Source organism: Anoplopoma fimbria, chromosome 24 (assembly GCF_027596085.1).
Source record: "Anoplopoma fimbria isolate UVic2021 breed Golden Eagle Sablefish chromosome 24, Afim_UVic_2022, whole genome shotgun sequence".
Taxonomy (NCBI): domain Eukaryota; kingdom Metazoa; phylum Chordata; class Actinopteri; order Perciformes; family Anoplopomatidae; genus Anoplopoma; species Anoplopoma fimbria.
The window spans coordinates 13,019,815-13,153,787 of record NC_072472.1 but is presented as its reverse complement, the minus strand read 5'-3'; the positions used below and the strand labels follow the sequence as shown (position 1 = coordinate 13,153,787).

At 41.0% G+C, this 133,973-nt stretch overlaps 9 protein-coding genes across 17 annotated transcripts; 5 read left to right on the top strand and 4 right to left on the bottom strand.

The window, feature by feature from the left end:
* Positions 1-27,373: 27,373 nt before the first annotated feature.
* On the bottom strand, positions 27,374-33,748 carry slc46a3 (solute carrier family 46 member 3). The gene is made up of 6 exons (XM_054625154.1): positions 33,648-33,748; positions 32,872-33,090; positions 30,950-31,835; positions 30,140-30,223; positions 29,742-29,898; positions 27,374-28,729 (listed from the first exon to the last, which is right to left on the bottom strand). The coding sequence occupies exons 2-6, from the start codon at positions 33,067-33,069 to the stop codon at positions 28,612-28,614; spliced, it is 1,443 nt and encodes a 480-aa protein (XP_054481129.1). The 5' UTR covers positions 33,070-33,090; positions 33,648-33,748; the 3' UTR covers positions 27,374-28,611.
* A 725-nt stretch (positions 33,749-34,473) lies between these two features.
* Positions 34,474-59,727, top strand: synj1 (synaptojanin 1). Its single transcript, XM_054625152.1, is given in 30 exon segments — positions 34,474-34,523; positions 35,401-35,558; positions 35,776-35,862; positions 36,317-36,584; positions 36,832-37,057; positions 38,089-38,172; positions 40,678-40,739; positions 43,002-43,098; positions 43,733-43,908; positions 43,998-44,079; positions 44,202-44,354; positions 45,571-45,736; positions 46,589-46,780; positions 47,379-47,463; positions 47,924-48,064; positions 48,160-48,352; positions 48,440-48,598; positions 48,725-48,881; positions 49,373-49,499; positions 49,676-49,888; positions 49,971-50,049; positions 50,221-50,386; positions 50,543-50,635; positions 50,638-50,724; positions 51,404-51,475; positions 51,478-51,525; positions 53,997-54,049; positions 54,156-54,345; positions 54,455-54,861; positions 55,867-59,727. Coding segments are annotated over 29 exon segments (4,989 nt in total). The 5' UTR covers positions 34,474-34,523; positions 35,401-35,434; the 3' UTR covers positions 56,869-59,727.
* A 408-nt stretch (positions 59,728-60,135) lies between these two features.
* Positions 60,136-63,133, top strand: cfap298 (cilia and flagella associated protein 298). 2 transcript variants are annotated; one of them, XM_054625564.1, is made up of 8 exons: positions 60,136-60,273; positions 60,451-60,620; positions 61,243-61,410; positions 61,745-61,812; positions 61,905-62,063; positions 62,203-62,334; positions 62,447-62,542; positions 62,654-63,133. In XM_054625564.1, exons 2-8 carry the CDS (start codon positions 60,482-60,484, stop codon positions 62,762-62,764), a joined length of 873 nt encoding a protein of 290 aa, XP_054481539.1. In that variant the 5' UTR covers positions 60,136-60,273; positions 60,451-60,481; the 3' UTR covers positions 62,765-63,133. The 2 variants fall into 2 exon arrangements, with proteins under 2 accessions (XP_054481539.1, XP_054481538.1); XM_054625563.1 differs by having other exon boundaries at positions 60,136-60,620.
* A 134-nt stretch (positions 63,134-63,267) lies between these two features.
* Positions 63,268-69,298, bottom strand: eva1c (eva-1 homolog C (C. elegans)). 2 transcript variants are annotated; one of them, XM_054625561.1, is made up of 8 exons: positions 68,888-69,298; positions 67,477-67,676; positions 67,011-67,134; positions 66,643-66,795; positions 65,639-65,782; positions 64,907-64,984; positions 64,719-64,823; positions 63,268-64,631 (listed from the first exon to the last, which is right to left on the bottom strand). In XM_054625561.1, the coding sequence occupies exons 1-8, from the start codon at positions 69,000-69,002 to the stop codon at positions 64,273-64,275; spliced, it is 1,278 nt and encodes a 425-aa protein (XP_054481536.1). In that variant the 5' UTR covers positions 69,003-69,298; the 3' UTR covers positions 63,268-64,272. The 2 variants fall into 2 exon arrangements, with proteins under 2 accessions (XP_054481536.1, XP_054481537.1); XM_054625562.1 differs by having other exon boundaries at positions 64,719-64,811.
* A 2,152-nt stretch (positions 69,299-71,450) lies between these two features.
* On the bottom strand, positions 71,451-76,543 carry haus1 (HAUS augmin-like complex, subunit 1). 3 transcript variants are annotated; one of them, XM_054625989.1, is made up of 9 exons: positions 76,361-76,543; positions 74,427-74,601; positions 73,466-73,601; positions 73,220-73,354; positions 72,910-73,033; positions 72,091-72,156; positions 71,905-71,976; positions 71,621-71,668; positions 71,451-71,533 (listed from the first exon to the last, which is right to left on the bottom strand). In XM_054625989.1, exons 1-9 carry the CDS (start codon positions 76,460-76,462, stop codon positions 71,489-71,491), a joined length of 903 nt encoding a protein of 300 aa, XP_054481964.1. In that variant the 5' UTR covers positions 76,463-76,543; the 3' UTR covers positions 71,451-71,488. The 3 variants fall into 3 exon arrangements, with proteins under 3 accessions (XP_054481964.1, XP_054481966.1, XP_054481965.1); XM_054625991.1 differs by lacking the exon at positions 76,361-76,543 and adding an exon at positions 74,691-74,992; XM_054625990.1 differs by lacking the exon at positions 76,361-76,543 and adding an exon at positions 74,691-74,993 and having other exon boundaries at positions 71,464-71,553.
* On the top strand, positions 76,497-80,843 carry mis18a (MIS18 kinetochore protein A). The gene is made up of 5 exons (XM_054626368.1): positions 76,497-76,545; positions 76,736-76,802; positions 77,606-77,728; positions 78,335-78,437; positions 80,763-80,843. Exons 1-5 carry the CDS (start codon positions 76,497-76,499, stop codon positions 80,841-80,843), a joined length of 423 nt encoding a protein of 140 aa, XP_054482343.1.
* A 7,462-nt stretch (positions 80,844-88,305) lies between these two features.
* hunk (hormonally up-regulated Neu-associated kinase) lies at positions 88,306-96,994 on the bottom strand. Its single transcript, XM_054626443.1, has 9 exons — positions 96,565-96,994; positions 93,263-93,555; positions 92,409-92,464; positions 91,820-91,955; positions 91,568-91,695; positions 90,626-90,752; positions 90,275-90,443; positions 89,936-90,098; positions 88,306-89,058 (listed from the first exon to the last, which is right to left on the bottom strand). The coding sequence occupies exons 1-9, from the start codon at positions 96,802-96,804 to the stop codon at positions 88,310-88,312; spliced, it is 2,061 nt and encodes a 686-aa protein (XP_054482418.1). The 5' UTR covers positions 96,805-96,994; the 3' UTR covers positions 88,306-88,309.
* Positions 96,995-101,860: 4,866 nt separating this feature from the next.
* Positions 101,861-113,529, top strand: scaf4a (SR-related CTD-associated factor 4a). 5 transcript variants are annotated; one of them, XM_054626111.1, is made up of 19 exons: positions 101,861-102,022; positions 103,830-103,913; positions 104,050-104,094; positions 104,189-104,350; positions 104,542-104,674; positions 105,034-105,170; positions 105,301-105,486; positions 105,681-105,760; positions 105,877-105,952; positions 106,305-106,481; positions 106,676-106,749; positions 106,910-107,100; positions 107,215-107,315; positions 107,450-107,563; positions 107,655-107,811; positions 108,018-108,145; positions 108,926-109,076; positions 109,453-109,608; positions 109,913-113,529. In XM_054626111.1, the coding sequence occupies exons 1-19, from the start codon at positions 101,993-101,995 to the stop codon at positions 111,067-111,069; spliced, it is 3,339 nt and encodes a 1,112-aa protein (XP_054482086.1). In that variant the 5' UTR covers positions 101,861-101,992; the 3' UTR covers positions 111,070-113,529. The 5 variants fall into 5 exon arrangements, with proteins under 5 accessions (XP_054482086.1, XP_054482084.1, XP_054482085.1 ...); XM_054626109.1 differs by having other exon boundaries at positions 105,301-105,492; XM_054626110.1 differs by having other exon boundaries at positions 105,034-105,176.
* Positions 113,530-114,373: 844 nt separating this feature from the next.
* Positions 114,374-117,652, top strand: sod1 (superoxide dismutase 1, soluble). Its single transcript, XM_054625539.1, has 5 exons — positions 114,374-114,528; positions 116,441-116,537; positions 116,701-116,770; positions 117,070-117,187; positions 117,281-117,652. Exons 1-5 carry the CDS (start codon positions 114,457-114,459, stop codon positions 117,386-117,388), a joined length of 465 nt encoding a protein of 154 aa, XP_054481514.1. The 5' UTR covers positions 114,374-114,456; the 3' UTR covers positions 117,389-117,652.
* The last annotated feature ends 16,321 nt before the right edge of the window (positions 117,653-133,973 follow it).

Genomic DNA, 133,973 nt, shown 5'->3' with positions numbered 1-133,973 from the left:
ACAGAAAGTTCATGATGTCCCTGTTTCCTCAAAATTTGAGACAGTGGTCACTTAGAAATAGAACCATCAGTCATGGCAGTGTTAGAGTCATGTAGTACCTCATACAATTATAAATAAAGTATAATAAAGTATACATTTAAATCCCATAGGAGCAACAGGTGCAATTAAATGGGGCTCCCTAAAATTAATAATAGGAATAACTTTATTTATATTTCACTTTTCAAAACAAACACTACAAATTGCTACACAAACAAGAACTGGTAAAATAAAGCAAGAGAACTATAAAATACAAAATCATAGTCAACATATAACAATAACACATACATCTGCTAAAAGTAAGTAAAATAATTGATAAAATAATTGAGTCTCAAGTAATGATTTAAAAGTAGGCAGTGAGTTTAGGTCTAAGTTCCTTTAAACAAGCTAGTCCGAAGGGTTGGAGCTCCAACAGCAAATTACCTGTCACCCTTGGTCTTTAGCCTTGACCGGGGAATACCTAACAGGACCTTATCAGAGGACCTCAGGCTATATAGGCTAGACCTCACGCTGAAAGGCTGGTGAGTAATGATAGAGAAACTAAGCAAGGTAGCTTGGTGCCTTATCATGCCGGGCCTTAAAAGTGGAGTCTAAGATTTTAGGATTAATTCTAAAACAGACAGGCAACCAGTGAAGGGAAGCCAAACTTAGGGAGATATGATCAGGCTTTAGTTAAATGTCTGGGGGCTGCATATTGGATACCCTGAAAGTGTGTAATCATGGCCTGGCATGTAAACACGGCACAGTGTAAGAAACACCACTGAGCAAGCCTTTAAACATTGGGCTAGTGATTGAGTTTGTGATCAGAAAAAACATCAACATTCTTGGATTGCCAAGAGAAGACAGAACTTGAAAATGAGCTCAGGGCCTATAGTAAGGATTTTCGTTTTAGTGGATTTAAACTGAAGAAAGTTACAGTTAAAACGAGAAAATAAAAGTGGTCCTAGTATGGAGCCTTACGCCATAAATAAAATATGCTTAAAGGAGGCAAAGCCATCAATAGACACAACTATTTTTTTCTTAAAATATGAAGAGAGAACCACTGGAGGGCAGTCCTTGAGATACAAACCCATGTTCTCAACCTTTCAATAAAAGTTGATAAAACAATTGAATGAGTTAACTCACAGTAAATTATGCTCTTAAATTATTTTGTGGAGGCTATATATAGTACTTCACTCCAGTTCAAATTCATATCAATATGGTATTCAAAATATATTTGGCTTTTCATAAATTGGGCAACTGAGGGGTTTGTTTGGGCAGCTCCACCTTTTCCACTACAAGCAATATAATGACAATACAAATTTCGTCTTTGCTACCTTGCTGTGACACATGGGGTAGAGAGGGTCGTCCTACAGCCACAAGGTTGAAGTTTCGTTCCCTGGCTCCTACAGTCAGCATGTTAAATTGTTCTTGAGCGAGACGTTGAACCCCAAGCTGCTCCACAGGTGGTTCACAGCTGCCCACTGTTCCTAAAATGCTTAGGGTGGGTATAAATGCAGATGTCAAATTTAATTTATGTTATGTAGATGACTAGTAATAAAGCTATTTTTCAGTTGTAAATACACTAATAACATTTTTTTTTTAATCTATTTGAGTACTTGTCATCCTTAACAAGCCAGCAACATTATTATCAACATCCAATATCTTATTCATTATATTCCTGCCCTTTGTTGTTATCATAACAAGTTCCTTTCACATTTTTAGGATGATGCAATGTGTTATGTAAGATTACAAGAGGATACAATGTGTAATCTAGCTCCTATTTTAACCTTGGTTCTCACCTAAAGAATGAACCCCATTTCCAAGATACACTTGCATTTCTAATTAAACATACCAAAGGGTTAACATTAAAGATGCAATTGATAGTTGAGATAGAAAAATGATCCACCAGTTGATTGTGCTGTTGCTCCTGTTGGTTGTGAGGTATGAAGACTGTACTATACATGTCTTTGGAAATATTTGATGCTTGTGAAAAGCCTGGTTGGCTGGAGATACCTGACAGCTTTGAATAAACTCTTTGCCATAATAAATAAATAAATAAATATAAATTTTCTCGGTGAAACAAACTCCCAGGTTCCCTTGCGAGCTAAATACTGCCCTTTATCACATCTCACGTATGTCCTTGTCCTTCTAGAGTATGCATTTGTCCTTGTGTGTTTCCATGTGCACAACTGCTGTGTATGTGTATGTGTGTGTGTAAGTGAATTTATTCTGCATCGATCTTGTTGTGTGAACACACAAGTTGCAACAGAGTTGCAATTACACAGCTTTAACCAATTGCAGATGGTGGAGGAGTGACACTTTTGGTAGGGCTCCCCACGATGGAGGAGGCCACCACAAGATTTATATCGTTGCCGCACACATTCATAAATGTAAAATCTCTCTCCATCATATTCAAACAAAATCGAATGCACACACACATACACTCGCATACACTACAGATATAAATCATGAACATGGAGTACTGTCAAAGGATTTCTCTGGCTCCTGTGTCTATCATGTTTGTCAGTTCCACCCTCTAACCTCAAAATCCACAGCCTCATCATAATAACCCCAGTCCACATTTCAAACCTTTAGCACACCTCCTAGATTTACAGCCTGTCAAGTTTTATATGAGGCTTTTTTTATTCCAACACCATGCATTAATAACAGATATGATTAAAGCAGCAGTCACACAGTTGTACATTCCCAGAGACCCTTTCAAAATGGCTTAATCTGTTTTTTTTTAGCATCATCTGATAATCTATACAGATTTTAATTATCATAGACCTACAGTATAATCACCTCTAACAGAATATATAAATAAGTGTAGCATGGTGATTAACTAACAACTTGAAGCTGTAAGGTCATTTGGAAATGCATGGTTAGGAGCTAATGGAGGGGCCTGTCTATATTGGCTGTACTCTTGCTCCTATGCAAACACACTGCGTTGACCGCAGGACTGCGATGTGAATCAAAGCAGCAAATTAGCCAAATAGGCATGTTTGAATGTGCAGTGGACTCAAACTAATTCTTAGATTTCATCACTGAAAAATAATTGTGAAAAATCTGGTGAAAAATGTAACATAACAAGTATTCTTCCTCTCTGCAAAATCCTCTGGGAATGTGTCTGAAGTAATCCCTTGACTGGCAAGCAGCACAATATTCTAGCTCTGTATATCCTGGCAGCTACATCCATAAAATGGCTTAATGTGTCTCTTTCCACCATGTTTTATTTAATTTAACTGTTATAACTTCATCTCTCTGGATTCAGTCCTTTTCCTGACGCACAAATCTAAATTGACAGTACCGCACTTACATTAACTTTCCCGTTTTTGTCACTTGACAGTCTGTTTCTCCCTTGACCATACAAACGACCCTGTGTCCATGCAGGTGTCTGCCCCGGCTATCTGATCCACCTTTCCTGTGCGGCAGGATGGGATGAGGTCACAGTTAAACTCAGAGACTCCGCGTGCCAAGAGAGGAAAGAGTGGTGGCTTAATCAGGCCTTCCTTTCCCATGACCAAAATATCACTCTCTGGCATTCAGGAGGGTTTCATTCAAAAGGAGTTCTATAACTCTTGTGAGCAAAAATCGCTTGTTATTCACAGTTCAATGTTTTAAAGGAAAAGACTAGCAATTTTCTATATTTGTTCTTGTTAACACCTTTGCTCTGGGTAACATGTTCATTCAGTACAATGGTGTGCACTGTAATCCATTTTAATTCCACATGCTCCTCTGCCTCTCGAAATACTCACAAGCACAAATATGTAATAATACCCAGTCCCCAAGTAATGCACTATTTACTCCTGTTTGAGTAGCTTTTGCTGAACACTACAGTGCTTAGCCGACTAAGGAAATGATAAGTGAACAGTACATTAATAGGGTAAAAAAGTATTGAGGGATTTGTTGACAATAAGAAAAAATGTAGAATTATGACACACTTCTTAACTTTAACTTCACATTGTATCTTCACGCTGGAAAGGAGCTTTTCATATTTTTTAAATTCTGGACATTACAAAACTAAAGTTTCTACTCAGCACACTGTAACACTATGGGCACTTTCTCTAGATTTCTTTTTTTTCTCAAGTGACTCCCTTTGCCACTGGTAACAAATAAAGTTGTATTTTGTCTTTATCTGTGCCTGCAGGGTATTCTTAGGGAGATTATTATAGCTTACTTTACTCTGAGGCTAGCCTGCCTACCATGCAACCACACACCGGCCCAATGACTTTGGCTGGTCTATCAAAGCTACTATGTTGTGCATTTCTGCAGATGTCACCAAAGGGGACCAAGAGTTGGGAATTTGGGAGTTAGATTCACTGAATGCAGAGAATTGTTTTTGTTCTGCCAACAGAAGAGAGAAGTCAATGCTTCCACTTTGTTTGGGTGTTGGCACCACATTTCCTGTTGGTTATTTGTGGTTTCCTCCTGACCTTATTTGCCATTTCAGTGATTTTTACATGTGCATTGTTTAAGTGAGTTGTCTATATGTTCTTTTTGCTTCAGGACTATTTTAAGGACTGTGATGATAAATAGACTGAGGGATGACAGAGCAGGAAGAGGGCATTGTTATTAGGAGCTCAGAGTACTTCCCCGGAGCTTCGCAGAACGATATCACACAAAGTGTTCCACATCCAAAATTGAAAATGTGTCTGAAATAAATGATTTAAGGTTGTGATATCATCATGGCAACCACTCACCCCTAAAGTAACTGCTATATACGGTACAGTACTTTCCTAAATCCATCATTAAAACCTCTTTTCACTTGCAGATCTTTGTTAATTCTGAGCTTCATATTTCATCCTTATCTTGAATTACGTCACATCCATAATGTGCTTGGAGTTGAAAGAAATGTTAAAACCTGCTTTTCTCTGACTGCACTGTTACAACTTCAGAGGCTCTACATCAGATGATGGCCTGCTTCCACTTGGCAAGATTCAACTGTACAAGGCCTCCCAGCATTAAACTGAACATTAGTTGAGAATCTTATCTTATACGTTCAAGCATGAAGGTCGTAACTTTTTCCTTATTGAGTAGTGATCTTAAGGTAAAGACTAAAAACAGGAAAGAAGCAGTCACACACACACACACACACACACACACACACACACACACACACACACACACACACACACACACACACACACACACACACACACTATGTATCATAGTGCAGGCTGACTTCAGAGAAGGAGATTTAACAGTTCCTGTGACGAGCTTCCAGGTTTTGTATGATGGAGGAAATTTACTGGTCATAATCCATCTGAGGTTTTTTCCCTCTGTTGTACTCAACCTCTGAAACATAACTTACCAGCTGTTATCCTTGTTTATGCAATGAGGGGGGGGGGGGGGTTGTTGTTGTTGAAAACAAGCTGTTATCACAGTTATGTGAGGTACAGTAATCACTTCAAATCATTTGGGAAGCCATGGAAGCTGGTTTGAATATCAATGTCTATGATCCATAATCTAAATGGTGTTTTGGCTCTAACGTACAACCCTATTGTGATGATACCTTTAATGACTTTCTTCCCCTCTTTCTCTCTTTTCATCACCCCAATCTATACATGACCTGGATGTCACATCAGCACAATACCTGCAGACCGCAAAGCGAGTGAATAGCTGCTGAAAGACTTCTCTACCCCACAATGTGCTTCTAATACAAGCGTCTAGGTAGCCAAAGCTGAGAACTTCCTGTATGAGCCCATCTACTGGCCAGCTTTTGCACTATGGGTACAGGAGATTCCTGAATGTGTCCTTAGTGTGTATGTGTGTGTGTGTGTGTGTGTGTGTGTGTGTGTGTGTGTGTGTGTGTGTGTGTGTGTGTGTGTGTGTGTGTGTGTGTGTGTGTGTGTGTGTGTGTGTGTGTGTGTGTGTGTGTGTGTTTGTTTTTGCCATTCCACCCCCTTTGCTTCCTTCCCTGCTGCTGGCATGCTGATGCTCGGCATCGTGGGAAAGAGTGAGTCGCACCTCTACACACCACCCTCGCTCTCTCACCACACACATAAAGCAGCAGAGCAGGGACAGATTTAGTGGGTGTTGCAAGCCAGATGTGTTGGTGCATGGAACTGTAATAAAACTGTGCCGCTAATGTGCCACCCTGATTCCATATTTAGAGTGAACTGATAACTAGTCTGTGTGTGTCTGTGTGTGTCTGTGGTGGGGGAGGCTGTTAAACTAACAGAGATGATAAAGGGTGTTATTTTACTCAGAGCTCGTTTGTTAAATTGCACATTCTTAGCTTATCTGATCTTTCATTGCAAGCAGAAGGTTAATGTTCTAGACTGCATTCATATCCTCAGGCACACACACCCTCCCTTCCTTTCTTCAAAATAAAATTTGAAGCTTTATGTGACAGCAATTATTATATTGTTTACGTATATACGTGTGTGTGGTGCGTGTGTTATGGGACGTCTGAGCCTTGGGTCAGCCTGTAAAGTGTGTGTCAGGGACTTCAGAGGAAGAGGAAGATGAGAGGGTCAAGTGCGTCAGGGGAGATAAGTAATTCCTCAGGTTGCAGTTCTGGATCAGCTGCTTCCTGTTTATTGTTGCACTGAAGTGTTGTCCCATGAAGATAACAACGCTTTGACCTTTGACACCGGCGGAACAGAAGCACATCCTGCGACGGATGCCATATTGTTCGGTGCCTCGTCACACCTCCTCACATGACCAGTGTGACCTGCCACCCCCTCACATTCATACAGTTTGTACATCATAGTGGATCATAGGGCAGCATATGATTGAGTGGCTACCTTGACGTGGTTCTAATGTAATTGCTGCGGCCAAACAGAGGGCAGGTTGGATAATAATTAGCTGGATGTAGAAAAGAATAGTGAGCTTTGTATGTTTGTGGTTAACACCAATCCCCTTTTATTTCTAAAAAGCAGCTAGCAACAAATCCAGCAGCCTTTTCCAACCACTGAAACTTGTTAAATCTTGTTAAATCCCCAAACATTGGGTGATAAATTAGCACAGCTTATTTGAATTTGTGCAATTTGCCTGTCTTTTCCAAGGAGGCCTTCATATTTCATATAAAAAGAATATCCCTTTAAAACACAGAGCACAAAACTATCCCCTATGTAGAAGCTGTTATTAAGTTGAATGTATAGGTTTGCGTTAAAACAGGATGAGTTAATGGATTATATTCAGTGTTTTATGATACAGTGTTCTCAAAACATTGCCTATCTTTTTGGAATAAGAAAGCAAGAACTTAAGGCCACTTTAAGTCTGGAAAATGGTCAAGAAAAACTCCAAAATCACAGCTGTCTGTGGCTGGAGCCAGGGCAGGAGCTGGAGAATTTTCTGCGTCCCTCCTAGTGTGAGATTTATGTCCAGAAACACTGTGTGTGACTGTTCTGCCACTACTTTGACTTTGTTTGGTAGTTTATTTTTTGGAATGGTTTAAGATTTCTTGTCCAATAAATTGCGCGCTGCAGGACAACAATCAAGATAAGGTTATGCTGGATTCATAACCAGTGCTACACATTACAGGTCACAACATAGTTACATTATGAAGGGCTGTGTGAGCTTTTATAGGGATTAGGGCCAGGAGATGGGAAGGCTCCAACTGAGCTCATGTTTCTTCATAAGGATGTTTGAGCTAATTTGGCAGAGGGACAAAAGTATACAAAGACTTGGAAACAGAGGGAGAGCAAGTGAAGTTGAGGCCACAGTAAAAAAAAAAACACACACAGGACAAACAACAGCTCAGGTTGTGCACAAGAGGATTTCTTCCAAGAGCAGATCACTGATCACTTACATATTGTAAGTTTAAGACTACACAAAGGACTCTCTGCTCTCTCTCTCTCAACTGCTGCAGCCATTAACAAAGCTCGTGTGAGCAGAAAATGACAAAATAAAAACCCATAAAAGGCTGTTCCAACAATCTAAAAAACAAGCTGAGATTGATTTACTTTTGGTTCTGAAAGCTCTTCAGCACTGCAGAGTGTCTCTATTAGACCTACTTTGGAGCATTGAAGGCGTGTCAACCACTAAACATGGGTTTATTTATCTCTTCTTCACCGAGTACATCTCCACCCATGTAGAGATGTGACCTATGACCTGTGTGTGTCCGACCATCAACATGTGACCGTGTAGACCGTGCATCATTCAAGGTCTCCTTTTACTAAATGGTTCACAAAGAGAGAGACAAACATAATTTCATAAGACAGATTGAGACAGTCCTGGGTGCATAGTAAACATGGTTAACAAGGTTAACTCCAGACTCCATGCTGATAAGAGCAAGAGACGGAGAGGAGCCACTGATGATGTGGTGTGTGTTTTTCAAATTCAGAGTTTCATTAATGCCGGTTGTGCTTCTTCCCCAAACTATCTCAATGAACTTAATTTTAGGGTTGGTGTTCTTGTCTCCCTATTTTATTACTCAGGAGTACACATAGTAACACATACTCTTGTAATAAGGATCAGTATAGCTTAAAATTATAGGGGATGTAATTAAAATACACTACTAATTCATGAAATCAGTAAGCATATTCGTGACATCATGACTAAACCGCACCAAGCTCATGCATGTTTTGACCGGCGAGTCCCTCCTCAGAGGTTTTAACTCTCTCATCCACCGGCCGCTTGGCAGTCAGCAAGACCCAAATATTTACCGTGCCTTGTCTGCCATCCAAACACCCTTTCTACATGACATATTTATTCAATTATGCTTCATTTCACAGAGACAAAAAGAGCACTGCAAGGTCCCGGCCAAGTTGTGAGCATTTTTTCCACCAACAACTGCAGAGTCCCGTTGGCACTGATTCAAAACAGACGGAGAGAAACTTTGGATGCATGTATGACATTTGTTAAATGCGCTCTGTAAACCATTTGGACTTGTGAGGAAATCATAAACACTACTTTTGCACGATTCAAGGTCCAGGTAGGCCGCTTGGAGCCGACAGTATGGTGAGGTGTTTTTTGGAATAAGGCCTTTGGCTTAACAAAGAGACCTGTGTGAGCTACCAGTGATTACCCACCAAAAGGGAGGTATTCTCTAATTCATAGCCGTATTTCTCTTTTATTGAACATTTGTTTTTTTTAGCAAGCATACCGCCATAAGTTCATGAATAGTGACACTATTCAACACAAAGTAAAGAGAGCTTTCCAGTCTGCAATATAGATATTTGCAAATGCTCTAAAATGTTTTCTTTCAACCATTAGAGTGAAAAAAAAGGGTCTGCACTGCTGTAATTTAAACATTTGCAACAGCTATTACTTCCACAATATTTTTTTAAAATAATAGCGATTGAGTGAGATCACTATGAATGTCCAAAGAAGCCAACAGTGGCAGCTAATTTTTCATTCTTTCCCAGCATGCCTACTTCCATATGAGCTTGGGAATATAATACATGCGGTTGCATGGTTCAGCAAATGTGAAAAACTGCTTTAAAAGATCGCTCTGACATCTTGGCAGAGAATTCCTTAGATCAGTTTTGTGTTGTAGGACAAGAAGAGTGGTTTTAGTTCCACCTCTGTGTGTCCTGCATATTTTTATATCACAACACTGCATTCTAATAATTATTTATACTGTGTATGTTTAGTGAAGGCTTCAGCATGACATCGCACAGGGACTACTGAGCACAATGGGATCTCTGATGTACAAAAGTTGTTAATTTGGCTACATGCATTCCTCTCAGTCTCTGTAAAATAGTTCCTCCTTGTTGTGTTTATCCACATACCTTAATTTCAATGTTCCTTGTGTTTCAGTAATGATGCCAGGCAGACAGTGAACAGCCAGTCACCCCTATATCAGGAGTATCAGGTTGACATCATCATTACTTCATATTGCCTGCTCTCATATTTTCAAAGTCATTCAAAGTCAGAGAGTTCTGTAAACCTGGATGCTTGAGGGTGCTGTCATTTGTTATACAACCCACGTGGACCCAGCTAGAACCCTTCTCCTTTTTTGATTTAGTTTTGTTCTAAATGTCTTTTCCCTCTCTGACGCTCCCCTCCTTTCTTAACCTAATTGTAGTTTGCCTCAGAGGCACTACTTAATGCTTCCCTCCGAAATATCACCGTGCCTTGCAGAGGCAGTCTGTTTCATGTTGGTGAAGTGCGTCGGGTGCGGGGTGCAGGGATTTGGGGATATTGAGGTTGAGGCAAGTGGGGGTTTGCTCGTCTGTCTTCCAGGCAACTACTCTTTTATTCCCCAAATTTTCCATGCATTAAGCAGTTATTATTTAACTACTGCAGCTTTCATACACACACACACATACTCAAACATACGTTACACAATCATGCCGTGGCATAGAGGCGGTTACGCGCAGGGCTTACATGGGGACAAAGTGGTCACTGTGTTTCCCATCATTCTCTACACACACAGATAGCCCTAAATGGAAAAGCAAGGTGGTGTGTGTGTGTGTGTGTGTGTGTGTGTGTGTGTGTGTGTGTGTGTGTGTGTGTGTGTGTGTGCAACCACAACCCGAAAATCTGCTGCACAGCTTAGGATACCCACCGGCTGTCCACATCACAGTGACCACTGAATTCTGAGCTCTGTAATCACCGTACACAGGACTATTTTAGTGCAATCTGACGACGGATTAGACAGCAAATTGCCAGGGATAGTGAGCGTTTCCATGGAGAGGGTGGAAGTTGCTTGTAAGGAATAATAAACAGAGTAAGATTGAGATTAGACGTGACGGCCTGAGAGCGGTGGCAGCTGGAGCGTGTGTTTGTGTGTGTATCTGTGATGTCCAAGTTTGTGCGTTTATTTAAAAGCATAAGGAGGAGAAGAAGGAGGTTATATATGAGAAAGAACATTAAAAAGCTGAGCAAAAAAAGAAAAAAATATATTTCTCACACTTAATCACCCCCATTTGTGCATGTCTAATGGATGACTTCTTCTTAATTTACTATTAATCAGATGAGTGTAATGACAAGCTGACATAGCCATAAATGTTTTCACTCCGTCAAGCTCACACATATGGGTTGGAGACCAACAAACTTGTCCCAAGTCTTCCCCAAAGTTGAATTTATTACAGAGTTTGCGGTTGAAAGTCATGAAAGTCGGCTAAACCCAACAATTAGCTCCTTTTATGAATAAAAATATGAAAAACAGAATCCCTCTAGTCTTAAACGCTCCATCGTGAATGTATTAAGTGTGACTTCCATAAACCTTCAGACTGCTGAGAGACTGGTATACACACAGAGTCATCCACATATGCCAACACACACTACAGGAATATGTTGATAGCACGTGGGACATATTTCAGAGAATCAGGAAAATAAGCTTACACACAAAAAAACTCAGTGATGATTTTAATTGGAAACCTCAACATGCATTCCTTGACACTGCCACAGTACGTCCAATCCACCTCATTAACAATATAAACCCTTTTCAAAACTTTAGCACAATATTTTAATAATAACAATTGAAGAAGAAAGACATCTTTTTCTACTTTTGCGTGGTATGTTATCTGATGAAATTGTACATGATGGATTATTAAGTACGCTATTTTCCCCTGAAATTATACAAAGGCATGTTGAAGCTCATTTATAAGACAAAGGATCCAGAGTCCTGGTAAACTCAGAAAGCTTGTATAAAGATGGTAATGTAAATCATGCAAAACAGAAAGAATCTGCTCTGGCTCTATCAATGATAGTGGCGTAAATTACTAAAGGAATAACATCACCGTGCAATGAATCATCTCAGCAGTAAATGGGTCATTGTTGAAAGAGTCAATGCATTAAGTTGCTCTCATGAGGTCATCCACAAAGTTTGTTTTTGTTACTGATCAGTTTCCAGGAAAAATATCCAATACTGGGATTCACAAAATAAACTTCTTAAATCAAATCAAATACAAAGTTCACTTCTCTTTTAGTAAGTTTTGGAAGCAAAAGTGGTACTCGGACCGTAGACTGTACATTAGAAGTGGATGTTATCAGCATTACCTGATCCATTAGTTTTTGGATTGCCTTTTTGAAACCTCAAGTTCAACATTTTTCCGTCACCATCTTGTTCAGACATAATGAACTGAAAACACACAGTTAAAGGGTTAAAGTTGTAAGAAGAAAACGCAGACAAAACCCAGACTTGACCGGGACGTGGTAGTGACCTGTCAATCACAGCCTCACCTGCTTTATTGTCTATTTTCTCTAAGTGGGACCACCATTTATGAAATGAACAACATGTTGTATTGACGAAGACATGAAACTAGAGATTTAGATGATAAACTCATGTTTTCAATGTTTACTGAGGTAATAAAACAAGTGAGAAGTAGGGTAATTTTCTCATAGACTTCAATACAATGATACTTCTTTTTGCAACCAGAGGAGTCACCCCCTGATGGTTATTAGAAAGAATCCAAATTTAAGGCACTTCTGCATTGGCTTCACTTTTCAAAACCGTAGGTTGCCGCCTAGCTCGACCACTTGAAAGCACCGTTCACTTAAAAAGTAATTCCCAAATCTCCCTTTCCTCTTTCTCACAACTCTCTCAGATTTGGTCATCAAATTCAAATTTATGTGTTCATGATTTTGACCACATGCTATTGCCTTAGGTGATTGCTGATTGGTGCTTTTAGCTTTAACATTTCCCAGCTTGGCCTTCTGATACTTACTACACACACACTCACCTGCACTCCAACTGGTTCATTTCCTGAACATCAGAGAGAGAGAGAGCTGCGGTGGGTTCGACAACAAAGACAGGATGGAGTTTGAAAAATGAACGGCTTTAATAGTTATGAGCTTATTGTGCTATGGTAAGCACTCTTTCTACGTGTGCATGAGTGTGTGTGAGGGGAAATATGGGTGCCATGTGGGGCTGAAGGTGTGAGGGGAAGCCTAACAGGCTGTCTCATTTGTAAACCATTAGATCCACTGCAATAGGCACACACTGAAACTCCTTTGATGACTGTGGGGGCACCTCGCAGTGTGCACCATGTGTTCAGTGTGACCATAAAAGAAACTCCTGACATTGAACACAGGAGTTCTTGTTTATACTAATAGAATAATGGAATAATATTTCACTGTGCATTATGTCCATGGGTTGTTTGAATTTATGAAACATTTCCCTGAAAGCGACAAATTCCCTGTGAAGATTAGCCATGCATCCATGCTTTCTCTTAGCCCAATAATGATGGTAGGGGGCTGTTATTTTAACAAGACCCTTTGTATGGCTTGTGGCTCCTCTTGTTCTTTCTTTCATTCGCTCCATGAGCCTCACTGCTGAACATTTAAGCATTGTTCTGTCCTGGCTAATGCTAAAGGTCTGTTGCCCTGTGATGTGGTGGTTCTCTCAGGGAGGTTTTGGTGTGATGGGTGATTGGCAGGAAAGAACAAGCAAGAATATAGGAAACAAGTGAATTTTGCGTCCTGGAAACCTTAAGGGATTCCATCAGAAATGTACCAAAAAGCACTGTTTACTTTGGGTTTTCTGAGCGGCTGCATTCTGTTTGTTTCTCATTTCTGAGAGTCTCATTTGGAGCTGAATCTGCAGAGCAAATATAACCTCCCTGAGGAAAATGTGATCAGTCCCAGGCTACAGGGAAGAGTCCTGTTTCTTCAGTGAATTTCATTCACAGGTGGTTTTAATTTTAGTGACAGTATCGTCTCAAAATTCCTGTCCTCTTCAGCTAACCCTGAGCCACCCTCTTTTTCTACGTTACCTAACTCTTGTGTCCCCACTTGCCCTCTCCAAATATTTTTCTGCATTTCTAAGAGGAGCTTTATTTAACATTCTGAGCATTAAAGAAGCAGCAAACAACTATTTTCTATGTAAAGAGATAATGGAGCATTGTTTGCCTGAATTAAGTAGCTCTCCCTCTGTGTGTGTTGTTTTCTAGGCTTCTCTGTTCTTTGTTTACATAGCCGGGCTGGCCGTGTGTGTTTTTAGTGCATGTCTGTGCATTTGAGTGTGCACCACTGGCCAATGCTCTGCACTGACCTCATCGTTACAACTGAGGATGCCATCGTGAAAGACAACGTCTTTGCGAAAGCGTTGCACAACCCTTCTGTTTGCCTTAAAGTAAAAACTCTTAGCTCTGTCAGCTTTTTCACCGTAGTTTGTACTGCAAAAAGCAGGGATGCGATTCTGAGGTCCCCAAACCGGAAACTCTCCTCCCCCGGCTGCGCCTTGAAATCCTGTCCATGAAAATCACAAACAGGATTGGTGACAATGGGCAGCCCTGGCGGAGGCCAACACGCACTGAGAACAAGCTCGACTTTGTGCCGAGTATCCGGACACAGCTCTCACTTTGGTCATACAAGGACCGAATGGCTCGTAGTTGAACCAGGTACCCCATATTCCCGCAGTACCCCCACAGGACTCCCTGAGGGACACGGTCGAAGGCCTTCTCCAAGTCCACAAAACACATGTAGACTGGATGAGCAAACTCCCATGCACCCTCCAACAGACCTGCAAGGGTAAAGAGTTGGTCCGCTGTTCCACGTCCAGGACGGAATCCGCATTGCTCCTCCTGAATCTGAGGTTCGACAATCGGACGGAGCCTCCTTTCCAGCACCCTGGAGTAAACTTTCCCGGGAGGCTGAGCAGTGTGATACCCCTATAATTGGAGCACACTCTCCGGTCCCCCTTTTGAAAATGGGAACCACCACCCCGGTCTGCCACTCCACAGGCACTGTACCCGACTTCCACGCGACAGTGAAGAGACGTGTCAACCAAGACAGCCCAACAATGTCCAGAGCCTTTAGCATCTCCGGTGAATCTCATCCACTCCTGGCGCTTTGCCGCTGAAGAGCTTTTTAACTACCTCAACGACCTCCGCCAGGCATATGGACGAGACTTCCCCTGAGTCTTCAGACTCTGCCTCTTCCACAGAGGACGTGTTGGTCGGGTTCAGGAGTTCCTCAAAGTGTTCTTTCCACCGCTCGACAATATCCCCAGTCCGGGTCTGCAGTTCTCCCCCTGCTGAGAACAGCCTGAGAAAAGCCCTGTTTCCCCTTTCTGAGTCGTCTCACGGTTTGCCAGAACTTCCTTGAGGCCATTCGAAAGTCCTTCTCCATGGCCTCGCCGAACTCCTCCCACACCCGGGTTTTTGCCTCAGCAACCGCCGCAGCTGCAGCCCTTCTGGCCAACCGGTACCTGCCTGCTGATTCAGGAGACCCCTCGGCCAACCAAGCCCGAAAGGCCTCCTTCTTCAGCTTGACGGCCTCCTTCACGGTTCTTGGATTGCCGCCACAACAGGCACCGATCGCCTTCCGACCACAACTCCTAGCAGCAGCTTCCACAATGGAGGATTTGAACATGGCCCACTCGGATTCCATGTCCCCAGCCTCCCCGGGATGCACGAGAAATTGTTCCGGAGGTGGGAGTTGAAGACCTTGCGGACAGGATCCTCAGCCAGATGTTCCCAGTTCACCCTCACTACACGTTTGGGTTTACCGGGTCTGTCCGGCAGCCTCCCCCGCCACCTGATCCAACTCACCACCAGGTGGTGATCAGTTGACAGCTCTGCTCCTCTCTTCACCCGAGTGTCCAAGACATACGGCCGCAGGTCTGATGACACAACTACAAAGTCGATCATAGACCTTTGGCCTAGGGTGTTCTGGTACCAAGTACACTTATGAACCTCCCTATGCTCAAACATGGTGTTTGTTATGGACAGTCCATGACTAGCACAGAAGTCCAACAACAAAGCACCACTCGGGTTCAGATCGGGCAGGCCGTTCCTCCCAATCACACCCCTCCAGGTTTCTCCATCGTTACCCACGTGAGCGTTGAAGTCTCCCAGAAGAACTATGGAGTCCCCAGTCGGCGCCCTTTCCAGAACACCACCCAAGGACTCCAAGAAGGCCGCGTACTCCGAACTGCCGTTTGGTGCATAGGCACAAACAACAGTCAGAGACTTTCCTCCTGCGATTCCCAGTCGCAGAGAGGCGACCCTCTCGTTCTCCGGGGAGAACTGCAGAACAGCGGCGCTCAGCCGGGGGCTTGTGAGTATCCCCACACCCGCCCGGCGCCTCTCACCCTGGGCAACTCCGGAAAAGGAAAAAGTCCAGCCCCTCTCCAGGAGTTTGGTTCCAGAACCGGTGCTATGCGTGGAGGTGAGCCCAACTATATCTAGCTGGTAGCGTTCCACCTCCCGCACCAGCTCCGGTTCCTTCCCCGCCAGAGAGGTAACATTCCACGTCCCTAGAGCTAGTCTGTGATGCCGGGGGTCAGCACGCCCAGGTTTCCGCCCCAGCCTGCCGCCCAGCTCACATTGCACCCGACCCCAATGCCTATCCCTGCGGGTGGTGGGCCCACAGGGTGGCGGCACGATGTAGCTTTTTCGGGCTGGGCCCGGCCGGGCCCCATGTGCCAAGGCCCGGCCACCAGACGCTCACCGGCGACCTCCCCTACCAGGTCTGGCTCCAGGAGGGTGCCCCGGTTTCCCTATTCCGGGCGAGGTGCCACAACCTTGTATCGTCCGATTCATTGAGGTTTGGTGAATCGCTCTTAGTCTGACCCCTCCCCCGAGACCACTTTGCCTTGGGAGACCCTACCAGGAGCTATTGCCCCCGACAACACAGCTCTCAGGATCACTGGGGCACACAAACCCCTCCACCACGATAAGGTGGCGATTCATTGGAGGAGATGCAAGAGCCTTGTCACCCAATTGATGCCAAATACAGAATTTTGAATTAAATCATTGTGGGGTAAATTCGTCAATACTTTTTTAGACTGACCTACTAGTGAGACATTTGCAGAAAAAGTAAAATGTTTTGCCTTTAAGCCTAAATTCACTAAACCCTCATGGATCAGTTCAAGACTCAAATCAAGAAAATGGCCCTGCTTTTTCAAGCACACGCTGAACAATACTTTCTTACAATGCCAGAAGGGAAGATTTTAAAAGACCCTCAGCTAAATCTCTATGTTTATCCAGTGTGTTTATCTTCCTCTGTAAAGCGAAGATGAAAACTCCCAACCAGAAAAAATAAAGATATTCTCTGCAAAAGAAAGCAGTTTATGGAAAATGTGGTCATCATTTTAAAAAACACTTGCTGTAAACGTCCACTGCTGTGGGATGGAAGCTGCAAATCATCTTGACTATGGCCCCAGTTTGTTCATGATAATTATACAAAATTACAGAGAACGAATCATATTGACAATGACATATTGGTGTTTAAAAGTTCTGGATGTGTCACCTGAAAGGCAGCCTTCCCAAGAGATTATGTCTGACATACTGAGATAGGCGCAGTTCTATAGCCAGGCCCCAAAACTGTCAGAACACCGACAAATCCTCCAGACTCTTCTAATCCTCAGTCATTGATGAAGTTTAGCTTGCTAAGCCTCAGCCTGTTGTTGGGACATGATGGTGAAGTTCATGTCTCCCAAAATTAACTCAAGAAAGTTGGAACACTTTTGTTCCAAATTATTCCAAATTTGGCTAGCAATATAACATTTTGGTTTTATGATCCATGGATTAGTTAGTGTTGCATGTTGAAAGACTCACCCTTTTGTTTCCTCTTTCACCAAAATGTATCATTTCCTTTTTTTGTGCTGGACCAGAGAGGTCTGGAAGGCTCTTCCTCTGGATCCAGATTCCAGATGCAATCACCTGGAGATAGCAGGACTGGTTGCATGATCAACGATTCCAATTAATATCTCCACAAATATAAAGGCATATCATCAGATAAAGCAAAGGGTTTTGTTTTTGTTTTCTAGGTTCCAAGATATTGGAGTAAGCAAGATAACTATTAGAGCAATCAGGGGGCTTGTGAAGCCAGACAGTCAATGTTTCATTGTCAGTGGATAAAGGACTTCTTATCTCAACAAAAGCTCTACTTTCAAGCCAAGTATTAGGGAGTATTTTTAGGCTGTAATTATGCTTGAGTTTTGCATCTGAACTGATTACAGACAAAAAAAAAAAACTTGACTTATCTTGTCATTGATACAAAGTTCAGAGTTTCCATTAAACTGTAATATTTAAGGGGAGACCGTTGTGAGCTGTAACTTCTTTTTTTTGCCAGGGGTTTCCAACAAACACATCAGGATCAAAGTGGCACACTTAGCGACTCCAGCTGTGTCTTCCCTCCTTTAACACCATCCTCATCCTCGGAGTGACATAAACAGGATATCTTATACCAACACTGCTGACCTCAGTAGACCTCAGTCCACTGCACATACATAGGGGCTACTGTATGTGTGTGTATGCATGCTAGCATGTGGTCTGCTTTCCACTAAACTGCATCAGAGAAAGTGTTAGCTTTTTTAAGAGCTCTAAGCGCAAGCTGTAATTTAGTAAATCTGTGTTTAGGACTGGTGCAGTGCATGTGCTGGTTGGATGCTTGGCCTTGGCTTTTTTTCTTAAAATACAGAGGGCAGCAGCAGACCTCATCAAAGCTTGACTAAACTGTTTAAAACTTGTTGCCTGCTAAATTTACTCCCTGGAGTATTTTACCGGTCATGTCCACTCATGAGACCTCTTCCATAAACACACTATACACAGGGAACCATACACAAACGGTATGAACCAGTGCACAGTTAGAAGTAAGATAAAGACTGTAAAAAAGTCTAAGCATTTTTCAGATAAGACTGAGCTTAGCCTTTTGAATCTATGAAGCTATAGAGTCAGCAGACAGTTAGCTTAGCTTAGCATACAAAAATGGGGGTAACCGCTTGCCTGACAAACATACAGTATATAACATGTTATTCTTTGATCTTGAGAGGTGACATTTTTGTTAACCTATAGACAGAGTTAATGCTAAGCTAAGCTAATCGTCTCCTTATATTTAAAGGCCAAATGTGTGTGGTGTCTTCTCAATTAACTTTAGCAAAAAAAGAGATGAAGCATTTTTTTTCTAAAACATGGAAAAATTCATTTTTATAAGACTATAATATATAGACAGTTTAAAAGGGGTGCTTGTTTAAAACACTGTATTACAGAGGTTTGCATTGTTTGTTAAGCCCATGAGAGAGGTCACCCAGGCACATTCACTATGTGGAAGGAAATATTTCAGCTGGGCTGTCGATGACGTATTGTCCATAAATCTCACAGAACAATAGTGCTGTAAATCTGTCTTGGAGACTAGGTATTTGGCTCCAAAGAGTTCATGAGTTGTTGTTTTTTGGTCAAGATTAGAAATGTTGATTTTAGGAAATTGTTACCATTGTGAATGAGAGGGAATGGAAAAACCAATGGCATAAAATGCTTTCCTTTTCTATACCGGATTAACTGACCTTCCCTTATTAAGTGTTTGGTATGATGAAGAGATTTTATGATTAGAAGCGCTGTTCAGCGTTTCACATGGAATGTGATATAGAGCAGAAGACTTTTTTCTTAGTCTCTCCTCTCTTAAATGTGCTGTATGTTTTGCACTGCGCATCTCTTTTCCTGTTTTACAACAAGGCAACACTACACAGTAAGTGGGCCAAACTGATAAAGTGATAATCAATAAGGTCAAATGAGGGTTAACGACCCCTCTCTGCATCACTGCTAAACATCACAGTCAGCACCGTGAAAACTGTAGCACAGAAAAACTGCATCTGGTACTGGTAAGATTCCAGAGTCCACCGCCAGATAATTCGGGTCACCTAAGTTCACTGTTTAAAATGGCAACACATGTAAAATCTGAAACTGACAAGTAGCCAGCTTCTTTTGGGGTAAAATATTTCACTGTAATTGGAGGAAACACCAAAAGATTTTTTTAAACAAAGAAATTTAGTTCAAGAAAGGGTTAGATGTCATGCATTTATAAGGATTTTTTAAAAGTCTAGTTTATGATTAAAGTCTATTGGCTTTATCGGAAAGGTTATTTCCATTTTATCAGTGAGTACGGTGGAACAAAAGGATTAAGTTGTCCTGCTTAAAGCATCTGGTTTCACCCCATAGTGTGCCAGTTAGCATGTAACAGCTGAAATCCAGGAAACTTCTTGGCAGAGTTTGTACAGCTCCAGGTGCAGGGAAGTTAAAGCAACCTCAACTCTCTTCTCTTTTAGGGGAATAAATGTATGATTTAGATATTTTCTTCAAATATAACATTCAATAGTGAAGGATAGACCATCCCCTGACACTTTAATACCTCCAAAAGGACTCACAAACCCAGGATAAGGATGTTTTTTATTGGCTTTAAAGATGGCCGCATTTATTTTTATAAGGTACAATGGGTGCATCCTTCTAAGTGATGATAAACTTTCAAGTGGACAATGTTAGTCAGTTAGTTTTTATACTTCTAGCTTTCAAAACAGCATTTGTCCTTTTTCAATGTACATGATTTTACTCTTCATTATTCTGCCTCTGAATGTATGCCTATCATCTACTATACTCTGATACTCCGTCAGATTATCAACATAATTTATGAGTATCAAACCTTCGGAAATTATCTCATAGAATTTAATAAAATGAGCACACCCCATATGTGATTGAAGACTGAGAATAGCTAAAAGCGTAGTGTGTGAAGGGTTGTGAGGGTTTGCTTGTGATTACATTTCAGCAAGTAAAATAACTTTGAAGCAGATTATGATTAGGCAACTTGGACAACTTTATTTAAGGTTAGGGTTTAGGTAACAGCTTTGTTTGGACAAGTAAAACAATAAAAAAAAAAAAGAAATAATTAGAAATATGAGAGTCTTGGCTTTCTTTTGGTTTAAATGAAGAGTGAAAGCCAGCAATTGTCCTTCCCACGTCACCGTGCTTCTAAAGTATGCGAAGAAAAAAAGTTTTGTCTTGTCTTAATTCCTTTTTGTTGTCTGTGTGATGACAGGACATATTTACTCACTTTTATTGCACAAGAGAGATACATTTCAGTCACCACACTACACACAGATACTACAGATTTATGTGAAATCTTGCTGCCAAAATTTTCCAAAATAAGAACTTGAATAGCAGAGGTGATAGCCAATAAAGCTATCATGTGCACATATCTGGTTGTCATGTATATGGGCCCATGTGTTCTCTGTAATGCAGATACATATGTTCATATGTGCTTGTGATATTGCTGATATCACTCACATGGCCAGCATCAATCACTGGCAGACATGGGACAGATGTTAGAAGTGTTCCAGTAGACACAAATAAGTCTGAACAGCTGGAAGACCTCTGAAAAAGAAGATGAGGGCAAAACAGCCCTGAGGATATTATTTGTGTCCTCAGACTTTCCCTGATGGAAGGAAGAGTATCTGCTTCTGCAAATGCCTCAGGCGGATTGTGTCCCAGTCCCTCCCTCCTGGAGATGACAGTAGGAACAAGAAAAAAAGGCTCAAGGACAAGATTTCCTTCCAAGAAATCTCCTGTTGTTGTAGAGGAAGAGAGGAGAGAGGGAGGAATCCATTGGGGCTGCATGGACAATAAATTCAACATAATATCCCTGTATCCCCCTCACCCAAACCCCAATTTACTCTCATCTACTACTGTACAAAATGTGATGGAGGCTTCATATGTCATGTTTTGGTTTCATGGCACTGGCTTGATAGACAAAATACAATCATTCTCAAATAACTGCCTTCATTAAAATGTGGTCAAGCTGTATCATCTTACTCCATTGTTGAACATCAGGGGATTTGCTAATTCAGACGAATTAAAGCAAAACAATAATATTTAAAGGGTCAGTGACAGGAGTGTTTCCAGCCAGAGATTGCTAGTTGTAGAACTTCTGACACAAAACTGAGCTTCTATGGTGGATCCAGCACTCAACATGCTTCTTATGAGTTGTAGGGGGGCCTTAAGTTGTTCATCTTTAACGGAAACACTTTCTCACTGTCAGATTTTGCATAAAAAAAGCTGAATTGATCCTTTACAAGAACGGTCTGTGTAGCCAAAGTCTGATATAGTTAATGCATCTGTGCCAAGACGCTCCATTGTTGTCAACTTAATATGACAAACACATCAATGACCCACAAGTTGCATCACTTTATTGACATAATCACAGCCATTTTAGTTTATTTTAAGTTATTCCCATACATACCATCCTGCTGCAGAAAATACACACTAGACAACCAAATGTATATTAATCCACAGCTGAAAATAGTCCCTAACAAATGAGCAGTTTACTCTTGTTTGAGAAACATTTGCTAAAAACGACAGTGCCCAAATTATTGAGACCTTTCAAAAAGAAGAAACTAGATATTTATGAAAATTGTACATCTTTAGTAGGAACCAATGGGCTTGTGGCTGAGACCTAGAGACAGGGTAGGGAAGTCAGAAAGTTCTGAGAAACAGACACACATGGTTGGTTGTGGTCTCTTTGTGGGATTTGTTGACAATAACAATATAGAAAAATCACCAGACTTGCCCTTTAATATATTACCAGCCATTTTTTTTTTTTATTCATTTTTAATGTGTTTCAGCAACTGAGTGTAATGGATATCTGCAAGATAATAGTTTGACAAATCATGGGCTGCTTAAACTGATTTTGAACTTTTTAGCGGACAATTTCCACTCTGAGACCATAATTGGAAACTTGATGCTAGGGAGCTCTGCGGAAACCCTGCTAATGCAAACTGAAATGAAAAGCTTATTAATAATAGACCAGTGAAAACCAGAAATAGTCAACTGCAGCCCGTAAAAAATGAGCTCATTGCAAAGAACAGAGGCATGGGTTGGGTCAGAGAAAATCGGATAAATACAGATGTGACTGTGTGCTCACACATCACTACGCACCGTGCTGGCTTGCTGTTTGCCAGTGTGGCTTAACAGAAGGTTAACTAGCTCTGTGGTTACTGTAATGTTAGAGGGAAACTGGAGAGCTTCTGATTTGACCAGAGATACCACTCTATGACTGTTTATGTGCTTGTGTTTGTGTGTACTTAAGAGCACACCCCAACCAAATGCAATTAGTGTGAACCCACTTAAGACACACGTTGCATGTTAATGTTCCCAAAGAGATAATAAAACCTTCACAAGGAAAATGAGACCAGAGAAAAGACACAGAGACCAAAATGAAGAATAATTTGGATTCATCATTTGTGAAGAAGATGATTACAAAGAAAGGATAATGAAGACAATACCGGTTGAGTTAAAAGTAAAGACACTGAATGTGGCTATATATCAGAGTTAGTCAAGCCTTCTTCTTTCCATTCCCCCCTGATTATCTGGTCCTGACTTCTGCTCTCAATCCGGGCAGCAGGCTGATTACTCTGACGCATTGAAGCGGAACCAGGCAAACGCAGAGAGGCAGTGTATTGATTGTCACAGTGACCTTTCCTTTGCTACTGTATTAGAGATGTGTGTGGGGGCGGGGTTGCCATTCTTAAAGAATCCGGCTCAACACAAGCCGACGTGGCTCAAGGTGCTGCTCTGCAGAAATGACATTCAAAGCTTTCACACACTAAATGGTAATAATTTTGGTCTCAGCAGAGTAGCACCATCGTACAACAACCTTCAGCTCGGTCCTCTTGAGTGGAGAAGGGATGATCATCAACATAACAACGCCATGTTCATAGAAATGACTGATGCCTAAGGTTGTGAAAAGGAGATGGGGAGTTTTTGTGTGTTGGATTTGATTGTATCTTATCTAGACCTAATCTAGTATTGAATCCAACTCTTAAGTCTGAATACCTTCAGATCCCTTACCATATACAGGTGTGGCTTTCAGCAATTTAAGATGTTAAATTGTTGTAAAAAATAATATTTCAAACCTAACACTCAAAGATTGGCATTCAAAGAACTAAAATCCTTTCTTTTGACCAAACATGTTATATATGTGTTGCTCATATGAATGAAGAAAGAGGCATTCGGCTGAGTCATTGTGTGTCTGAGAGTCAGTGGAAGGGGCCGGAGCCACGTACAGTATGTGTGCAGGGTGGGGGAGGTGAAGATTTGACTGTAAAACCATTTCTGGAGTCTGAAGCACGGTTGGTAGATAGCAAAGGAGAGAACAGGATTCTGCGGTATTGTATAGTAATGTATTGGAGAGAAAGGAGGATGTGGAAGAGAGGAGTTCGTAGGACTGACAGGAGAATTTACATTATTGGCGGTTAAGACAAGCGAAATATTGTGGAGGGAGTGGGCAACCACATAAAGCCATGGGATCCAGATGGGACAGAAACAGATACATGTGGTGATCTCAGTGATATGAACAGATAAATAAAAAATAAAAATTACAGGACAACCGTGAAATGGAGTGAGGAGGAAGTTGGATATCCATGTGAAAGTTATGTGAAAAAGGAGATGACAATTGATGCTCCTGTACCTCTAACTAACATCCACCTAAGCACACACACAATCTACATCACACACGCAGACTGCCTGTGGGGAGCGTGGGATGATCAGACCATCACTTAACAAATGCATATCATCCGTTGCAGTGCATGGCAGGCCTGCCAGCATGAGAAAAGCAGCACAGCAGCGTGACCTTCGTAGAAGGAAAAAGGGGAGGAAGATAAATGAAAGGACGAATGACCTCCAGCTGATGGTTCAGCTGAGAGAAGTGGAACCAACTGTTCCAGTCCTGTAACCGTACAAGTAGAAAATACATTAACAGAGATCAATGCAGTACAGTTGTGATATGGTAAACTGCAAACAGTAGGCTTATTAAGAGTGCAAAAGGTAGACATGCAGCCATAAAGGTCATAAACCTGTCTGGGAAAATGTGTGTGTCCATACTACTCGCCAAGATCCCTTTGAGGGACAACTTCAATCTGCAGATGCTGAAGCTGCTCACGTGAAAACTCTAAAACAGTCAGTTTGCATCAAGATTTCTGTGAGAGTTTTTGTGTGTAAAAGCAACTTGTGGACAAAAGGTCAGAAACTGCTTTTCGTGGTCAGCAAAATCAATCCACATTCACAATAATTGTCAGTTTTAACAATCTGCCGTTGAGCCTCTTTACTGTTTGAAAACTGAGAATGAAAATAGATATGCAGCATACACTGGTGTGATCAAATCATACTCAAATGATCACACCACTCCAGCTTGGGAAGTTTCTCTATTGCACCCGTAGCTTCAGTCATGCAAACCACCTCAAATGGGTTTTCATATCGCAGTGAATTATCTCTTCCCCGGAGAGCAGAAGGTTGAGATAAAGAGAGGGTCTGTGAGAAACTTACTGGATCAACATCAGAGACGGAGCTATTGGTGATGTGATGTGGTGCATATGATCATACTGCTGATTCAGCTAGTTTGGAAAAACCAGAAACCAAAGACCCTCGATCCCCTGCCTCCACGCTTCACTTTAATCCCCAACGACCCCATGCATGCCAGACACACACAAGCCACCAACATGGCTGTCTCCTCACGCCCCCCACCCCGGCTCCTCACCCCTAGGAAAACAGTCTCTTCGCCTGCAAACTATCGTCACTCTTAACCACACCTCCATCTCTAATTTAACCAGAAACCTCATGTGTGGTGCCAAGCAAGCCCTGCCTCAGATGATCCCTCATGTAACCTCCAGCGCTGAGAGCGTGATTCAAGCTCAGTGTCAACATTACCTTACAATCAAGCGCCAGTCACGCTTCTCAAGACTTGAGGATGGAAATCAAATAACTGCAAATTATGATCCAACGTCATTTGGGTTTCCGTGAATGAAGCCAATTCAAACTGACGTGGCAATTATACATTTTAAAAAAGGAAGCACACTTTCAATGGCTTTTTTTCTACTTCAACAGTGTTCAAAAGCAACAAGATTTTATTTCTAAAGTTCAAGGAGGTGTGCTAGATCTTTTCACACTGAACCAGCTTGGTTGAGTTTGTCAACAAGTTGTGTTATCTTGCTTTTTAAATTTATTCTACAAAGTTGGTGTATGCCTAATGTATTCTCATGGGGGTTTCCCATCCTCCTGTGTGGATGAAACATTCCATAAACAAACAGACCCAATTATACCTGGTATGCCTCATGTGTACGTCTTATCTGATCTCGCATTCATTGCAGATCCATGTGAGTGTATTGTATTACATCGCCGCCATCTCATTGATCTCTTGTGGTTGCAGACATTATTTACACGCTTCTCTGTTTCCACACTAACTCAATGGTCAAGTAACTAAACATGCAATCTGATGGGATCCATGCCAGTATTTCTGATGTCCATTCATCATCCATAAGACCCACACCGTTTGCATGCTTACACGCTTTTTCTTGAATCTCACATCTCTCCCAGAGACGGGGCGAGTCTAAGAAAAATAGCTTTTACACACATGCATGTACGCACTTGGAGGACAAAGACAGGAGGTGGAAACTTCAGAAAATCCAGTACAGGAAAATTAAATACAATTACTTTGAGATGTGAGACAGATGAGGAACAGTATTGAGTTAGAAACTGAAGTGTTGGGAGCATGCATTTGTCGGGAAAAGGGCTTACTTTCTTTCCAAGATTCACTTTAATTAACAGGAATTGGTCACAAACTTAATTTCTGGCCTATTGATAGCACTGGGCGACTTATATTCTTCTCAAAATGCACTTTTCTCTAATAATGCCATGTAGGACGGCATTATGAAGAGACAGCTCTTGACTATTACATTACATTATGGCTGCAATGACAACATAATCATGTTAAATCTAGAGTCGTCAAAAGTACCTTTGTAGCCTTTAAAAAAAAAAAACATGGAATCTAGAGCAGAGTCCTTTTGCATGTGTGAAAAGGAGTGTGTACATAAAGGCGATTTAAAGCTACATTTAGAGTATTTAGTTTTTTTTTTATTGTAAAACGACATGAAGTATAAAAAAGCTAGGTCTTCTCTTCATTGCCATGTCTGCAACAGCTTATGTTGGACTTACATAGTGTTGGCCGACTATTGTAGGTGTAGCATGTCATTGAGTCTGTCTGGACCAAGGGTGACACCTACTGGTCATTACGCAAAATACAGCATCACTGAAACAGTCCCAACCTGCAGGGACATTTTGATCAGTATATTAGTATTAACAGATTTAAATAAAGGTCAAAGCTTCAATCTACCACAAATGTAAACACAACCTGAGAAAATGTGCAACAATTGATAGTTTGTAGTTACATATCTTCCCAAGTCTAAAAGAAAAAGAGCTAGATTTCCTTCACTGCATGAGGGCATTACATTTTGTTGGTGCTGACAGATGAATGTGGCTTGAGCTAATGAGTATTTAAGATTCAAGTTGAATCTTAGTTTATGTTCAAGGTTTTATTTGTTATTTTCTTAATGTTGTTCTTTTCCTTAGTTTTTACAATCCTAACTCAATGTTTGACCTGATAACAATTACTAAATATTTTCAATTGACTGAACGTCTTATTAGTTTGCATCAAAATAAAGATCATCTTACATAAACACTGATTCTTACAAATGAAAAATCCTTGCCAATACTGAATACACAGCACATGAAACTCCATCAGTGGTGGTTTTAGCAGACAAAAGAAAGACTGGTCCATATAAACTTAAAGGAAAGTGAATATGTTCCATAAACAGCAAGAACTAAAACAAGAATGATGGTCCTCTTTAGGGCTGTGTTAGATGAACTCATTGAATTCTACATATAAATAATAATAAATAAAAAACATTTCACTTTTTTTTATTGCATTTACACAAAGACATGAACATACACATAAAGTAACGGGTTAGAAACCAAGCATAAAAACCACAACGTTTTGTCATATTATTTGTTAGATAGTTTGCACTTTTGAAATAAACAACAAACAAAAAAATAAAAAAAAACACAAATTACATCCCTGTTTTCAATTAAACTTTGATGACACAACATTTGGAATTGAGTCACAAAGCAACACTCAAGATATCCCCCTGGGTGGTCCACCTAAAACCATACCTAAAGTTTCATCCTGTTTTAACTCATTCAGTTTGGCACACTTAAGGTTAAATAACTATTATTGGCCCATTTGATAAACCACCCAGTATTGTTCATGTTATATTTCAATCCAAAATTCATACCCGCTTAGAGAACACACTGATTAATGTTTAATTGCTGTCTTTTTGTAGTTTTTCCCATCATCATCATAAGGTTTGGGCCTTTTCCTTCCTTATCATCCCTGAGATCATCAAACATTAAAGTTGAAGGACAACAATAAAAATCTACGTCTTAAATAGAAACCATTATTTCCTTAAAAAGCACTGATTCCTTGTTCCCTTTTAATGCCAGCTTGCTTCCTCTTGGGGTTACTTGACATTCAAATGTATCCTATAATATTTGTTTATTTTTTACATCACTTAATGTAAGTTCCAGTTGATTAGATTAAATGCATTTAAATTGTGGATTTTGTTTGCGACCTTATGTAGATAACAAGATTTGTGTTGCATTTATTGTGTTTAATGAGATTTCCTGGAGCTCTTTGTAAAGGCATTGACAAACATTGTACTAAAAAAGAGAAACAAAATGTAAAGCAGATCATCACTTCTTGTGACTGAAAGTTTGAAAACAAATATTTTGTGCAAATCATATCACACTGCAAAACTATGAAAACACACTGCATTTTTTGAATGTGTTAGTAATGTCACAGTCAGGCCATTTGGAGGTATACATAATGTGCAAGGAGTCTTACCATTCTTCATGGAAGACCTGTTAGTTTGGATTCATGTCACTTAACATCCCATTCCTTCTTTATATCCTATGTATCTAATCCTAAAAAAAAGACTCCCTGATGTAACTTAATAAAATTGAAGTTCACTAGCACAAGAAAATGATCTGTAACCTGTATTATTAACAAGAGTCAATGAGGTACTTTAGAAAAAAAAGTCTTAGAATAAATCACTGAAGGCAAAAATTGTGTGCTTATGATGTTTTTACAGGCCGTGGCTTAGCTAAAAAGAGAGACGTTGTCGTTCTGATCTTCAACAAGATCCTCTTCTCCTTGAAGGAGAGGCTCTTGCTCTTTGACCTCTTCTGCAACATCCACTCCTATCAAACTCACCACCCTGAAATATGGAAAAACAGGCATAAGAGAAGGATACATTTCTGTCACCACCAATTCCAACTAAACTAGGCAACTGTATTCTCAACAAAGCTCCTGTGTGCTGACCTGCTATAGCTTGCCTGAGTAGTAACATGTTTTCACCTTTCAAAGTCACTGATGTTTCCAATGTTGCATCAAGATATTAACCTCAATCAGTATAGGCATAACAATGCTGTACTTGACCAAGTGAAAAGAAAATAGGGATTTTTTTAAGTGGATCCCGTGCTGCCCTTGGCTGTTATACTAAGATTGCTGACCCAGTAGCTTTGTTATTCTATAACTACCCACCATGTAAGAGAAGAAGCAGTGCATGTGACAGAGATGAATTCACTCAAGGTTCATGTTTCATGCTACACCTCTGAGTCAGCAGCACTACTCTGCCCACTCATTGTGACAAAACAAATGTAAGAACGCAGTGTACCACAGTTACAAGTATCCTTTTATGGCCTCTGTTTCTATATCATAAGACAGCATTGATGTTGATGGCGTATCAGTGAAAATACAAAAGACATAATGTACATGAGGTTTATATTACTATATGAAGAGGGAAACAGTCTGGTGAGGAAAGTTGGATGTGATAAATGCAGAAATGAGAAACCCATTCTTCTGGTTTTCTTAGCGCCCAAATCACTGAAGTCATTTCTCTTTTTATTGTCAAGCAAAACTGGTAAGCAATGACTAAGCAGAACAAAAGGTGTTTGTTTGGTGAATTTAACTAATCCACCGAGTACAGCTCTATACATGACGCATACCTGCACAACATATAGTGTTCTTAAACTGCTCTGCTTTTATTGTAACCAAACAAATAACTTTGGGTATACTCTCTGAACATCTTGTGAAGTTTGGAAACGTTTAATTGGATGCTTTAATTATGTTTTGTCATTAACTTTTGGCTTATTGTAGTAAAACATAGAAATGTGCTGGTACAGTCCTTTAATGTTGTGTTATCTACATTAGCAACATGATAAACTTACCCTAGGACAAATAAAGGGATGACACAGAGTCCTGCAGACAACAGGAAGGTGAAGCCAGGGAACCACTTCAGCGTAACAGCATAGACGCTGTTGAAAACTGCGGTCGACACATTGCTAGTTAAACTCTCCAGGAAGGAAAGACAGGCAAACAAAGCTCCTGCAAAAACAAACCCAGGAGAGAAGAAAAACAGGTTTTAAGAAGTGACAGGGCAACTAAAAACAGAAGGCGTTATAAAAACAAATAATTTGGATTTTGCTCAAAGGAACAGAAACATGAGAGTGCTTGGTTTTCAAATGCAGCATGAAATTGCTGGGATAGGCAACTATTCAATGGGCTGTGACTCTACAAACACGCAGACACGGCTCTGTGGCCCCTGCAAAGCCCTAAACCCACTCACCCTGCTCAGACTTTGAGATGATCTTTGATATCATGGAGCGCAGAACAGGGAATGGCATGATAGACAGAAGCATTGGCACCCTCACTGTGGTTAACAAATAACAGAAGACAGACTATATTACACATCATAATGCAAAATGGAACCACATGAAGATACAAGTCAACTCATCTGCATAATGGCTACATGAAAATATAAACTATGCAGTGATAATATATCTTAATTATATAGCTTCTTCTGCAAACAATGCAATACTCATCATAATAAAACACAAGTTCTGTAACCTGTGCAACTTGCCTGTAATGTCAATTTATTTTCTGTATAAAATTATCATCATTTATATTCTATTTTGTACTGAAAATGTCTGTTATGTTTAATATGATATGTTTTGTCATTTTACACTTTTTTAGTTCAAGTAAATCATTCATATATTGATAAATGGCTACATAAACTAAGATATTAACTTTTTTGTAGATAGTTAGTTATTAAAACAGGCTACAAGGCCACAATTCCTGGCCATAATCTCACTACACAACTTGCAATATATGACATAGAGTAAAAGGTGAAACTTATTCATAATGCCCAATTACCCTCGTCAAAATATTCAACATCACTGAACTTCTCTGAAAACAGGGCTACCAAAATATTAGCCCTGCATGTTTTAATTCTCTTTCTGCACATACTTGAGCTTGTAAACAACTGACAGACAATGCTTTGGTGATTTTTTTCCCACTAAGATTCAAAAGCTATTATTATTATTGTTAGTATACTCTTGGTTTCAAGCAACACAGTTGTTATGAAAGTTTTTCTCACCCATAAACATCAGGAAAGTGGTCTTAGCAAACGCCAACAGGACCATGCCTGATACGACAGACAGGATCCCCATAAAGACAATGAGCAGCTGTGGCACACCACAGTACGTGAACGTTGAAACTCCCACAAAACTGGTCAGGAACACTGTGGTGGACAGCGCTGAGCCGTAGCCAATCAAAATCTCATTCCAGCAGAGTGGCTTGTTCAGCTCATATAGCGTTATCATGGAGATCCCACCCACATAGGCGAAGGAGAAGCTGCTGAAGATGAGTATCAGTAGGACCAAGATAGTCTTACTCTTAGGGTTGGCCCTTGCAAACATGTAGTAGACCCCAAAGATCATTTGTTTCATGGCTGAGCGCTGAGGAGGCCCATCTAAAATAACGGAATCAGTGGGAGCCTTCTTCACGGTCTCTTCTAGTATGAAAATTGCATAGAGCAGGATCAAACACTGACACAACGCAGAAGTTACGAAAGGCCAGTTAAAGCCTGCAGCTCTGAGAAAGTAGCCCGTGGATATTGCAGCCACCCCAGATAACAGGCCAATCATCATGTCCACTCCAGCCATGCGCAGCGTCTTATGGCGACCATCCTCGCCGCACAAGTCCGCTATGTAGGCGAAACAGCCGCCCAGAAATGTGCCCAAGCCGCCGAACAGTGAACTGAGAAGCGAGGAGATGATGAGCAAGTAAATGTTGAGCTCAAAGTAGGACACTGTCAGGAAAGCCAAGGTGTATATTAACGTGCCAATCAAAGGCATGATGATTGTGACCTTGCGTCCTCCCCGGTCACTGTAGGCCACAAGCATGAGGGTGACAACCAAAGAGGGGATCATGGAGAAGAGCTCTGAGTAAAGGGAGAAGAGAGATGCCTGCCTCTGTACCTCCTGAAAACACAGAAAGAGAGAGCATGGTTAAGTCTAAAAATCCTCTATGGGCCGACAGCAGGACTGTCTGAAGACCTCAGAAAGAAAAATAACAACCATCAAGTTCCCAATTATCCTGAAAGTGATACAAATTAAACATAGAGTGACACACCAATGTCATGAAACCAAACAGAATGAAAGCACTGCTATTTGTGCATCATGTGAGGTTTTTTTATTTTCTTATTTAAGGCCAAAGGGAAAAAAGTGTACAGTGCAACAGGTGCAGGAGTGGCTATTTTGCACACCAAAAAAAACAGTTAAATGGGTTTGTTCTCACTTCCCTGCTTAGTTTCGAGCTTCCTCTATAAATATGTTTCTACATTCTTTTTGCAGAGGAATATTTCTCCCTCATTTTTATTCTCATAATTTGTTATACCTTTGTGTGCTGCAGTCTTACTTGCTGTGAATTAATAAATGACTATGTGATTATTGACCTGAGCTGTGTTGCAAGAGGGGATCTGAGAGGTTTTTAGGAAAATATATACTTTGTCATGACAGTTAAGGTTGAACACAGACCCCAATAGAAACATTCTGCAGTTGCGGATGAATAAAATACATCTATGCACAAAGCATTATTGTTTGTTGAGCTCCAGGGTATTTTTGGAAAGCCCTGCTTTTTTTATGTCAGTAATATTTCTCAACACAAAGAAAGCCTTACACAACACTGGCTGAGTCTGGGTCACATACCTAACATCATAACAAGGAAGAGCGGAAGCTTTTTTTTTTTCCCTCTCGTCTCCAAAATATGTGTAATAGAGTTCTCAAATATTATAATACTAGTAGTAAATGTATTGATTCCATTACAAACTGTCCGTCTTTGTTATACTGAAAAAATGTTACTCAGGTGGATGCTGGAGGAGTTAATACCAGTGCATTTATTCTTAGCGTGATTTCTGTGGAAGAGAAAATAACTACAAATATTGGTAATTGAGAATACTCTGTTTACCTTGAGTCAGTTAAATATGTGCTCTCTTAAATGAGGTGATTATTGACAAACCTCATGGTAGCTGGAATGGTTGCTGCTGCTGCTGTTGTTGTCTGCACATCTGGAGGCATTGTCAGAGATGGGATAGGGGGTGTGTGTCAGCTCCTGCCAGAGCCTCCGGTACACATACTGCTGCACAAGAGGATAGATGAGAAAACTGGAGAAAGCGTACAGTGCAACCACAGGCTCCACGAGGAAAAGACCCTTCATTTTGATGGGCTGCAATATTCCCTAAAAAAAAAGATAGGGGAGAACACATTTAGAGATTAACATGAGCACTGACATTACTGTAGAAAAAAAAAGACTGTGCATGTTTGAACAGATATGAGGAGGGTATTTAAAACACATGACAATGTATAAATAAGACACTGGCATTTTTGCACAATAATTACAAAAATGGAAATAACTTATAATATTTAACATCTCAATAAATAGAATTCTGTTGTTTTTAACAGCAATCTTCCAACACTTCACTTCAACATTATTGTTATTTAATAGTAGGAGGGGTCAAGTCATAAGATAGAGTCTACGTGGAAGTTCAGTTAGATAACATATGTTTGGTTGTTTTTGAGGATCATCGGTCAGAGAGTTGCATACAATATTGATCCAACAGTATCTGACAGTTTGACACACTGAATGGAATATAAGATAATAACCCTGCAAGGTTACTTTACATTGTTTCTGTCAATATGCAGGATGCGCTGTGCTAGGTCAATGTTTAACTTATATAACAAACGTTACCATATTTTCACACAATATGTTAACAAAACATGCAGTATAACTCTTACCTCTTAAATAGACGCTTGCATCATGTTTTGATTAAGTAATTAAACCCTGCAGGACATCGGTTTGACGGCCGAGGTCTGTGTTTTGTTTAATAGAGAAGTGACCAGCGTTGAAATACTGAGTTGTTATTATGGAACACCGATGTCCCGCCCTTCGTTAAATACGATTGGACAGCGGTCTTCCGCGGCTGCGTTGATTCGATCGGCGGAGCTGTCAATCACCAGCAAAATCGGGCGAGAACATCTTGTGACCTTCCTGTAAACCACGCTCTTTATTGCTAATTAACGTGTGTTGGAAATATCTCCAAGGCACACAGGTACAATATTATATTACATATGCATTTATATATATTTACAATAATTCTTCTTCTTAAATTGCCCTTGCACAAAGGCGCACGGTGCTATTGTCGGTATTACGGTAACGTGATGTAGGCGTGCTTACTGTCGGAATGTACCATTCTGCAGACACACCGGGACGAATTGTGTTGTGACAGCGGAGTATCAACCCGGCGGGGGCGAACGGTAAGTCGAAATCCTTACCCCTTCCTCTATGCATTTTAAATTAAACTTGCAATAGTGAGATAGAGATGAAATTCAAAAGCATGCACAGGCCTCACCGTCATTATCGGGCATGAGCGAGCGGCGTAAATATATGCATTGAATGTGAGATTATCATCCCGGACGTGCAGGTTGTACCAACATCAGAATATCCTTAGCTAGCGAATCATAGCTACCCCCTGTGATTAATCAAGCTGTGTTAACTAACGTGATCAGCTAGCATTACATAGGTGAAACACACTCTTATCGGTGCATCACTCTCGTTGTGTCAGTCGGTGTGTGTCTTCGCAGAGGCTGGTGTTGCAGCTGACGAGGTGGCAGGTAGACGCTAGCGTTAGCTTCGCTTGCTGCACTTGCATTGTGAAGTCGTGACTGACCGTGTCAGGATGGAGGATGTTTCAGTCCCCCGGCCTAACGTTGTCGTTCACGGGATCCGTGCTGCTCAAGAGAGAGATTCAGTTTAAAAAAGATTAGTTTGTCATCATGTTTGGGCTGATAGCTTAGACCGGAACTGATATTTTGTTAGGTTTCTGATTTCGCAATGAAAGATTTCATGATCAACGCAATTTGTAATGTTGCCAAATAATACGATACATTTCCATAATGTGCAGGGGATTTATTAACATGTCAAAGATTTCAACCCCCACAATTGTATTACTCACAGTCAGAGTGGTGTACAGCTATATATATATATATATATATATATATATATATATATATATATATATATATATATACACACACACACACATACACATACAGTACCAGTCAAAAGCTTGGACACACCTTCTCATTCAATGTTTTTTCTTTCTTTCTTTTTTATTTTTTTTCTACATTGTAGATTAATATTGAAGACATCCAAACTATGAAGGAACACATATGGAATTATGTGGTAAACTAACAAATGCTCCACAAACCAGAATATGTTTTATATTTTAGATTCTTCAAAGTAGTTGAATGAGAAGGTGTGTCCAAACTTTTGATTGGTACTGTATGTACATATGTAGTTATAGAAAGGCCTTCATTATTAGTCCAGTTCCAAAGTTAGCTATACAAACACTTCCTAAAAAGAAAGGGATGTTGACTCTTCATCAGTAGTCAACATTCTTGTAGCCATTGAATTACAGATGTTGTATTTGATTGTAAGTACATTTTATCTGATGTGCTCATTCATTCATTCTTTCTTTTTGGTTTCCAGGTAATAACGTAGTTTTTTTCATCTTGGATCAACCATGGCCTTCAGCAAGGGTTACCGCATTTACCACAAGCTGGACCCACCCCCCTACAGTGTCATAGTGGAAACTAGGAGCCGGGAAGAATGCCTCATGTTTGAATCTGGGGCTGTTGCCGTCCTGTGTAAGACATCTTGTTCGATTGCAATGTAATGAAAGATGCTTTAAATACTCTAAACTGTTGCCCTGAATGGAGTGCTACAGGTGCAGCTATAATGGACATATCAATTATCAAATGATGGGTGTGGTTTTGTACTATGATTAAGTCACAAGCTGCAATTACCTTAAGGTTTAAAGGAGAGCATTACCAACTTTTTCCTACATTGCTGTTTGTCCTCTAGCGGCAGCAGAGAAGGAGGCCATTAAAAACTCGTATGCCAAGATCCTTGATGCCTATGGTATCCTGGGAGTCCTCCGCCTAAACCTGGGTAAGCTACAGACACGTCTTCTCTGTTTATTGCTCCGTGTTGCAGAAATTTACTGGATACAGTCCAGATTCTGACCCCAGTGTTCCTGCGAAGGCCCGTGGTTTGTTGGTCTATTGCTTCTTACTTCTAAGCTTCTTTCTCTTGCCCTACATATGACCTTGACGTCTCTTGTTATCACAACAATGGGGGAAAAGCTGTGGAAAGATTAAAGCCCAGTCTTACAGATGTCTGACATTTGCCTGTCTGGGGATTTCCTTTAAAGGAGTGGCACCAAAGTTGAATTAACTGTTTTTTGTCCAGTCTCTTATGCCCAATGCTTCATTGCATCTTTTCTTAATGCAATGCTCCATATCTGTATATACTTGTGCTCTTATTTTCTTTACAATCCACCATATATAATGTTTTCATAGCCATGTCCCTTTTCTTTTTTGTCATACTCCACTTACTTCTGCAGGTGACTCCATGCTCCACAGTCTGGTGGTTGTGACAGGATGCAGCTCTGTGGGGAAGGTGCAGGATTCTGAGGTTTTCAGGGTCACACAGACAGATTTTATATCGCTGAAGAATGATCCAGGAGATGAGGACCGGATCGCTGAAGTGCGAAAGGTCCTGAACTCAGGACACTTCTACTTTGCCTGGTCTGCCTCTGGTGTCAGCATGGACTTGAGTCTCAATGCACATCGCAGGATCCTAGAGGACACTACGGATAACCGCTTCTTTTGGTAAAAGCATGAGGTTTTAGGGAGAGTAGTAAGCATGTTTTTGGCTTTAACAATCTCTGAAATAGTAGATATGAACTAAGTACATGTTCTGCATTCTGCACAGTGTTGTGCTGTGAAACCGTGAAATAGTTTCCGCTGAATGTGTTACATGGAGCTCTGTGTGATTTGCAACATAAGTGTGAAAATTCACTGTTCATACTCAATTTGTTATTTGTTCACTGTTGTGTCTGTCTTGATTAATCGATAGGAACCAATCTCTGCACCTGCACCTGAAACACTACGGAGTAAACTGTGATGATTGGCTGTTGAGGCTGATGTGTGGCGGTGTGGAGATCAGGACAATCTATGCCGGGCACAAACAGGCCAAGGCCTGCATCTTCTCCCGCCTCAGCTCAGAGCGGGCTGGCACACGATTCAACGTCCGAGGAACAAATGACGACGGGCAGGTGGCCAACTTTGTGGAGACTGAACAGGTGACTCATTTTTGATATCATTGAATCTCACTTCGGTTGATACCGTAGTTCTATCAGTTTCTATATGCTCTGTGCATGGTCACATGACCTTGGTTAATACAGTCTGTTTAAACACTGGTTATCTATTGACTGGCGAGAAGGAAACCTGGTACAACCTTGTAGTGAAACACTGTTGCTCTAGCATTTCGTGGTGCCTCTGTCGAATGACATTGTTCAACAAAATTAATTATAGATTAATAGGTAACATTAAACCCTTACAGGAAAACAAGCAGGGTTGTTATGATGATGATGATGTATCAGCCCACTGATTTATCGGTAAAGTCTGAAGCCCTTTATTTTGCCATAGTTTAACTTCTTTATTTAGTAAACGCCAGTCTAATCAGTATTTTGCTTCTATTGCTGAGTCGGAACATTGTCAGAAGACACATGTATATTTGAATATGCAAGCTTTCTTCCTGGCTCTTCATTGTGGAAATTGACCGGATTTGCGGTTTCCCTTTTTTATAGTTCCTGTTTCAGAAAACCAACACGAAGCTGTAGGTTGAACAGAATAACTGGAACGACTTCAATTATAATACAGCGTAATGCAGTACAACTACACCAATATTTGCTTTCTTAAACACTACCAAAGAGGTCATTCAACGTATAGAAGTCTAAAGTGTAGAAGTCTGAATAGAAATGGAACATTAGACGCTTCATATGTGCATTAGATTATATGTTGGTGTCAGGTGGTCAGGTTATTTTTGCCAGCCTCTGTAGTGTTGACAGCTTTTGGTCATGCTGATTATGATTTGAGCCTTGGAAATGTGATATCAGCACATTACCAAAAGATGTAGCTCCTCTACATATGACATGTTTTATCCTTTAGAAGAATTGTCGTATTGTCAGTTCCCTATCTTTTTAACAGTTTATAAAGGCTATACTACGTTCCATTTTTGGATCAATCAATCCTCCTATAATGTTACTGTAGCTTCTATAATTGTGTTTTTAATACAGTGTTTTTAACCAAACTTTCCTCTTGTTTTGAACAGGTTATTTTCCTGGATGACAATGTCTCATCATTCATTCAGATCCGTGGGTCCATTCCTCTTTTCTGGGAACAGCCAGGAATCCAGGTAATGGAAACTAAACCTATCCTATAAAGCCAGCCTCCAATTGTGACCGTTAGGTTTTCTTATATTAAGCCTAATTATATGAAAATCAGAAAGCAGCTCTCATGTTTGTGTAGCAGTCCTGCCCGTTCTATAAATGGTGCCTTTGCAGATAAGCCTCAATCAGTCCCAGTTTATTGCACAGTGTAAGTATAAACACTGAACTCCGATGACGCCTTTATGGAGCTCTTGCAAAACAATAAAAAAAAACACTTTCATTTAGATGCACTGTATTAGGCTTACGTGGGGAATGAAATATCCTTGTTATTACACTGGATATCTGTATCCTAGTTTTAACACATTTTGTCCATACTGTGTTCAGAAAAAGTCCATTAAGGGTGTTTTGTTGCACCTGAATGAGAATCGGCACCGTAATGGGATGGATGAGAACCCCCACCTGGTATAACCTCTTTTTTTGGCTCTTGCTGGTGCTGGTGCTTTCATACTGCAGATATAGGGCTTCGTCTGTACAATGCCAGAGGCTTGGGGGGAAAACCAAGGCAATCCCATTATGGATTTTTACCCTGGTCCCATACACAGTATCTGTTCTGTGGTGATCTATAGCAGGGACTAGGATCACCCATTAAAAGCACACGTAAACAACATTACTGGGATTCTCCTGCCCCTTGTCCTGACATTGCACAGACCAGTGGATGACATCAGTCGTGGGGGAAGTCAATGATGGATGTAGTGGTTGGTAAAGGGCATTTTTCTGTTTTCCTCAGCTCCCAGATTTCTTTGGTCAGGTGAGAGCCTGGTCTGAAAACATCCCCTAACCACTTCCCTTTCACTTAAGCTGCTGTTATTCCCAAGGAAACTGGATAGGTGTTAATTGTCAATATGGAAGAATGAGCTAAATCTCTTCGAGGGCCAACACAAGCCAAGCAATATTGGTGACCTATCCAGTCCACAATGTCTACGGTTTGGTCTAAACACAGGGTTGTGGGCCCGGGGTTGTTTTCAGACAGAACTGTAGTCTTCCTGCTTTTAAAGCACTGTTTTAGGTCTTAGTCCCCTCTATTTATTCCCCTTTCTCTACTCTGAAATTCATTCCCTGGCAGTATGGATAGTTTCAGTTTTATCCAGAAGCAGAGTTTATTGATCTGGGTACAGTTAGTTTACATTAGAAATAGTGGTTATTTGCCTTACTGGGAAAGATGTAAATCATTAAAGTGGTAGGGTTGCCCCCTCTTAGCCTGTTAGAGTCCTGGTTGATGACAAAATCTTAGTTTATCATTATGTTATGGTTGTTTTAGGGAAAGAAACATTGTGGTAACATGATCACATGTGGCATCAATGAATTGGTTGACGAATGTCTATGATTAATAGTCAACTAACAGTCAAGGACAAACCTTGTAGGTGGCTATCATATGTAACCTTGAAATGTTTTGTGTGCATTAAATGTTTTTAGTGTTGGAGAGCAATCAGAGGGTGAGCTTGATTTCACAAATTGAACTCAAGGTGTTATCTGTTTCTGTTGAGCTGGAGTAAAATGTGAAGAGGTTTTGGTCTGAGGTGTACAGCTGTAACCGGAGTCCTTTCAAATGCCATCTCAGGAAGTTATTAAATATGCATAGCATGGATCTGCACAACAGTAGAAAGAGTAAGTAAGGAGTGACAAAATGGCAGCAGCATGGAGCAAAAATGTTTAGCAATGCATGCCAAAACAAGCCCTAACCAAAATGAGCAGATAAAGCCCTCAGAGTCAAAGCAGTGGTAATAATCATCGACTGGTTTAGATGCATGGATGTTGCTTGTGACCTGGATTGTGTGACCAGTAGGATAAAAAGAGGAGGCAGAGACTGAATGCTGCAGGAGGGATGATGACATGTTCTTTTTAAGATGATGACAAGCCATAAGAGACAGGAAAAGAAAGCAAGAGAAGATAAAAAAGGAGTTGAGAATGTCTGGGCAGTGAAGGGTAGGGAACAAGTTAGGACCTGCAGTTCAGAGTGAGTTGATACACGTGGGACAGCTGCTGTGCAAGGGTCCCACTGAGCCAATCAAGGTGTGGTCATCATGTGAGGTCATGTCTGTCTTTTACCTCTCTGTTATGCTCTTTGGTGTTTCTCGTGAGTCAGTCCGCACCAGTATTCTCTCAAAATAAGAACATATATAGCGAGACAAAAAACAAACAAGCAGGTAGGTTACAGAAAAACATGTTTTAAATTCGCAATAAAGGTGACGGGCATCAAGATCTCTCTGCTGCTCAGTGTCTTTGGCTTTGTATGAAAACATTTATTTTTGCTGACCCTGCGTTGCTGTTGCCCCGTCCATTCTTTTTTTTTCCACCATGAAGGTCTCGTTCCTACTGTTATCCAAAATTGCTATCCCAACTTCACCCCCAGGTTTTCTGGTCATCTGCATCATGTGTGTGTGCAACTTTCTTTTCAAGAATTTGATTCTTAGTGAAGACGAACACCAGACTTGTGTCTTTTTTGTCTTTTTCTGGTTGTCTCTGACCTGCAGGTCGGCTCTCATCGTGTCAAACTCTCAAGGGGATTTGAGGCAAACGCACCAGCATTCGAAAGGTAACTGAAATGTTCGGTGTACTGTGTGTACTTAAATGTGAATAATGTGTAGCAGTTTCCAGATGCTATATCTGTCCTTCAACAGATTACCATTCCTCTGAGGAGCAGAGGAGACACCATAATACTATGTCTCCTCGGTCACTGCCCGAGGCACGATAGAGAAAAGCTCTCCAGACTCTTAAAGGAGAACTTGTTAATTAAATTGGGTCCTCAGAGGCTGGTTTATTGAAGGGACCGGAAAGGACACGTTAGTAGTCTTTGATCAGCTGTTGACCTAAATAACCCGTATAGTATATTTATTGCAGACAGTTTAATTGCAAAAGTCCAAAGTTGACCTTTTGTTTATATCTTATGCATGGCATTCAGATTCAGAGACTATTCTCTCATTTGATCCCAGTTGTGCTTTCCAGTAATTGTATACTTAAAAAATCAACTCTGAATGTTGGGGGTAAATTATTCATCTTGTCTTAACTGGCAGTGGATTTTGGAGACCAGTTTGGCAGTGTCAAATATGTGTCTCCTAAATTGGAATAATCCTCATTTTAATCTTAAACAGACCACCCAAACAAACAAATCCAACATTTTTCTAGTTTCTTTAGAGACATTAGGTCAATGTTTGCAAATACCACAACACAGCAACGCTCACGAAGCTGTCAGTCTGATAACAAAACAATGTAAGTCTGTGAAGATTTTCCCCATGTCATTCTATCTTTTACCATAAACATTAAATTCGAGGACAATAGGCCCCTTTCACAGCAGCCGTTTTTGCATGTCAATGCAAGTTAAACGCGGTGTGTTTGTTACAAATAATTCTGGTCCCATTCTATTGAGTGTGTTAAAGTCTTTTTGGGGAGCCAGCATGCGCAAAACCAGGGTCCTGGTTGAAACAGGGCCATAATTAATGTTATCAATTACCCCTGAGTTTACCCTGCAATTACATGCAAAATGACTGCTGTGAAAAGAGCATATTACATTTAAATCATAATTTTGCAGCTGTAAAGGAGAAGCCTATCTTTTACTGCTTTCCCTGTTTTCAGACACATTGCCGTATCAGGGCAGCACCCTTTAGAGTTGCTAGTTTGCTTTGGGACACTTAAGCCAGAAGGACTGTCACTGGGCTTAAACAGGCCCTCCAGAAGGCAGATGATCACTCTAATCACTGTGGTGCACACTGATAGTATCATGTCTGGCTCCGCCCTTTTCAAAGCAACATTATGCTGGAAATCTATGAAGAACAGTGGTTCTTTAATTTCTAGATAGCTTGTACTTCTGAGGATTGACTGAGCAGAGCCCACTACCAATACCAACTTCATTTAGTACATGACAAGCATGTCAGATGGTACACCAGTTATATTGTGAAACACAATTTGTCATTTTCTCACACCAAGAAGTTGGCAATGCATCGAGTCTTTCTCGGTATCCATGCCGATCGGGACTTGTGACTCATCCTTTGTTGTATCAAGTCAGTTTTCTGCAGTGACAAGATGTCTGTGTTGGAATTCCTAAGATAGTACGAAGCGTTGAAGAACATCTTTTTATAAACACTAACGGTAGCCTAGGACTGCTATTTTTTTTTTTTTTTTTTTTTCTGCTGGATGGTGCTGCCGCTCCATCTTTATCTGCAATATATTTAACCAGTTTGTAGAGAGGCCCGCTGTTATTTAAGTGTCTCTTCTTGGCAATGTCCCTTCCTTTTGTCTCTCCAGTCTTTACGACTCTGCAAAAACACATCACTAACTAAGTGGTTGTTTGGATTTATCCCCGTCATATACACAGTTGTATTTCTTATTTTAGGGGCGAATGTCACAGCTGAAGAAAGATACATTGAAATACAAACAAGCAACAAGACTTATACAGCTTTTGACAATGATATTTTCCTGCTGGCTCCAAAAATGAAGACTGAATCCACATTTCTTGCAATTGTTGATGTTCTATATTAAATTCAAAGTAATTTGCATTCCTTTAACACACATGCAAAAGAAACAGTTTGTAAAAAGAAAAATGATAGAGGCTTGTCAGTGTTGTGGCTCTGTACCGTAGCCCAGCAGGTGTTGAGATGTGATGTTTCCGTGCTGCTGTAGCCCTGATGATATTAATTGGGGCTGCAGCATATATTGTGTGTAATTATTAAGCTTAAGCAGTTGTACCAAGCATGGAGACTTTAATGTGTAATGATAAATGTTAGAATGTATGCACTGTTAGTCTGTGATGTAGGTTTAGACCTTATAATGCTTATTATGTGATTGTTTATTTGTTGTCCAGACACTTTACTACACTGCGGAAGCTGTATGGAAAACAGGTGATCATCAACCTGCTTGGGAGTAAGGAAGGGGAACACATGCTCAGCAAAGCTTTTCAGGTGAGAGCAACCATTATTTCAACCTTTACACTGACATATTATACAAGACATTTATCTGATACTTCTATCAAAGAGGATCAAGTCCAAAACAAACTGGCAGCAAATGGTGTGCATCGATCCAGATTCTTTTCCCTATTACCCTGTACTTTGAACTCATCAGGTCTCATTTTCCTTTGTGAACTTGAAGCTGTCACAAAACTAGAGAGGAAACTTATTTTTGCGGTTTAAAACCACATCTCATTGATTTAAATAAAGGCACTTCCTGGTTGGCCATATATCCAGAAATGTTGTTTCCTCAGGTGTGGATTCAAGTGCACAACAAAAAATACAGGGCAGCTCTTCATTTTCACTCTGTATGTTAAATATTATGGTTCCTTAGTTGTGGGTCGTCTTTTAGCTGGTTTTTATCCGTTTGTCAAAACTTGAGTCACCGTCCCTCGTTTTAAAACATAAGCTGCATGTTCACATACTAAAATCAAAGGCTTCCTTTGAACTCAAGCCATTCGGTTTGCAATAATAAATTCTAACTAATGTTGCTTCTTAGGTACAGGCAACACACACTGCATGCAGAACATTTTTGCATTCAGTTAAAGTTTCTGTAAATAAGTCTTCTTCCTCTTTCTGTCACTCTCAGAGTCACCTGAAGGCATCAGAGCATGTATCAGCAGTGAAGATGGTGAACTTTGACTACCATCAAAATGTGAAGGGGGGCAAAGCAGACAAACTCCACAGTGTCCTCAAACCCTACCTCAGCAAGTTCATAGAAGAGTGTGGGTTCTTCTACTACTCTGGAGAGATGGGCATCGCCAGGTGAGGATGTAATACAAAAACATGTATTAAGTAGTAGTAAATGTAATTTTTGTTATTGATCATTAACATTGTAACATATGTCTTTTTAGGACTCAGGGTGGGACCCTTAGGACCAACTGCCTGGACTGTTTGGACAGAACCAACAGTGTCCAGGCATTCTTTGCCCTTGAGGTAATAGTCTGACACAGCAGGCTCTTGTTTTGTTATATAATAGCCCATGCCTTTCTCCCCTCAAAGTTAAAAAAAAATAATAATATTGATGCTCATGGTCTAAACTTCCTGTTCTTCACCAGATGCTGCCAAAGCAGCTGGAGGAAATGAGTCTGACAGAGAAACCCCAGCTGGTGGCCCGGTTCCAGGAGGTCTTTAGGACCATGTGGTCTGCCAACGGAGACTCTGTCAGTAAGATCTACGCGGGTACTGGTGCCCTGGATGGCAAGGCCAAGGTACACAAAAGAGACACAACAAAGACACACATATATACAAGTTTACAGTAATTTATAGTTTGGCCATTGAGGCAATATTAACGTACAGCAGGTTATCATAGCTTCATTTGATGTAGGATTTCAATGGTTTTGTCCGATTTTTTTTGTTTTCTTTTGAAGCAAAATGGATTTAAAGATTTAATTATTGTTTGGTCTTAAAAGTTGTAAAGGGGGATAGTTAATTAGCAACTCTGGAGTAGACAATCTTAATAAACACTTATATGTGATAGAGTATTCCTACTGAAAAGAATATAAAGCTTTAGCTACGGCAAGATTTCCCCCATTAAATAAATATCTATTTAAAGAAATGGCACAGCTTCTGGCACTGCACGATAAAGGTGAAAGCCCTGAAATTCCACAGAACTGGGAATCTAAAGTGTGAATTTGATCTTAAACCATAAATAGCACAAAAAATAATGTCTAGTTGTGCATGCAGTGCCAGAGTTGATCTTCTCTGTGTGTAGAACTGTGTGCTTTAGTTTCTAAACTCTTGTGTGCTGTCTCTTTCTGCTGTCCTCTGGACCTCTCTACCTCTGTGGTAAGTTAACAAGGCGGTCTATGTTGTTTTTGAGCTGTGGGTCTATTTCTGGTGCAGTATTGATTTCCGTGTCTGTGGGTTAAAGGATGATGATGATGATGATGATGATGATGATGATGATGATGATGGAGGATGGGATAGTTGGGAGCTCTTTATTAAAAACAAAAACATAAAACTTGATTTAATTTCCCTTGAGGTAAACATGCGATGGATACTGTCTTGACTTAGTAACTCCGGAAAGCTCCATGGAGGTCTCTACTGATCGACAGAAATGAGTTAAAAAAGAAAACAAAGGAAAAATAGCCGAGGCCCTCGCTTGTTGAGAGATCATTTTCTCACTACAGTATCATTTTAAATTGTTGCCTACATTATCTGGTTACATCTGCTGTCTTGATTGGAGAACTTTGAGGAATCAATACAAATGATCACCATGTGGCATGTTGCACATCAATCAGGGATTTGAAAAAAAAAAAAGTTTTGATTCTTCCCGGTCCACCAAAGATTACTTGAATCTCTTGTGTGTTCCTCCTTTTCTTTTCTTCCGTGGTTAGAGTGGGAAGTACAAGCTTTTTTACACAACAAGTGAGAGTATAGCTAATAACTTAAATGTGCTTTTATTTTGTGTGTGTCCGTTTGTAGGCGGGAAAGCTTAAAGATGGCGCTCGTTCTGTGACGAGGACCATCCAGAACAACTTCTTTGACACTTCCAAGCAGGAGGCTATAGACATCCTGAGGCTGGGCTCCACTCTCAACAGTGATTTGGCAGATAAGGCTCGGGCCTTGCTCACCACTTCCAGTCTTTATGGTAATTCTTTACAACATATGATATCGTATCTTATTGTGTCAACAGGTCACATCTATATTTTATAATTTTATGAAAATCTTCCCTTCTGCTCCATCCTGGAAGAATTGTTTGAACACTTTGACAAGTTTTGACCTCTATCTGTTGTAGCCCTGTTAGCCACAAGCTTCTCTGCACGATAGAAGGGTTTGTCTGTGCAGCATCAAGTGTAATCTCCATGTGTCAGCTCACTGTCCCAGTTAGATTAATGCTGACCAACTGCTCTGCTAGAATTATCTGTTAAAGCACTGGTTAACCCGCCCCTTCTCTCCCTTCTCTCCCCCCCCTGCTCACAATCTTAGTCACTGAGCCCATCTTACAATCAGGTATAGTAACTGACAGACTGCCGGCAGTGGATGGATCTTTTCATCCCGTCACATAGTTGTCCTATCATTTGTGTTTGCTGCTCATTATTGTTCATTCATTTATGATCCAATTTTGGTAGTGGTTTAACCCTCCGTCTGTTGCACATCATCTGGCTTTTGAAATAATGATTAAAAGAAAGAAAATGCTGAATTTTGCAATGAAAGTAAACATCAATTTGAGTGGAAATTTATGGACAGAAATGAACCATTATCAAAGTTGATTATTCTAATGTTATCTGTATTTCAACAAGAGCTCTGGTTTGTGTCCTTTCTCCCATGACCCATGTTTTAGGACATTGTTTCAGTCTCCCTCTTTTGTATTTGAATGTTCTCCCGTTGGTTTTGATTAGATTCTTCCCGTTTTAGTTTTGTTTCCCTGTTTACCTTCCTTCCTGTGGGTACACATACTCAACAATTCTACACTCTAATCATACTTTCCTCCCTTTTACAGCCTCCCCAAGAGTTTTGCTGGGAATGTGTCAGAACCACCATAAATACACGAGGCCCAAGCAGATCCGGGTGTGCGTCGGCACCTGGAATGTCAACGGGGGTAAACAGTTTCGCAGCATTGCTTTCCGCAACCAGACGCTCAACGACTGGCTGTTGGATGCCCCAAAGAAGGCAGGGCATCCTGAGTTCCAGGGTATGTTTATCTTTACTTCCTGGTGGAAAATGGAATGTCTCAAAGTTATGTGCTCTCTTTCATTTGCTGAAAGGAATAGTTTGACATTTTGGGAAGTATGGTTATTCACTTTCTTGCTAAAAATAAAAAAAAGAACGATACCACTCCCATGTTTGTACACTATATATAAAGCTATAGCCAGCAGCCAGTTAGCTTGTGGAAATGACTAGCCTCGCTCTGTCAGAAGGAATCAAAATTTGCAACCAGCACATCTAAACTCAATATTTAACATTTGTTAAATCTGTGGTTTAAAGGAGGGTTATGTGCAAGACTATTTCTTGGCCAGGAACAGTAACGTTGATTCTCTGCTGGTTGTTGAACAGTAATGGCAAGACCTCAGGAAGTGACTGAATTATATCATTATCTCAGGTTTATTTACTTCATGAGGTCCAGGGAGCTAAATAGTCAACAACAGTTCAAACTGAGCATTTGCTATGTGGATGCATTTAACTGAACAAGAGGAATGAATAAATATACTTCTCACAAAATCTTATGTTAAAATATAATAATCATTTTTATCAGACATTTGTTGAACCTTGTGTATTCTCTCTGTTTACAGACAGCAAAGCAAACCCCATTGATATCTTTGCCATCGGTTTTGAGGAAATGGTTGAACTAAATGCTGGCAATATTGTCAGTGCGAGGTATGTGTGCAAGATTCCAGCCTCAGATAACTGACCTTTCTGTTTTGTTTTGTTTTGTTTTGTTTTACCAATGGGCTATAAAAGAAGAGGTCTTTTTCTGTGCTCTATATATCTTTCGCTTTAGCTAGCTAGTATGGCTTTAAAAAGATATAGTTGAAATATTTGATTGTGTTAATTACATAAAAAAGATTGTATGAACCATGCTGTAAATAAAATCCTGAAAAAGGGAGTTGATCAAAGGTGACCATGATTTTTTATTTTTTTTTACAGCTCCTAAATTTGCTCTTAACATAATAAGATGATAAAGCTGAGAAGGATTGCTTATGCCTGAGTTGACAATGCTAATATGATGTAATTATTTTGGTTTTATATCTTGAGGGACAAAAAAAGATTTTGTAACTCATGTTTTTGTCTTCTTTTCTTTTCTGCATTATGACACATATTGATGTCTTTTTCTCAGCACTACAAACCAGAAACTATGGGCAGCTGAGCTGCAAAAAAACATATCGCGGGACCACAAGTATGTGCTGCTTGCTTCGGAGCAGCTGGTGGGAGTTTGTCTGTTTGTTTTCATCCGCCCACAGCATGCACCCTTCATCAGGTATGAACTGTGCACACTGTCATGAGAGACATATCTAGTTTATGCCATACAGTTATTGTAACGAATCTAACTTTTGCATTAAAAAATTTTTCCAGGGATGTTGCTGTAGATGTAGTTAAAACTGGGATGGGCGGGGCTACAGGCAATAAAGGAGGTGTGGCCATCCGCCTGCTCTTCCATACAACCAGCATCTGCTTCGTCTGCTCCCACTTTGCTGCTGGCCAGTCACAGGTCAAGGAGAGGAATGACGACTACAGTGAGATCACACGCAGACTCACCTTCCCCATGGTAAAAAAACACGACATCAACAAGTGATTCTACAAAGACGTTTTTGCATTACGTGAGGATAATCGCATTCGTCTTGTCCTTTGCCAGGGTCGTCTGCTGTACTCGCATGACTACGTTTTCTGGTGTGGAGACTTCAACTATCGAATCAGCCTGCCCAACGAGGAAGTGAAAGAGCTAATCAAACAGCAAAACTGGGATGCCTTGACATCTGGTGACCAATTGTTGGACCAGAAGAATGCGGGTTTGGTATGTTGTGCAGCACACATGCATGGTTACAGCACTTATAACTTTCACTTCCTCTCAACCAAAAACATTGTACCATAACATTGAGCCTATTTATAGCGCGTACTAAAACAGAAACTTCTTCAACAGGTGTTCCGAGGTTTTATCGAGGGGAAGTTGGATTTTGCTCCCACCTACAAGTATGACCTCTTCTCAGAAGATTATGACACCAGTGAGAAGTGCCGCACACCTGCCTGGACTGACCGCATTCTCTGGAAGAGGAGGAAGTGGAACTTTAATAAGTCAGGTAAGGTGCAGAGCCACTGCAGATAAGTCGAAACCAACCCAGATCATCTCCTTCCCTTTTATCCAAAACCTTGTGACTGAAAACAAAGTTTAAACATTGGCAAAAAATATGTTTTAGTCTTAAGTCCCTTCCCCACTGGTGAAAAAAAAAACCCCACTAGCATCTGGCCCTTGTCTTAATTGGTAAAGGTTACATTCAGAATTAGTTCATGTTGAGGCTGACTAAAATACTTGGAAGCTTCCATTGTTACCGTTCATTTTTATTAATTTGTTTGGCCCTTTCTGCCAGAGTCCTGCTCACATTGTCCGGGTTCATTTTGCAAATAGCTGTACATTATAATTTACGGATTATTACACTCCACTTATGGCAATGTGAAAGGAGTCTTTATATTTTAGGAGGTTTTCCCATCAAAAAAAAAAAAAAATGCTTCATTCACGCTCTAATTTTGGTGGGAAAAGGGTAATTTATATGCATCTGTGCATGTTTTGCAGCTGAGGAGATGAATGTTGTAGGAGCAGCTTCTACATCTGGGGAGAATGACGACGATCCAGATAACCCCTGGAGCCCAGGCACTCTGAAGTACTATGGCAGAGCTGAGCTTAAGACCTCAGACCACAGGTAAATAATAAGATATATCTGTTTAACAGCATAATCTGCTGCATTTCCTTCTTATGTCTATCTATGTTGTGTTGTTAAGTGGAAAAGATTGATCTCATAGTGAAAAATTAACAACGGTGCAAACATTTGTCATTCATCAAACGTCACCATCCTCAATATCTCCTGTCTTTCTTTAGGCCCGTGGTGTCAATAATAGACGTGGACATCCTGGAGGTCGACCCGGAGGAGCGACACCAGGTCTACAAAGAAGTCATCGCCCTGCAGGGGCCTCCAGACGGCACCATCCTGGTGTCCCTCTGCGCCTCCGGCCCTGACGACTACTTTGACGACGCTCTCATAGACGAGCTGCTGGACAAGTTTTCTAATTTTGGAGAGGTCATTCTCATCAGGTGAGCTTGAAATCCAGACAAAGACAGACATGTATCACCTTCAGACGGTGAGACTGCATTGACGATGTCCTTGTTTATGCAGGTTTGTTGAGGAGAAGATGTGGTTGACTTTCCTGGAAGGTTACTCTGCTCTTGCTGCTCTTTCTCTCTGCGCTTCCACTGTAAGTCATCACTGATTGTATTAATTACTTCTAAGCTATAGAAATGCTCCATAAGTCTTAATATTATAAAATGGGTATTCTCTACTGCTTACACTCAAAATTGCTTTTCTGTATCAATTGTACACCCGGTAACTACTTCTCTTTTGACTCTGGATCTTGGTTACATTGTAGGTCCTTGGCCATGTGATTGACATCCGTCTGAAGAGTCCAGGCTGGATCAAGAGTCTGGAGGAGGAGATGAGTGTGGAGAGAATCTGTGGAAGCATCCCCACCTCGGCCAGCTCCACCCTGCTTGCTGAGGACACGGACATGGGCGATGATGACTATGATATGGAAGGTGAGGGATGACCGCCAATAAATCCCAAATCCTTATCTTTAGAAATCTACGTTTATGATTAGCAATGTTTTATTTATGTTTTTCGCCGCCGCTGAAACGGAACGTTTGTGTGGATAACCAATTTCAAGTTCATGATTTCCTGCCTTCATTTACCAGGTGATGTGGACGATGAGGTGGAGGAGATCCTTCCCCAGCACCTTCAGCCCGGAGCAGGCTCAGCCCCCGGATCCTCCCCTCTCCCCTCCCCCGAGGTAGTCCCTGTCCCTCCCCCACCCACGGAGAACCTGTCGCCCCTGGCAGGTCTAGTCACGGAGGACAACCCTCCCGACCATCACAAGGTATAAATATCACATGTGCAGCTTGACACACACCTAGAATCAGGTTGTTTAAAAAGTACAGCCCCGATAATCAGCTCAGGCTCCAGTCTCTGCCTGCTGGAATGTAAACTGTTATTCTGTTCTGTTTGTAATGCCCTGATGAAGATTTAAGCCCATCCTCACTGAGGAGAGAATTTCCAGGTAAAATGTAATGTGTGATGATGTAATCTATGTTTAGTGTTAGAGGGCGTGTTAGCGTGTCTTCCAGTAAACTCCTTGTTTCCTTTTGAAACATGCTTTTTGATGTGGTATTTAAAAGTGTGTGCAGTGTTAGCTTCTTCTTTTCTTTGGTCAACACTGAATCACAGCCGTGGAACAAATTGTAGGATGCCACAGTGTTGAGAGATGGTTGTCTATTAGACTCTCAGAAAATTGGAACTCATGGCTTGATATATGTTTGACCAGTGTGACTTTGTGATTTGAAAATCATTTTACATTTAAGGCATTAAGCCATGCTCTCTTCCAGAGAAGAAAAAAAATTAGGTGAAATGGTACAAATGTATTTTCCTGTAGAGATAGAAGTTCTCCCAGTGTCTAAACTGGGCAGTTACACATTTTCTGAAAACAATTCCAAATGGTCAAACGTCGTTCCTCAGTTATACCACTCTCTCTTCATTTGCATCTCTTTTTTTCCCTCTAGGGCCTCCCGTTGACTTTCAGCCTGGTGCCCCCACATCTCAAGAGCCCAAACGCCCGCCTCCCCCTCGTCCCCACGCCCCCCAGCCAGACCAGCACCTCCTCAACGCCCACCACCACCTTCAGGTAATGAATCATACTCAACCTCGTCTACAGTTTATTAAAGCTCAATTTTCTGACGTTTTAATCACAGTAGTATAGCTTCAGTCAGAGCAACCCAATAAAATCCCACATTGAAAGTGGGGATATTTAATTTTTCAGAATGGTACAGTATGAGATACTTAATTCAGGCGTTAACATTTTCACCTTCATCCCACTGCCTCATTCCTGCAGGATGCATGAGCCCTCTGCCTGTTAGAAAGGGCTCTGCAGGTAAAGTGATTAGTATTAACTGTGTATTTATATGTTTACAGCGCTTAAGCATTTAAAGTAGTACTAAAGTAGTATTTTCCTCAGATGCTACAAACAGAGAAGCACAATGCATTAGTGTTCTATCAGTAGGCTGTCATCGGTTCCAGTAGTCATTTCAGCTCAGCACAGTTAGTTTGCAGATGATTGTATGATACTGACAAAAAAAGTCTATTAATTACTGAACCATCAACATGACACAAACCCTCTCCTGCACCTCACTGGATGTACACAACACTAGGCTGTCCTTTTGCTCAGCTTCAGCTTTTCAACTTGCTAAAACATCCACCCAAATCAATTTCAGATTAAAATTTGAATTGGAAATAGGCCATGGGGTTTCTAAATCATGTTTAAATTAGGGTAACACTCCTAGATTAAGGTTTTTTCGAGTAACCATTTGGATCAAGTTCCAAATGCATCGCTTCTTGTCCATCATCACAATCATTGCCCATAATATGTTATTTTGGTGAATGTAAATTGTGAAAATGTGGCTAGCTTTACAATAATACTCTCCTCTGGTATATTTGTGAGTATTGTCAAAGTGTTTTTATTAACTAGCCTAGACATTGTCCTAGATATTGTTACCTGAATTAGAATGTATATCTTACGATGGAGCTGGTAAGTCACGATGTTTTCTATGTTGAAATACTGTTTCCCCTCTTTGACTTGAAGACTGTGGCGAACGTCCCCACACACTGTTTGGTAGGAGAGGCAGTGAAGGTAACTGGCCAGGCGCTGTGTCTTTTAGATATTAGCTGATCCCAGTAGTCTTGCACCCAGTCATCAATGCTTTTCTTGGACATTGATGATATGCCTTTGACCAATTCTTCATCACTGTGGAACATCTTAGCCTTTTGTATGTGTGCAAGAGAGATGTGTTTGGTAGCCTTTTGTTGGGCTAATTTAAGTGCAAAATAAGCAGCAAATGAAAAAAGCCATTTTACTATGTTTATTAATGTAAACATTTGTATTAAGGTGTGAAAGTAAGTATCACAACTTGTGCAAGAGGGAGGATACGCATCATAATAAGGCCACTTTAATCCCATTATAATCAGGAGTCATGCAGGAACCATCTGACTGAAACGTTTTCACACAGTAGGGAACTGGATACCTCACATGTGCACTCTATCATTAAGTTCTAAATAAATAACGATTTGGTGACCAAGGTCTTTTCATAACTGAGGAGATAACGTGAGTCAAAGGAAAATCCAGACACGAACAGGTCTTAAAGTCAGCTCGGCTTCAGTAATCCTTTACGATTAGTGGGGAAGTCCTCCTGAGGCAGGTAGATATTCACACTCGCAGCATCTCAGACTTCACTCTTCTGCTGCATAACTACTGGCAATCGCTAGTAGTTCCTAGTGCTTATTGTAAAGTGTTGTCATTGGTAAACACTTGCTTCCTTTGCCCAGTATTCCACTTTGTGTACAATACTAATGTGGTTTGGTTTCCTTTGTGCTGCAAAGGAGCAAAAAGCCCCGCTCTCCCTCGGCCAGATGCCGCTACAGGTGAGTGCCACAAAGCATGACGTAGCCTCACTGGGTTCGCATTTGTCCCATAAACGCTCATCTTCGTAGGTAGTTTTTCTTGTACTTGCTGGGAGTGATACAAGGCTGAGATTATCACTTTCTGTCTACTATAATCTTGTGTTATGTAGTTATACCTTTACACAAAATAAGCCTGTCCCAGGGTGGAGGAAAGTGTTTAGATGCTTAGCCAATTTGTCATTTGGGCTGTCTTGACCTGACCCGTTTGTATGATGTGTGACTGTACAGTGAAGTATAAACAGAAGCAGAAATCTAAGTCTCGTGGGAACACGATTGCAGGCGCTGAGAGGGTTTCAGCAAGAGAATAGTGAAAGAAGAGGTGTGTGTGTGTGTGTGTGCGTGTGCGTGCGTGTGCGTGCTCGCAAGCTGTGTGATAAGCAGTTGGCTCACAGAACAAGGCCTGCCTCTCCCCCAGACCTCCTGCAGCTCAGGAATGACTGAGTCATCATTTATAATTAAGTCAGCCATGGGGAATTTGTTCCGTCATTGGTTGTAAAACTTAGCGTCGTTCTTCCTCTTGAACCTAAACACTTGTACTATTCCTTACAGCTCTGTCTAGGGAGCACAGCCCACAAGATAAATACAGATGTATGATATTTGTTGTTGCTAATGTAACCGGTTTGTCTTTCTCAACCCTTTCAGCTCGAGGCCAGGTAGCAGTTGGAGCTCCTGGACCTGGGGGTGTTCCCAGACCCGTGAGTTTACAACTCAAAATATTCATAAAGTTTGACCTTTCTTTCACTAAACTTTTACCAAATTTGTTAATTTCTCTCTATTCTCTTTTCCCTCTTTGTCATCCAGAATATCCCTCCTCGAGCAGGGGTAATCAGTATGCCCCCTCAGTCTCGCCAACCACCTCCCTCTCACCCTGGAGCACCCAGACCAATCCCAGAGGTGCATCCTGGGGCCCCTCGGCCCATCCCAGACACCCACCCCGGAGCCCCACGACCTGTGGCCAGTGGCCAGGTCAAACCGACTGACCTGCCTCTGGGTAAGGAAATGTGTTTTTGCAGATGGCATTCTACTAGATTATCAACACGAGAAAGTTCTTAATGTGATGCAACGAATTTAAGCCTGAACTTTTCCGTTTCCTCGCCCAGGCCCCCCTCCATCAGGTCCTCCTCCTACGGAGCCCCCTGCAGCAAGACCCCAAGTCCCATCACCCATGCAGCCACCCATGCAGCCACCCATGCAGCCAACCATGCAGCCACACATGCACCCACCCATGCACCCACCCATGCAGACACCCATGCAGCCATCCATGCAGACACCCATGCAGCCCCAACCAGCTGCCCCTACAGTTCAGTCCCAACTCCCTGCACCGATGCAGCCCACACTTCAAGCTCCACTCCTGCCTCAGCAAGCTGCCAGAGTAGGGCCCCCTCCTGCTGCTGCCGCTGTTGGCCTTCCACAAGGTCTCTCCTCTCCTAAGGCCCCACCACGCTCCCGCTCCTCTCACACTCTGCCACCCGATGCTGCCAAGTCTGAGACAGCCCCAGCTGCGCAGGTTGGTGCCAAGTTCCTTTTAATTAAATGATTGGAATTTCAGCAACTGAACAAAGAACACCAATATAATTATGTATTGAGAACACTGAGCTTTTTCTCCTTGAATGTAGTTAAATAATGTACTACGGATTCTCAGATTCTTCTCATTAGACAATATGTTGTATGCTAAATTGTTGGAGGTGGAGACTGCGAATATAGCTTCTTTCTGCTCCTTTGTCTCACACCAGATGAGCTTAGTTGTCTGTGTCATTCTTCCTGCTTTATGTCTCTCTGATACATTTGTCTCTCTCTCACAAGCTGGAGAAGCCCTCAGGGTGACAGGTACTTTATATTAAACCACCTCTTTGTCTCATCCTCCATAGCACAACAGTCCTCTGCTTGGATGTCATTACCTCTCATACATTACACCCAGTAACCTCCTCTCTCAGTTCGTGATCAATTTTTCCTTCCTTTTACGTCTCCTCCAGAAGTTGTTTTAACCAAAGCATTCCTTGTCTTCTGTTTGTCGGTCAACATATGAAACCGTAAACTACGTGAAAAAAAACACAAACAGATGAAAATGTGATGTTTAGGTGTTGGCCATTTCCCCCCTCACTAGTCCTTTCATATCTGCTCACTGTGGTTCAGGTTTTAAGAGTGAGCTCATATGCAATGACCTCATCATTTAATTTGATATTTTGTTTAGTTTGTATTATTTCATTCATTTGTATTAGAGTTGGTGATTGTAGGTGATGCATACATCAGTTGTCAGCGGTAGTCAGTGTATGTAAATTGGCCTGATTAAAGGTACCCTGTGGAGTTTTTGACAACTAGTAAGAAACACTGTATTTAAATATATAACTGTTTACAACAGATATCTTGAAACTTTGATCTGAGCTAAAGAAAGAATATTATAATGAATTGACTTATGGACCTTTAGGTAGTAAAACACAAACTAGCCCATGGTTCATATTTCCACACATCATTTGTTGTGACCGCTGAATGTCTTGTCTTTGTTCCTCCTCAGACCAATGGACTGAATGGAATCCAAAGAGAAGCACAATGGAAGCCCGACCACTTCGACACACTTGCTTCTGAGTTCCTCTCCTCCTCGTCATCCTCCTGGCACACCACCCAGTCTCTGACCAGAGGCTCCTCCCTGCGTGCCCCCCCCTCTGTTCCCGCCTCCACGTCTGCGTCATCCAGCACTCTCCCCTCATCCTTCTCCCTCCAGCCCTCCGCTCTGTCAGACCTGCAGGCACTCGATTCGTCGTCCTCCTCCTCACTTTCCACCCCGTCACCGTTAGCCTCCTCCCTGCTCCCGCCTCCTCCGGTCCCGTCCCGTAGCCGCTCGCAGGAGACCCTGCGTGCCTCCCCCGGCCCCCTCCCGACCGACCCTCTTCCAGCCCGACCCAGCAGCACTAATCCCTTCACAGGCCCACTGCCGCATCAGCAGCCCCGCTCGCTCACCCCGGACTTCAGCGTCCAGCGTCCCGCCCCGACACCAAACATTCAGAGGACCATGTCTGCTTTTACTCAACCACTCATCCCCACCCTTGCTCCAACAGCAGCCCCTACCGCTGCACCCACCTTCCAGCTCCAAAGGACCGCGTCCCTATTTGGTCCGTCATCCACTTTTCCTTCTACGCCTGCTCCTCTGCTCCCCCTCGCCCCATCACCTATCCCCTCCTTGCCCCTGGCATCAGCCTCCTCCATTCCGCCCGTCCTCGCACCTCATCGCCAGCCCCCTCCCCCAGGAGGGAAACCGACCCAGCGCTGGGTCACTTTTGATGATGATTTGGGTTTTCAACCTCCAACCAAAACACCACAGGCCCCCCTCCTAACCTCCAGTTCCCTAGTGTCCCAATCTCAACCCTCAAGCTCTGTGTTTGACTCCGAGCCCGACTGGTTATCCTCGGTTCCTTCAGTATTCCCAACTCTCCCTCCTCCCGTCCCAGGTAGAACTGTAAACAGTAACCCAAAGCCCCCAGAGGGACCCAGCGACGACTGCTTCTTCCGCAGGGAGTAAAAGGAAAGACAGGATCATTCTTAATATGTAAAGGGCATATCTAGATATGTATAGATCTATGATAAATTGTATATGTGTGTGTGTGTATGTACAAAAGAGACAATATTTAAGAAGTATAGACCAATCCCCCTCTGAATCACAGGAAAGGAATCACGTCTCGAGCAGTAACATGACAAGTGTATGGGCCTCAACGTGTGTTCCAACTTTACCACAGAGATGTTTGCTTGTTCCCTGATGTTAACTTTATTTTAATATGAATTGTTCTGATGTTTATTTTTATTCATGGCAGCAAACATGTGCCTGTGTCTATGGTATAGAATATATATAAAAGTACATCTATACACACAAATCATGTGTTTATCGTGTGCAATATCAAAAGATTTCTGTGTGGCCGTGCAGCACATTTCCTTCGCCTGCGTGGGTCAGTGTTAGCTTGGCGTTTGCTACGTTTGCTGACACACACGCACACACTGCGGTTCATATCCATCCGTCTGACTAATCTGTACATCAGAGCGGGATATTCAGAGTAGCGGGTAATCTTCTACCTTCTCAGTTTACATGTAGTAGAAGGCTATGCACTGCAGGTTTTTATATTTGCCCCCAAAATAGAGTTTGTTGTAGGTTTTTGTTTTTTTTCTGTTCTTTTGTGTCTGAGGGGTGCAAATTTAAAAGTCAAATTGTGAGCTTGCTTTTATCATGAATGTACTTTATGATGCACCGGGTTTTGTCATTGTCTCCTTGCTGACACCACAGAGTGAACCAGAACAGCACGAGTCGGTGTCATAGTAGTCAGTCAAACTGTTCACTGCCGCAAGACTGATGTCATATCGTCCACTTGATGGCGACCCATTTTGTTCTCGCTCTATTTCAGTCATCGCTCTTTGTCAATGGGCTGTTACGCTGAGCTGAATATATTTTGTAGCGCTTTATATCAAAAATCTATACATAGTGATTATGTATCAATGTATGTTATTCGACATGGAAAGGACTCACTAGATGTGCATTAGTGAGTTTGTGATTATATCAGCGATTTGCACAATATAACTGATGCACTGAAAGGCTGCTCTCGGTTGTATTCCTCCTGATGGCTGGGTGACAAAAATGAGAGCCGGCGGATTGAACAGATGGCCGTTCCACATCTGAAGTGTTTTTGATCATTCTTGATTTTATCCAAAGCATTTAACCACACTGTTGTCAGATCAGAGAATGTGGCGCATGTATACTGCTGTTAAGTACAAATATGGTGTGATTTTAGGGTCCAGTGGCATGGCAGCAAGGACAAGCCATGCATAATAATATGAGGGCACATTTTTGTTAATTCAAAATTTTGTTTATTGCAAAAGCCATGCTTTTAATTTCTACAAACATTTACTCAAAAATAATCTATTGTTGATACTGTGGAAGTAACGTGTTGTGTTTGAGGTGCATATCGTCTGTTGTCGTGTTTGACAGTGTTTGTGTTTGGATGTGAGTGTGTGTGTGTGTGCGTGTGTGTGTGTACAGAGTTAAGAGTGGTATATCAGAGCTTGTCACTGAGGAAATCCTCTCTCTCTTAAGTGCACACAATGTAATCGGTTCTGAACCAACAGCCACTGTATTCACTCGAAAATGGTTGTTACTGTATTTCCGATCCACAGCTTGCCACGGGCTGTGGATTGGCATCACTGTATGCAAAAATCAAAACAATACAAGACAAAGGACTTTTTTTTTTCTTCCACAAAGCATCCACCACCTGTGTGAAGAATTCCACCATAGCAACACTAACCGAAGATTATTCACCACCTTGACTTTACAGACTCAGCTACACTGTTTCCTCAAATGCATCACCAGATTATCATTTCCAGTTGACGGTTTACTGCGTTCTTCCCAGGCGCAGTGTGGCCCACATTCCAGACAGTGGTGTGACTTGAGTGTTGGGTGTCAAACTCTTTGCAGTGTTTGCAGGTCCAACTGTGATATCTAGCCCATAGCTGTTTCCTCCAGTCAAGCTTAATTGTTACTGAGCCTCACTGACTGTGTGACCATTCATGAGGTGTGTTTGTGGTGTTGTCAGAGGTGATGTGTCAGTAGTTTGTTTTTTTTCCCTGTACTACCTTATTTCACTCTTTCTGCTACTGTGGAGATGTATAGGTCAGTGTCTATGCTGACAATGATGACGAGCAATAGTTTTGCAAAAGGATCAGTGAGAGTGCAAATCCTCCCCGAACATGACACATGCCAGCATCCAATCAGATGTTGCCCCCCCCCCCCCCCCCCCCAACCTTCAGAAATGATGTAACCGGCTGAAATGTCTTAAAATAATTTCAATGGCTCACGGAGGATAAAACATCAGACCCAAGAAAGTACTGACGCTTCTGCGCTTTGTTTAAACACAATGTAAAAAAAAAATAATAATAATAATTATCTTTGTTCACTGCACTGAAAGCATTAGCTATCTATGTAAGCAAGTGTATCAGGCCGCCTTTGCTTACATGTCGATGTCATCTCTAAAGCATTCATTGTGTTATCCACATGTGTGCAGTAGATAATGTATCTGCATTAACGGTAGTTGACTAGCCAGCGCTTTATGTCATGTTCAAGATTGAGATTTTATAGGAAACACATTGCTCCTTTTGTGAGGTTGGTGTCCCTTTTTATGGTAATAATCCATAGTAAATAAAGATTCTGTGTTGTTGAACATATTCTGTATGTATTAAAGAGAAACATGAAACTGCAACTCATGTTAATATCCAACGTTCCATATTTTAAAGTGCGAAGCTGATTGCACATTTATGTACGAAGCAGTTTATGTTGTATGTATGCAAAAATAAATGTAAGTTGACCCTGAATGTTAATGTTTAGTCTTCTCTGACTGCAGGCTGTGACCTCACTGCACATCATAAACAATAAAGCACCATATAGCTCTACTCAAAATGCAGTTGTGTAAGGCAGGAGCTGCTCAGTGACATCTGCTGGCCTCTGATAAGAGAACATATACATTGACACAGATAAGTCCCAGACAGTCTACTCAGTCCTGCAAGATTTAAAACAGTAGATGGCGTGTTGAGCCATTTTCAACCTATGCATATTATATAAATGTTATAAGAAACAACATGACCAAGGTTCAATTGATTTAATCTGCCCTGCTGGAGTGCCTCTGAGCAAAGCACACTCTCACATCATCAACATTAAGACTCCCTTCCTACTGAGTTGCGCCTCTATCGGCCACAGTGTTACCAGTATTCACCACTAGAGGGCAGTAGTTCTGATTGGATGGTTCCATTCTGCCGTAAATAGTTCACACGAAAAAGCACCAGGAACCACGAATCCCACATGCAACCTTTAGCTAGTAATGTAAACAAAGCGTGAGCTCCGTCTCCTCATCGTATGTGACGTATTTTTCGTATTTTTCGTTTCGCAACACATGTAAGTGTTAACTACCATTTTCAGTCTCTTTGGAGAAATCCCCCCTTTAATTGATTGGGACAGTTGCTATGGTTACACTGTTTGCCTCAAGCTCCCTGGGCAACCGCGTGTACACGGGCACACACAAGTCTTCGTGTCGTCGCGTTTTAAACCTCCATCCTTAAACGTCTCCTGTAGCTGGTTGAACAGGCGGTGCAGCTACTTGGAGATGGTGCAGCTGCATGTGAAGCGTGGAGATGAGAGCCAGTTTCTCTTCAACACCACCGTGGACTCGCCTCTGGAGACGGTGATCCAGCAGGTTACAGCCATTCACAACGGGAGACTGAAGGTGGAGAGGATCTGTGCAGGTGAGAATGACACACATACAGCAGGCAGCACTCACACATGTTGCTTAACTAAAGATACCACTGATCTAATTTAACCCTTCCATGCATGAATTATGACAAGTGTTTTTATTGCTCTTTAGGCATGAAAAACAAGATTTGACTTTTTCAACTTTTTTTTTTAAATTTTTTAATCCAGCTTTTTCAAAGAGATTTTTTACAGCATGCATTTTTGTTTTCAACTGAAGAAATATGTATTTAACAAACAAATGAATAAAATGATATATATAGATGTGAAAACTATAAAATAATATATGTATATACAAAGAAAATGTGCAGACTATCTTTTATGATAATTGGCAAAGCACCCAGGGCACAAAGCCACAAGACGCATATACAAGAAAACAACATCTGAATAGCTGTCCACTGTAGTGACCTCTATGCATGAAAGGGTTAAATGGATATAAAGCAGAGACACAGAAGTCACGTCCATTATTCACGTGTGTTTCTACTGGTAAACAATTGACTGTCAGCATTGCGCTCCTGTAGGTGGATTTTCTGTTGAACATTTAGATTTAACTATATTTCAGCGCTGAGGCATGCATTGACATTGATTTTTTTTCTTGTGGATGTATGTCCCCCTCAGAGATCCCCGAGCTGGCAGACCATGGCATCACACTGCCACCCAACATGCAGGGGCTGACGGAGGAGCAGATTGTGGAGCTGAAACTTAAGGATGAATGGGAGGACAAGTGTGTGCCCAGCGGAGGGCCGGTATTTAAGCAGGATGAGGTCGGGAGGAGGAACGGACACGGTGAGACTACGATGCATGACTGAAGGCCACGTAGTTTAACAAGAAAATGATCCTTAACATCATAAACGTTGTCAGGGAGACAGGTACTTTGCGTGTGGGTGTAGTTTTGAAATTGCAAACTGTGACGTGGGTGGACAGAGATTTACCCCTCCATATGTCTGATATTAAATCCCTCTTGTGACTTGGAAACTCTAGGATATATACATCTGTAATTCTTTTGATTTGCTTGAAAATATGTTGTTAAATAACTTATTTAATTTCCTTGCAAGCAGGAAAAAATGAAAACGTTATTATATATTATAATCTAACATCCCATCTCTTTACTTTCTACCAGCTCCAAATGATAAAATGAAAGAGGTGTTGATGAGAACCGTTGAGGAGGCAAAGGCCCTGATCTCCAAAGTGAGTATGAGTGTAAACACAACATTTTTGATTGACTTATTCAGCCAGGCTCAATACATTTGACTTATTCTGTCTCTCTTATCATCTTTCAGAAACAAGTTCAAGCAAATGTTTGTGTCACCATGGAGATGGTAAAGGAAGCCCTGGATCCGCTGAGGGGTGCAGTCATGATCGTGTACCCCATGGGGCTGCCTCCTCATGACCCTATCAGGATGGAGTTTGAGGACCAGGAAGACCTTTCAGGAACACAGGTAAACAGCTGCACCTGTTTACTTTGTTTGATTGTTTGATATACATTTGGAGGTGACTCTGTCTTCACTGTCTTCTTAATAATCTATTTTCCTCCCTCCATTCTTCTGCATCCGCCCGCTCCATCTGTCTGAACCTCAGGCGTCTCTGCAGGTGATCACAGAGGACGAGTGCCAGCTGTGGTGGGCTGCCAAAGAGATGCAGAGGGGGAAAAAACTGCAGGACTACATTGGCAAAAATGAAAAGACGAAGCTTGTGGTCAAAATCCAAAAGGTGAGAGCCATTTCAGCCGACCTGAAGAGAGTGCAGGGAGTGTATTTGTTGTTTTGAGTTTTTTCTTAGTTTTTAAAATGACTGTAATCGATTTGTTGCCATTTCCCTTCAGAAAGGGCAGGGGGCGCCAGCGAGAGAGCCTCTGATCACCGATGAGCAGCAGAAACAGATGATGATGCATCAATACAGGAGGCAGGAGGAGCTCAAGGTGAGGAAAGGCTAAAAAGTCATGGACTTTAAAATAAGTGCACGCAGTGAAAAACATGCTCATGTTTGTACTGAATGTGCCTTTCTTACCTTCTCCTGGTAACATTTTCAGAAACTGGAGGAGGCAGACGATGACAGCTACCTGGACTCAGAGTGGACAGACAGACAGGCCCTCAGAAAACAGTTTCAAGGCCTCTCCAACATCAAATGGGGACCGAGATAAACTACTCTACCGCTAAGCCACCCGGTACTTTACAGCTCTATATGCAACTTACCAAGAAGCCTTATTATCAAAATCCTGGAATCAGTTTAATATGACTGTTGTTCAACGTCTTTCAGAGAAAATTATACACAGCGTTCAAATGTGTTTCTAGACTTACATCCATATATTTTCTTCAACTGAACTGAAATGTGAAGAAGACATCTGGAGACATTGTATGACAGATGGAGGCTGATTTCATTATATACCTGATTTATTTAAGCCTAAATCTGATCCCTGTATTTCTTAACCCGATGTGTTCAACCTGTTGTAAAAGTTACATTTTTATTGAAACTGTGCAAACAGAATTATATTAAAATTAAATCTTATTAAATATTTTTCTGGTCAAACATTTTTTTATTAATGTTGTGTTGCGAATTAACAAATGCTCAGGAGTAGTGATTCAACAGGAAGAGTTTAACATGTGCAGGGACAAGGATACTACACCTTTCCTCTCTTTGTCTCCGGTCAGTTACACACACACACACACACACACACACACACACACACACACACACCAGTGAAAGCCTGTGTTGCTCTGAGGCAGGACGTTGCAACATAGTAGTTGGTTGGTCCAGCTCTTGTCCCAGCGGGCATGAGGAAGTTTAATTCCACCTTTGTGGAACTGTTGACAGAGTCAATGCAGTGAATCAGAGAGGAGTGGCTTACTGGCCACTTTCAAGGAACAGTGAATAAAAAGAAAAAACAGCCTGTATGTAATATGTACAGTTGAATGATAATTCAATATTTTTCTACATTCAGTTTATATGGCTCTATAAAGAGACAGTGATGTGTTGTTGTGGGTGACAACATCACATACCTTTGGTATGAACAGATGGCAATTTTAGGGACCAATAACGTAATTATCCTTTAGGAAAACACTGTAATGTGCCTACGTTTGTTAGAGATAATAACACAACCTGTTGAAAACTGCATCAGTGACTTAAATACATCCATTTTCATGGATGCCGTGATTAAACCTTTACATGAGAAACACCACCTTGATCCAGGTTCTCTAAATAATTATTGATCAGTCGCTAACCTTCCACTCTTTTGATCTGGATCTTCGTCCAGATTCAGCCACTGCACTTGCTTGACTCAATAAAAAAATTAAAAAATTGTCTACTAATCGGAACACCGGCAGTTCAATCCCTGGCTTCATTTAGTGGTGGATGTGAATAAACACATTTAAACAATAACAGTGTTTATGTGACCACCCATTTTACAGCATTAAACCCTGTTGATCCTTTAAAAATGGCTAGTACTGCAGATTCATCCAAACATTACATTCTTCATAAACTGAGCTCTCCTGCAAACTGGCAAAACACTTACAATGCTTTACAATGTAAAAAAAGAAGAAGGATAAAAGGTTTCTTGTGTTGTTCATAATAAAAAGGCCGTGAACTGCTGTAGAGAATCTTTTAAAAAAAAATCCTGAAGGTGCTGAGCAGCATACATGGGTTCCAGTTAACTTAACATGAGTTGCCATTCAGATAGGAGTTCATCCAAATCTCCTGTATGATCATCTCCCTGCGCTCAATCCTCTCCGCCCGCTCTGCCGCCTCGCTCACATAAGTCACTTCCTCCCAGCCGTCTATCGCCTTCCTCTCAGCCGCCGAGATCAAAGAGGTCTCTGTCCCCTCTTCCTCATCATCATCATCATCATCTTCATCATCCTCCTCCTCCTCCTGGCAGTTGACAGTGGGTGTGACTCTGTGATCACCGAGCTGGCGCCCCCTGCAGGTCACTCGGACTGATACAGCCAGCAGCGTGAGCAATAGACCGACACACACGCTGGAGGTGAACAGCAGTGCTGCCATTTCTGAATGCTCTGTGTGGGAAATAAAAGCAAGGAGGTGTATTAACATGGTTTAGATGCACATTCATGAATGCTTCCTGACATGTGAGAAATGTTCACCTTTAATGTAGGCATAGGTCAGGAGAGAGTTGCTCATCATGGTTCCTGAGTTGTCTGGCCTTCTTGAACCTTTGGGGAAAGACTCCTCCAGATCTGCAGGAGGAGCTGATGTCAAAATTTAAAATTGTGATGTCAGATAAAATGGCACAGAAAACCTGGATTTGCCACAGATGGCATGGTGCCGTTACCTTTTTCTGTGTCCACAGTAGGAGATGAAGTGGAGTTGAATATATAAGGGTCTACCTCCCTTAGTAAAGTCTGCGGTACTAATGGAAGGAAGACAGAATAGACAGTCTATATATTTATGTGGATGGATCCATACAGATTATGTGACTGTGTACTGGTGAATCTAGAGTAGACCATTCATCAGTATAACCTCCCACACCCAAATCTCTGCAAAAAACTTGGCCCACAATTGAGTGACACTCTGAACTTATGATTGTATTCTGTCCAGCCGCCTACAAGGTTAACACACATTGTTTCGTGCTAGCCGGCGCCAACAGAGCCAGTCTGAATAATTCTGTCAACCAGACTAAAGTCAAATCTCCAAACTTTGATTTGTGAACAATGTTGCTGCATGACCTCACTGGCATCCGTGCCAATCGCAGGATGTTTACCAGGATGCCAGCCTCAACTGGCAAATCTGAGCTCACAGTTTAGTATTTCCCACTACTGTGTTGTTGTTGGGTGTGACATGATAAGAACAGCTGATGGCTGAGATCAACAGATTAGGATCCAAAATAGGAAGCTACAAAAGTTAATTGAAAGAACAGACACATAATGAACAAGGCAAAAACAAAAACAGACACAGAGCTGTGTTTAGAATAATATCACGAAAGCCTGTTCCTAACTGGAAGCCTCTTATTCATCAACAGGCTAGTGATGGTATCTTGGGAATGAGGAAGCAAAAAGAGTCCTACCACAAGAATAGACCACACTGAGGTACTTCCTGGTTCCTGGAAAGCAGGGGTCTCTAAAGGTCTGGTTGCTGACAGCAACAGCACACTTCTGTTTGCTGTAGCAGGACTTGGACACCAAGTGTACAGCCTCGTGATTCAGACACTCTGTGGGGAACAGCAAAGAGAGACTCAGAGAGCAATCATTGAATAAGAAACACAGAATGTGTGTGAGTGTGTGTGTGTAACGCTCTGTCAACTTTGGGACAAATCTCACTGACGTGTACTTCAGCTGCACTAGCCGATCCACTGATTCAATGTATTGCAGAAATGTGATTGTAGTTTAACTATTAAAACACTGTTTGTGTTAACTGTGTTAGTTAATTTATCATCTCCAAATAGTTTTTGCTTACTCTAAAGTCATAAGTTACCTCAAAGCATTGTGTCTTATCATTGTAAGGTTTGTATAATTTGGTAAAACTAATAAATGACAATGGAATCTAGTTTTTGTCCCACACCGATTATATATATATTATATATATATATATATATATATATATATATATATATATATATATATATATATATATATATATACTTTGTGTTGTAAAGCTAATTTTAGTGAACCAGCTGCCTATGTCTTTTTAGGAGACAACTTGGCATGTCACTGTCGGTAAAGTACAGTTGTAAATAATAAAAGAGATGGCTGAAATCCTAAAATAGCCTAGTTTTGGGCATGTTGGCGCACTGTCACACTGTTATGGTTTACGGTGGCACTTGAACATCATAAATGTTATTATTATCACCTGTGACAATGACAAGTAATATGTCTGCTGAGCCATGCATTCCTGCATAACCTGACTTAATGAAACATTATCGAAACTGCAAAAAAAATACAATAATAGACGCTGCTTATTATTTTCCTTGTTTACATTAATAATACTATTAAATTAAATCAAACTATTCAATTATAGGATTTATCTGTTCGTTACCACCGCATGAGAACACTGAATATCCCGTTGACTCACCAAACGGGGGTGGTCTTGTCAGGTGTGAGGGGCAGGTGTCAGGCTGGTCCAGACTTCTCCCGTAGACAGCTGCATAGATGTTCAGAACCTTGGGGGGCTTACAGCGCAGAATCATCGTCTCCCCCTCACACACCACATGTCTTTTATGTTCAGCTGAGCGAGGGGGAAAAAACAGTTAGGACTAAGAGGTGAAGGGGATGATTGCAGTGGGAGACTGAGAGGGGGGGAGGGGGGGAAGTGGAAGGAATTTTGTGAATAGCTGTGTAGTTTTTTATGCTCATGCACCAGTAAATGTATGAGAGGAACTAATGCTGAAACAGGGAGTTGTTCATGAGGGGATAACACAATAAAAAAAGGTAGGGACACACTTGGTTTACACTTGTAGTCCACATGGAGGTATTTGGTAGTGCCAGGACAGGGGTCCATCCCAAACAGCAGGTGGTTGACAGGAAGTTGGCAATCTCTGTGGCTCTGACACTCCGACAGCAGCTTCTGCACAACAAACACCAGGGACAGTCAGCATTCAGCAGAACACAGGATTTGATCTTACTATCACAGAGTGCACAATGTAAATCAGATGCAAAAAGAATGACGCACTAACTGGTTGACAAATGGAGAAACAGTAGGCTGTGTCTTCATACATCTACTATCATCAAACAGTGGCATTCACCAGCCAGCTCATCTAAGAGAGGTGTGTTCATAACAGAACTGAAGCACACATGGGGAGAAAACCTCTCCAATAAATCAGCTAACACTGGTGAACAGCTCCTTTTACACAACTGACCCACTGAGAGTGGAAAGTGTTGTGTGTATCCCACACTATATAAAATGCACCTGTAGAGCAGTAAAAGCTGAACAGCTGTGGTTTTGGGCTCTGAGCGGAGGGTCCGGGTCTGATCTGCAGAGCTGCGGCACTCTGTTCCCGTAGAAGGCGGACTGGATGGAGATGGTGGAGTGACGTGGACAGTGGAGTCGCAGAGGCTGTCCGTCACACGCCTGAGCAGAGTGACTGGTGATGATCCTGGACAGGTAGTCTGTGAAGCAAAAAAGGCACTGGTTAGACTGGAATTTGCACGGAAACGTTGAATTTAAGGGACAATCAGAAGATTTAACACATGAAGTTTCATTTTCTTGACATACTACTCAGCCTGTGGAAACAATGGTTTAATGAACTCTGCGGCTTTGGAGGGAGTTTGCTTAATTAAAAAAAAAAATAACCCTATGATGTCATCAGGTGTATCTCAGCTTGGGCGATAGAATTAAACTCATTATCATTAAAGCCTGAATTACGAATTGGAGGTGTGGGGTTTGAAAAATGCTATTGAGTTACACTATAGGAAATGTAGGATCCAACATTTTTGCTTGGCCCATGCCAGAGACTCAAAGTCAAGCCATTTTCACCATTGATTTATTTGATCTGTCTCTCGTGAGCCCCCAGACTTTATGGAAGTGCAATCCAAAAATCACTGCAGTACACTTTGAAATTCTCTTAATCATATAAAGGACAAACAATCACAGGATGCGTGCTCTTCCAGTGGAACCACAAATAAATGATTACTAACAGGGGTAGAAATACCCACAACTAGTTAATAACTTAATTGAAAATGATTTTTGTTTGGCCTGGTTTGAGTCCTGTTAGTAGTCTCATGTTGCTTTGAAAACGTCTCCCAGATCTCTTTCCTGGGTGGCAAAACTCTGCCAACTGGCATTCAGCCTAATATGACCCACCTTTTGTAGGATGTTGTGTAGATGTTACCTCTGAATTCAAAAGTCTCTTATCTCGATCTGTTTACATTATTTTACATTCATATGTTACATATGAAAAGTGATTGAATTAGTTTAGATGCAAAGTTTAGATAAACTATTAGAAAAAAAAAAACCCACTGGCTGGTCTCAGGCATTGGTGCTCTCTAACACTAAATGAAACATGTATTTAACTCCTAAGTCCTCACACTGTATATTTCACATTAACCCATCTTGAAACACTGGTAATGTGGAAAAAAAGACTAGAAACACCTTGCTTATTACACCGTGCATCACCTGTACAAATATGTGTCTCTCCCCCACTGTAGCTATTATCAAAACATTTAAAACAAGCAGCTCCAGCATAACTTAAGCAATAACACTTTCTGTTCGGGGGGGTTCCTTTGGGGCAAAACTTTTCCTGTGGTCTTTAACCATTCTCATCCTGATTTATTCCACTGCACCACCACCACCACCACCATCATCATCATCATCATCTTACTTGAGAAGTCAGCCAGTCCAGTCATGCTTCTGGTCCACAGGAGTAAAGTCAGGTAGAAGAGGCTGTGGCTAAAGTCTAGTCCGTGGCAGGGACGCGTCCGGTTCATGACTCTCATCCCCTGTCTCTGAGATCATATTAAATACACTGGAAATGTCACTGTAGGTTACAGAACTTCATAAAAAAAAACTAAAAAAAACGTATAAAAGCATCATTTTCCTATAGCCTGCGTTTGGAAGTAGAGGGCCTAAGAGAAAGCCACCGCTTCATCCATCTGGTTTCCTCCACAGAAAATATCACCGATGAAGCGTAAAACCTGGTGAGCAAATAGCAGCTGCGCAACAAGTCCGGTCCAAACGGATCCGACGCGTGTGCTGCTTCTCCCGGACTCTCCTACTGTTCAACACCGCCAGATTTGTGAATAGATGCATGTGCAAAACTGAAAGCGACTTACAGTAACAGCTGCGTGGGAATCATGCTGTGGGCGTGGCAGATAAGAACTATTTTAAAAGGGAAGAGGGGCGACGCACTCAATGGTATGACGCACTGGCAGGTCCTTTTATTCTCCCCCCCACCCCACCACCACCCATGAGGCACATGTTTACTTTTTGGATTTTGGCTAAATGCTTTCATTCAGTGAGGTTTCTCCTGTGACTTTCGTTCTTTTCCTTCTTCCCCCACTGCCATGGACTGACAGGCTCAAATTTGAATGTTTTTTTGGTCACATAAACGCAACATAATTGGTTTAATAGAGGTTATCAATAAGCCCTTTGGTGCGTTTTTCCTTTCTCTGTACATTCATTTTCATTATTTAGTTATTTTATGTGAGGTGCAAATAAACAAAACTCTAACTCAAAACTTATATGTACATGTATATATATATATATATATATACTTTATATATATATATAATGATAAAATAACATTTATTTTTACAATCAACATTTGAAATGATGAAGGCACTTGCAAATGACAGATAGCACAAAATGTAAACCATACTTTAGTCCATACAGAAATGTATCTGGCAATTCTGTTGGTGTGTATATATATATTTGGCAGAAAGTGTGATATCTGTCAATAATGTGGAGCCAGTGTTAGTGTGTACAGGAAGAGAAATCTTCTGTTCAGCAAACCTAAAATTAGTAGGCAAAGATAGTCAAAGATTGTGCCAGCAGCCCAAATATATACATAGTCTGTGTGTGTCCCAAATTGACTTCCATGGCATGATATTTTGATTCTGTTTCTTTTTATAAACTGTAGATGCCCTAACCATGATGCCTTTGAATGAAGCAGGGGGCCTACTGGGTAAATTGCTCCCCGGCCCACATCCATGACCTCCTCCATGGTAACCGGTCAATCTGTGTGTCCGCCTGCAGCGCAGACCTACACAACAGTCAAGCTGATAGACGTTGGGGTCTCCACGCTCGGCTCCATGGGGGGAAGACTGGCAGGGGGAGGAACCGAGAGGTGATATTTTGCATACAAGCTGGTCAACAGGCCCCCTAGTTGGTTTCCATTCTCTGTATTTGAGCTTTAGGCACCATGGGAGTGGCTCCAAACCCCCTTTTATGTGCAGTTATCCCTCCAAAGCCTGTGGAATTTTGTTGTCAAACTCTAAATGTTTCCTGCACTCTATTTTGACGACAAGATTAAGACATGAAGGTCCAAAGAGGAGGGTACTATTGCACTTAAGTAAATGTACTCATAAGATTGCTCAATTCATGTTTTGAGCTATGGTGAAAGAAGTTCTGAAATATGAAGATGTCTAGGCTTATGTAGACCTGTAGAAATAAGAATTACAAAAACACTTTTGTCCCATTGTAAAGCTTTCTCACACTAGCAATTTACAATTCCAGTTAATGACAATTTCAAATGTCTTTACACCTAAGAATAAGGTAGAACTTAGTGTTTATTACTTTTGAAGACTTTCTTAAGTTTCCATACAGACAATCTAAACATATTAATTAATATGTCCAACACACCGAACCCATTCAAATAAGACCACCTCTCTGTGTTTCACCAGACAGATGGATAATTAATATACATCTGGCAAACAAACTTTAATCAGAAAAAATGACACATGACATGTTGTTAAAACACAACCCCTAAATTAGATGGTAGAGATTAGTAAATAAAGACAAAACATTTGATTAGTAGTAATGATGTTTTGTAACAAACAGGACGAGGTTGAGATAAACTGATTAAGTACAACAAAAGGAAGAGAGATTTTTACCTCAACTGTGGCTTGAATTTCTCATATATCAAAATATTTTAAGTCGTCTTTTAGTGCACAATATTTCAAAGAAATAATCGGTGGTGGAACACACATATCCTGTCTAGGGAGGTCGCTAAGTTTACTGAGGACATTCAAAAGAGGGAGAGCGTTTGATTTGTTTGAGGGGAACACAATTGTTGAAATTGCAAAAGGACATATTGTCAGAGGGAACCATTTTGACTCCTTAAACTAATATTTTACAGTTCAGAGGGTCTTTAGTTGGCTGCTGCAACACCTTACAAAGAGTCACCAAGACATAGAAATAATGACTTTATTATTTTTGTTCAAACACAGAAATTTACAGCTCAAAATTTACATTATAAATATCTTCACTTGAAATCCATATTCATCTCAAGTTGGGAACCAATAGCAGCCTGTAATTGGGGAAACACATCTGCATTAAAATAAACAGTAAGCAACCACATCTCGCCCATCATTGAATAAACTTTTTAGATACTCACCAACTCTCTTTTTGCTTCTTCTATTTTCACCTGAGCCAGAGACGGGCTCTGTTGAGGTTTAAGAGGTAAAAAAATATATATTGTTAAGTCAAATAGAGACACAAAGTCGTTTGTAAATGTAATTCACCCATTTTTTGTCAAATTGGTTTAATAAAGTGAAATCTACACACATAAACAAAAATGAAACTCCTCAAAAAACGGCATTATAAAAATATTTAGGATAATGTGAAAGCACTGTTGGTTGTTTGACTGTTAGCAGAAAAAAACAAAAAAAAAAACCGTACTGGGCTTAAGTCCATGTAAGGCTCCAGTTTATTTTTCAACGGGATTATTTCTTGTTTCAGCGCGGTGACTTCCTACAGAGAGAAAAAATAAAAAAGATGACGCATTTCAAACCCTTAAAGCAGAAAGTGTTACATTTTCATTACAAAGGTGCTCGGTTGTGTTGCATGTGTAACAGCTGAAATTACCTCAGAGAGCTGCACAATAGCCTGGTGGGTGATAGACTTGTCCATGTTCCTGGATACAAGTTGAGCCTGCAGGATCGATAGAATAGAATAAAACATCCGACCAAGAGCTGCATGATATAATAGAATATCTGGTTCCTCCTGACAATGATACCAAGGGCGTTAACTGTTGGACCCGTCCGCAGCATCATCTCTTTGCTCTAACCCGGGTCAAACTACAGTCTGTCTTTCTTACCAAAATGAAAGTGGTAACTCCACAGAGGAAACACATATAAGCTATTACACCCGAAAGTTTCCCACTAGTAGATATTTGCAGAGGGTTTTGTAGAAGACTCCACTTTCATCCATTAGTTGTTTGATTTCTTTTTGGGCTTGTGTTTTCTTTAATTGGTGGCTGACGGTTAATTAATGCCTCCTCCGACTGCATAGCAAGTTATCATTAATACAATTTTTCTTAATGTTCCCACCTTGAGCAAACTTCCCACTAAGACATGAAACCTGCCATTAATTGTTAGATTTTTTTTTGGCTTGTGTTAATTGGCATTTTCTCTAACTGGTGGCTGACAACACGGTTAATTAATGCCTTTCTCAGACTGCATAGCAAGTTATCATTAGTACAATTTTTCTTAATTTTACCACCTAGACCAAACCTCCCAATAAGACATGAACCCTTTGAAACATAACAGGGCGATATATAAAACTCTTGAATATCTGGGCTTTTTTTTCTTCTTATCATTTTCAACAGCAGTACATTGTAACATGCATCAACCCCTCAATGCAATACGCAGCTATTACAGATACAGGTATAACATTTCAACGTACCTCCGCCCTCTCCCGTCTGCTGCTGAGCTCTTTAGCCTTTGCCGTAACAAAATCCATGTTGAGCATTCTCTCCTCCGCTTTAGCGCTCTCCACTGACTGTGCCTTGACGGTTTTGTTGATGTCCCTGAAGACAGTTAAGAACACTGATTACAGATGAGGCACAGTGTGTAGCAGCACATCGTTTGTCTGTTGTATCTGGATGTGCTTACACACATTATGTCACAGCCCAGGACTGTGTGTTTGTGTTTACTATAACAATAGTACAATTTCATGATGCCAAAGTCATCATCCTCTGCATCCGTGTTCTTACTCTTGCAAGTTGCTCCGCAGCACCAGAGTAGCACCGAGCCTCTTTCTTAAGGCCCTGAGTTCCCTCTCAAGTCTCCTGTTTGACTTCTCTTCTTCCAGCACTGTGTTGGTGAGGTTGTTCACTGCTGGCATAAAGCTAGACAAGACGTAAAAAAAAATGCAACTGTAAAATCTCTCATTTTTCATGTCTTTCTTTAAGGAAACTACTGTCTAGAAAATAAAAATCGACAGTGCAACGTCCATGTACCTGCCCAGCGATGTGTCTCTGACTCCAAGCACCATGGCCGTGTCCACTAAAGCAGTTAAATAGTCATCAGCTGGCTTTGACAAGCTTGCACTGGACAGACCCACACCTTGTAGGAGAACATCACGGTAATGAGCACCTAGATAGAGGAAACACAGTCTGAGTTCTGAGAAAAAAGGATGTGGAGACTTTGTGGGGGTGAATAAATGTCTTACACTTGACAAAAACGGCATACAGTGACGCATGTAAAGACACAGAATCAGCCTATTAAAATGTATATAGTTTTTGCCCTTCATCTCTTGTTATAATAACAATGTACTCACCACAATAATTGCTGAAATCTGCTTAAAAGAAGTCCATGGGACAAGAAAAACAAAGCATCCAACTATAACCTGTATGTTTTCCTGTGCAATAAAGGAATACAATGTGGCTTATTTCCAACCTTTCTGATTGAACATGTGTCTTTGCCCATCAGACTTTTTTTTGCAGCGATGTCACTTTGTGCTCAGATCCCAGCTTTTTATATTAGTGAGTACAATCATATCTATAATATTCCTGTTCTATCTTTATTTTGTTGTATAGTATGTGTATTTATTGTCTGTGTCTGTGTAGTTGTATAGTATGTGTATTTATTGTCTTTGTCTGTGTCTGTGTAGTTGTATAGTATGTGTATTTATTGTCTGTGTCTGTGTAGTTGTATAGTATGTGTATTTATTGTCTGTGTCTGTGTAGTTGAGCTGCTGCAACACTTGAATTTCCCCCATGGGGATCAATAAAGGAATATAATAATAAGAAATGATGGCAAAACCTACTCAAATATGAACAAAGTAGTTACAACTGGAGTTCTCCTATGAAATAAACGTTTCTACTATCAGATAGTCTTCTTAAATTACAGAAAAAAAAACTATGCAATAACACTTCACTTCCACATTTCATTTCACTGTGCTTTGTGTCAGTCCCTCACCCTCAGTCTGATACTCGGAGGCTTTCTGTTTGAGGTCTTCTGTGAGTAGAGCTGTGTCGCTGCAGCGGGCTTCACTGGACCGGGCCAGCTGGTACAGGACGTCCACCGTCCTAGTGTTGACCTCAAAGTGTGGCACCGGCTGATCTCCAAACACAGCACTGAGCCAGCTGTTCACCTGAGGAGCCACGTGACACAAACAGGAGGGTAAACAAAAGACAACTGCATTAACTTATTATGTCATGTTATGGAAATATTGATCATTACCTTCTTGATCTTCTCGCACATTGTAAAATAAAAAAAGGTAACAAATGGCAAAAACGACTATCTTCTCAACACGTTTAGGTAGTCCAACAGCACCTAAAAAAGTTTTCCCTCTCTGGTTTTGCGCCCCCGAAATTCAATCTAACAACTTCCGGGTCACTGGCCAATAAGAAGATGGAGCAAATGTTCAAACTACTTTTAGTGCCAACAACTATTTAGATTTTTTTTACTTGATATAATATAGGAAAAATGGTAAGGAGTTGAGCTGCTAAAGGCAAAAAGGTGACGGATTATGCAAATGAAGGACAATAAAGTTATCTCTTTCCGGTTCACGCTCCCAAAGATAAAGTTTATATCAAGATAGTTCATGTCGGTTCTCCTGAGATAACCTTTTCCCACGCTCACACACACTAATGAGAAACGTATATAATTACTAAATGAATGAATGAGTGGGTGTTTTTTTTGGCAATACTTATTTTCATTGGATTTTGGCACAGCAAATATTTATATCTAATTATAACATTGTATATTAGGATATCTTTCCGTATCCTATATTAATTTGGGCTTATATACAACATGCATTATGTATAATATATCATATAATACATACTAATATTCTATGTTTCTGAAGGTTCATATATGGCCCTTAAAATGCAGGTGTGAAAACAAAACGCATGACTTCAGATGACCACTAACAGATGGGATTGGGATTGGTTTGTCCTTGTTTAACAAAAGTGTGAATGCACATGGTTTACTGTCACATTTGACTTGCCACTCACTAGTGTTATTCTGCAGCATCCATCAATACATATGATACAGATTTAGTTTTTTCCTTTGGCTATTGGCTCATATTAGAAAAATGCAGTTAAAAAGGAATAACCCTATGACTATTTGTATACTGCATGGTAGCTCGGTGTGTGAAGGAGAGGTACCTGATTGTAGGTCCTTCCTTCCTGCTGCTGTCAGGTTGCACAACCAGCTCTGCTCCCAGTAGACCACACGACACTAATACACTGTGCAATACAATAGTTATAATAGTTTATGTCTGTAAATATAATATTTCAGTTACTGTGGATTATTTACTGTTTTTTTATTGCTCATTTGCTTATTTATAATACTTTTAGATATTTTTTATGTTGTTTTTTTTACTATGTCTCTTGTTTGCACTATCCTCTATGCTGCTGTAATCCTGTAAATTTCCCCGCTGCGGGACTAATAAAGGATTATCTTATTTTATCTTATCTTACCTTGAATTATTGGAGCAAACGTTGTTGTTTTTGCATGCCTCAACGGTAAACGAATATGAGACTGTTTTTTTAATACATGTATGAAAACATTGACATTTCCTAAATACAAACAAAATATTTAAGAAAATGTACACACATACGCACATTAATTCCCATTTCTCAAAGCGACAATATGAGGCCAAAAAAGGGAAAACAAGAACCATCGGGGTTCTCTCTTCGTGCTTTATCTTTAACAGACGAAAGAGGAAGTACACACAAGTCCTCATCTCGCGTTGTTCGGGTACCTCTGGGATCTCCACTTCAACCAATCAGCCACCCGCGTAAGTTCAAAACAGCTTGTTTGGGAGAAACCTGGTAAAACTAACAGCTAGTAGAAATGGCGGCGAGGGAAAATTTGTTAAAACACCGACATAAAATTGTCAACACCACATTTGAGTCCAGCATAGACTCCACCGCCGTGGAAGAGAAGTTGTTCGGCCAAGCAGAGGAGGAGGAGGAGGACGGGGACGACGGACCCGTGGTCTTCATCTGCGGGAAGTGCAAGCTGCCTGTCGGGGATTCAATGTCGTGGGATGGAAGTGAAGATGGACAAAACCAAATAAGATTGAAGCGTGAGTAACTGTAGCTTGCATGCTTGCTGTTTTTCTTACCTTCTTATCTTTTTTTAATTTAAACTGCTTAAGTTAATTAAAGTTAACTGGATATGTTTTTTAAAAAAGTCTGACAGAATGGTGCGTTCAAATGCAGTTGTAGAGGCTGGGTATTTACGCCGCTGACAGGTTTGTGATGTTTTGGTTTCAGGGGTCACTGACAACGTGGTGGTTGGAGAAGACACTCGCCTCCATGAAGCGAGTAAAAGATCTCTCTGGTAAGATTGCCCTGCCTAGTAAAGTTACTGTATTAAGTATTTCAATCATTTCTCTCAGGTAAAAGTACCAGTACCAATATGTACAAATACTCCCATTACATTTAAACGTTATGCATTCATAATGTCAACTTGGTAAAAGTTCACTTAAATGTACTTTTAACTATCAAAATTAAAAGTGCTCGTTATGCAGCAGGGTTGCCTCTGTCAGAGTTTAGACTGTTATATTTTTGGCTTAATCTTGTAAATGACATTTTACAGTATAGTATAAACAAAGTCTCATTTAAGATGTATGTTTTGTATGTGAAATCTTAATTTACCAAGTAACTTGTGACTTAGGCTGTCACATAACTGTAGTGGAATAAAAAGTACCAGTACTTCCAAATAGCACTTGAATAAATGTGCTTCATCTCTGGCCCTGTCTCATAGACTGGGGCTTCAGGTAACCAATAGATAACGCAACATTTTGTCAACCCTGGTTTTGTTCCCCATACATAAAATAAAATGACTTCCCAGAAAAAACAAGAGCTTTGGTCATTTGCTTAAGTAAATAAAAAATGATCTATAGGTTAACTCCCTGCTGAATTGTAGTGATAACTTTATTAGAGGATGATAGAAAGTACCCATCATTGTTACCTTTCCCCAACCACAAATAAGTATCCCTAACCTAACAGTTTTATTTGTCTAAATGTGTCTAATGTGTTGTTGTTTTTTTAAAATACATTGACAAATAAACTACTGGTGTTTTGTAATTTATACATAAGTACTTGTTAGATTAAATCTGTCCTCCTGTTTTCCCCCTGCAGTCTGATCGTGGATCTGTTCTGTCGAGGCTGCCACTCTGTGCTTGGAATGGTTTACGCATCAACGCCTAAGAACCTCGACCACAAGAGGTTTACATTCTGCTTGAATGTAGCCGACATTGACAGGTATGTTAAGGGCTTGGAATGTTTAGAGACGCATACATTAGTTTATGTTTTTATAATGTGATTTTGATCAATTTCTGATAAAATTGTGGTGATTAAAACATGACTCTGGCTGTGCAAAATGTTGTTTCCCAAGATGTACATTATCTGAGGAAATGGTTTCCACTGAAATTGACGCCTTATTTTCTGTGTGTAGAAACATGAGTATCTGTTTTGTAATGAAACTTGGAAACATGCAGCCTCATTTATAACGTGTTCTTTATTAAGTCCTTGTGTATTATTTAAAATATAATTTGTTATACACAACGACTGAAGGTACAAGGAATTAAGAGCCAAAGCTAATGTGTTTTTTTTTTTTGTGTGTGTGTGTGTTTTAAATAACAAGTTGAAAATAAGATGAGATATGTATTTTAATTGCGTTATGAAATCATAAACAATAATAGTAAGTCCAATACCATCCGAGAAAATATGTCTCCCACGAAAACTCAATGTGATAAACTCTACACAGGTAGTGTTTATTGTTGGGATATTGTATGGAATGTCATTAGTTGTACAGGCATAATTGGTACCTGCATTAAGCACCCTAATATTACACTGAATCTTTTCCAGCTATGTGCTTGGCTCTGCTAGCCAGATGTTGGCAGCAGAGGGCCCCAAAGAGCAGCCAGTCACACTGGAGTACAGAGGCAACGTTGAACAGCAGCTGACAGAGGTAAATTACTGCTGCTGCTTTCTTTGTCTGTTTTCTCTGTTATTGTGTCGCTATTAGATCAAATGTTTCATCCACCAAGCATAATGTCTGCTCCAAAGCTCATTGCAATATGTAATCATGACTATTTCTACCAACACAGGTAACATTTAGTCCTTTACAATTGTTTTGTTGTGTAAAAATGATTTTTAAAAATCCAGAAATGACCCTTACATTGGCGGTTATGAGTCACTGTTCTCTGTGATGCATTGTCCTTCAGACAGTGATCTCACATTTATTTAGAGCCGCTCTCTCTCACTGATTGTCAACACACAGGTTGCACTAGTGATGACATCAGCTCAGTTCTGGTAAGCCCACACTCCTGTGATGGGCAGACGCTTGTATCAGACATTACCTCATCTCACCATGTCTTCCCTTGCAATGGGATTTATTCTTCATCCCATTTTAGGTTCAATTTAAATAAAGAAGTATATTTTCAATAAGTTTCAGTCAAAACATCCAAATCCATTTCAGTTTATAATTACCTTTATGTTTAAACTGTTATTTGCCTTTCTGTTTGTCACATTTGTATTATTATCAGTATGAAAATGTATATATTACTTTTTTCACTGGAATAGTGTAGCATTTCCCAAAGTTACTCATAATCATCCTTTGTTTAAGAGACATCCACAGGCCATGGTTAGGCCAGTAGGGGGCGATAGTGTGCAGGAGTACCTGCTATCCCTCCCTCACTCTGGGACCAAGGACAATAGATGGGAAGCATGTTGAGGAATCTTTGTTGGAGGAAAAACATGTTTTGATCATGAAGGGTCTTTGTCACTATGGCTGGATGTATGCGTAGCATTTAGTTTTACTCTCCAATGGTTTCTGAATTTTCCGTCAGGTGACAAATGATCGATTGTGTTATGAGATTATATCTTTGTAACAATAATTATTATAGACAAGAAGAAGAAAAAAAAACATCACACGGGAGCCACAGAGCATTAGATTTGCTTTTTTTGTCCTCATGGAGACTAAAAGTCTATGTGTATTAGCACAACAAGTATTGCGTCATCAGTGTCTGTGACTGATAGTTACCATGTATAATTATCTTTTATCTTCGGTTCCCCCTTTGTTAACCTCCAAAAAAAAAAATACATTTCAAAATGAAGCAACTCTTTAGTTAATCTCGCACGAAGAATCCCGTGTCACCAATGTAATAATGGTACTACACATGCAAATGGGTGCGCCATATAATAATATATAATATGGTCTTTTGAAATGTCGGTTACCACTGAAATCCACCTCGTCATCGACTGTGTTTAATTTTTATGCGAGTTGGCTGAAGATTAATAAAACCATGGTTTTTCGCTGATTGTATTATATTTAGGTGGTTATAAGATAAGATAATCCTTTATTAGTCCCGCAGCGGGGAAATTTGCAGATAAAGCCGTTATTGATCGTGAGCCGTTGGCACATGTAACAAGATTATAAAGGCCTTTGTCTAGGTCAAGTTTTAAAATCATTCTTAAATCATGTCTGTCAGCTTTAATAATTATGGATTTTTCACTGACAAGTTCTACTTATATTTCTTTCCATCAACATGGTGTTTGGACTTTGGTCCCAAAGCTGTTTTGCCAGCAGTCAATTTCCTAGACAAAAGTTTAAATGGCATTTTCCCGTTTTTAAGTTAATAGCTTGTCCATCCACAACTCATTGTAGGTATTGAAATGCAATCATTTTTGGTGTCCACAAAAATGTTTCCTTAGCAACGAGTATTGAAAGCTGTTGATGCTGAACATTTCTGTTTCTCAAGTCACAAGTGAGCGACTTATAAAATAGTTTTGGCATTAGTAGTTACAAATCACAACTGAGAAATCACCAAAAGTTTAAATATTTCAAACCATAACCAGTCCTTCGTCCTCGGCTATACTTAAATAGTTGATGGTGCTCATCCCGCCCGCCGCCATAGTTAATGTATTCTGTCTGTCTGTCTGTCTGCCTCGTAGACACTTGTTTGGGTGTTTCATCTTGTACACTCACTGACCTGTTCCCCCCCCCCCCCCCCTTCATACCCATCCATCCCTGACCACTTCCCCTTTGGGTTTCGTCATTCCTCCTCACTGTCCCCCTTTTCCATTTATCTTTACCCCACCCCTCTTTCTTTCTCACTGCTTCCTGCTGCTGCCTTCATTTCCCACCTGTCCATTTTCTCCTTCACTTCTTCCTCGTCCTTTCTCCTTCATATCCACCTATTCCATCTTCACTCTTTACTCATTTTCGCCAACCCCTGTGCCTTTTTTTTTTTTTTTTCCTCCATCTCTCCCGCCTGAACCCCATCCTTCCCAGATGAAAATGCTGGTCATGTCCATGGCACAGCGGCTGGAGGAGATCGACGCTGGCCTTCAGGACGGATGCGATGTGGCATGACAGTGACGGACGTCCGCTTGTCTGGGCGGGTGCTTTGTCCAGGTGGTGACTCCTCGCCCCCTCACCTTTTACAGTACTGCATCAACATCAAGTTTCACCTCAACCACATTCCAACAATAATGCGTTTTGCCCTAGCCTCACCTTGGGCACACACACACACACACACACACACACACACACACACACACACACACACACACACACACACACACACACACACACACACACACACACACAGAGCTTCCACTCCGTTTGTCCTGATTACCGGCTGTGAAACAAAGACTGCCTGCAAATGTAATCAATCATGTTGTCAGTTGGGCTCCTGTGGCTCATGGCACCATCTTTTCTGTGTGTCTCGGTGCAGAGCGAATGTACGCTGTGAGCAGAATGTTTATTTGTGCAGGATTTCATCAGGCAGGCTGCACACTCAGCACAATGCTGTATTGATCTGGCCACTCCGGGCCACACACATACACACCTCTTCTTTGTTCTCTTCCTCGAGCATGGAGCCTTGAAGGATTTCTGTTAAATGCTTTTCATCACCTTACTGTGGCCAGAGGTAAAAAAAACATTTGATCATTTGTAATGAAAAACATGCTGTTTTAATACTGGCTAAATCTGAGTCAGGCAAATGATTGGCTATTTTTTCACTTGGGAATTATCTAAAGACTTTTCCGTTTTGTTGTTGTTTTTCTTTTCAAAAAAATGCCAGTTTTATCCATAATGTATTTGCGTACCTAAATTTCTTGTTACATTGACTCATTATTGGTTTGTTTAATGTTGATTTTGTTTGTTTATAGTTGTACAAGTTTTCTTAAGCATTTGTGAGTAATAAAGTATTCAAACGTCTTCAAAAATGATGACATTGTTTTAAAAATGCATTTCAATATTTTCAGTTTTAAATGAAGGATGGAACCAAATAAGATAAATTCAAACTACCAGGGTAATCCTTTTAAATGCTTCTTTTTCTTTGACTTTGTGCTGTGAGATTGTGTGGATAAGTGGCTCATCCTGCTTTGTCTCTCATTATTATTATTGGATTTAAGAGATAAACAGAAAGTTTAAGGCCTTGCGGGGTCGGGGAGGGTGGTGATCATGTTTACCAACTGACCTATAATGTGCCCAGCAACACTTTCTACCAAGGCGGGAAAGCAGCTACATGCTGTACTGCTTGCCCTCCCTCACCCACGAGGTTTCATCAGCCTCACAGAACAACAACCGTTGGAAACGGCCAACCAGCACGCTGTATCCAAGGGCAGGTTGCGATGGCAACTGAGAGCACGTGCTATGCTGAGTGCCTGTTGCCATCTCGTCATCGTGTTCACCGCCAGAGGAACAGCCAGCCAGCTCGCTGGCCGGCATGCCTGTCAACAGACGTTATCCCCCGCTCGTGCTCAGACACACACCGGGGGGAGGAGCCCTGCACAGAACCCCCACCCTCCCCACGCCCTAATCTCGGTGTGATGTTTTTCTCACTGCTAACCCCACCCTTGCCCATCTTTCTCCCTCCCCCTCCCTCTAATTCTCCCCTCCCTCAACTGCTGGGAAAATAAGTCAAAACAACAACAAACACGCCGGCGTGGTATTTGTTGTTTCTGGTGGTGGGTGGTGTTGTTGTTGTTGTTGTTGTCTCTATCCAGTTCCTCTCCTAAGGATGAAGTGCCTGCATGCATCCCGCACAGAGAGTGGATGATGCAAGCCAGCCAGCTGTCTGTCCAGATGTGTGCTGGTACGCCCTGTAACAGTCATTTTGGAGAGAATCGCCTTGTTTGTTTGTTTGTTTGTTTGTTGATCCATTCAGAGCGATAAAGCTAAGAGGCTTGTAGCTGTGAAGTCAGCGTCACCGCGAATGGCCTCTGAACTCCTTTAGCTGTTTTATATATAGACATGGTGTTGCTGGATGCATTGCACCGCTCAGTGAAATTATTGCACGGATTTCACCCCGTTCACCCCTTAAGTCCCGACCAATCATTACCACCCAAACGAAGACCAGCGTAGAAACACACACATGCATCAGACTGTGCACCTACACACACATTCTACATGCACTCGGGGACAAAGGATGAATAATGCAGAGGTAGTGTCTGAGTGAAAGTCGCCTCCCCTCTTTCCCTCCTTTTCACCTTCCCCAAGCAATAAGGAAGCAATGTTGCCATGGAGGCAATGAAGCCTCGGCACACAATCGGCCAATTACAGCCATCCCTGTGTGAAACGTGAGACCAATGGCTGCGCGAACTGATGCTGCTGTTGCCACAGACACTGAGATCCTATTGGCTGAGCTCTGCTCTTTGATTGAATTTCTGATCTTGTTTTTGAGAGGAAAAATATCTCAAGGAGTGCCACCTGTGTGCCAACATACAAAATATGTTTGTTTTCATTCCATGAAATGAAAAGGATTACTTTGTTGGAGGGAAAATGTTTCTGTTTTAGGGGTTTAAGAGACTTAAATTCAGTTCCATTTGATTGGTGCTGTTATAAAGTGAGAAAAGAGGAAAGATTTTTTATTTTTTTTTCAGCACTAGGTACATCTTAAGGTGTATGTGTTTGGGGTATTTTCAATAAAAAGATGGGAAAACAACCATTTCAATAACGACAATTTTAATCATTGCTTTATTCTTTCATTTAATTGCAATTTTCTGCCCTGCCATCGTATTTGGTTTTCCCCTGACAAAAGAACCACACCCCACAAGTTGCTCATTGCTGGTTTATGACCAATTCCAGGTTTAACTCTTCATATCCCAAACCCCAGGTCTTTTGAGTTCCGCAGCAGTCTCACTATAGCTGTGTTTTATCTGTGCAGTGCATGTGAAACTTTAATACTGGTTATTTCAAATATTATGTTTTTGCTTATATAATCATATTTACATGGCACCTTTATGTAAATACTAACAAAATTATTTAATATATTACATGAAGTACAAATGTTAAATCCTCCCTAATTAAGTTTGAAAATATTACGTTTAAAAAAAACTTGATTTAATGTTTTCTTTTTAAATAATCTGTGGGGTAGAGAACCCAAATGAACTTTTCACTTGGTTGATCGCCACTGCTTTTCTTCTAATGGTTGGTTTGCTTGACATATGCCTCACTGAAATCTTCTCTTAAGATCTAAAGTCATTAAGACAGTCTGGTCTCATCTTTGTCTTTGTGTGGCACAGACTAGACGGCAGGTCAATTAGTAAAGCCCTTTCAATTGGGAGGTTGCATTTCCAAATTTAATCTCAGGAATCAGTGGGCGTAGGATGATCTTGGTGTCAAGAGCAGTTGGGAAACTTAGTCCAGTTTGGTCTTACTGACAGCACCTCAAGGGCGAAAGCGTAAAGTCTCTGATAAGCCACAGCCTTCTCGTTTGATTAATCACCTTCATCTGTGTCTGTGATCAAAACAGGAGAGACGGCCAGTCAGAGAATGGTCTGACGGATGGAGTAACCCAAATCCCCTCTGAGTGCTCAAAGCCTCCTGCTTCATTAGAAACATCTGCTTGTTTATTTCCCCCGCACGTCTTTGTGTACTCCTGCGTCTGACAGGAAGTCTCTCACTCTCTCCTCGTCCTCTGCATGTGTGAGAACTGCTGAGGGAGGCAGGTCTGGTCTGAGGTTAAACCAAGAGGCTCAGGTTGTCCGTGTGTGTGTGTGTGTGTGTGTGTGTGTGTGTGTGCGCGTGTGCGTGTGTGTGTTGGGGAGACACGTTCCTGGTGTTCAGCACTATGCAGCAGGTTAATCGTCTGTTTTCCTCAGACACAAAGGCTCGTCCTGTTGCCAGTGACACCCTGGTGTGTGCGTGTGCGTGTGTGTGTGTGTGTGAGTGTGATGAGGAGTGGGCTGAAAACAGGATTAGTGTCATCAGGATCTAAGCCTGAACAGATTGTCAGAAATAAAGTCTTGCTGTACAGTAAGTGGTTCAGTTTGGCCTCATTAAAAGTGATTTGATTATTAAAACATGATTTTTGTTTGGTAAAAGATGTTTAAAAAACAGTGTCTGATGAACGTGTTTTCAGTGCCACAACTCAGATTATCAATTCTGGAATAAAATCAAGAGATCGACTTTTTAATTTGCTCTCAAAGCAAGTAGCCTACATTCCTCCAGGCGGTGGCATATGTCTGCTCTTGTTGTTTCTGGCCCAACCCAAAGATTGTCAAGATGTATAGCTTGACAAAGGAATATCACACCATAAGACTTTGAATACTAATATATATACATATTTTTTTGTAGGCACAGGAAAATCATAGATCATGCATTTTCCTCCAGTGGTCCCCAAATATTTCTGGACTAATTCCTGGAGAAATCTGATGTACAAACTGCTTTCTATTGTTTTCTAGGACATAAAATTCCCCTAATATGTTTATGAGGAATAACATCAACTTATTGCCCCACCCCTGCTGTGACGGTGGAGAGGGGTGTTTGTTTATCATAGACTCGTCATTGTAACTTGACCTGTTTACATACAGATTAACGTAGCAATAATCTGTGTGTCAAGGAAGAAAAGTGTTTTTGTCTCTATTTCGGCAATTTGGATTTCTTCCATTAAGGCTTCCAGTGATTACATTTGATAAACAACTTGCCTCTGCAATCAGAATATTTGAAAGGACAGCGTAATGCTGCAACTAACTTTTTCTGACTCTTCTCTTTTCTATAATTTTTATTATTATAAATATTATAATTATTATTATAAATATTATTATCATTTATTATTATAAATATTATTATTATTGTTACATTTTCATTACTATTTTACACAGAGGCTTAACTTAAATTATTATTTTATTTATTCTTTTGTCAAAAACCCAAATACATTAGATGAAAATATTGCTTTGCATTTTTGCATAGTAAACTCAAACTATTGATTTTGAATATTGTTTATGACACATTTTCTGCTCCATGGCAGTAAAATAATTACTAAGTCTAGTATTCCTAATCAGTATCCCTCCCTCCACATATATGTGTCTTAAAACATAATTATCTATAGAAAGACTATTTACAAGAGGTGACTTTCTGGGAGCGCTCCATTCAGTCAGCAGTTAGTATTGCGTGTGTGTATGTGTGTACACACCTACTACAGGTGTCACCAGAGCAGCACTGAACTCTACAGGTATGACCTGTTGTTGCCCTGTGGTGTACACTATCCTTTCGCTCCTTGCCGTGGTTAAGCCATGTACTCATGGTTTGTCTGTGCGGACCGCCCGGGGATTTTGACTAACTGTCTGCCTGTTTCTGATAAACAAAAGGCTCCGGCTCTAATGCATTTTTGAGCCACCCATGCCCCCTTGGCTTTTATCAGCTTAGCCACCACGCTTTAATCGGACAGCCCTGTTTGTGTCGGCCCATGCGTGTTGTGTGTTTGTCTCAGAGCTTCGATGATCCCCTTTCTTTGTCTCGTCAGGCCGGTGTCACCCAAAGAGGTTTATGATGGGGGGCCACAGCTGAGTAGATTAATGTCTACAGTGTGGGAGTGAGTGAAGAGGGAGGGGTCGTAATGTGTGTGTGTGTCTGTTTTAGTCCTAAGGATCCTTCAGCTGTTCCAAGGGTGTGTTTTTCTTCTTTTTTTTTTTACCCACCACAGGTGTCATGTGGGAACTGTGGGAATTGTATCTGGTATGTGAGACAAGTGGCACATTGCGGTTGTAAAGCAACGCAGATCCTCCCGTAGCCAAGTGTTCAACGTGCCGAGAGCTTCAAGAATCAATTATGTGCATGAGGCTCCTTTTTAAATTGTACATAAATAAAGAAGAATGTTGGATTTTTGTAGAATTACTTACTTGGTTATAGTAATTTAAATGTATTAATTATATATATTTTTTTCAGCTAGTAAGAGCACATGAAATTGAAGCCAGACAGTAAGCAGGTGCATTTCAAAGACCAGACGGACACATAATGGATTCAGTATAAATATTTAAAATACTTTATACAGCATAGAAATCTCTTGACACTTAAACAAAACCATCCATTAAAAAATCTTACAAAAGACCTCCCCACACACATCTCGAGTCTGTATCAATCTCAGTATCAACCAGAAAAAAGGTATAAAGACGTAATTCAAAATGTTGACAGTACAGTTCGACTCGTGAAATATTGCATGCAACTTTTTCATTTGGACAGGAAGATATTCTACAGTATGTTAACAGTGAGAAGCCTCACGTTCCCATGGAAACCTTCTTTATCAAATGGTTTTAAGGAGCGACTAAGACATGAATATGTCGGTTCGACAAACATTTTACAATCCCTCCGTGCAGAACGGCATAAGTGACAGAAAAACAGGAGTCAGGCTCTTATTTACAAGCACAATTTTCACATCGCTCTCAGAGAGCTCTTGGCAAATACTTGTCGTTGCAGGTAACACTTAAGACTATTGCACAGACTACAGCATTAAGACAAAAGGAAGTGAATTATTTTCAGAGATGTTACGTGATCCTCCCACCTTGCCTTTTGCGAGGTTCATAAGTTTCATAAGGCTTTTGATGCTCTATTTTTTTTATTAATCTTTTTTTTTCTTCAAAAACTGACTATGAACAGGCTTTGAGGAAGTCAAAGGTAAGACTTTGACAGTTTCCCTGTGGGTCGTGATGTAACACTTGTATATAAAAAGTTATAGCTGTGAATTATTATCAGTGATGGTTTATGAGAACGCTATAAAAAAGTGAGAGTGTGACTCTTCTTGTGGTACCTACTTATTCTGCTGTGTTTTAAATCGGATGGCACTAACACTCAGACACTGCAACGCTGTGGCTAAATCCACACACGCATCGTCACAATCGACTGCTACGTATGAATAATGCAGTGAGGTAAAAGATGTTAAACACCGTTGTTACTACAGGTTTTGGTTTTTAAGGATAGTGCAGTGAGCTACTTCATCTAGTCAGCATTGATACAGTGCCAGCTGGCTGGAAGTCAGTGGGTATCTTACAGAGTGTTTTTCACAGAGACAAAACATTTATACATGTAATCAGGGTTAGGGTAAGAGTTGGGATCTGTTAGCTGGTGTGAATCAGTCTGCGGCTCAATTAGTAACCAGTTACAGCAATATTACATAAAAGAGAATACCTCTTAACTCAGTCTATAATACAGTGTTTTGTGTGTATGTATGCGCGCGTGTATTACATGATGTCCCATGTCCACTCTGTTTCTAGGCCACAGCGAGGTTTAGTCATTGCTCAGGGATCCGTTTCAAATCTCATCTTCTCAGCGTCACCACCTCTTATTACATAACGAGGGCGGTGGCTAGAGGTACAATATCGTATGCTCTTACTCAAACCTCTTTTTGTTTTCTTCTTTTCTTTTTTTTTTAAATGTTCAGGTCTGTCTAAAAAAAAAAAAAAAAAAAAAAAGTGGCTTAGTCGCAATAAAGGGACACTTCAAAAGGCCGCTCTGGAAGACCTCTTCAACTTTAACAAAATGTCGAGTGGGGCCTTGAGTTCAGTCTTTCCTTCTTTCCTTTTTTTTTTTTTTTTTTTTTTTTTGTCGTGTATCTCTCAGCAGAGGGTCTTGAGTGCACCTGAAGCGCAGAGGAGAGTTTGCATGGGGTAGGGCGGGGGGGAAACCACTTCCTCAACGACCTGCTCAGGCCGGAAGGAGAACGGCTGCAGCTGGACCTTCTTCTTTAGGATCTGTCCGATTCCCATGGACGGGAACTTGCTGCGGTGCGTCGGGCTGTCGGGGTCGCTGCTGCCGCTGCTGGAAGGAGGACTGAATGCTGAGGTCGGGTTGAGGGGGCTGAAGGCGGACTTCGGAGGGCTGAAAGCCGAACTGCCTGGGGGGCTTCCTATCGTGCTGGGGGGGCTGCCGCTGGTGTCGGAGGAGCCGCCCCAATCTGACGAGGTGCTCTTCTTGGGCTGTGGGTTGACAATGAGCACAGGAGGACTGGGTATCGTGGCCTTCTTCAAGTAAGAGGAGTCGGGCTGGAAAGCAGAGACGTGGCGGGGAGGGGACAGAGTACCGTTGGTCAGCTTGTACCAGGGTGAGGTGGGGGTGTCTTCAATTTGCTCGGCCTTGGAGAGGGAGCCGAATGAATGCATGCCGATCGGTGACGGTGCCGGCGGGGCAGGTATGTTGTGTTCTGGGCTCGTATTGACTTGAGGGAGGGTCGCCAAGCGCCTCCGTTGCTGAGGGGTGTTGTTAAAGAGAGGCTGGATCTCTAGATATTCCATGGAAGAAGAGGCGACGGTGCCGGGTGGTGCCAGAGGTGAGTTACGATGGCCACCAGTAATGGCACGCAAAAGACCTGGAGAGACGAGAGGCATTGTTACGTTTATGAAATACTGTCAAGCTGAAATATTTGTTCTTGTTCAAATCACTGCAGGTACAACGGAGTGAACGGTTAAGAACTGCAGCTTCTCTTGAATATTTTTGGTTCGGTGCCCTGCGTATATATATTCTAAATGTAAGGTCAATGAGGACATGACAATCACCTGAGAACATGTAACAGGCAGGTCTGAGAACATTCTGTATAGATTTAAACCTTGTGGAGACCTGCCTTTCCTGACTTGCTAGAACTGAAACAGCCTTAGGGCTTTCTCTTTACCACTTAAGAGGCAAATAAAAAGAAGGAATGGAGATTAAGCCCCACATTGGGCCCCAGTTATCTGCTGTCAGTTGTAATAATTTCATCAAGGAGTTTGATTTGACAGACTCCGACAACCTACCACTCCCTAGTTTAAAGAATTTGATTTGATAATCCTGCTGTTTTTGTAAGATTAAATTCAGTTTTATTCCAAATGATAAAATTACTTCTGTACTTTCTCATTTCATCGGACTGCCAACAGGTAGATAACATTTTAATAGTGTTTGTGTGTTCTCACTACTATTAACTGGCAACTTATCTAGGATGTTTCCTCTCAGATGGATAGATGGATGGATGGGTGGTTGGACGGATGGACAGACAAACAACGGATGGATGGATGGATGGATGGAAGGAGGAGTGGATGGATGGATGGGTTACTAAATATGTGTGAAGAACATGCATGCTCAGTCAACCTACCCTGTAAGGATAAAGGTAAATAAAGTAGATGGAATAAATGAAGTGATACTGTTTTTTAAACAAACATACTTTATGTTATTATCCTTTTTTTTTTACAAATCTGCACCATATGATCCCTCACCTGTTCTGTGTTTCTTCTCCTTGCTGGGCCCTTTGGCAACAGCCAGGTAGACAGGCGTCTGCTTGGGAGGAATGGTGAGCTTGTCCACGTGCTTCCTCCACTGCGTCTGGAAGTATTCGCTTTTCTGCTTTTCTCCTTTCTTTTTTTCTTGGAACTGCATCTCCTAAACAGACAGGCCAGACAGCACGTTAAAGCCATAAACAAATTAGCATTAGACAAACCTGTTGTGCAACCAGATTTGACACCTTATAATTCTTGCTCCTCTTGTAACAAAAACTGAATTCAGGTGTCATGGAGGAACACTTTTGGGTACATTGTGTTTTGTAAAATTGCCCTTACCCTGTACTCTTTAGAGAGTCTCTTCATTTTCTTGTTGAGGAGGAAGTAGACGGCCAGAGTGTGGCAGGCGCGGTTGGTGAGGACGGCGCTCAGCACCTCGCTGTGCTTGTAGGTCATCTTCTCCGTCATATGCAGCAACACCGTGTGGTTTATTTCCTCAATGTGAATCCTGGACACAGAAAGGGAACGCAGAGCGAGAGAGTTAAGGCTTTATGATGCTTTAAAAATTGTAAGAAAAAAAAATGATCTCTATGATTTAAAAAAATAAATTAAAAAAAGATTCAGAAAACAAATCGACCAAAAATAAATGACGACAGGAAAATACAAACTTTAAAATGTGTGTGAGTGTACCTGTTGAGGTATGGTGCCCCTGTGTTCTTGTTGGCCAGCTGTAGCCAGGAGTCGGCCATCACCTGATGGATATTGGGACGCTTGTTGGGATCTGGCTCGAGAAGCTTCTTCAGAAGACAGATGGCAGCTGAGAAAGAGAGAGAGAGAATATAAAAAAACATTAAACGACCGGCTACGCTCAACTCGGTGCTTAGAGAGGATAGCTTACCAAAACATGTTTTTACATTTCATATTTTTCTTCAGAAACCACTTTCCGCTCTAGTTGGAGGAGGTATGCAAGTTTCACAATCCTTTTGTCCTGTCAATGCACAAACCCGCTGACAAAAAACTTTGGCCTTGATCCTTCTCAACGGGCTTTCATTCCATTACAACATAAGACAGATGAGATGACACATCTGTCATTAGCTTAGTTTGTAGTTATTTACATAACTGGGTTAAGCCATTGTTTGGTATGTGAGAGGTACAAAGCGACTGCGGAATGAGAACCACAACTTCCAGAGAAGCGTAAACACAACCGTATTCCCGTGTAAAATGACGTCCAAATTTAATCCTAATAATAACTGCTCTGCCTTCTCAGGATTTCTGACAAATATTCTGAGGAAAATCTTATCAGTACAACATGTTTCAATAAAGCATTTTGACTTTTTACATTTTGAGGATTTTGAAGACACGCAATATCTTTTACTGCGTCTCTTCACAGACACAGGAATAGCAACATTCTTTTTCTTACGTGCAGTCGCAACCTGAACTTTTCTTAATTACACACCATAAATATTTAGACACCACACTCATGTCAGTTTTATGTCAGTGATGACAGAGATATGAGAGTGGTCTATCCGTCTATAGGCTAGAGGAGTTGATAGATTCCTCTTTTTCTCCACCATAGAGGAACGCCTGTTCTAGAATTTATCATACAGGTTTTAAGTGCGCTAAAGTGTTTACCTGAGGAGAGCGAGGGAGGTAGAGGGTTCATCTCCTTGTCCACCATCTTCTGGTGCAGGGCTCGGAGACTGAAGGGCTCCACAGTGAACGGCAGATTCCCGGTCAACATGGCATACATGTTCACACCACTGGAAAATCAAAATGCACACTTTAGCCCCGGGTGTAATAATCAAATGTATTAAAATAAATAAATATTTGGCAACAACCGATAACAATTTAAAAAAAAAAAAAAAAAAAAGAGTGTGCACTCACATGGACCAGACATCCACCTTCGGCCCGTACTTCTTCCTGGAGAGCAGCTCTGGGGCGGCGTAGGCAGGACTTCCACACTGGGTGCTGAATGGGTCCGAGTATCCCAAGATGCCAGCGCAGTTACTGAGGCCAAAATCTGAAGGAGACAGAGAGGTGGGGTGAGTGTTTTTTCTGGGTTTATTACTGTCCTTTCAGCTCACTCATTAAACCGGTCGCCCCATCACAGCGTTACACACACAAACAGAATAGCAGATTAGCACTATGGTGAGAGCTTGTAAAAGGTTTAACAGGATATTTAATTGCTCTTCGCTCTTCACCACATGTGGGACATTGTGACACTCTGCCTGTCCCACTCCAACTGAGAAAATCTTTTTATCACTGTAAAGTAACTGGCAACAAAGGCCTTCTTTTGTTATTTATTTCTTAATTATCATTCAAGTTTTTGAAAGTTGGACATTTTGTATATCATTTAATTTATGGAATTTCAACACGTTTATTCACAGGAAATTAAAAGAAGCAGCATTTCACAGAACAAGAAAAATAAACAGAAGTGAGTTAGAAACTGTAAATGCAAGAGCTCCTTAGTTACCTATGAGCTTTATGTTGTTCTGCTCATCCAACAGGAGGTTTTCTATCTTCAGATCCCTGTAAGACAAAGAGTGTCAGTGTTTACATTAGATTACTTATCAAAGTGACACAATGCAAGCGGGTGAGGTCAACCCCCCCCCAAGGCCCCAACACACACAGAGACATACAAACATGCCCCTCCCAATGTGGGTCACACTGGGTGATTTTCAGGGTCTATTGTGTGCCTCCAGATCCCTCCTCAGTCTTAGAAATCCTGTTATACAGTTATCTACATAGGCCATCTCACCATGATAGAAATTTAGTTCCCAGGCTCTGAGCGACAAATAATTGAATATTCCCGGGGAAGGGCTTGGTGAGATTTATATCTAAGATTTGATTTAGAAGCAGTTATTTTGTATTTTTTCGCCCCCTAAATCAAATCAAACATTTTATTATAAGATTTAACAATATCTGTAGGAGAAATGTTTGTACACAGTGCATTGAAATCCAGTTGTTGTATAAATCGTTTTCTCTTTAACCGTCTTTATCTTTTCAGAAGTTCTTAGCAGCTCTCTTGGAAACCTCTTAAAGCATGGAAAATATGGTTATTTGTGGATTAACAGTAATGTGCACAATACAGACTTACCCCCACACTTTAAGAAAGAGGATCATGTCTAAATTCAGCTTTTACTCATAAACGGCACAAATTCTACTACTAACATTGGAGGGCAGTGTGTGTGTGTGTGTGTGTGTGTGTGTGTGTGTGTGTGTGTGTGTGTGTGTGTGTGTGTGTGTGTGTGTGTGTGTGTGTGTGTGTGTGTGTGTGTGTGTGTGTGTGTGTGTGTGTGTATTGTTATTTCATTTTTTTATTTTTACCTGTGCACCACTCCTGCCCTGTGCAGGTGCTCAACGGCCAGCACCAACTGCCGGATGTATTTCTGAGTCTCCCGCTCTTCCAGGCGTTTCTTGTCGTAGATACAGTTCATGAGGTTGCCGCCGGGACACAGCTCCATCACCAGGTAGTAGCTGTTGTCTGTCTCCAGGATGTCCAGAAGCTGCGTGATGTTAGGGTGGCGGATCATCTGCTGGATGTGGCCCTCCCTACGCAGGTTCTTCGTCACATACGAGTCCTTCTTGGCCTTCCGCTTGTCGATTACCTTCACGGCCACCTGGAGAAATTGAAGCAGGAGAGAGAGAGAGAGAGATATGATAAGAGGTGAGGATCTAATTTTAGACAAAGCACCGACTTGGCAGCTAAAGTTTGGCTCGTGCTCCTTATGATATCGTGAATTATACCCAAGAGTGCTATAGTGCACCGCCGGGTCTTCGAGAGAGGTTTTCAGAGAGTTGTAGTGTAACAGGTGACGAGCTACTCAGTCTCCTTCGCAGGGTGTACAACTCGACACTGACCTCACCCAAACAGCTGCTCCCAATGTGGGGCAACCCAGGCGCTATAGGGCCCTGAGGCTGCAGGGGGGAGGTATGTGTGTTTGTGTGTGTGTGTGAGTTGGAGGGGTTACTGAACCATCATAAACTAGGGGGAAAAGCAAATGTTCTGCTGAGGAGGCGCCAAGGCCAAATGGACAGCTGATATTCCCCCATTTGCAACAGAGTTTAGTGGCAGCTAAACACACGAGAAGCTGTGACAAATGTCGTGAGGAGGCTGAGGAAGATTAAAGTAGGGCTCTTTTTCTGATGCAGATTCAACAGACTGAGGAAAACAGATTCACTAATGTTCTGTAAAAAACCGCCAGCATCTTCTTTCTATGTTTCTCCGCCCTTGTTGTGTCATTTGAGAACAAACTTGCAGTCTCCTCATAAAAGCCACAGAACATGTCCTTTATGACAAACACCTCCCTCTTGAGCTAATTACATTCAATAACGTACCCATCAACTCTATTTTATCCTTTGCCCGTTTCTCCTTGTATCCCGTCTAGACGGAGTTCAAGAGCATGGCTATCATATACAGCAAATCATCTCAAGGAGAGCCCACAGACATGGAAAGGCATGACCGGCAAAACTAATCACCATATCCATTAATGAAATGGTGAGGGCCAAAGTGGCTGTGTGTGTGTGGTGTGTGTGTGTGTGTGTGTGTGTGTGTGTGTGTGTGTGTGTGTGTGTGTGTGTGTGTGTGTGTGTGTGTGTGTGTGTGTGTCTTCTCTTTCTTCTGTCCTTCAGCTTGTCTTTATTTTATACTTTCGTCCTTTCATCTCTGATAATTAATTCACCTCTAAAACCTTTTTTACAGCTGCTCATTAAACCTGTCTGCATAGTGTGTGTGTGTGTGTGTGTGTGTGTGTGTGTGTGTGTGTGTGTGTGTGTGTGTGTGTGTGTGTGTGTGTGTGTGTGTGTGTGTGTGTTGAGCTGTCACAATACAGTTATAGATGGCCCGTGTTTATGCCAGGCGGCGTGGATAAGAGAAGGGGTGTAGGGTATGTATGGGGGGTGGGGCACTGTATTTACAGTAGGCTACTCTATATGAAGAGAGGGGAGGGGGTTGGGGATATAGAGGGGGAGGGGTGTGCCCCGCCAGGGGGCTTCTGGGGGATTCAGTTGTTTATCAGGCGCCCATCAGACAGAAAAAGGGGGGAAGTGGGGGAGCATGGAGGGGAAAGTGGGTTACAGACATCAAAAACACATGCATGTGACCTCCACGGCCCCCTGACCATGACAGCACCACCTCTCACCTCTCCTCACTTTCATACCCCCTGCCTGAAAACACACACAAACACACACACACACACACACACACACACACACACACACACACACACACACACACACACACACACACACATTCTATCATCCCTTCCAAACTGACTTTCCAGTGATGCTAAAAAAGGATCAGGGGGTCCTCCTGTACTTTATTTTTCCTCCCCCCCCCCACTACCTTTTTGCTTGAATAAACTCACTGCCCTTCGCTCCCTCCCAGAGCCTTTTGGCCACTGAATGAGAGAGAGAGAGAGAGAGAGAGAGAGAGAGAGAGAGAGTGTAAAGAGAGGGAGAGCATGTGCAGTGCTTGGTTGTGTGATTGCCAGCGTTTGCATCATCCTCAACAAAGAGCGTGAGGGAAGGGAAGAGGAGAGGAGCGTTTTTCTTTTCTCCTCACAAAAAACAGAATCGGAGGGGGGGGCTACAGGATAAGCTAATATTTAATTTGCTTTATTTATGCTATTGTGCAAATTTACAAACGGACATGGGTCTATGTGTAGGGACACTTAAGGAAAAAGGGGGGGGGGTACTTGTGTTTTTCAATATGTAAATGTCCTGGCCTGCCCCTCAAAAACAGCCTGGAAAGACAAAGGCAACCAGTGGCCAATGGTAGCCCATATCAAAAGGCTGTGCGGGCAGAATCATAATGAGGCTGAGGCCCATTTATCAACGACATGATTTCATATGCAAGTAGCAGCTCTGCTCTGTCATAGGCCGAACAATTTCCCTCTCTGTCCCTATCAAGAGCTTGCGCGCCCACAGTGGTGAGATCACCAGCAGCAGCAGCAGCAGACAAAGAAGAGGTTCAGAAAGACACCCAGTTATCCAGCACATGTGAGGGGAGAGAGACAGGAGAGACAGGAGAGAGGGGAGAGACAGGAGAGACAGGAGAGACAGGCCGCTATCTGTGTGTCTCTCTCTCTCTTTCACACACAAAAGTCAATATTGTCACTGGCCAGAAAACAAGCCATGCTGTGCATATGGCTGAGTTCAACAGCTGGTGGTGCCGCATGAGCTCATTTACAGAACCCTCCCATTGCAGACAGAGCTCATCACTTTCTCTGAGAAAGCCATAAGCACTGATTGGGAACTGGGAAGATACAATGCAAAAATCAGAAATGTATGGCTAAACTGTCAATCCTAACAGGTGAAGAGGTTTGGCTCAGTGACTGAACAACAGAGTGAAATTCATTTTGAAACCATTTAACCATTACCAAATGCTGCACTCATGAGAGGAAATGTTCAAACATATAGGCTTTGCAGTCAGACCAAACTCAAGATAATTCTCTAAAAGAAAGAGAATGTTGTTTTTTTTCAAATTATTTTTGGGAAATCACAAGGACTAAATTAACTTTAATTTTGGGTGGCATTTAAATAAAGCAAAGGAAAAAGAAAAATATATAACACAATACAAAATATATTACACACAACTGAACCAAACACTGTGTTCTACTCAGTCTTACCTTTTCCCCAGTCAACGCATGGAGACCTTCTCTAACTTTGGCGAACGACCCTTCTCCCAGCTTCCTCCCGATCAGGTAGTTCCCGACCCGTTTGGTGTGGTAAAAGTTCTTGAGGATGTCCGCCGCCGGACTGCTCAGAGAGGCCGGGAGGACGCTGTCATTCCCGGCTCTATTCGGGCTTCTCCCCTCATATAACCCGTGGCTGTTGTCTACTACCATGTTGCTGTCTGCAACGGGCATCACAGCTCCCCTTGTCCGGTGCCCCGTTACAACGAGGGAGTGGATGAATACGCAGCTCGTCCCTCTCTCCCACCTTAAAGGGTGGGGGGGTATTAAATGCTTAACGTGCCTGCGTCTTGCCCCTAATAACAAATTAAGGGTACCGGAGCTTGCGCCACCTGTTCGACCAAAAGCATCCGCACTGAGCGCACTCAGCAGATTCCGACACAAAGTCTTGATTAGGGCATCAGCTTAGATTGAAGAAATGTCACATTCAATCATGGAAAGTTGTAAACTGACGCAACCTGTCTTCATACTTGAGAGGGGGGGGGTGTTTTATAAAAAAAGAAAGAAAAAGAAAAGTCTTTAGCTCAGTCAGAGGTATGGGCTCTTTACTCAGCGTCCCTGCTCCACACATGGACGTCTCCAGAATAGTCTGAGCGCAAAGCAGCGTGTTTTTACAGTTTGAACTGACTTTACCGGTCGTATGGGTGGGCGTTTCTTAGTGTGAGGGTGATAGAAACAACACACACACACACACACACACACACACACACACACACACACACACACACACACACACACACACACACACACACACACACACACACACACACACACACACACACACACACACACACACACACACACACACACACACACACACACACACAGCCCCTCGTATGGTAGTGGTAGCCGGGGTGAATTTCATCCAATCAGAACAAGGGGAACGACCCGACCCGGTACCGCGACCACACTGTACACAGCTATATGAACAAAGAGTATATTTACAGGCGGATAAAAAAAGAAAAAAGAGAGACAACAGCACTGCCACTACAACTATTTAGATATTTATTATACTTATACTTATTTCCACCTGGTTTCTGGTCGTAAACATTGTAATTGTATTGTCGGAATATTGTGCGTAAAGGATAGAAACGGTCAATCTTAAAGACCTGAATTAATGACACTGGCATAGCAGTGTGCACATTGTAGCAGTAGATGGTCATACAAATGCGAAATGGTGCAATTCACACAAGGCTCTCCATCACCTGTGGTCATTTTTTCATTGTGTTATTGGTTGTTGCTGAACTTGGAGTGCTGCCAATAATATTTATTCCATTGACTAGAGGCAAACAAAGAGCCATTCCGCTCCTCGCTCATTGAGGTGTTCACTGGCCTCATTAACATGGTGTTTATCACTCAGATGAGGACACCTGCAGGGAGGGGCAACAGTTTGAGACATATTTTTTTTCCTGTACTTGTCTTCACCTCAGGTTAATCTGACTTAATATGATTATATAATATGTTTTCCTACAGGGGCAGAACAACAACAAAAAAAAACCAGTTGACATTATAATGAAATCCAATAGAATATCCCTGAAATAACTACTGTTCTTCTATTGTGAAGCACATGTTTGTTTGTTTTTGAGTGTCAGAGAGGTGTTGATTAAACTCTGTGTTGTTTTATAAGGCTGCAGTTTGTGGTGTTACTGCGTCAGATTTAATTGCATACACAGGTGTGCTCTGCTTTGTTCACTCCTTGTATGGATTCCTAGAAGGAAGGAGAATAATACACCTGCACAGTTTGTCTTGCCTACTGGACCATGCTTTCTAGACACCAAACCAGACACCCAGACATGGAACCAAAAGTGTAAGTATACCACCATCTATTGGAGTAATGTTGTACTACAAGAACACACAGTCAGTCCTATTACTGATTAGATGAGTAAGCCTGCCGTATTACTGAGCTTTTTTACTCTTCACTGTAATTCATTCTTAATAAATTATGATTTAAAGCATGAAGTCTATTAATCCTTGTAATTTAACAGTATCCTGTACAACAATCTACAAATGTGATTTTCTTTCCAGGCGGGAAACACAGAGTTCTTGTAACTGAATAAGTTAATGATTTTAAGATAATTATCTTCAATTAAAAGTGCCTCCTTATGGAAACGGTGCACATGTCATGTAATGGTTTAAATCTGAGAAACATCACAACATACAGTACCAGTGAAAAGTTTGGACACACCTTCTCATTCAACTACTTTGAAGAATCTAAAATATAAAACATATTCTGGTTTGTTGAGCATTTGTTTGTTTACCACATAATTCCATATGTGTTCATTCATAGTTTGGATGTCTTCAATATTAATCTAAAATGTAGAAAAATAAAGAAAAACCATTGAATGAGAAGGTGTGTCCAAACTTTTGACTGGTACTGTATACAAGTGATTATTCCACCAATACTTCTAAATGTTGTACCTTTTAATGCTTTAAAGGTAGATGTTGTAATTTGCTCAGTCTTCATCCGAGAAACATGGATATTGATTTGGCTAATATTAAAAATTGCGACTACTACTTTTGAATTTCTATTGTACTTCTACTTCTTATTGTTATTGTGTACCACAGTAATATATATTAAAAAAGTGTAATTTCAATTTTCAACTTGGTTTCATGGCTTACTGTATATATCTTGCAGCTCATATCCACTGTTCATACTGTTTATACTCCTACTGTTATTTTTCTTTTTTAAATTATTATTTATCTGTTATTTATACTGTTATTTATCCAGCACATTGCACTGCACCTTTACTGCTTCTTTCTCGTTAGATGCTGAAACTACATTTCGTTGTACTAGTACTTGTACTCTGTGCAATGACAATAAAGTTGAATCTAATCTAATCTAATCTTAGTCTGAGGTAGTACTTCGGTATAGTAGCCCTAACATTGATTGGTATGCCTTTACTATATGGGAGTAGGTTTAAGATTAAAAATCTGCTGAGTTTGCATTGTACATTATATCTCAGTAATCTCTTTTGAATCACTTCTTAAAACACATTTTTACAGAATAGCTTTTATGTGATGTCGTCGTTTTAATGTTTCATTTTCATTTGGTGTTAGTATTTTATCTTATATTCGTTTCCTATATTTTACCTATTTCACTTGATTTTATTTATTTTGTTCGTTTATTAGATTGCCACTTTCATTTTGTTTCTTTGTTTAGTTTTATCCTAACGATTGTTCTTAATGTTTCTTCTATTACACTGTTTTATTATTATTATATTCCTTTATTGATCCCCATGGGGGAAATTCAAGTGTTGCAGCAGCTCAACTACACAGACACAGACAATAAATACACATACTATACAACTACACAGACACAGACAATAAATACACATACTATACAACTACACAGACACAGACAATAAATACACATACTATACAACAAAATAAAGATAGAACAGGAATAAAAATGTACAGTATATCCATGGGGGGGGGCTGGTCAGCATGTTGACAGACTGTGGTCTCCGCTGTTGTTGTACAGTCTAATGGCAGTGGGCACAAATGAGCGTCTGAAGCGCTCCGTCCTGCTCTTTGGCAGAATCAGCCGATGGCTGAAAGAGCTGCCCAGCTGCCACAGTTCCTCATGGAGAGGGTAGAGGGATTGTCCAGGATGGCTCCGAGTTTGGCCTTCATCCTCCTTTCACCCACTGACTCCAGACTGTCCAGCTCCAGACCCACCACAGAGCTGGCTTTCCTCACCAGCTTATTAAGTTTGTTGGCATCTCCAGTCCTGATGCCACCACCCCAGCACGCTACAGCGAAGAAGAGGGCGCTGGCTACCACAGACTGGTAGAATGCCTTGAGCAGTTTATTGCACACATTGAAGGACCTCAGCCTCCTCAGGAAGAACAGCCTGCTCTGTCCTTTCCCGTAGAGGGCGTCAGTGTTGTGTGTCCAGTCCAGTTTATTGTTTATCTGCACCCCAAGGTACTTGTAGGACTCAACCCTCTCCACTTCCCCTCCCTGAATGAAAACAGGGACAGGGGGCTTCTGTTCCTCTGGTAGTCCACCACAAGCTCCTTGGTCTTGCTGATGTTGAGCTTCAGGTGGTTGTTGCTGCACCATGTGATGAAGCTCTCAATCAGTCCTCTGTACTCCTCCTTGTTGTCCCTGGTGATACATCCAACAATGGAGGAGTCATCGGAAAACTTTTGGAGGTGGCAGGAACCAGAGTTGAAGCGGAAGTCCGAGGTGTAGAGAGTGAAGAGGAACGGTGCCAGTACAGTTCCTTGGGGTGCACCGGTGTTGCTGATCACAGACTCAGAGACACAGCCATCCACCCTGACGTACTGTGGCCGGCCTGTGAGGTAGTCTGTGATCCAGGAAGTGGTGTCGGGGTGCAGGTTCATCTCCAGCAGCTTCTCTCTCAGTAGGGAGGGCTGGATGGTGTTGAAAGCACTGGAGAAGTCAAAGAACATGACTCTCACAGTGCTTCCCAGCTTCTCCAGGTGAGAGAGGGCCTTGTGTGTCAGGTAGATGATGGAGTCCTCCACCCCGATGTGTGGCAGATAGGCGAACTGTAGTGGGTCCAGGAAAGCTGTAAGCTGGGTCCTCAGGTGCCGCAGAACCAGTCTCTCCAGGGTCTTCATGATGTGTGATGTCAGGGCCACAGGTCTGTAGTCATTAAGACCGCTGGGACGACTCTTCTTCGGCACCGGGACAATGCAGGACGTCTTCCAGATTGTGGGCACCTTCTTCAACCTCAGGGAGAGATTGAAGAGGTGCCTGAGAGGAGCTGCCAGCTGTCCAGCACACACTTTCAGCAACCTAGGGCTGATGTCATCAGGTCCACTGGCTTTGCTTATCTGAATCCTGGAGAGCTGATGCTGTACCTGGATGGTGGTGAAGGTGGGGCTGGGTGGTGAGGGGGTTTGAAGGGAGCTGTGAGCTCCTGGCCGTGGGTGAACAGTTGTGGGGAGGGGATGGGGGGAGTGATGGGCTGTCCTGGTCCACATCTGTGGAGATGTGCTGTCTTGTCTGTCGAAGCACTTTGTAAACTTTGTTTTTAAAAGGTGCTATATAAATAAAGTTATTATTATTATTATAATGAGCACCTGAAAACCATGTGTGTCGCCAACATTACACAGTGTCTGGTGGTTATGATGGGCTCAAAAGGAGACTCTGTGGACAACAACATGTGTTCAATCTTTACAGCACTGCGCCACCACGTGGTCAGAACCTCGCACTACACAATTGAGTCCCATCATGCTTTGCCGTGCCCGCCGACCCAAGTGCTACCGATGCTAGGCTAGCTGTCGTTAGCTACCGGGAGCGGACATGTTGTACGGACCCTTCCCTGAATAAACATCGCTATTAGCCGGGAATCGGGAGTTTAGGGGGAGACTCTGAGCGGTGGGCAAACATGGATGCCGTCAACGCCTTTAACCACGAGGTAAGCTGCACGCAGGGCTCTCTGGGACCCCGAAGACACCGAGTCCTGTCTGCCCTGGTCATAGTGTTGTGCTGCTGTGGAGCTAGCTAAGCCGGACTGACCAGTGGGCCTGCTCGGGGAGCTAGCTGGACTTGTCCTTCCTACCTGGTTTAATGCTAGCTGGAGTTAGCGTGTGCACTGTGGATGCACCTGCAGCGCAAGCAATGCTGGCGCTGAAATACATTATAGGAAGGTATGCTAACTAGCAAGCTAACGCAGCGAGAGTTAGTCCACTACGTTAAAGCTTGCGCAAAGTTCGTGAGAGCAAGGTTTACGTTAGCTTGTGAGAGAGCATGGTTACTGACGTTTGTCTGGGAAACAGTGCTGTTTGCAGACACGCTGTGCTATTGTTGTTGTCACAGACTGAATGCTGCAGGGATATGCACAGCCTGGGTCTGTTTGAGAAGATGCCAGGCCAGGTTGTTGTTAGGCCTGAGGACTGAAGACAGGTCAACTCATCCATTGGTGCTTTTGGCTCCTTTTAGTTTATGCTGGTGGTATTTTGAATTATTGAATGAAACAGTTGCTTTGGCTGGTAAACACAAACAAATCTTGATTTTTTTTTTTTTTTGCACTTTCAATAGCATGTTCTGTCTGGCACAAACAGAGAGAGCAGTGGTTGTTTATGGATGTCCATGATGTAAAGTAAATATGACAAATATACAGTACCAGTCAAAAGTGCGGACACACCTTCTCATTCAACTACTTTGAAGAATCTAAAATATAAAACATATTCTGGTTTGTTGAGCATTTGTTTGTTTACCACATAATTCCATATGTGTTCCTTCATAGTTTGGATGTCTTCAATATTAATCTACAATGTAGAAAAATAAATAAATAAAGAAAAAACATTGAATGACAAGGTGTGTCCAAACTTTTGACTGGTACTGTATGAGTGTATACTTCGAACACATATGAAAAGAGTGTTGTATAAATGAGTTTCTCTCAATTACTTGACCTTGTAGGTTTGTTCAAATGATTAGCCTATTGCACCACAAAGCCATGAAGATGCTTAAATGTCCTCAAATCAGACCCCCGTCAACTGTGTGTAGTTTATTTTAGATTTCTTTGCACCGTACTGTAACACAGGTGTATCTTATCTTATCATTCTCTTTACTGTGAGTTATGCGGCTGTGTGATGACTTCCTGGATCCTCACATTAAAAGGAACTGTGAAATTATGTTTTATAAAAAAACATTTGACAGAGTTTGTACTGTCGGCATGCGTCAAGACTTTGTAGCAGATGAAAAATGAAAGTGGTTAACAGGGAGGTAGAAAGATTTCATGCATCTGCTGTCTTTTGAAAAACAATGCACTGTAACACCAAAGCTTTCATCCCCACGCCTCCACCAGAGAATAGTCCACAATACAAAGATTACACAGGATACAGAGAAAAAGTCCACTTAACCAATCACCAACCTTCAGATCAGCAACAGTGGCAGCAAATTAAAGCTCACTGGTCTAATTAACAAATCACGTTATCATCTTTACATATATATTAAATTGTGATAAACCTGTTAAGATCGGGATACATTGAAGCTTATAATATCAGGTTTAATTCTGCAACTTGTTTTCCACTAAACATTCAGTTGTCCTGGAAATGCGTGTCTTTTGTGTGGGAAGACGAAGGTTTGGAAATCAAAAGCAATGGAGTAGAAATGATTGGCATCAATTCTGAAACTCCTTGCGCTGTCCTCTCTGTGTTGCTGTTTGTTTCTTTCCTCACCCCTTTCCCATCTCACTCATCTGTCATCTGTTCTGTCTGTAGTTATTCTCATTGATGGACTCCAAGCCCCCAATCTCTCGGGCAAAGATGATCTCAATCACCAAATCGGCCATCAAAGCTATGAAAGTAAGAAAGAGTTTGGCATTCCTTCGTTCTGAGAGTTACTTCAATATTTATTTGAACAATATTCTCTGTATTATATCCTTTATTTTCAAGTCTTTATCTCGATGATAACATGCTCACTTGCTTCTCTCTTTCTCAGCTCTACAAACATGTGGTCCAGATTGTGGAAAAGTTTATCAAAAAGGTGAGACAAGCCTGTCTAAATTCAATTTTCACCCAGTTTCATCTCACCAAACATGAAGTAACCCAATATCTGTTTTTCCCTCTGCTCTTTCTAGTGTAAGCCTGAGTACAAGATAGCGGGCCTCTACGTGGTGGATTCCATTGTTCGGCAGTCCAGACACCAGTTTGGATCAGACAAGGACGTGTTTGGCCCAAGGTTCACCAAAAACATTACAGGAACCTTTGAGAACCTCTGCCTTTGCCCAGTAGAGGACAGGGTAAGAACATAAAGAGGTGGTGAAAGATTCACTGTGAAGAATGTTGTGGACTGTAGTGTTGTAGTCACAAATAGTACCAAATTGGAATTGAAGGATTTTGCCCCCTCAAATGTCAAATCTTGACCTAATTCAGCTTCCTGTTATTCCTTGTCCTTCACATGTTTTTCTTGCTTTCTTGTTTTCCTTTGTAGAGTAAGATCGTGCGGGTGTTGAACCTGTGGCAGAAGAATGGGGTTTTCAAGATTGAGGTTATTCAGCCCCTCCTGGACATGGCAGCTGGCTCTACCAGTGCTGCTGCACCTTACACAGGCTCAGATGATCCAGGTAATTTGTGTGTTTGTTAGTTTTGTTCAATTTTTTTTGGTATCAACTTCATCAGTGCAAGTTCCCAACGGCTGAGTTGTTGCGTTCACTAGTAAAACTTATCTCTGCTTGTGTCATGGAGGAATTTGTAAATGTCCTTTTTAAAGGGGATATTGCATAATATATTTATATTGCATACATTTTTGGGGGTGTTTTTTCTTGTGTGGGACCACAACTCTCATTTTGCCGTGCAACCCTGTGTCGCAGAATGACAATAGCAAGTAACTTGTAATAATTTAATGCTGATCTGCTTTAGTTTCCGTATGGTACCATTTGTGTGCCCCCGTACACACATGTTCATACTTTGTCTCTCCCATCAGGTTCTTCCCCACCTCCAGCCAAAGAGCCAGTTACTGCGATAACGGCAAATTCCACCATGACATCCACTGCCCAGCTGCAAAACACTGATGCCTTTGCTGCTGTGGCACAGCTCTTCCAGTCCACGCAGGGTCAGCAGGTGTGTGTGCGTACAAGAGCAGACTGGTTTTTGCTTTGACCACAGTCCTTTTTGCTTTATTTATCATTGCTTGCATTTCTCTTAGACCCTCACTAATGCCTCTACTTTCCCTCTTTCACTGGCATTTTAGCTTCAACAGATGCTCCAGAACTTCCAGCAGCAGCCAGTGAAGCTTGACACCAACACTCAGCCTTCTGTCCATACCAGTCAATCACAGCCCCAAAACGTTTCCACTGGCCTGGCCATGGTCGCCCCGCAACTGCCTCTGCTCTCCCAAGCCAACCAAGCCTCCCAGCAAAAGACAGCCTTTGACAAGGTGGAAGTGCGTTTTTGTATTTTCATATGCCATCAACAGATAAATATACACTGAACAACATTTCTGAGGGCAGGCACTGTTTAGACTTTTTGTAGGACAGTGCTTGGAGTATAAGAAATGTAAGGCTGTACAAGCTCTTCCATGTTAAAATATCAACATTTGTACACTTTATACATTCTTTACCTCTCCCTTAGAAATTGCTGGACCGTTTTGACTATGATGATGAACCAGAAGTTGGAGAGGAATCAAAGAAGGATGAATCCCATGCCTCCTTGTAAGCCTTTGATTTATTGTGCATAATACAGCAGTGCCAAGAAAATGGAGGCTCTTATTGATTTTAAGAAATGAACTTAGAGCTGTGAAGCTAATGGTGTATTTCTATCATCACAGTATGCAGCAGCCTCCAGCCTTCCAACAGCACTTTAAACCTCCAATGATTAACATGTTGCAAGACCTTTCACAACAGGTAATAAGTACAAACATTTCTAATTGTAAAATAACTCATATATCCAGCCATCTAATTTTTTTGTTTTCTTTTTGTCAGTTTACATTAAACCTTTAAATGCTATCAAATTTAGGTTTCCTATCACTATTAACTATTTTAGCTAGTGTTACAATAATAGGGTTACATAATACATTTACAATGGAAAGTGTGCTCTTAATTTATGGAAAACAACATTTTTATAAAAATAAGTAATACATATTAAGATATGTAACTAAAAACGTGGGAAGGTACAAATGGTTTTCTTTCAAATTAATTTAAGGTTTGGAAGACCTTGTTGTACGCGCACACTATTTATTCCAGTTGTCTTTCTTAGGTCCCTCTGCCTCCTAATGGCCAGCTCCAGGCCTATGGTTTACCGCCAGTACAAAACTTCCCAGTTATGATGCCTCCTTTGGGGCATGCTTTGCCAGGGCAGCCCCTCCCTGGTTCTATTGGGCCTCCAGGCTTCCCAGGGCTATACCCTCCCCAGAATATTGCCCAGCAACAACAGGTAGATTTAAAAATAGTACAAAGGGTATGTAACATCTAACAAGCCATTTTAAGGTTAAATTCAGTAGGTAAAGTGAACTTCCAGTATTTCTTTTTACATATACATTAACATTTACATCTTATCCGAAACGGCAATATATGAATATGTATACGTTTGCATCAAATCATAATCATGCATTTTCCATACCATATCAGGATTTGTCAATTGATATGGACCACTCATCTACGAGGGATGGCAGACACGGTCGACGATCACACTCAGGCTCCAGGTAAGCTTCAGAAAATGGGGTCTGATATGTCTTAAAGAGTTTTCTGTTTTCACCGTTTATTTTGTTTCATGCGGATACGCTTGTTATCGTTGCTTATTCATTGTGAACATATCATGAATTGCAATGTCTTGTTTTTTTGTTTTTTTTTCCTTTTCTGCAGGTCTCCAAAGCGGAGGAGGTCACGGTCTAATTCCAGAACACGACGATCCAGACACAGGCGATCACGCTCACGCTCCAGAGACCGGCGTCACCATTCCCCGCGCTCTCGCTCACTGGAGCGCAGGGAGAGAGAGAAGGAGAGAGAGCGGCGGCAGAAAGGCCTTCCAATACCCAAGAGCGAGACACTAAGCAGTGAGTCATACCACATTTATGGCCATGTTTATTCAAGTAAACGGAAATTGACCTGAAATTACCTGTTATATGTATGCAGTGTTGTTCAGTTGACATTTTCGGTCTCCTTGACAGTATGCAGTACAACTCTCTGGGTGGGCCAGTTGGACAAGAGAACGCAACAGCAAGATGTTGCCTGTTTACTGGAAGAGTTTGGGCCGATAGAGTCCATCAATGTAAGTTTGGACTTGTATAGATCAGTTACAGTGATCCCACTGTGTGCACGTTTTTGTCTTTGTAACAATGACATTTGTAAATGATAAAACAATGCAATTTTCTTCCCCCTGACCTGTCCTCCTCCCTTGTTTAGATGATCCCTCCACGTGGCTGTGCCTACATTGTCATGATACATAGGCAGGATGCCTTCAAGGCTCTGCAGAAGCTGAGTAGGGGGTCTCACAAAGTGAACCAGAAATCCATCAAGGTGAGTGACTAACGCAGGCGGCTGCAAATTAAAGAGAAAACTGAGAAATGTCTCATTGAGTCAAGAGTTGTTCTTGTTTATTTCTTGCCAGATTGCTTGGGCTTTGAACAAGGGCATAAAGGCGGAGTTTAAACAGTTCTGGGACGTGGAGCTGGGTGTCACTTACATACCATGGTCTAAAATCAGAGAGGCTCAGGTGGAGGAGCTCAAAGAAGGAGGCATTCTGGATGTAGAAACCGTATCACCAGGTAAAAACTGAGGAAATCATACAAATAAGACATAACAGATATGAGAAGTCCATTTATTCATTCAGTTCACTGAGTAAGGAATTGCAAGGAATGCTATGATTTTAAATATGTGTGCAAAACAAGTTGTGTTATCGATTTTAATTGTGCATCAAAGTGTTTATACTAGTCTGCTTTTAAAGTGTCTGAGTCGTGTCTGTCTTTTCCAGAGTGGAGTGGAGTGAGGAAGACTCTTGGCCTCCAGGAGGAACTCACCCACAACGGTCGTTCAGAGCTACAGCAGCCTGAGGAAACACAAGTGTTACCTCTGGCTGCCGCAGCTGGTCCTCCTGCACAGGTAAACAACAACTGCAAGATGTTACCAGTATAAACATCTGGGATTAGATATATGAAGATTTATCACAGTTATAGAATAATATAATAGTAAGATATCATTGTAAAACGTGACATGCTTTGATTAGGAGTATGTGCCTGCTTCTTTTAGGCATCTACGCAAATGTGTTTATGGTACGGCTGTGTATTGGCAAGAATCTGGCGATACGATACGGCTCGTGTTACAGGTGTTAAAAATCAATATATTGCTATTCAGTAAGCAAGGCGATATACTGTGATTATTTAAAAAAAAAAAGTTAATTTAGGAAAACTTTCGTAGTACAAAGAACACACTGCCGTTTACATAAAGCCATAGTAAACATTTTTTTCCTGCAATCAGAATTGGTACATTCCCTGTAACATCCAACATTATGGCACTAACTTTGGTGCCGTATGAGCCACTGTTTGCTGCGTATCTTTACATGTAAATATTTATTAAAAATTGATCTCTTTTTTTAGAATTGATACAGTATCACAAAACATAATATCGAGATATTAAAGTGCATCAATATTTTCTTACACACCTATGGAACTCAAATCCAAGTATAAGTATTGAGGCAACATATTAATTAGTATGATAAGCTGGTGTGACCTGATCCATACCTACATTGAAAATGGACATGGTAGCATAGAAGAGATTGCTTTTATTGTTGTTGTGTGAAGTTCCTTCACTCGCTGTGTTTCTTCAGAGTGTAACATACTAACTCTTTTGACATCTTCAGTAAATCCCTGTAAATGTTCTCAGGTTCCTCCAATGCAGCAGCCAATGGTTGGTGTTGGTCCTCTCCAGCCTCCTGTTTTTCCTGGTCCCATAGGCATGCCTCCGCCTTCCTTCCCCCCAGGCCCCCCTCCTCCTTTCATCAGACCTGGCTTCAACCCCATGCAGATGCCTCCAGGTAGCACATCCTTCAGCTGCCATCAAAGCATTTTCTCACTGGCTTTCTTTCAGTGTCTCTCTTACTCAAACAGTGCTATTCTCAAATGATGTTTATCAGTACTGAAAGAAAGACATTCTTATGTGTTTGTTTATGTACTCTGGGGTCAAAAGGAGCTTATGGTGAAATAATTGCAAAAGCAATTACGAAAAGGTTGAAACAGGAAGCCACAAGTTTTCTTGTACTATGTCATAGAGAGCAGATATTTAATTTGTGGTCAATATGTTTCGCTTACATTTTAATAAGTAAATGCAAAAACACATTGTTTAGTACACACCTATTTCCACACCAGCCCAAACAAACTGAACCCTAACTCCTTTCATCCTTCTTCTCCCAGGTTTCCCTCCGCCAGGTGCCATGCCTCTTGGTCCCCCACCTTCCTCCAAAGGTGGAGTTGAAGACCAGCAACTGGACTCGATCGGTCTGGGCAACAGGAAAAATGACGAGGTCCAAGACGGTCACAACATCTTCAACAACCAGATGGGACCTATGGGTCAGTCTGTCTTTCTCTCTGCCCTTTTTAAAATGAGTGTTACTTTAGTTTGGCCATTAAAACTGGGTAAATATCTTCTATTAAAAAAAATAAGGGCATTCAATCAACAGTATAGTTCTTAATCACTCCATTTAATGATTGACAAACATTTTAATGATGATTAGTTGAATAGATAATTTAAACATTATATAGTATACATACACCAGGCATTTGTTAGTTTATTTTTCTAAAATGGTACGATTTTGAACAGTAATGAAAGTAGGGTTAACATTAAAGCTGTATTTTGTATTTGTTGCCCCACCAGGTAACCAGTTAGGTGGACCTCCAGGTTCCCTCCCCGGTGCTCCTCCTGGAAACATCCAACCCCCTCCTGGTGGTCTGCTTGGAGCACGGCCCGGTATAATCCCACTCCAGCGTCCTCCGGTTCCCCCACCACCACACATGCAGCGTTTCCCTCCACCCCACGGGCCACGACCCCCTCACCCCAACATGCCACCTATGCCCCCACAGATGATTGCCAGAGGGCCACACCCTCAGATGATGCACCACGACCCCTCTCCACTTAAAGGAGGCTTCGGAATGATGTCTCCCCACAATATGAGGCCTCCTTTCCCTCCACATGGGCAGGGTCCTCCTCCTCAAGGTCCTCCTCCTTTTATCAGACCAGGGGGACCTCGTGGACCAGAAGGGCCAGAAGAAATGGACGTCAGACCATTTAGGGGAGACAGGCCTGGATTCAGGGAAAGAGAGCCAGAGAGGGACAGGGAGTGGGATCGAGACAGGGATAGAGAGAGGGACCGAGGTTTTGGAGGAGGAAGGCGTCCATTTGGTGATGGCGGGAGGGGAGGAGGTGGTGATAGAATGGATGGAAGGGACCGACTCGGGGGCTGGCAAGAAGATGGAGGAGGTCAGCGTGGAGGAGGATGGGAGAGAGACAAAGACCGGGACAGAGACAAAGACCGGGAGAGAGACCGCGATCGAGACAGAGACAGACGGGACTGGAAGGAGAGGCGCAACAGCCTTGATGGCGACAAGGAGCGAGGGAGGAGTGATGATGGGGAAAGGGATCGAGGGAGGGGAGAGGGAGGAGAAAGGGGAAAGGTAGAAGGAGGGACTCGAGAAAGAGGGAGAGGAGCTGAAGGAAAGGAAGGGGACAGGCCGAGGCGGTCAGAGAGGCGAGAGAGGGCCACACGATGGGACAGGGATGATCGATTGGCTGAACTGGAAAACGTGGAAAGATTTCAGACCCCTGATGCAACAGAGCAAACTCCTGTGACTCCTGTGGTAACTATGGAAACCACTAAAGAACCAAGCGTGGAAGCTTCTGAAAAGAAGGCAGATTCTGAACTTCTAGCTCCGTCTCCAGAGGTAACACCCGCTGCAGGAGAGCGGATGCCCTCTGTGCCCTCACCCTCGGCTCAAAGTGAGCCCACAGAAACAAAACAGGAAGCAGCGTCATAGACTGGTTCACTGCTCCTTCAGCCTGAGACTGCTGTAAACCACTGAATGATTTGAAATTGTGTTTTTCACAATGAAAAGCAGCCTCAACCCCTGGCATAGGAATTCGGCACGTCACAGTTTGTCAGTTGGTAATTGACAGTTGGGCAGTAACACGTCTTGAAAACAAACATCCTCCACACATGTTGTCAAACACGTGTTAAAATGGTTGTTTTCAGACTGACTGGCTTATGGTCAAATTTGGCTTTGCGTCTTCTTCTGGAACCATGTGACCAAATGAAAATCTGTTTGGTAAAATTGCTGAGGTTAAATATGGGCTGTCAACTGTTTTTTCCTGTAAGTTGTAAGAATGAACGGAGTGCTTGCATGTTATCATGGCTCTGTCCATTTTAGGATAATTTGAGCTCAGCTTTTATGTTTTTACTCAAGTTGGTTTGCAGAGGGAGGAAACAAATTACTTCTATGACACAAATTAATTTTTTACTTCATTGCCTTATCTGTGTGATAGCAGGCACTCCTCAACAAGGTGAATATTTTTATTTTAATACCTTTTTTTTTTATCTGCCAAAATGTCATGTCAAACACTGAATATCTTCTTCTCAAACAACTGTTATGATAATACAGGCACCATTTCCTTTCCTTTGTTGTTTTCATCTCCTCTTGTGTTTCATGTCTGCTCTTCATTGCATGATTACAACCAGTAATGCACAGCATTGAAAGGACTATCGTGGCCTTAAAATCCAATCAAGTAAGTTGTAGGTGTTTGAGTGGAGAAGGAAAACTACATATTGGGGAAGACTTGTAGAGGTTAATAGCACTGAGAATTAGGCTTGCTACTTTGCTCACACAAATTGTTTAGCTCTCCTTTTGATCATGTCCCCACTTTTCATCCTTTGATACACTTTATTTCAGTCAGAATAAAGTATTGACTTCATTCTACCAGCCACTCGGTGCATATTTACTGGCAAATACTCCCCCAAAAACCACTCTCAATACATGGTTTTATTTAAGTTTTTATGTATACCACTAGTATTGGGACTCTTGAATCAAACTTGGAAGTAATTTCCCCCAAACACTCATCATTTTAAGATTTAAAATATCAAGAATGCTTCCCATTCTTTGATCATACTGTACTTACCCAGATGTCACTTTCGGTCATTTAATTCTTTATGTGTGTGTGTGTATATATCATTTTTTTGGCAAACATTAAACGTTGTGGGGGCTCAGAACCTAGGACTTTACAGTGGCATAATGTAATTTATTTTGCTTGACGGACATTATGACTGATTTCAGATAAAACATTTCGACATAACATGCAAAATTGACACATTTGGGTCCGTGTGATATATCTTCCCTGGAATATTAATGATCTTAAGAAATTTGATGTTATACAAGTGGGCTTTGTTTCAGAAGTTTGAATGATCTAGACATATGGATATTAGTACTCAAAAATAAGGATGAGTACTTCCATTTACAAAGAAATTGCACCCAAAACAACTGTTCAAAACTCATGAAAACAAACTTTAAAAAAAAGAAACTGATATAGTGAATTACTTATTCTGATTTCTGTTTAAAGTTTGAACAGGCAATTTTTCAAAAAAATCCCCAAATTGAATTGGAAATTCTTGGATATATGTATTCAGTATTTTGTTTCTGCTGTCTAAATTTCACACTGTGTATATATCATTGTTTTACAGTTAAAGAATAAATTAGAACATTTTTGTAGATCCAACTCAGATTTATTTAAAAGTATTGCACTTGTGCAAGAATTCAGGGGCAGCTGGGTGAGCAGTGTGTTTACACAAGTTAACAGACTCGATGAGTTTTATGTTTATGGTGTTCTTTTGTTTTTTCCCATGTGTATGGGGGGAAAAAAGTGGGGCATTCATTTGGATCAGACAAAAGAGCCTTCCAATTTATCGCATGTGCCCCAGTCAAACTCTGATGTCAATTAGTTTTGGCCACAAGGAGATACAAAATCTAGCCCTGTAGCTGAGTTCTATTTTGTTTTTGATGACCACAGCTTTTAAACTTGGTGTCTGTTTCACTGCAGACATGCTTTACCTGAAGTTGTTAACATTTGAAGCCCAGATTCCTCAAAGCCCAACTCTTGTTCTTGAATTTTTTTTTAACACAAAGGCACAGAGTGCAAAATTAAGGCGATGAAATGAAGACGGTTGCTTGGGACACACTGCTGTAAATATGCTTGTTTCACTGACGATTCAAAGGTGTAATGGTATTTCTTGTTTATGATCCGTGATTCGTTTATCGTAGAGAAGGAAATTGACTTTGAAGGAACAACAGAGGCCTCTTGCTTTAACCTTTTTTTTTTTTTTTTTTTTTTTTTTAACTGCTAATGGTTTGAAAGTTGACAAATGTTTCTATGATTTCTTAATAACACAAAATACATGGACATAAATTCTCCAATATTTCAGCCAGAGGAAATTGTTTTTAATAAACTATTTTTGTACCAAATAATTTTGTTTGTTCAAATTATATTACGTGCTTCACTGTTGGTACACATAATGGTCTCTTTTAAATGCAAAAAGCCTGATATTTACTGTGAGTTTGGAGGAATTCAACTAATACTTACAGGTTGCCCTTTAATTTGCATGATGAGGAAGTCAAACAGGTAGGATTTATCATTATTTAAGTCCAGGTCTCAATAACAAAATGCCTGTGTGACAGCTGACTGTGCAGTTCACACAATCCTTTCTTGCAAATGTCCATCTTCATATGTAAGACCAGCCATTAAGGCATTAAATTAGCCTTGAACTAGTGTTGTATTGACAAGCATATAATATTCAGTCATGGTCTTTGTGACTGTTGCTGTGACTTTACATCTCACTTGAATAGGCCTAAGAACAGCCCTGCCCTGCATCTTACTTACTGTATATAACAATGATAACAACTGGATAAATCGTGGGTTGTGCAGGAACATCTAACATTATGATGAAGATTATTTTTACATTTTAGTTTTGGTCTTTATCAAGCATGTTACATAACTACACAGTGTAGCCCAACAGTATTAGGAAAGGTGATACTATTAGGCCATTTGATTTATAGTACTGATATAAATGAAGATGTCTACCATGTAATGCATTTTTACAAATTCACATTTGTAATTGCAATAATTATTCTAAAATTGCTGGATAAAAATAAGCAATGGGGCCTGGGCAAAGTTTATTATAGATTTGTTCACCTGCCTTCCAATTTGGTCACTGACCAATCAAAATGTGTCTTTTTTTGCTTTTTTACTTGACTCTGATTGGCTGTCTGTATTAAAGGCCCGCCCACCTGACTCGTACATGCGGTTGGTTGTCTCCGCGGTTGTCACTCTAGCTAGCAAGCGAGACAGAAACTTGGGCGTCCTTTGAAACTACTGCAAAGATGGTTGTGAAAGCAGTCTGCGTGCTGAAAGGAGCCGGCGAGACCAGCGGGGTGGTTCATTTCGAGCAGGAGGTAAGGCGTGCAGCCTTGTTTATCTAGATAGTCATTTTATTTAAACCACCCGGATATTTGACATGCAGCCTCCTGGGCAGCGTTAGTGCGTGAATGCTAAGCTAGCTAAAGTCTCCATTCAAAACGCCTGTTTGACTGGTTTACAGGAGGGACCCAAGCTAGCTAGCTAATGTCATTTGACCGACAAAAAGCGTCGAACTTGGTCAGATTTAGCAACCCGCCGCAGACATGGGTCAATGCAATATAACTATGCACGAGTATTCAATGCAAACTAACGTCAGCCTGCATGATGTAACGTGAAAGAAACAATTAGGGTTTAGTGCGCATGCATTAGAAGTGGCATGTTACTAAACACTGATTTTATTATTTATTTTATGCATCTTACTAGTTAATATTAGTGCCATTAAAGTGTTAACCTTTGGACATTAAAGGCCAGTCTCTTGTTAATGATTAAACCCGCGTGTGTTGCAGAAACCTGTTGCATAAGTCCAATGTATGCAGTGTGTGTGTGTGTGAGAGGTCTGAATCCCTTCAGTGTGTAGCTGTGCTGCTGAAAACCAGGTTGCAGTTAAAAGTTGCACTCATGGGTAGCTTTTAAAACCAATGCAAACGCTCGCCCACTAACGCGTATACATTTTTTTTTTGCTGAGTCACTGTTGTCACCCTTGTTCTTGTTGCCTTTTGCCTTGAGTGTGTTGGCCTTGTTGATAAGGGCAGGGCAGCACGGGGCAGGGCAGCCGTGTTTCTAACGGGGTGAGAGTTGAGTTTGACCACCCAAACACAGGTAATCGCACTCACTTATGAAGGTGCCATACCAGCCATGATTATCTGGCACCTGGGCTTAAACTTGTGAGTTTGGTTTGTTATCCTATTTTGATGAAAAAGCCTTTGCACGCAGTAATTCTAAGGGACTGCTGTTAAGGATTGTACGACACCCTGTACTGCCCCAAAACAAAGCAGACACACTGCATTATCTATCTATCTATCTATCTATCTATCTATCTATCTATCTATCTATCTATCTATCTATCTATCTATCTATCTATTTATTTATTGCAAACCTCTCAATTCAAAACCTTAGCATTTCAGAACTTAGGTCCAACTCTAATTAAACTGAATTGTTTTGTCTCTTAAAGCATAAGTGCATATCTGCTTTGAAATTCACTTATGCTTTATCTTTTGAGGAAGAAAAAAAATCAAAGTGACAAAAGAAATACTATTAAAAATTTATTTATTTTTAGTTTATGATCGCACATCCTAGTTTTGCATTAATTCAACAGAGTCTGCCTGCATAGATTGAGACCTTTATGTCATACAGCCAACAGCAGTAATGTTGGCTTACTGTCATCTGCAGAGCAGACTGTCACGCTGACAGTCACCAGACAGCAGCCTGCTACACAACAAAAGAACAATAGAATCAGAACATCAACAACAACCCACATTATATTTCCTGTCTCGTTATCTAACTTGCAATCATCATCATAACATGTTTTGTCCTGCACTTTTGATTATTGGAAGAACGTGGACAGTTAAAGCAGGGTGGATGTAGCTTTAAGCTATTTATTTAGGCTTTAAATAAGAACATTAGAAATGGAAGCCTTTTGAAGTTTTAGACTTGCTTAAGTCAATGGATATTAAGAAAAAGTATTAAGAACCAAAGATCTAATGAGTAATGTATTGGTCTTATCATAATTAAAGCATTTAATGCATTTTTCTATTATAACAGATTTCTTTTTAAATATTTTTATTTTAAGATTTGGCACTAAGAATGACTGCCTGGGGATTGCAAATGACATGGAGATAATACTTGTTGTGTGTACTTTAGCTTCAAGTCCTTCTAGCCACCTGGCTTTGACAGCTCTTTTGTGTCTTTTGTGTTCTCCTGATGAATCCTGTCCTCCTGATCGGTTAGGGTGATACAGCGGCTGTGAAGCTGACCGGTGAAATCATAGGCCTCACTCCTGGAGAGCATGGATTCCATGTCCATGCTTTTGGAGACAATACAAATGGTGAGCATCTGACAACTGTTGTGTTATTCTATCAGGTTTCTGAAAACTTGACTTGCAAATTAATTAATCCTGCTTTTTCTGGTTTAAGCTTACATTTACTGCAACTTAATCTAAGTATTTTATGATAATGGTGTTTTTTTTTTTGTGTGTTTGTTTTTCCTAGGGTGCATCAGTGCTGGCCCTCACTTCAATCCCCACAACAACACTCATGCAGGTCCTACTGATGAACAGAGGTGGGTCCAGTCTGAGGAAAGAGCAGACATTTATATACACTCTGGAGGGGGGAAAAAAAGTGTCCATATCTCTCTTTTTAATTTTAATTATTATTATTATTTTTTTGATGGCAACTATTGAGGTACAGAAAAGAATCATGGGCAGAGAGAACATATTTATGGATTGAATAGGATTATCAGGTTGTAAGGGTGATGCTGAGGTTGGTTTCTCACGGGACAACAAAAGCATTTTCCAAAAGGTTTTGCTTATGGTTTCAATGTCAGTAATATATATATATTTTTTTTTTAAATGTAAACAGGCATGTTGGAGACTTGGGGAATGTGACTGCTGGTGGAGATAATATCGCCAAAATAGACATCACAGACAAGATAATCACCCTCACTGGCCAATACTCCATCATTGGCAGAACCATGGTGGTAAGTAAAAGATCCTTATTGCAGATGGACTTGAGCATCTCTGCTATAAAGTTATTCTGAAAACCTTTAACTGTTTTTCTGTCCTATGTTTAGATCCATGAGAAGGCCGATGACCTGGGAAAAGGAGGCAATGACGAGAGTCTAAAGACAGGCAATGCTGGAGCACGTCTGGCCTGTGGTGTCATTGGCATCGCCCAGTAAACACTCCGCCAGAACACCCAGCACTGGAAAACAGCTTTCCCAACAGCACTTGATAAGACCAACATAGCTACTTAATGTGACAGTTTGTCCTTTTCAATACTCGGTGGCTTTGTGTTGACTAGTCAGGAGAGTAGAAGAGCCATGCATTACCCCGTTTGTTCCACATGACAATTGTATGTATGGGTTTATGTGTCTGCTGATTTAGTTTTGGTCCCATAGAATATGTAACGCACAAGTAATAAAAAGATCTATACAATTTACAAAGCTGTCAGTTCATCAGAATCATGTGTGGTTATTTAGCGTGCGTGCGTGTGTGGCAAACAAGGAAACAAAAGTCTTATTTGAGCTTAAAGCGGCTCTCTGTTCCCTTTGTAATAGCTCAAGTTCCGCCTGCAAACTCCTGATGCTTTTTTTTTTTTAAATTGAATGCATTTAGGTATTTTCAATTTCATAGCATAATAAATGCTTTCGAGTTTTAAAGCCTATTGTGACTTGTATAGCCATTGGGAAAGTTTTTATTTGCCGTTTGATACACAGTGGTGTAATGTTCCTTTTTTAATTATTTTTATAATGTAAATAGTTTACCACAGTTGACAGTAATAATGCTCCTTCAGTCCCCAGCAGTAGGATTGTGTCTGTCTTTGCATTGCTGGCGTATTGGTAAAGACAGTCCAGGTGCAGTCACACAATGTCAATAGAAAGTGAGAGGAATTTTAACATTTGTTCAGAGAGGAAGTAGTCATTTTCTCCATAAATTATTGCCTTTGCCAGGGATTTAAAAATAAATAAATACAGGGGGTTGCATCTTTGTCACCTTTTCACCCCTGATGAGTTTGCATTCCTAGGTATGACACCGAGGCTTCTACATAGCTGGAGCCATCGTTAGTGTTACTGGTTGTGGCTTTCTTTGCTTTTTATGTTTAAATAGAGCTTATATTACACCAAACTAAAATCACAAGGTAGCTAGTAGTTAATATACTTATACGGATACTGGTTTTGTGAGTGTCTTGTCTTGTAATCGTTGGTGCGCTGCGTGCACCTGTACCACGTGATAAGTGATGGGACAGAATCGACCGGGTCACAGATTTTGTCTGAACACCTGTGTTGGACATGTTGGCCAAAGGGGCGGAGCTACCATCTGACGGAGAAATACACCAGGTAAGTCACTAACTGGCTTATTTACATTTTATATTATCACCGCCGATCGTTTAAATAGCTTTGTTGTTTTTTATTTCTATTTAAGAGACAGTAACGGAAAGTAATTTAATAACTACATGTTATTTCTTATAGTTTCGACTATTTTAATTACTTAATTAATGCGAGCAATGGGTTCCAATTTTCAAGTAACTTGGCGAACACTAGAAAGTAATTGTACAATGTAAAATAGACAGTCGGTCTAAAAAAAAAAAGGGACATTAATTGAAGTTACGGATTAATTAATAAAGGATAAAAGACAGGAAGTGGCATACGCAATTAAGACTCTTGTGCATAAAAAAAAATAAATGTAAATGTTGAGGAGTTGCAGTTTATATTGTCTGCAAATTAGGCTGCAATTTTACAGACAGCCCCGGGACCCCGTGACACTGATCCCAGACATGACAGATCTCTGGGTCCACGTGTGGACACCATCGGTCTCTCAGCCATCACGTTGTGCTCTCGACTTGACACACATGCTACAGTTAAGAAAAAACAAAAACAATAGAGACATTTTATTCTATTAAGAACTCAAAGTCCATCGTAGACCTTGGTATAGGACATTTAAGCCTTGTGTTGACATTGACCTAAAACTTAAAAAGACTACCATCAAGCATGTAAAACAATACATTTAAGAAGTGACACTATTGCTCTGGTCTTGTGTAAATTATTTCGATCAGCTATTCTCTGGACTGTGTATTCAAACGCATCGTCCTCAAGAGGGCATTGCTACTCTTCATAACTGAAATTGTAACAAGTACAAGTCTGATACCCCATCACCTATGGATTGGATCACGCTGTGTCCTCCTCATCACGCTTAAACAATGTTCTGTTGGGGATTTGCACATTTATTTTTTTTACATTGTTGGGGTGAAGCAATGCAGGCCAGTGGCTGGAAATGTGCATACGTTAATGCTGTTAACAGGGACTTGTTGTGATATACCGGTATTGACAATAGCTGTTATAATCAAAAATGAAATCTTGATATCATATTAAGAATATACATATGATAATATTATGTTGCTCCCCACAAATGATTATGTTTCAGTTTACAATGATATTGTAGTGATTGCAGATTTTAGACATTGTGAAGTTTTTGTTTATAAGTTCTTCTCCTTGCAGTTTCACTACTGGTTAGTGTACTTGTTGTTTTCATACGCTTTTGTATAGTTATCTCCACCTCCCTAAACTTGTATTTTGAGTGTAGGCTTATTCATTTGCAAATAAAGATTATTATTATTATTATTATTATTATTATTAACGGTTTCAAATTTTTCTACAGATATCCAGATAATATCGTTATCGTGAATTCCTTTGGCAACGATAATCATGAAAATCTGATACCGTGACTGCCCTACTGTTCACATTGTCATCACACACAGGCCTTATTATTCTGCGCTGGGAACAATAATTACTAAAAACATTTGCAAATAAATAAATCATATATCATAAACATCTCAGACAGGCCATGGGAGCCACCCTACTAAAATATAAATAACAGTTTGTGGTCGGAAATTTTGGTTTGAAATTGGATTCTTGGTCTTCGTCCATGATATTAAACTGAACAGCTGTGCCCTGACTGGCCAGCGCACACACAATAACACACATGAACACACTCTCATACAGTATACACATCCCTTCATACATGTAGCTGGCACATGGCATGCTTTAAAAGCCTTTTTCTTTTCATGGGAATGGCGGATGCTCCCATGTGAAGTGACTTGGCACTCTCTGCTCTTCTCCCCGAGGGAAATGAGGTATTTGAGGTCCTTCAATGGAGTTAATACCTCAGGGAGCAGTCCAGAGGCAAGCTGCAGAGTGTGTGTAGTTTAAATTCATCCATGACATGTTTAGCTCTGAAAATGTGCAGTGGAATAATCATATATATATATATATATATATATATATATATATATATATATAGCAAGGCATGTGGAAATCTATACGCATACAGTTATATTCCTCTGCTTTCTACTCAATAGTGGATAATAAACTGCTGTTAAATTTGAGTTTTGCAGTGTTTTGATTGGCAGTGCTAAATAAGAATTAGGGAACCTTAAGCACTTATTTTATTGGCAAAATTATCATCTACAGTTTTTTTTTCTGTAAAATTCACCAGTGGTTTTCATCAGGGTTATTAGTGGCAGCAAAGGTAATGCAATATCATTTTGACTCCATTTTTTTTACAGAGAAAAGTGCAGCCTTTTTTCTATTTGTTTTTAAAGTAGCATGATGTATTAGCCTGTTTGCATAGAAGTCAGTGTATGGACTGTGCTTGGGCACCTAAAGTGATGCTGTTTCAGACCAAGAGCTCTTGGGCAGCCCAGAACGGCATATACAAGGTGAAATATCTGTATTAGTGTAGACAGATGCAGCCATCAGAGCGGAAAGACAGACTGACTCTAAAAGCTGGTATAAATAGCCTGGGAGTGGAGGTGATGAATAATAGAGACTAACCAATGCTGCTGACAGTGAGGGAGAGAGGCTGTGACAGCAGATGGTCCAACAAAGCTTAGTATAAAAGCATAAAAAAGTGGAAAAGAATGATAAAGACAATTAGTATTATCTCGCCGGCTGTTGACAGAAGATCATGGTATTTTGACATGTGAAAGGTCACATGTCAAAATACTATTGGACTTTTATGAATTATCTGCATATCCCTATTTTCTGTCTCATATATGATCAATTGGATTTTAAATTTATACTTGGTCCATAGTTCACAGGGTCATGTATGAAAATTGCAGAGATTTTCACGAGGTGTAAGTACTGACTCTTGTATTGGTGCCTTGTATTTAAGTTGTCCCATAGAGATCACCTTTTAAATGTTCACAATAGCATACGAACAAAAGAATCAGCACCAGCTTTGACCTTTACAGCCTTTTAAAATCATTTAAACACAACAATTGGCCAACACAAAACACGCATGCTTGCATAGGGCTGGGAGCATAACTGTCACTGCATCTCAACAAGTTCTCAGGTGAAAGTTAATGCTTAGGTGTATTCTTGCTTTAATAGCCACTGAATCAGAAACACAGTACGTGTGTGTTCCTCCCAAAAGCAATTGGGAACCAGTCTTACAGGGCCCAGTCCTTTTGTTGCTCGCATAGTCACAGTGAGTGTATGTGTGTGTCATATTAAAAATATAGGTAACATTTCCTGTTATTAACTGATATCCACATGTACACAATCACATTTGAAGGTGGCTGTCCTTCTGGTGTTCACTAAAAGATGACTCATGAAAAAGTTGCATAATTTCCAAGAAGTGCACGTTGCTGGTGTGTGTGTTTTCTATGTCTTCGTTCCACTGTTAGTAGTTGTCTATGAGCATTAACAGGGTTGTGTTCTTTTTCGTTTTCCATACGCATCCAGCTTTGCGCCCCGAAGCACCGCTCACAAGAACCAGTGTGTTCACATTTCATGAGGTGGCTTCCTATCGTTACCCCGCAGGGCTGCACCAGTAGATGTATGGCCCAGCGCTCCAGCTCAACAAACGACATGCTTTTACTTGTTTAACAGCTGCATGCTATACGTAAAACATTCCCACCCAAACTTCAACCTAAGATAAGAGAGATAAGATAATCCTTTATTACTCCCGCAGCGGGGAAATTTGCAACCTGTTATGTTGATTCATCGGAGGTGGAATATTCTTCCACTTAACTGAGTACAAAGTACAGATTTAGAAGTACATTTAGGTGTGGGGCTTCCTAACAGATGTGATGTAGGCAAAATGGCTGTCAGGTCAGGTTTGGAATTAAATTGCTATTACACAGTTTGTTTTAGCCAGGAGTTTTGTTGTTAGGGCTGCAACAAGCAAATATTTTTAATTGTTGAATAATCTCAAATTGAATCATTCCGACTATAAAGTACAAGAAAAGAGTGAAAAATGACACTTGTATTTCCCAAAGCCCAAAATGGACATCTCAAATCATTCATGTGACTAAAAGTCCAAAAGCAACACACTTTAATTTACTTCAATCAAATAATTTAAATTGCTTAAAGGATCAGACTGTTGCTAAATGTCTTCTGTGGATCTGAGTAAAAAAAATGATAATAACTGATTTCATCGCAGTAATCTCAATTTCAGACGGAAAACTACACAAATAACAGAAAGCTTGCGTTACCAACTGGGGATGTGGAGTCTGAAAGATATGTTTTTACCTGCCAGGGAGGGCCCGATGAAAGCTACTTTTAAGATGCTGTATGGAAAGTGTAGTATCCTGTGTTTTTGGGTATTGTCTAGATGATAATCCTCGATTTCCAAACTCTGGCGAGATAGGCATTGAGAATGAATGGTTAACGTAAGGTGGACTGGCAGCGAGTGAGAATTTTCTCGAAAATCTAGGGTGACCATCTTGACAAGATCGTTTTTTTTTTTAGCTTGACACAAACAAGGAGCTAAAGTCAGAATATCTCAGCCTCCACCTCACACATTTTAACCAACCCGAAGGAGCAAGGAATGTGTTTTGGGTTGTATGCCTGTCACTAGGTCACTTTTCATGGTAATTATGGGTGTGTGTGTGTGTGTGTGTGTGTGTGTGTGTGTGTGTGTGTGTGTGTGTGTGTGTGTGTGTGTGTGTGTGAGAGTGTGTGTGTGTGTGTGTGTGTGTGTGTGAGTGAACATCACAGGGGCCTAGTGGGAAATTATAACCACCTGCGTGAATGCTGTTTATCAGTTTCTTTGTTTGTAACAGAGAGGGGGAAGAGTAGGAAGCCATTATATTCTGTTGACCGCTACTGATCTACAATCATTCAAGTTTTGCTGCTTCTGAAAGCACTATGTAAGGTGAACCTGTTTTGTTTGTTTGCAATAAACAGAAAGGAGCAGCTGTAATTATTTTAGCAGTTAGCGAAGGTTTGTTTGATAACAATACGACAGCATGCACACAGATAGATAGATATTTTGAAACAAACACAGGAACATATTCTGTACTCTAGTCTGAATGATCCTGTTGAGGTATTAATGCTCACTCCCCTGTGACCCTCCTCTATTCTCTGGGGTGAGAGTTCACCTTCCGGTACATCCTCTACCTCCGACATTGTGGGGATATTTTAGAGACTAGGGGCCATAAATCAGGGGTGAGATGCCATAAATGGTGCTTGTCCTATGAGACATGGTTGGTTGGTAGACAGACTAATTACAAGGCCCCCGTGACCTAACCTATGACCCCTGAGCTGGGTATCATGTGACCATGAGACTGGACCCCCTAAAAACCCAGTTGCTCTTAAATTTGACAGATATTTTCTCTTTTCTGTTGTTCATTCTGTCCTCTGTTACACACTAACATAATTTTACTTTCTCTATCTCTTAATATGCATAGTTAGAAAAAGTAAGAGCGTAAGTGTAAGTTATAAGTAAGTTAAGAAAGTGGGAAGGGCAAGTGTTCAAGTGATTTGATTCTGTATTTTGAAAAAGGTCAAGTAGCCTCTGCAGGCTGTTGGATGGGGCTACACTGTATGCAGGCTGTGTAGAGAAGATGACTCCAGAGGGATTCAAAGGCCTATTTAACACATAACCCCCCCATCCATGGTCAAACAGTAGTCTGGGGGTCTGACCTTTGAACTCAGTGACCTGCTAACCATGCACGACCATAACTCTCACTTTTACTCGAGAAGGTGCCTATTATTCTTTCTAGGATGAATGGCTGTAGGATTTTTCAACACTGTTTAGTAGACTTCTGCTCGAAGGAGGGTAATAAGGAAACAGACGTGATTGGATATTTGTGAGTAGCTTGTCAGATGCTGACTTTGTGTGACATTCCAGAGGTAATTGGCAGGAATATCACAAATGCTGATCACAAACAACTGACGGCATAGTATCCCATGGGCAGAAAATCTTCATACGTTTATGTTTCAAAATGTAAAGTTTATGCACTTTGCATTTTTTTATTTTTTATTTCTGGCTATTTTAATACAGATTTTACACAGTGATGTGATTGTTACAAGCTGTGTAAATGTTAGCTACTACCGCCTACTATTACTGTTGTGTTTTTGCTGTAACATGCAGTAGGCCCATGTCATGAACAATACTAGCACTTGAAACAATTTCTTGATTTAGTGATTACTCAGTCACCAAGAAAATAGACCGATGAATTGTTAGAATCAATTATCAAGCAAAATTGCCAAATAATTGCTGTTTGCAGCTCCTTAAATGTGATTATATTTTTGATTTTCTCTGTTAAAATGTAAACAATATATACCATATTCAAAACATATGTAAATATACAGTTGTGTTGTAGACATTTGTGTCCATATTCATGTAAGGAATAAAATATTTGTGTTCTTCATCGTATACAAATTGTAAATTTTACAACGTATATGATTTTTTACAGAAAAATGATCAGATCAGAAATGATCCGTCATTTGAACCCCTCTCTCCTCCCCACCACCCCATTGTTCACTAGAGTCCTTTCATGCATATTTCCCCTGCAGACATTATGTTATGTAAATCCATTCATCGTCCTATTATTATCAAAGCAATTATTTAGGGAATTGCCAAAAGAGGAAGTAGTGAACACGATAAAAAGTAGCAATCAGTTTGCCAAACAATGTCGGCCTTAAATCGTAGGGAGGATGGCGAGTAGGAAAGGGTGTGTCCCGGTCCGTAGATACTGTACATTCACAACCAGTAGCAGAGCTCTGTGTTTACTAACCTATACAGCAAGTATGTTTGGACATCTTTTCGTCTGCAAGGTGACCTCTCTGTGTGGGCACACCATGCAGTTTTCATGCTTTTGTGATTATTTTCTTTCATATGTTCATGTGTGGGTTTTCAATTTAAGACTCTGATATGTATGTGTGAGATGTGTTGCTCAGCTGTGAAGTGCTCTGCGGTTCCCAGACCGCTACACACCCTCTCTTGTCAGGGAGGGGGGGAAGACTTGGGTAAAGGGAGAAGGACAGTAGAAAAGGGAAGGATTGAAAGAGGGAGAGAGAGGTTCATTGAAGCTCTTGTTCATCCCTCAGATAATAGAAATTCAACATTGTCTGTGGCCATGCTAGCGTAAACCTCCCCTCGCAGACTGTCCTCTCTATCACTCTTTAGTTCACTTTTCTTATTTTGTTCCTTTTTTCTTCTCCTTTTCTATCATTCTCCTTTCCGTACATACCAGATAATAGAGAGAGTCTGGGCTCTGACCCTCACACTCTCTGAGATGAAGGAGGAAATTACTTTTCTAATATGCGCATATTTTGCATTCTTTTAAAATACCCATCCTAAAATTATACATTTCCCCCACATTTTGCTTAATTATTCATCCACTTGTGAAAATATTTTGGAAAGTAATCTGAGGAAGATGAGGGCTGCATCTGCCGACTATTTTATCAGTTAATCGTTTGGGTTAAAAAAATATCTCAGAAATTAGTAAAAAATAGTTGTCGCAATGTCGCAGAACACCATGTTGACATATTCACGTTTTTGTGTGGTCCAACCAGCACTTCATAACTCAAAGATATATCAATTAATATTGATGGAAAACAAAAACAACTGACTACTTGATTAATTGACCAATCACTGGATTTAGATTCCCTCCCCTTATCTATTTATGAACCAGAAAGGTGCAAAGCTTTAATCAAGGACAACTAATGTACACCGGCTTGCATTAGCCCAACTGTTGGTGCTACAAAACAAGCTATTGCATACGTTCTTCTTATCAATATGCGTAGGTATAAACCATAATACAGAAATGTATGATAATCCTTCAATATGTAAGCTGACTGAACAAACAATGGATACTTCCTCAAAAGCCAACTCTTTGTTCTCCCACTGATGTTGGTGACCTTTATTCACAGTTGGTGATATATGTATGATTTAAAATGTGCTCTTACTGGTGTTTAAAGTATCATATGAATTACTCGTGGTGCCCTCGGTTTTGTTGGTTCTGGACAGCAATTAACCTGTTTTAATTAGATTGGTGTTTTGCTGGAGGAGGTGAGCCACCAACACCTGCCATTATAGAGAGAAGCTAAAGTGAGAGAGATTATTCTGCAATCAGCAGTCGGTTTTGGCTGCATACTCAAAGACCTCTCGTTGTTGTTGTGACTCACACTTTCATCAACACCTGCTGACACCTCACTCGCTACTGAATACATCGCCGTCACTCAGCCGCTGCTACGTGGAACGACAGATTGTTGAGTTTTGTTTTTTTATGGCAAGATTCTACGAAATGTCTTATACGTCGACTTCTCGCTGATAGCCTGCATACATCACTGCTTGTTTTTAAGTTTGAATAAGTATCGGGGGTTATCCAATTGTGGGTTGTGTTCATTTAATCACGCAATACAGCAGTGGTCGTTGTAGACACACCTGGCGGAGATCTGAACTCTACTGAGCGCACCTTCCTAGTTGGGAGTGTGTTTAGCATGCACAGTGAGGGCAGTGAGTTGTGGGAGTGACGATGAATGAAAGTGACAAATTGTGTGTGTGTGTGTGTGTGTGTGTGTGTGTGTGTGTGTGTGTGTGTGTGTGTGTGTGTGTGTGTGTGTGTGTGTGTGTGTGTGTGTGTGTGTGTGTGTGTGTGTGTGTGGGGTATTACCCAAAGTCCTAAAATGAGGAAAATCCTCCAAAGTGAGGATATTTTCCAGTCCTCACTTAAAAAAATCTATTCTATTAGTATTTTTGAGGTTACGGTTGAAATATTGGATTAGGATTAGGATAACATCAAGGTAAAGGTTTAATTTAATCCTGTGGATAGAGATGTCACTGGTGCTTGCACGTGTTCTGTTTAGTTTTCTGGAAATCCTCTATTTATGATGATGAGTAATTGAGACATTTAACCAGTGTTCTCCCTTTAAGTCACTAACTGAAAGTGAGTTTACTAATTAAATACAGTATAGGCTGCTCAAATACCATTGTAATTGTAGGAAAAGATAATTTGACAAATGCAAACATTACTGATCATTTTTTCCATAAAAACATGTAGGTCAATAATAATGATGGCAGCATATAATGAAATTAATACGTTATACATGTCATCGACAAAGCAATCAACAAATGAATTCATCTAAAAGAGTATTAGTAGTCCAATATCATGTACTGATTGTTTAATAAATGTGTTATTTAAAGATAAATGATCCTACAGGAAAAAAATGGGGTCTGGGTAATTTTCAGTAGTAAGGTAAATAGTGTAAGACATTTATATGTTGTCTTCAGGATGAAAAATAATTTCTTGTCAGTTTATTTAAAATGGCCAGATGAAGTGTCTGCTGTCCTGAGGCTTTGTGGGGTTCACTGAACTAAAACCCTTCACTAGCTTGGCAGCATCTAACAGCCATAATCCCATCCTCCTCTGCCTCCTGTTGTCTGCCTCTTTCGGTCTGTTTGTGCTTCTAATTATTTCAGTGTGCCAGCTTACACGGCATAAACCCATCAAAGCACTGATGTGTTAGCAGGGTCACACCAGTCCAAGTCTGCCACAGAAATCTGCGTACAGCAAAAAAACGCTCTGTCCTGTTTATTTTTATTTTTTTATAGGAGGGCACTATAGCACTTGGTTTTGCTGATATACACAGAAAGATTCAGAGAGGGAAAGTGCAGTGAGGCTTCAGGTGCTTCACCTGACAACCCACTGCGCAATGTCTTCCACTTCTGCAGTCTGAAGGATTTTACCTTTTTTTTTTTTTTTTTTTTGTATTTTGGTGCAGTCATGCCCTTTCTGTTTGGTATTTTCACCTGCGGTAATATTTTTGCATAGTTCACTTTAATTTTTAATCTATGTGGATGTTTGTAAATGCATTTGTATGTGCGACTGTGTGTTTGTGTGTCTTGCTCAGTGGGTGGTAACTATTAAACTGTTCCATTTGTTGGGATTACTCCTGCAGTCAGTCCTGTGGGAGCAGCCATCAGCCTGTCATCTTTCAGAGGCGCACTACACCTTCTGATGCTTTAATCCTTTCTTCCCTCTCCTCCCCTCCCTTTCCCACACTCAACCTCTTAACCTCATCTCCTGTTTTTCCCCTCACTCCCTCCCTCCCTTTTTTTTTGCTGGCGCTGTCAACTTTTAGCTGAAGTGGCTAAAACTCAGTAGATTCTGCAGCGGGTTGTGTTAAAAGCTGTGATGTTACAGCTCCATCTGACCAGTTAAGATATGCTTCTGTATATTGTTATGGGAAGAAACTTTAATATAGACGTTTAAAATGACAAAAAGGCCATAAAAAAATAAAAAAATAAAAAATATTAGTATTTGTTTCTATTGTTTATCACAGTAGATGTCACAGTTTAAAATAAAATTAATATTATACATTATCCCCATGTTTATATATATATATATATATATATATATATATATATATATATATATATATATATATATAATTATACTTTTTAAACTATCTGAGCTTCATCAATGAATTGATACTCCATTATTTACTTTTTAATTCGTTTGAATTATTAACGCATTAAATACTATCTTTCTTTGTGTCCATTCTGTGCGTGGAAACGCAAGAGCTACTGAATGGGGTTGGATTACGTACATTTGAGATGACTGTGTTTCAGACAGTGAATGATGTAATGAGACAAGCATAACTTGCGGACAGGAGAGGGTCTGATTCTGTCTCTGCTGCTTGACCTGGAAACAGCCCATTGATGATGATTTCAAAAATGAGCAGGAGAATACGTGTGTGCAACTTAAGCTTTGTGGCTGGGAGTTGAATCCCTTCAAAGCCAGTCAAAATCATCAGTGAAACAGATCAAATCTAATTTACTTCTAATCATGTTAGTGTTAAATTCTTTTAAATACAACTTATAGTTATGCAGTGATTAATAATTCACCTCTCCAAATGTTTATTGAGCTGAAATGTGGGAAATCATTACCTATTTAGATACTATTTAGATACTGAATCATACTTAAATTATACTTTTATATTTTCATTTTAAGGAGATATGAAAATGGTAGTGGAACTGCCACTATGTGACTAGTAATAGGTATTTGTGTATCCCAGTAATCCAATTTCCATTATTGCTGCAGAGCCAAGACTTGGTATCTTTGTGTTCGTCTTCTTATGCATGATATCAGAGCTTATGGCCAGCATTTCTTTCCTGGATGCAATGTCAGAATCCATTCTTATCCTTGTCCAAGAGTCTCTGATGATCAGTGAAATCTTTTGATGTGTGTGGCCGAAACCTTGTAGGAGTTCGAGCATGCCATAATAACGAAAGTGCAGATTGGTGTGTGTATGTGTGTGCGTAGCTTTGTTTCTCCCGAGAGGCCGGGTTACTGGGCTGTGTGAGTAATAAAATGGGCTTTGAAGTTTGTGTGAGTTTGCGACAAGGTCAGTATGTTGTCATGGTGTGTGTCCAGTCTGAGATACAGCTTTGTCTGTCTTACTTCCTACGCCGTCCTACACTCACTCAAACACACACATTTTATCCTCTTGCTTTCAATTCTTGTTCATTTCTATACAAATAGAGTTAGTTTCTTTATTTTTATTTTTATTTTTTACTACATTGTAGATTACTATTGAAGACATCCAAACTATGAAGGCACACATATTGAATTATGTGGTAAACAAACAAATGCTCAACAAACCAGAATATGTTTTATATTTTAGATTCTTCAAAGTAGTTGAATGAGAAGGTGTGTCCAAACTTTTGACTGGTACTGTAAGCCAGTATGAAAACAAAAGAGACCTATACACTGTTCCCACCCCTCCCATCTGCTTGAATCCCAGATAGTCATCTTTGAATGCAGCACTCTAATTAATGCTGCTCCTTGTTTACATTGATGAGGATTATGATTGGTGAGTATGATACAGTACTTTTACTTGGTTGCCACATAGAATTAAGTCTTTTTATCTCATACTTTGTCTTGCTGATTATATCAGATTCTCTGTGATGGTTGTTTTGCTTTTCAAACATGCAAAGTGCCAATTGAGTCTTCGTCGGCCCATATCCTCTATTCTCTCGGTAAAATGCTGTGTGTGTATTACTGACTCTGACATGTCTGACTTGGTCTCTGTCATTATTGCCGTTGATACAAGTTTATTCAGCCTATTTTGTCTTCACCTTTGCTACATATAATTATTTTCTTCCTATCACTACAGACATTTTAAGAGATTACCATGTGGATACACTGACTCTCTGCAGTAATTAGTCAAAACCGTTGGCGAGTTGGTTGTTGAAGGATTTAAGCACAAAGCATCTACATCTCTGCTGACTCTTGCACAATGCTTTAAGTGTTATCTTCTGCCTTTGGAAATACATGTGCATTGTTTATTGCCTATTTTGGTCTTAATCTCAACCCACATTGGACTTCATCTTAAACCCAGTTGATCCCTGAAATAAAGTAGTGATGCTTCTCGGCCTGTTCATCTTTCTGTTTATCTCAGCAAAAGCTCGAAAAAGATATATGCTGTTTGTGAGTTCGGTGTAGTGTCTTCATGGGTATAATTTTCTTGTGTTTGTGCTGTGTGTGAAAGACCAACTCGGTGTGTTTTCTGATTATTGGCTTAATTTGCCATCTAATGCGTTTGTCTACTTTTGAGGTTCAGTGATTGCCTTATAAGTATGGACTGAATTATCTGTGAGCATCACTCTGGTTTGTCGTCTTTCTTTTTGTGTGGATAACGCAAACAAGATACAATGGGGTAATCAGTGAGCTTTAGGGATGCCGGTAGCTGGCTCACTGTAGCTTCACAATAGACGATATTATCTAGCTCTTGGCAAGAAAGTTGTCTTATGGTAAACAACTACTACTCTGATGTTCAACAGTGTAAAAACTATTTTCTTAGCAGTTCAGCCATAGTGTCCATCACTGGTGATGCTGATCAAAAAAACATCAATGTGTTTCACATGGTTTTCTGGAGAAAACTGCAGAATACCGAGTGTTTAGCACAAGAAAAATCTATTTTTTTAAATAAACTGATATTAAGATAAATCATTGATGATTTCCATCTATTGGCAAATCACTCATTCATTTGAATGTAACATCACAGACTCTTTTAACTTGAAACTGTTTATAAGACTTCCTGGTGCAATTACATGTGCATTGTCTGTTAGTTGTCAAAACTAGATCTGCCACTTCCTCTCCCATCACAAGACTCAGATACTATCAGATCCCTTCACTGCACCAAACTGATTTCAGTTCTCTGTGAGAATGCATGATCTGTGGTGATCAGACAGCAGACAATCAGACAAGTTTATGATGTAATTGACCAACTCTGAGGTTTTTCTTCTTCGACCAAACGCCAGAGGCTGAAGGTCATCTTTCTAAGTATTGTAAGAACATATTAAACCACATCAGTGTAGCTGTGGTTTAAGAGCAGCAATTTAAGACTAAGTACCAAGTAAACAAAATATACAATATTCCTATCTGGTAAAACACAGGTAATGAGATAACCTTGCCATGAATATTAATTAGACTTATAGCTTTGGGTTGATGTTGAACATATGTCTGCTGAATGGCCTTGCAGTCCAAGGACAAGATTGCACCGGCTCATTATCAAATGAAAACATTAACTGGACTGTTGACTTGCTTGTAGTTTGTCCATCTACTCCTAGGGACTATTAGGAGGCATTACACTCTCAGCAGATAACAGTGAACCAAAATAAATCACTGGCTTCATCTAAAACACAATTTTTTTATAACATTGTATATTCCTTTTTTGATCTGTTTTTGGATACATAATTGAAAAATCAAAGTGAACATCTAATATTGGTTAAGATAAAACTGCTTGTCAAGAAACTGAGACCAAGTGAAGACCAAAGATGGGCTCGAGAACAACAACCTGTAAAGCATGTATGTGTGTGTTTTTTCTGTGTGAATATGTAGGTGAGGGCGAGGGGCTACAGAGGAGGTAGGGTCCATGTATGATTGCTTACACTTGACGATTGAAATAATTGACGTCTCACCTATCGGGTCTAACCCAAGCTGTCCATCACAGCCTCACATCTGATGCATGTCATCGTTTCTTTGTGTCGATTATGAGAGGATGCAGTCTAACACCTGATGCCAGCTCGTTCTCCAGTTTGAGGGACTGTCAGTCACATCTGTCGTCACCATTAATGAGCGCAGTTGTGTCTGTCTATATACATGTCCAATTTATTTCCCTGTCAGGGGTATGCCAATGTGAATGAACATGTGCATTAGACATATGATTATTTTGTGCATACCTGGCACTGTGCATGTGCACATATACTTTTGTCCCATGCTAATGTGAAATGCAATAGCGACAGGGATTAGCTGATATGGCCCTAAGCAACCGGTAGCTGCTGTGACTTCAAGAGAAAGGTAGAAGGCCAGAAGGGATGTACTATTGTGGCCGAGCATTACATACATTATTCATCAGCTCTGCTCGCATGGCTGGTGATAATGATTTTATCAAATCTGGCAAGAAGGGAGGTTGGGTGGGGGGAACAAGAATCCCGGCAATGTATATGTGAATATCTTTTTTTTTGTCCCTTTTCCAGTACAGTATGTTCATGAATTTCAATATGATATGTTTAGCAAAAGATATGGCAGGAGGCATGAAATGGGAAACCAATCTGTCTCTCATCCCTTTAGCCCTTAACTGATATTGCCAACCCCCACCGACACATAAACACTGGGATAACGTCTGATAAGGATTGAGAGGTGGAGTCTATTGTGCTGAAAGGCCAGCTCAGGTGTGCAGGAAGACAGGAGAACAAAACCGGCTACTCTTACAGCGCCGCCACTGAATAGTCTGTTTATTCAACAGAAAACGCGACTGCTGAATGGGCTTTGATATTCATTTACTCATCGCTGCTCTAACCGCACAGCTGAGGAACTAATAATGAGCGTGTTCACATTTCAAAAGCATTCATGCCAGATGATGAGTGCAGACAGAGCAAAACAAGCAAACAAAAATAAACCCTGATGTTTCTCCAGCTCTCCTCTCTCCTTACATAACATCCTCCACCTGCTGTTGTTACTGTTACTTCCTCTGTGCTCCGCTTGTCCCAACATGCCACCACAGTTACTGCTCTGGGTTGTCCTAAAACTACTAACCAATTCCTCCCCGCTCATTGAATAATTGCATTCCGGCCCAATAACACTGCGTTTGACTAGGAGTGTGGGAACTGGTTGTCTGAAGTCGCTGTTCATCCTCTTAGATTGGTTATTTCCTGTTTCAGCCAGCTCCTAGCAGGAGACGACCTCCTCCAGATAATTTGTTAGATAACACAAAGAGAAGCAAACGGGGAGACAGAAAGGAAGTGGAAAGACTGGGAGGAGAACGAGGTCTGATGAGTAGACAGGTGATAGGAGACAGTCAGACAGACGGCATACGTGCATGTACGTACACACATGCTGTGTGCACAAAAGAATTGTGATGCAGTGGCATTGTCTGAGTTCTGGGTGCTGAAATGTCATCATGTGCCTGCGGGGAAAAGGCTGTGAATGTATGTGTGTGGTTCGTGCACTTGTGACTGTCTCCCCCC

What these genes read in the sequence shown, in the direction of transcription:
- sod1 (XM_054625539.1), top strand. Translation starts at nt 114,457, where the DNA reads ATGGTTGTGAAAGCAGTCTGCGTGCTGAAAGGAGCCGGCGAGACCAGC. An exon ending in TGGTTCATTTCGAGCAGGAG is followed by an intron (nt 114,529 to 116,440) that starts GTAAGGCGTGCA and finishes CTGATCGGTTAG; the next exon opens with GGTGATACAGCGGCTGTGAA. An exon ending in TTTTGGAGACAATACAAATG is followed by an intron (nt 116,538 to 116,700) that starts GTGAGCATCTGA and finishes TGTTTTTCCTAG; the next exon opens with GGTGCATCAGTGCTGGCCCT.
- cfap298 (XM_054625564.1), top strand. Translation starts at nt 60,482, where the DNA reads ATGGTGCAGCTGCATGTGAAGCGTGGAGATGAGAGCCAGTTTCTCTTC. An exon ending in GGTGGAGAGGATCTGTGCAG is followed by an intron (nt 60,621 to 61,242) that starts GTGAGAATGACA and finishes TGTCCCCCTCAG; the next exon opens with AGATCCCCGAGCTGGCAGAC. An exon ending in AAGACCTTTCAGGAACACAG is followed by an intron (nt 62,064 to 62,202) that starts GTAAACAGCTGC and finishes TCTGAACCTCAG; the next exon opens with GCGTCTCTGCAGGTGATCAC.
- eva1c (XM_054625561.1), bottom strand. Translation starts at nt 69,002, where the DNA reads ATGAGAGTCATGAACCGGACGCGTCCCTGCCACGGACTAGACTTTAGC. An exon ending in GGACTACAAGTGTAAACCAA is followed by an intron (nt 66,796 to 67,010) that starts GTGTGTCCCTAC and finishes CCCCTCGCTCAG; the next exon opens with CTGAACATAAAAGACATGTG. An exon ending in GACAAGACCACCCCCGTTTG is followed by an intron (nt 65,783 to 66,642) that starts GTGAGTCAACGG and finishes TGTTCCCCACAG; the next exon opens with AGTGTCTGAATCACGAGGCT.
- scaf4a (XM_054626108.1), top strand. Translation starts at nt 101,993, where the DNA reads ATGGATGCCGTCAACGCCTTTAACCACGAG. An exon ending in CGATCACACTCAGGCTCCAG is followed by an intron (nt 106,750 to 106,909) that starts GTAAGCTTCAGA and finishes CCTTTTCTGCAG; the next exon opens with GTCTCCAAAGCGGAGGAGGT. An exon ending in CAACCAGATGGGACCTATGG is followed by an intron (nt 109,609 to 109,912) that starts GTCAGTCTGTCT and finishes TTGCCCCACCAG; the next exon opens with GTAACCAGTTAGGTGGACCT.
- mis18a (XM_054626368.1), top strand. Translation starts at nt 76,497, where the DNA reads ATGTCGTGGGATGGAAGTGAAGATGGACAAAACCAAATAAGATTGAAG. An exon ending in AAACCAAATAAGATTGAAGC is followed by an intron (nt 76,546 to 76,735) that starts GTGAGTAACTGT and finishes TTTTGGTTTCAG; the next exon opens with GGGTCACTGACAACGTGGTG. An exon ending in AATGTAGCCGACATTGACAG is followed by an intron (nt 77,729 to 78,334) that starts GTATGTTAAGGG and finishes AATCTTTTCCAG; the next exon opens with CTATGTGCTTGGCTCTGCTA.
- slc46a3 (XM_054625154.1), bottom strand. Translation starts at nt 33,069, where the DNA reads ATGAAGGGTCTTTTCCTCGTGGAGCCTGTGGTTGCACTGTACGCTTTC. An exon ending in ACCATTCCAGCTACCATGAG is followed by an intron (nt 31,836 to 32,871) that starts GTTTGTCAATAA and finishes CTGTGTTTTCAG; the next exon opens with GAGGTACAGAGGCAGGCATC. An exon ending in CACTTTCCTGATGTTTATGG is followed by an intron (nt 30,224 to 30,949) that starts GTGAGAAAAACT and finishes TGTTAACCACAG; the next exon opens with TGAGGGTGCCAATGCTTCTG.
- haus1 (XM_054625989.1), bottom strand. Translation starts at nt 76,462, where the DNA reads ATGAAGACCACGGGTCCGTCGTCCCCGTCCTCCTCCTCCTCCTCTGCT. An exon ending in CTCCGAGTATCAGACTGAGG is followed by an intron (nt 73,602 to 74,426) that starts GTGAGGGACTGA and finishes TCCTCTATCTAG; the next exon opens with GTGCTCATTACCGTGATGTT. An exon ending in CTATTGTGCAGCTCTCTGAG is followed by an intron (nt 71,977 to 72,090) that starts GTAATTTCAGCT and finishes TTCTCTCTGTAG; the next exon opens with GAAGTCACCGCGCTGAAACA.
- hunk (XM_054626443.1), bottom strand. Translation starts at nt 96,804, where the DNA reads ATGCCCGTTGCAGACAGCAACATGGTAGTAGACAACAGCCACGGGTTA. An exon ending in AGGGCAGGAGTGGTGCACAG is followed by an intron (nt 92,465 to 93,262) that starts GTAAAAATAAAA and finishes TTTGTCTTACAG; the next exon opens with GGATCTGAAGATAGAAAACC. An exon ending in GAACAACATAAAGCTCATAG is followed by an intron (nt 91,956 to 92,408) that starts GTAACTAAGGAG and finishes TGTCTCCTTCAG; the next exon opens with ATTTTGGCCTCAGTAACTGC.